The 103,222-nt window shown below is 40.4% G+C and overlaps 5 protein-coding genes and 1 long non-coding RNA gene across 8 annotated transcripts in view; 2 read left to right on the forward strand and 4 right to left on the reverse strand.

Moving 5' to 3' along the window:
* Nucleotides 1-15,931: 15,931 nt before the first annotated feature.
* On the reverse strand, nt 15,932-48,378 carry LOC125889278 (synaptoporin-like). 2 transcript variants are annotated; one of them, XM_049577123.1, is made up of 6 exons: nt 48,260-48,378; nt 48,065-48,130; nt 21,434-21,558; nt 20,328-20,526; nt 19,593-19,784; nt 15,932-17,574 (listed from the first exon to the last, which is right to left on the reverse strand). In XM_049577123.1, exons 1-6 carry the CDS (start codon nt 48,275-48,277, stop codon nt 17,323-17,325), a joined length of 852 nt encoding a protein of 283 aa, XP_049433080.1. In that variant the 5' UTR covers nt 48,278-48,378; the 3' UTR covers nt 15,932-17,322. The 2 variants fall into 2 exon arrangements, with proteins under 2 accessions (XP_049433080.1, XP_049433087.1); XM_049577130.1 differs by lacking the exons at nt 48,065-48,130; nt 48,260-48,378 and adding an exon at nt 23,957-24,083.
* A 6,006-nt stretch (nt 48,379-54,384) lies between these two features.
* Nucleotides 54,385-65,226, reverse strand: LOC125895246 (zinc finger and BTB domain-containing protein 49-like). 2 transcript variants are annotated; one of them, XM_049586925.1, is made up of 2 exons: nt 64,968-65,226; nt 54,385-57,195 (listed from the first exon to the last, which is right to left on the reverse strand). In XM_049586925.1, exons 1-2 carry the CDS (start codon nt 65,164-65,166, stop codon nt 56,411-56,413), a joined length of 984 nt encoding a protein of 327 aa, XP_049442882.1. In that variant the 5' UTR covers nt 65,167-65,226; the 3' UTR covers nt 54,385-56,410. The 2 variants fall into 2 exon arrangements, with proteins under 2 accessions (XP_049442882.1, XP_049442873.1); XM_049586916.1 differs by lacking the exon at nt 54,385-57,195 and adding an exon at nt 59,756-61,129.
* Nucleotides 65,227-66,875: 1,649 nt separating this feature from the next.
* LOC125890754 (zinc finger protein 271-like) lies at nt 66,876-69,351 on the reverse strand. Its single transcript, XM_049579551.1, has 2 exons — nt 69,117-69,351; nt 66,876-68,292 (listed from the first exon to the last, which is right to left on the reverse strand). Exons 1-2 carry the CDS (start codon nt 69,310-69,312, stop codon nt 67,388-67,390), a joined length of 1,101 nt encoding a protein of 366 aa, XP_049435508.1. The 5' UTR covers nt 69,313-69,351; the 3' UTR covers nt 66,876-67,387.
* A 4,641-nt stretch (nt 69,352-73,992) lies between these two features.
* LOC125891655 (uncharacterized) lies at nt 73,993-78,732 on the forward strand. The gene is made up of 3 exons (XR_007449646.1): nt 73,993-74,056; nt 74,213-74,400; nt 78,436-78,732. It is a non-coding gene; the product is annotated as an uncharacterized LOC125891655 (long non-coding RNA).
* A 12,090-nt stretch (nt 78,733-90,822) lies between these two features.
* On the forward strand, nt 90,823-97,400 carry phf13 (PHD finger protein 13). Its single transcript, XM_049572258.1, has 5 exons — nt 90,823-91,267; nt 92,149-92,250; nt 94,211-94,390; nt 94,477-94,897; nt 94,991-97,400. The coding sequence occupies exons 1-5, from the start codon at nt 91,223-91,225 to the stop codon at nt 95,221-95,223; spliced, it is 981 nt and encodes a 326-aa protein (XP_049428215.1). The 5' UTR covers nt 90,823-91,222; the 3' UTR covers nt 95,224-97,400.
* Nucleotides 97,401-97,481: 81 nt separating this feature from the next.
* LOC125886235 (dnaJ homolog subfamily C member 11) overlaps nt 97,482-103,222 on the reverse strand; it is an 11,616-nt gene continuing 5,875 nt past the window's right edge. The window contains exons 14-16 of the mRNA XM_049572271.1: nt 100,553-100,695; nt 100,330-100,459; nt 97,482-100,214 (exon numbers count right to left, since the gene is read on the reverse strand). Of these exons, the coding sequence (XP_049428228.1) occupies nt 100,189-100,214; nt 100,330-100,459; nt 100,553-100,695 (299 nt within the window). The 3' untranslated portion in view covers nt 97,482-100,188. The remainder of the gene's footprint in view (nt 100,215-100,329; nt 100,460-100,552; nt 100,696-103,222) is intronic.

The raw sequence follows: 103,222 nt of genomic DNA on the forward strand, positions 1-103,222 counted from the left end.
TCTATCCAAACTGGTCGACTATGGCATTTCTGCATGACGCAATTTTTACTTAAATGTGCATCTTTGACACAGACAGCGTTTGTTTGTTGAACAATCCTGTTGATGTTATATTAATTATAATATGAAGCATTCCTCCATTTCTCTATGCTTGTGTGACTAACAATACAAAAACTCAACAATTCTGTCTTTTGCTAAAGAATTCTACGTCCTGTGCAACACAGTATTCATTGTTATTATTGCATCAGCAGTAGAAGATGTGGACGTGCTCTGGCAGCGGTTCCAGCTGAGCAGTAATAGCTGTGGGTTGGGGTGTGTTGCGTTGTTGGATGAGATAGATAAGTGCCGGACCTAGTCTCTGCGCTATAATTCATCTGTGTGTCACAATATGAAAGAGGCTTAGGCAGAGGAGAATAATGACCATTGTTCCTACTGTTGCTCTGCCGTCTCTCTCTGCTCTGTTTCTGCTACTCGCTTGGCTCCATCTATTCAGAATTCCTCTGAAGGTGCCATTCATATGAATATGCACACACAGTCATTTAAGCTGCATCGTTCTCACTGCTTATTATCTACTGCTCTACGTCTTGTCTCTCTTTTCTACACACACTCACACACATAAACACTGGCCTTTAGCTACTGTACTCAGGTGTGTTCCTCCTCTCTGTGTCTGCAGTACACTTTCAGTTTATTGAGATGCATTTATACACCTGTCAGTGTGTGTGACAGGTTCTTCTCTGACCACCTGTTTTTTTGTCAGCACACACACAAAATGAACCACAACAGAGCTGTGAGGAGATATTTACAGAATTTTAAAAAAGCTACTGGATCAGAATCTTACAGAATCTCTAAGTAAAAGAAGGTAGTCTTTGAGATAGCTTGGACGCTCTGATCTAAAGGGAGGCCAGGATCCAAAGTACCACCAAAATTTGTGGAAGAAAATGTCTTTAGGAGAGTCTCACCCTCCCTAACCCTTTGGCAATGTATCATCATAATACAGTTTATGTTTCCTATTGTTCATATTACAATGTTATGGCTGAGAGCTAGTATCAGTCTAAATGTTGCATTATTTCATTTATTTTTTTCATTTGTATTAACCAGTAAAAAATCTCATTAAAAAATCTTCTACTAATTTGAGCTACAAGAGTTCAAGAGTGCACAGTCTATGGTCAGACTTTTTACATAAATCTCTGTATCAAAATGAGCATTAGCATTCCTGACAGTAATGATGAGTGGTTTGGAAAGGTTTAGGTTTGCTAGTTCTGCCTGTGACTCTGTTATATGGCTCACTATCCTGATGACATTCACATCTTTTGACTAACAACTAGATATGAATGCTTGTATTAGACTTTGATGAAATGAGCTCAGGCTTTTGGATCCATGAAATAACATAATCAGATCATCAGAAATGATCACAGTACAAGTAAAAAAAGAGTAATCACAGGAAGTAACAAAAGCTTTCCTAGTGTTTGAACTGCTCTACCCTGGTTTTCAAAAGTTCAGTTCAGGGTGAGGAAAATACCAGCCTAATAAAGACCGAGGCCACAAACTGAGAAAAAAGTGTGCTAATGAATTTTACATGTTCATTTAGACAAAGACTATATACATTATTCAGGGAATTCAGATAGAAGACAGTAAGGTTGTCCAGAAATTTAACAGTACCGTCCAGCCACACAGTGTCTGTTAACACATCTCGAGATAGAAATAGCTACTTGTAAAGCAACAAAAACTTGGACAGAACATCTGCAAACTACATTTGATTTGTGGCTGCTGAGGAACAGATGCTCTACTTCTAAAATGTTTCCTGTGGGCACTGAAAATACAATGGAGCAGGAACTCAACCAGAACACAACGCAGCCAAACATTGTGGACATGGATGTTAAATTTTTTTTAGTTTCCTTAAAAGCTCTCTTAGTACTGCTGTTGTTAATGCACCTGACACAGTATTATTAAAGCTGATACAAATATTATAACATACTACTTCTACTCACATAAATCCCAAGTAGACGTACCATCTTAACTTTTTGTATTGTTATAATGAGGTTAGTGCTGCTGTTGCTTATGCAGCAACAACAGTATTATCAAAGCTGATACAAATATTACTACATACTACGTCTACTCATGAATGAATGAAATGTATCATCTGAACTTTTTGTGTCGTGTTACAAGAAAGTCTGTCTGTACTGAACTCTTAATAACAGAAGGAATGGTCTTTAAGAGGGTCTAACCCTCATTAACCCTGACCCTTTGGCAAAGTTTTATCCAAATATATGTTGCAAAGTTATGATATAACAAGACATTAGTTTAACAAGATATTAAACAACTTTTAGGAATTGTTTTCAGCTGTTTATAATCCAATATGTTTAACACAAATAATTACGCTACTACTTAGAAACATTATGAGAGAATAGTTTTCACATCTTCAAAGTCTATGACTGCTGCTAATGTCAAAATTCAATAACTGTGAGATGCCTTTTAAGATCTTTATTAGACTATTTTTTTTAGAATGTAATATCACCTTAACTTTTTGTGTCATGGTATAGTCAGTTTGTCTGTGTTCAACTGGTTATAATAGAAGGAAAAGGTCTTTAAGAGGGTCCCTCCCTAACCCTAACCCTCAACAATATTCCATCCAAATATTTAATATGTGTCCTATTGTACATGTCATGATATAACTCATGTTTAACGAGCTATTAAACGCCCATTTGAAGGAAATTGCTTTCAACTGTACATAATATATGTTTAGACAAAGCCAAATAATCATAGTAATAATCAGACACATTAAGAGAAAATAGTTTTCATGTCTTCCAAAGTCTGTGTTGTCTGCACTACAGCAAAAAAAAAAAAAGGATTTGAATGGAACATTGCCTACACACCCTCTTAAAGCTCTTTCCTTCATCTACAATGTCAAAACAAAAGAGAGAAACATGAACTATTTTGGCTGATCAAAATCATTTTGAAAATAATCTTGAATTTGATTTCAAAAACACTTGCTGATCACTCCTGATTCTGACATGAGTGTTACTTTTTAAATCCAATACACTTTGTAGCATGCTATTTAAAGATCTTTTTTGATTTTTTTTTTTAAAAGCTCTTTTGTTGTTATGCAACAACTACGGTATTAGTTAAGCTGATACCAATATTACTAGTGAGATTGCTACTCATGAATAAATCTAATGCTCCATCTAAACTTGTGTTGTGTTATACTGCAACAAGTGCATTAATTGTTCATCTTTTCTACACTCGTCTGAATTTTGTACCTGTGAAAGATTTCCAGGAACTCTACAGCGAACTCAAAGTGTTCCACTAGTTTCAGCCCCAGGAGTTCAGCAGATATGGACCCTCGGCTTGAACATCTCTCTGATAAGTGCAGACTGTGAGATTCATAAATTAACATCATCACTTTAAAACTCAGAACTCCTGCCCTCTGTTGGCTGACAGCAGTGTAACATGCTGTCATGTAACACACCTTCTAATGCATGTTATAACTTGTTCAGTTAATATACTGATTTTATCAATTCCAGATCCCACTTGGTGAAACACAGGATTCAAAGACCAGGTGAACATCATCAGTAGACCTTCCTAAAGCCTAAATAGATTTAATATTAGAAAGAGTTTAAATACTTAAAATATTTGTTACCTATTTTGTAAAGAAAAAATATTCTTTGGTGGGGTTTTTTAGAGTTTTTTGTGAAGTGTCAGTGAGTGTTAATAAAATCTTAATCTTAATCTAAATACTTCATCTGAAAAATGACTATTTGTATATGAGTTAAGTTACTCACCACGCCTTACACTGAATTTTGTTTCTCTAACATGCCTTCTGAGCCAACAGAGAATCCAAAAATAGCAAATGTTTTTTATGTACTACTCTTTGTTTTTTTAAGAAAGTCAGAGTGTGTGTCTGCATGCATGGGTGTGTGTGTGTGTGTAGTGTGGTACTGTCACATCTGTAGGTTGTATAGTGAGTCAGTCATCCACACCATGATCATCTCCACCACTGCCTTAAATGCAGCAGGTGGGAGACCGCCAGGCTGAGGACCATTGATGGGGGGCCAGAGGAGCTGGGCCATGACGTGATCATACTCAACATCATCCACAGACTGCTGGAGGGGTCCAGACAGGGTCCCCTGCTTTCCTGAACAGTTTAGAGAGACAGAGAAAGGTCAGGGGTCAGACTGGGTCAGTTACACCCTGACACCCTGGCCCTGACCAGGACCCAAGGAAAGCAACTCAGCCTTGCAGCACATTTTTCCCAGTGGCCACTTGCAGTATTGCAGGTGGACAGGTGCAGGTAGGGGCTCCCGAGTTGTCTCTCCTGCTACTACCTGAAGAAACATTTGGAAAATTAGCACAAAAGAAAAAGCTTCAAAGACCAGGTGGAATGGGACATTTACAGTAGACTCCCCTAAAGCCCTTTACCACTGTAATGAAGTCATTATAATTTGGCCTCACTAGATTTAATAATAGAAAGATTTTAAATACTTAAAATACTTGTTACCTAAATATTTTGGACATTCTAAATTAATTGAAATTTCTTATTGTTTATGGTAAATAATTTTATGGGTTTTTTTTTACATGTGTTTTTATCAAGTTTCAGTGTGTCTGAATACTTCACATTACTTTTTATTTGTTTCTATTTATTCATCGAGAAACTAAAAGGAAACTTATCTCCAAACTAAAACTTACTTAAAGTGCATGCAAATTTTTTATTTTTTTAAGAAGGAAATTAAAGTAAGAAGTTGGTGGGTCAGTGTGACAGTGTGAATGTGTTTTCTCCTGCTACCTCTGCCTCCTCCTGGTTCCAGCAATTTGTTAGAGTGATGAACAGAGAGGGTTGGTAAAGAACCAGGTCAAACTAGCTCAGGTCCTTTCAGACTGCTGCTGTAACGATGCTGGTTTCCATGTGATCACAGGTGGAAACAAATCTATCTCACTTCTAAACAGCCCCAACCCTTATTGGGCTGCTCTGTTCTGGGTTGCAAAAGTTTTGTTTGGGGTCAGAAAAATGTCCTTTTTTCTAAAGACAGAGGCTCCAAACTTGAAGAAAAAATATTCATTTTGCAAGTTCATTTGGACAAAGACTATAATACACTAATCAGGACATTCAGACAAAAGACAGCGTGAAGTCATCCAGAAATTAATCCACAAAGAATCTGGAAAAGGTCTTTAAGAGGGTCCCTCCCTAACCCTAACCCTCAACAATATTCCATCCAAATATTTAATATGTGTCCTATTGTACATATGTCATGATAGAACACATGTTTAACAAGCTATTAAATGCCCATTTGAAGGGAATTGCTTTCAACTGTACATAATATATGTTTAGACAAAGCCAAATAATCATAGTAACAATCAGACACATTAAGAGAAAATAGTTTTCATGTCTTCCAAAGTCTGTGACGTCTGCACTACAACAAAAAAAAAGGGATTTGAATGGAACATTGCCTACACACCCTCTTAAAGCTCTTTCGTTCATCTACAATGTCAAAACAAGAGAGAAACATGTGTCAGTGTCAGTGAGTGTTAATAAAATCACTTTTATATTCAGATAAATTCGTTTTTTCAAAGAAGGTGTCAGAGTTTAAAGGCTTACATTACTTGTCTACATACTGAGAAGGAATCAAGCATTTTAAAGTTATCTGCAATCTAAAAGAAGACTTTAAACATAACTACAAAGTCAAAGGAATGGAAGCATTAAAGGAATACTTCATCTGAAAAATGACTATTTGTATATGAGTTAAGTTACTCACCAAGCCTTACACTGAATTTTGTTTCTCTAACATGCCTTCTGAGCCAACAGAGAATCCAAAAATAGCAAACGCAAAGACTATAATACACTATTCAGGACATTCAGACAAAAGACAGTATGAAGTCATCCAGAAATTAATCCACAAAGAATCTGTTGCCACATCTTGAGCTACAAATATGTATTTTTGCCTGTGAAGCATCAAAAATGTTGAAAAAAATACCATAAACTACATTAGCCGCTCCACTTCTGAAATGTTTCTCGTTGGCACGGAAAACACAATGAAGCTGTTAATGAGTCTGAACTCAACCAGAATGCAACGAAGCCGAACTTTGTGGACATAAATGTTAATATCGTGTTTTACTTAGTTTGTCTGTGCTGAACTTGTTATAATAGAAGGAAAGGTCTTTAAGAGGGTCCCTCCCTAACCCTAACCCTTAGGCAATGCTTCATCCAAAGATCTGTTTCCTATTGTTTATACGTATAAAACATGACACAATAATTTTAGGAATTGTTTTCAACTGTTAATAATCTGATATGTTTAGACCAAGCCAAATTATTATGGTATTATTTAAGAACATTATGACGGAACAGTTTTCACATCTTCTAAAGTCTGTGACATCTGCATTACAACAGTAAAAGGACTTGAATGGAACATTGCCTACAAATCCTCTTAAAGCTCTTTCCTTCTTCTACAAAGTCAAAAGTTAGAAAAAGAGAAATGTGAATTATTCTTTCTTATCAAAATAGTTTAAACAAGTTAAATTTGTTTTTTGGGTTTTTTTTTAAAGATGGAAATGAAAGCTGAAAGCTGAAGGGAAACTTACCTCTAAACTGAAATGAAAAAAAGATTTAATACTTAACCTAGAAACTGAAAGGAAACTTACCTCTGAACTAAAAGGAGAGGAAGATTTAATACTCATCTAAAGGACATGCAAAGGAAGTTTTTTTTGTTTTTGTTTTTTTAAGACAGAAATGAAAGTTGAAAGCTGAAGGGAAACTTATCTTTCAACAAAAAGGAATGAAAGAGTTAAAACTATTCTAGAAAAAGAAAGGAAACTTATCTCTGAACTAAAAGGAAGGAAAAGATTTACTATTTATCTAAAGGACATGCAAAGGAAGGTTTTTTTTTTTGCTTTTTTTTTTTTTAAAGATGGAAATGAAAGTTGAAAGCTGAAGGGAAACTTACCTCTAAACTGAAATGAAAAAAAGATTTAATACTTAACCTAGAAACTGAAAGGAAACTTACCTCTGAACTAAAAGGAGAGGAAGATTTAATACTCATCTAAAGGACATGCAAAGGAAGTTTTTTTTGTTTTTGTTTTTTTAAGACAGAAATGAAAGTTGAAAGCTGAAGGGAAACTTATCTTTCAACAAAAAGGAATGAAAGAGTTAAAACTATTCCAGAAAAAGAAAGGAAACTTATCTCTGAACTAAAAGGAAGGAAAAGATTTACTATTTATCTAAAGGACATGCAAAGGAAGGTTTTTTTTTTTGCTTTTTTTTTTTTTTTAAAGATGGAAATGAAAGTTGAAAGCTGAAGGGAAACTTATTTCTAAACTAAAAGGAATGAAAGAATTAGGCCCTGATCACACAGGATGCATTTTGCAAGTTGCAAAACGTAAGATGCACCTCACCATAGATATATATAATCATAGATGACTCATTCCTGTGGCTACTGTGCGTCAACGTCACCGCCATCTTGGGGAGGTCACTGCCGGCTGGGTAGTACTGTTGTGTATGGAGATAAGTCTTCAGCAAACTTGGCGTGCTCACTCAAAAGTCTCAAAGTGTCGGGGTATCGGAGGATAACAGCTAGGATTGCTGTGTTTACATGGCAACTCGCGTGAGACTAGCTGATGGCTAGTGGTGGTGCTAGTTCTCGAGTTTCGCGTGAGTTGCCATGTAAACACAGCAGCCTGTGGGGCAGGCTAACTGACCATGGTGAGAAATGATGCTATTAAAGTGGAGTAAATTATGTCTTTTCAAGTCAATTTTGCATGCCACGGCTTCAGGGCACTTGGATTACAACAGACAAGCCGTTCTGACAAGCTGTCAGTAAGTACTGTCTGTATTTTCATTCTAAATTGGCCATTTCCTAACACTGAGGACTGCTATGAGCTGAAACGCGCCAACTACTGCTGTTCAATCCACTATATTAAAAAGTATTATACTTATTAGTGAGTGCTGTCGGGTTTTTCTGTTTTGCTGTAATTTTTTGGACCGGCACCCAATTACACTTTGAGACTTTTGAGTGAGCACGCCAAGTTTGCTGAAGACTTATCCCCATACACAACAGTACTAGCCAGCCAGCAGTGACCTCCCCAAGATGGCGGCGACGTTGACGCATCGCTGAAACGGGCCGAAGCCGTCAACAAGGTATCTACTGTATATGATATCTATGCACCTCACTGCCTTTTTTTCCAGTTAAAAAAAAAAAAAAGTAAAAAAAAATGAATTTAAAAAAGCTTGCTATGCCTTTTATTGTTGCCAGGCATCCACACAAACACATCCTTACACTAACCTTCCCATGTAATCAATGTACCGTTTTTTGTCCCAGTAATTTGCATCTAGTTCCTAAAACGGACAGGCAGAGGGTATTTGCTCTAGCCATGGCTGAGGGTGAGAAACAGAGAACTGTGTGGGTACATGAGACCCCAAAAAAGAGGGTGGATCACGATCCACTCTAGCAAAAACGCTAGGTGCTTTAAAGCATCGCAGTGCAAAAAACGCAATTAAAAGGCTTCATTCCCATGAAAACCAACTACAAAGAGGCGCCTCCAACTGCTAAAACGTTTTCTGTGTGAACAGGGCCTTAAAACTTATCTAGAAACTGAAAGGAAACTTATCTCCAAACTAAAAGGAAAGTAAGGTTTTTTGGGGTTTTTTTTTTTTGTTTTTTTTAGAAGGAAATGAAAGTAAGTGGGAAGGAAAGGTTTGGTGTGTGAGAGTGTTTGAGTGTGTGTGTGAGTGGCTGTGAGTATGTTTGAGTGGTGGTGGTGTGGTACTGTCACATCTCGTGGTTGTAGGGAGAGTCGGTCATCCACGCCATGATCATCGCCGCCACTTCGTTGAAAGCAGTAGGTGGGAGACCACCAGGCTGGGGACCGTAAACGGAGGGCCAGAGGGGCAGGGCCATAACGTCATCGTAGTCTACGTCATCCACAGGCTGCTGGAGGGGTCCAGGCTGGGTCGTCCTTTCCTGAACAGTTTAGAAATCCAGAGAGAGGGGTCGGGGTCAGACTGGTTCATGTACACCCTTTAAGCTAGATGCAGTCGTGTGGGATAAATGTGTATGGTGACCTCAGAGCTAGGATACAGTGGTTTTGACCCAGTGTATATATTTGGAGTACTCACCTCCAGCTGGACATCCTCCGGCCTGGCCTGTGGCATAGAGGTGGATGGCTGCGGGCTGTGGCTGCGGCTGCGTCTCTCCGGAGGCTCCTCTGTGCCTCTGGAGCAGCTCTCCTCCCTCTGCCTCTTCCTGCCTCCTGCAACCTGTTAAAGCCATGAACAGAAGCAAAAAGTCAGGGACCAGGTCAAACTAGTTCAGTTATAGTCTTTTCAGACTGCTGCTGGTACGTCACTGGTTTCCATCTGTGTTTCCTGTGTAACTGATCGGATCATTGTATTTTATCCGCCTGCTCTGCTTTATTACAAAATGGTACCATGAAAGGGTAAACACTTCTTAGAGTTACTATACCAAACATTATCATTATAGGAATACTATAACTCTATAATAAATACTGGCACAAAGTCCAGGTTACTCCTTTGATGCAACAAGTTAACTTAACACATCACTTGTGCTGTAAATGTTTTATATACAATGTTTACATGAAAAAACAGAATCAGTGGCTTTCGGATTTCACGTTATTTAGATGAGACATGAACACAGCATCATGACTTCAGTCTGGTCTGAGCAACATTAACTGAGTATAGAGAGATATAAACTCTTCAGGTCAGATTTAATTTATTTGTAATAAGTCACCTTGCAACAGCAGGGGACACTGCAACACATCCCATAATTAACTAATTAACTCATTAGTGCCACCTAGTGCAAATTCAACAGCTGCAGGGTTTCATAGTGTTTTATGGAGGTGGTGTGCCACCTCATCTCAATCAAAGGCAACGCCTGTTTCATTATTGAGAATACTTTATAAACTAAAACATTAAACTCTAAGGGAAAAATTTCACACAGCTAATGTCACATGTTTAATGAGCGTGGCCACTGTTTAGGCCATCAAGGTGAACTCAAGTGATCAGATAAGATGTGTCAGGATCAGGGTGGCTAACCACCTCAGCTAAACTATTTACTGGTGAACTTGCCAGAGACCAATCAGCAGGCCTTTGCTGACGGCAATAATAACAGAAATCAGACATGTAACGCTCCAGCACACACTTCCACTCCACACTTCTCATCACACAGAAAATCCCACTGGTCTCTGAGTAAGCGAGCGACACATCAAACTTACAGATCACTTAGAGAAACGCAAGGACTGTGGCGGAACCAAACGCACAGTCGGCAGAACATCGTCATCCGGGCGGCGTATGAAGACCTGCAGGAGGATCAGTGGGTCACCTGCCTGCAAGACAGATGTTAATGCAGCTTCCAGGAGAGGGTCACAGGCCGATATGAGGAACGAGAGGCAAAACCACATCGCAGCAACGTGCAGCTATGATGTGACTGGCTGTCATGTTAACACTGGAGAGGAGGAAGTTACATCGGCAGGATATGTGAGAATGCAGCTGAATCTCCTGTGCAGACAGACGTCTTGTCCTGGATGATGCTTGGATCGCAGGGTGACATACGTCTTACCCTTACACACTATCTCTGAGAATCGCTGAACAAGGTGCAGGACAGCCAGCTGAGATGTCCATCTGTCCCACACTTCAGCAGACACTTCTATTTTCACGGATACAGCCTTCCTGGCAGGAGCTGTAGGCCTCTGTATTGTCCCAGGATGGGACACAGAGACTAACTTTGTCCCACCATGTCCCCAGCAGGGGGAGACTCGCATTTACAGTTTAACTCAGTTAAGCACATGCAGTAGAATTGAAGCTTGAGGGACTGAGAACTACTATCAAAGGTCTCCACTGACCGTCATACTAATTGCAAATTAGCTGCTTTATGTAGAATTACAACAGAAAGATTTTCATTCATTCATTCATCTTCTAACCGCTTCATCCTCTTGAGGTTCGCGGGGGGCTGGAGCCTATCCCAGCTGACATCGGGCGAGAGGCAGGGTACACCCTGGACAGGTCACCAGACTATCGCAGGGCTGACACATAGAGACAAACAACCATTCACACCTACGGACAATTTAGAGTTATCTAAATAACCTAGTCCCCAATCTGCATGTCTTTGGACTGTGGGAGGAAGCCGGAGTGCCCGGAGAGAACCCACACTGACACAGGGAGAACATGCAAACTCCGCACAGAAGGGCTCCCACACCTGGGATCGAACCCGCAACCCTCTTGCTGTGAGGCGACAGTGCTAACCACCACACCACCGTGCCGCCCCCAGAAAGCGTGTTATAGAGAGTGTTATAAGTCACGACAAGAGTAACCGTTTGAGGCATTAGTTTAGAGCTTGAATAATAAATGATGACATTTTTCAACATGTGGCACACATTATGTCATGGTTGTTGCAGTGTCACAAACATCACAGATTTAAGTGTTGACTTTCTATTAAACATACATTGAACTTTTATAATATGTAGACAAATGCATATATTCACAGATGGTATGGGCAACTACAATTATCATTTATACTTATTAGGTATCAAACTACACTACACTACTAAACTACACATTTAAAATACATTTCAAGATATTTCAAATAAGTACACACTCATAACAAATCTAAAAGGACACACACTTTAACCGTGTGCATCCCAGACAGCAAAAGCCATGAGTTTTACCTCAGAGGTGCTGGCACTGGTGCTGGGAGCAGGGTGCTCCTCCTGGGGGCTCCTACGGGGCTCTCTCCGCCAGTACAGGTGGTCGTGGAGGGGGGTTGGCACATCACACATCTGTAATGATTGAAATGCAGTTCAGGAATAGACTCAACTTCATTCAACACAACCATATTTGACTGAACATTTAATGAATGTGAAAATCCATTCAATTCACAAATAAGCACACTGATGTTTCACCGTTTTCCTTAAATAAACAAGCTATTTTGTACTCTGCATGTAAATGTCAGGGTGTTTTTGTCTTTACCTTTATGTGACATGAGGCAAACTAACTTTACCAAAAAATGGATAACTTTAAAATCATCAAATAAAGCATGAATGAGGGCTACATCCTGAGGAAAATAGACTGAAAGAGTGTCTTTAAAACAACAATCACTGTGCAATATGCAAGATTATATTTTCCTTAAGCTGTGCAAACAAGTCTTAAACATTGTCACCATTTGCTTGAAAATCAGCAGTCGGTTCAGCATTTGGCATTATTACCTCTGTTCTCACATTTCAGTTATTTATACCAACTTAAATGTTTATTGTATATTTAATATTTAATTATATTTTACTGAACCAACTCGACGCTGCATGAAAGTCAGCTTTCGACGCCTCAAGGCTTATATTTCATGAAGTCGTCGAATAAAGTGACTTGAAAAAAGTACTTTTATTAGGCGCCTCGATTAAATTTAAGCCATGAAAATCTGTGGGGCTGTCAGGTCAAGTTTTTGATGGCTCAAGGCTTAAATTTGGTTAAGTTGTCAAATAAAATGAATATTAGAAAGTAGAAAGCATTTTAATCGATGCTTCAACTGAATTTAAGCCATGAAAGTCAATGTTTGGGGCTCTTGAACTTTCTAGGCTGAAATTCAGTTGAGGTGTTGAAGAAAATGACTTGGAAAAACAAGTCTTAAAAAAATGTTATTTTCTTACAGTCTCCATGATGAACCAGTCAACAAACTCCACTGGTGTCCTCTTTTCGGTGGTTACTTGGTCAGTTTCGTAGAAATTGTCTCGTGAAAGTTTCTCCTCTAAAGTCTCAGAGTGAAATGATCAATTTGAGAAGTGTATTGTATTTATACCGTTTTCGTCGGACTCCATGGCAACCAGCTTCTTACGTCACCACTCACAGACCACTGCTAACTACATTACTATTGACATTTTTCAAAAATAACAATTTTTCAGAAATAACATCTGTGTTTATGTTTAAAATGCAGTAGCTAAGTTAGCTGGCAAAGTTGTTAGCTGCAGCTAGCTTGGTTGTTTTGCGGTTAGCCGCCATGTTTCTATTTTTATTCTATTATTTCTATTATTACTGTAAATATGTTTCAGAGAGAGTGACTGACAGGCATTGTGCTGGACCTGTGTCACCTGCTTAGTAAACACATTCAATTTAAACGGTGTGTTACATGACTGTCAGCTAGCATACTTTATATCACTACCTGTAATAACACCTGGTCAAACTGCGTCAAAGGAGGTCAAACTTCCATATTTGTAAACAGAATATATCGCTAAAGCATTTTTACCTGGTGGGATTACTGCATGAAAGTCAGCTTTCGACGCCTCAAGGCTTGTATTTCGTGAAGTCGAAGAATAAAATGACTTGAAAAATGTATTTTTATTGTACACCTCGTTTGAAAGTCAGCTTTTGGGGCTCTCTAGCTTTCTCAAAGCTGAAATTCAGTTGAGGCGTAAAAAAATTACTTGAAATAAGTTAAGTATTTTCTGTAACGTTAAAGCCTCAAGTGAGTTTCAGCAACTAAAGTCTGTTGGGCTGTCAAGTCAAGTTTTCGACGGCTCAGGACTTAAATTTGGTTACATCGTCAAATAAAAATGGCTATTAAAAAGGGAAAAGTATTTTAATCGACGCTTCAACTGAATTTAAGCCATGAAAGTCAGTTTTTGAGGCTCTCTAAGTTTCTAACGGCTGAAATTCAGTTGAGGCGTCGAAGAAAATGACCGAAACAAAAGCAATATTAAAAACAGTTAAATATTCTTACAGTCTCCATGATGAACCAGAACTGGTGTCCTCTTTTTGGTGGTCACTTGCTCAGTTTTGTCGAAGTTGTCGAGTGAATGTTTCTCCTCTAAAGTCTCTGAGTGAAATGATCAATTTGAGAAGTGTCTTGTATTTATACAGTTTTGGTCGGACTCCATGGCAATCAGCTTCATACGTCATCGCTAACAGGACACTGATAATCTAACGGGACTGGCTGGTAATTTAAAGTATTGACATTTTTAGAAAATAAACTGTAGCTAGCTCGTTTTTTTTGTGGTTAGCCATGTTTCTATTAGGCCCACTGTAAATTTGTTTCAGAGAGACAGCAGCCCCCTGGTCTGACTGACAGGCCTTGTGCTGGACCTGTGTCACCTGCTTAGTGAGCACACTGAATTTAAACGGTGTGTTATACGACTGTCGGCTAGCATACTTTATATCACTACTGTAATAACATCTGGCCAAACTGAGTCAGTGGAGGTCAAACTTCCATATTTGTAAACAGAATATATAAAGCAGGTTTACCTGGTAGCTGTTTCAGTGCAGCACATAGATATCTCATGAGATTATAAGGGGCAGTGGGCCCTGCATTATTGTGTGTGTTTGTTTGTTTGTTTGTGTACCCTTATCTGATTCTTTGCACAGTGATAAACTAATATGGATCATCACAGCTTCATTGGAGGTTTTCTGTTTCATGGTACTGTCATTGCACTTGATAATGCTCTTAATGTGCCTCTCTGCGAGATACTTTTCTTGCTGATCATTCCCAGAGTAATGTCACATATGTATCCTCCACAATCTGTTGTGCCATACTGAAGCTGAACAATACTGTATTACTCGTTCAACAGAGAGATGACCAGAAAATACAATCCCTTGTTTTAGTAGGCATTAGTAGTCTACACTGATACACTTGGATGCTGTCTTGCTCTAAAGGAAGCAACTACCTCAGATCTGGTGACCAATCACTGCTCTCCGTTCCACATAAACAGATAAAAACTAAAGGTGAGGGAGCATTTATTTGTTATTGGTCCTAAACTGTGAAATAGTCTCCCACTTACAGTTGGATCTTCCCCCTTCATTCATGTATTTAAAACCCATCTAAAGATCTATGTTTTTTCTAGAGCTCCCTGATCATCATTATGATGACATACCCAACCACACTGCTTAACACGTATTTTATTTTGTTGTTTGTGCAATGCTGTTTTTGCTATGATTACGTCGAAACGTTGCATGCTCTGATTAATTTTCCTTACATTCTCTTATCTATGACTATTTTTATTTGATCATTCATGTGTGAAGCACTTTGGTCAGTGCTTGTTGTTTGAAATGTGCTCTATAAATAAATCTGACTTGACCTGACTTTACTACAACAGACTAGGAAATGTTCAGTCCCTTGGTATTGATGGACAGCAGCCACAAGGTGGCCTCATTATCACAGTTTGTGTTTTCCATAGGCTGATATTTTGCAGAGTATACCACTGGGCAGTTGTGGCTCAGGAGGTCTGTGGTTTGATCTCTGGCCCTTGTAGTCTACATGTTGAAGTGTCCTTGGGCCCGACACTGAACCTCAAACTGGGTGTATCTGAATGCTTATCTGATGAGCAGGTGGGACATTGTGTGGGAGCCTCTGTCACAAGTGTATGAATGTACATGTGAATCGGTGAATGGTGCTTTGAGACATGCTGTATAAATGCAGTCCATTAATTTTACCATCAGCACTATTACGATTAATAAATTGTTGGTGTACTAACTATTCTCTACAAATTAATTATACATAAGAAAAACCCTATTTCAATATTGGAGCCTATGTTTCTGTGTACGGCATGTTTGTCAGTGTACAGTATAGTTGAGTTAATCTGTGTGGCAGTGAAGATTGGTACATCAGATGAGGTAATGTACATAAAGGTTGGTCTTGTCTGGAAAATACTACACATCTTTGTTTGTGATGATGACCGACAGAAAGAGAAACTTAAACACCCTGTCACTGTGAGCCCCTCATTGTACCTGACAGTCTCTTATGAAACATGAAATGCCCCTCACCGATGATTCCTGTTTCTGTGAAAAGCAAGGCAACAGGTCAAAGGTCAGGGGTCAACCACTCTTCAGGGCAAAGTAGTTGCAAAAAATCAGGTGTAGCCTACAGTGCAACAACTAAGAGAAACTAACTTATTTTTCGTAGTTACACATACATTTTCACACTGAGCAAACACATGGAGCACAGCTTATTTATGGGCAAATGTGTTCATCTTTATTAGCATGAATGCCTGTAAAATATCCAGACTCATGAACTAATTGCAGGTGCCAGTAGTACACATTTATCATGGATGTCAGACTACTATACATACATGGATGTTCAATCTGCTTTAACACTGATGCAAGCTACATGCTTAGGTCAAGAAACAGGGTTGCACAAGTCATATTAATGTAAACAAACAGCACCCGAGCATCATCCTTTGAATAGTACTATACATGAAAAGCACAGATTTTTAAAATTTGTACAAACCTGAATTGTGTTTCTTAAAGACAACAAAAGCTCGAAATTGGTTATGTACAGATGAGCCCACTACTCACTAGTCATCTGTTATCACTGTGGTACTGATGTGCTTTTTTGCTGGGCTTTAGCAGTGTACTGTAAATGGAAACTCTGGACATGCTTTAGAGAGGTATAACTTAAGTTCATAATTTCCCAGTAGTCTGAGGAGAGCATAGAAAACAGTCACAGTAATTTGTAGCAAGAGCGGCCACTTGTAAACAATGAGGGTGACGATCACCCTCTTTACATTATACACATGAAATGACAGTGTGGTATTGTCTGTGCAGATGCAACTATGAAGTGGAAACCATGGGGACAGAAACAACATGCTGCAATGGTTGCATACTGTACTTTTGTCGTGCACAATCCCTGTGTAGTGTATTTTTCAGTTTACAGTTATTGCTTTACATTTTTTGACTTTCTGACATGATCGGCGTCAGACATGAGTTGGAATGTGTTTGTTCTTACAAATATAACAGAAAATTTTACGAAACTATATTCTGAATCCTGAATTAGAAATACCCATTATCAAAATATAGTTTCACTTAGATTAGAAAACAATGTGCATATCATAATACTGATCTAAATAAACTTTCAGTAATGGGCAGTGTGATTTTTGTAAACTTCCAGAGATAAAATGCTTTTTTTTGTTTACTAGTTTCACAGAGAGCATATTAGCACACATATGACATCATGCACTGAGTCAAAACCATTTCAAAACTTTAAGTATTATATTAACACAGAGCACTTTTTCCTTTCACAACAGTGCAAACCAGTTTGAAAAAGACATCCAGTCATAACGGTGACTGTCAATTACCAAGCACAGAGAGCGAGAAACCGTCACATATGAGTTTCAAACTACAAGAAATACAACATTCAGCAAACAACACCTCTGACAGAGAAGGAGTAAAAGACTATATCTAATAATTTTGTACAATACCCGACAATACTTGTATCTACAACTGGTGTACTTCGACACCTTTGATGCCTTTTTTATGACCATCTTTTTTGTTTTTTGACAAACTTTCCTCGTCTCATATTGATTGCCCTGGTTTTAAATGCAGTAGTGCCCTCACAAAGCGAAAAGGCACAGCTACATTTGATTGGAGTAGGAGGTGGGCCCTCCCACCTGGCTGTACTCAGACGGCTGGCCAAGGTTTCCCTGGGTGTTGTAGCTCCCTGACTGGTCAAAGCTTCCCTGGTTGTAGGGCTGCTGGTTAAAGGTGCCGGACTGTTTCTCAGATGCACCGCCTGCTAACCTTGCACCGCCCTTGTGCCAGCCAGTCTCCTTGAATACAAACCAGATGTTCCCAGCCCAGAGAACAAAGTTGAGGAACCCAAAAGCCTGAAGAGAGGGAGAACAAGACAAAGTTATATTAAGTAAATAAAAAATTCAGCAATGCATATTCTTTTATTTTTATATATTTATTTTTATTCCTATGGATGGTATTGTATTCTTCACCTACTTCATTCAGACTTGAAAATGTGTTTTGGAATGGTGTGCCTCTTTTTTTTAATTTTCATATCATCCATATATTTGAATTATTAAAATGTATTTCCAAGTTTATCTTTTATTCAAAAGAGATGGACTTTTTCAACTCCTCTTCATCCTCTCTACACATCAGCTTCACCTGACAGTTCAGCCACTTTCATCTTTTACTCTTCAAATGACAGTTCAACTGCTTTCACCGCTCACACATCAACTGGCATTTAAACGGACATTCATAACTCCTGACACTACCAACCCTTTCAGGTCTTAAAACTTCATCTTTGAATAACGACAAAAATCTTCTTCCGGATCTTGTTCACGAGTGAGGGTCTGACTGAACACATTCATTTAACTTTATACAAAAAAAGTCTAATAATGATCAGTTGTTTTTTTAAATCATGCTCTACCATACAGTTGATTTCTCCTTTTATGATAAAGGTAGTGCAGCTAAGCTAATGTAATTAAATTTGACTATATTTCTATGGAATTTAAAAAAAAAAAAATCTTAGCATTCATTGTTTTTAAATTATACATTTAATGTTATAAGATATATGCTGAGATAATTTCATAAGTATGATTTTCCTGCTGTCAAGCTGAACCAAATGGTTAAAATGTCCTGTTACGGTAAAGGTAAAGGTGCTGAAATAATAAATTTACATTTTTTTCTGAAATAAAAAGGATGAATGTTTACTGTTATAAATACCATATATTTAATGGTATATCATATTTGATAGGAAAGAAATTAGTAGATTTTCACCTTTTTAAAGATGTTTTCAAACTGCTGCTTTAATGAATATGTAGAATTAATACGTGGAAATAATACTAGTACAACTTTAATGGTAACAGTAAGGACTATATTTGAAAAAAAATATTGTGTCTGTTTAAAAAAATAAAAAATATTGATTTTTTTGTTATTATTACCCCAAGGAAATAAAAAATGCAAAGAAAAAAATCATTGCTTTTTTCTTAGTGTGGATATTGAAGGACTTGAATTGAGACTTGAATGTGACTTGTTATTTGCAAAACAATGCCTTGTCCCACCTCTGCAATTTACACCAACTGCTTTCAGTGCTTACTCTTCAGCTGAAATTCCAACTGACGTCTTTTAGTTCATACACTTTACGTGACGTCAATTTCTTTCAGGATTTCCACATTAACTCAAACTTCCTGCTCGATCCATCACACGTCAGCTGACATTTCAACTCCTTACAATGCTTTTACACTTCATCTTCATTCAGTCCAGTTCAGTTACACAAACTTGAGGTTCTTTCAGTACTTCAATTTTAACTGCCATTTCAGTTTCTTTCAGTGTTTGCATTTCAGCTGACAATTCAACAAATCAGCTATTTAAAGAAGCTCTGTGTGAAAGTTGTCTGGACACTGTCTCAACATGTAGGTGGCTAAGCCGGCTAGCAGCTAAAGGTGCTAACCCCATAAACACCTAAAAAAACAGCAACAGTGTTGACAGAGCTAACAATGTTAACCAGGGGGAAACTGGAGGGTGGGTGCTACGCTTACATGATGACGCTGTAGTGGTAACTGCAGTATGAGAGCAGTGCAAAGTAGTGGCAACAAGCTAGCAAATGGGATACACACATGCACTTACATGTACGTGGATCAGTTTACGACAACAAACCATAGAGAAGCTTAGATTACAACACACACAAAGGGAGAGTGACTTCATTCTCTGCTCAGGAGGCCATTACTCTACTATATCTTCACATAGCAGATAGTGGTTTGCTGCTATATAATGTCACATACTGAAACTTAAAAATATTTCAACTGCTAAATTTCAGCAGTGAGAAAAATCTGCCTTTATGTGGTTTATAGACTTATTTCGCCTGGTGTTTGGGACACACATCCTGTGAACCTACCACTGAGGTGTTGAGTCCGGACCAGCGTGGTCCATGCACAGAGCCACACTTGTTGGTCTGGACTTTGCAGGCGGAGATGAGGAGCTGAACTTCATCTGGATCAGTGGCCACTTTCACATCAGACAGAGCCTTGGCCCAAGCAGAGGAACTGACCAGCCACATGAAGGAGAACACCACTGTCACCACAAAGTCCTGATGGTGTGGAAGGGAGAAAAGACAAAGTGCATGGAAAATAAGGCCAGGAAACCACGACATTAGGCCTACTTAAACATCACTTTGTGAAAGTAGTGGTTAAATGTACAGTCTATAATTCTTCTTCTTTTTGCAGAGTCGGTACAAGATTGAAACAGAGGAATTCAGTTAACTAAGATTATCATATAATGTCCAAGATTTAGGGTTAGGGTCAAATCAGAAATTGTTTTTTTTTTAATATTTGAAATCTAGTGCTCAATCCTCGGCAGATGTTCATTTGGGCATCCTTGACTTAATTCTCTCAGCTCTTATTTATCTCTGTGTGTGCACACAGCCCTGCAGTCTCATGCCCTTTCATGGGGGTTTTGCGGAGCATTTACCTATGCGGATTAGGATTAACTGACACACAGTGGGATTCATGATAACAGGAACACACTTGTAAACAATTCTACTGTTTAAAACATGTCATGAATCTGAAGAACTTTTTTTTTTTTAATGAGTAAGATATTGGTGAATGAGACCCTCAGAGTCCACGGCACTCACAATGAGTGGTCCTCGGTTGTTTTCACGGTACTTGTTCTGGAAGAAGATGTAGACAATGGTGGCCATGAGCGAATACAGGAAGGCAAAGACCGCAATGGTGACAAAGAACTCTGCAGAGGATGAATAGTCTCCAATGAGGGACACGCGTTCAGTCCTAATACCCTCACACGCGGGTGCTTCAAAGGACACCTGGTACAACCTGGAACACACAGAAGGAGGTACGGGGGTCAAATCCTACTCACTACACACAGAATATTTTTCCCAAGAGATCTTCAAAGTCTATATGATGATATAGAGTATTTCCTGTCTTTTGCCTGTCTGAAATCTTCTGACTTTTAGCACAATACTTAAGCAGCTGGTAAAAACTGGAAGCAATTATTGTCACAGCATGTTCTCAGATGAAATCAATAAATTCATAATTTTATGTTTCTTTACAGATTACTGAAAGGAATTCTATTCACTGCAATTCTATCAACTTTTGGGAACCAAATGCCTCTGAATCTAACCCAAATGTTACGTTTATGAGTCAGTTCACACAAAACAGAAAGTACATATTGCCTCATTCATCCCAAGTGGTGTCCTGCGATACAGATAGTTTCATTTTTATCTGCTGCTTTTAAAGAAATAGTCCCACAACCACCTACACATGTTATTTTTGAATTCACTAACCTCCTACATTATGTCACACAGACCTGCAGATATCAGGCTACTGTGTGTCTCCAATCTGATCATAACCACTTTTCTTAAATATATTTACTATGCTAGCGAAAGCATCATTTTTACATAAAAGAAAAATCTTGATGCAGATTTCCGGTTAACACTGAATTGCTCTTAACTCTAGTGTGAGGCTACAAGAACATTTTATTGTTCAGTATATTTAAAATGACATTAAAAAGTCATATTGATATTTGCAGTTAAAGTCACATAAAATAATTACTATTCCATGCAGACACCTAAAATGGGGTCGATACCTCAGAGGGCAGACAGAGAGATTACTTTAATAACTGTAATAAGCATAAAAATGACGCCGCAGTATTAGCATCAGCCTAAACACAGGTTCAAACTCCTGCCATCAAACTCTGACACAATGAATGAGGTCCACACACCTGAAGGGATAAGCAAAGTCGATGCCAATGCTGAGGTTGCTTCTGGCCTTCTCCATGCAGTCCACGCTAACCCGCAGCTGCCCAGAGTAGCCCCCACATGTTGCAAATGCAAAAATGGCAAAAAGCTGCAAAAAGGAAGAGAAAAAAAATTAGATGCCATTAGATGTCTTAAGGGAAAGCATTGATGAGGAAATGGGATGTACAAACTACTGGGAATGAGATTTTTTCTTTTTGACCACGAGTAAGTGGACACAGAACACAATAATGTTGCCAATGGTTTCATTACACTTGTCCTTAATAGACTCAGTTTGACATGTATTCTTGATTACATCTCATTACATTTTAACATTTCAACAACAGGTCAGTATCACAGCTCCTGTACATTAAAGATTCAGTGTGTAGGAGTTAGTGGCATCTAGCAGTGAGGATGCAGAATGCTAGAACATGACAATGCAAGTGGCGCCTATCTAGAGCCACTGTTTGGTTTGACCACTCTGAGCTACTGTAGAAATAACATGTCAGACTGGGAGAGGACCCACTCTGTATGTGGATATAAACGGCTCTGGTACACAACAATTCTTAGTTTCAGGTGATTATAAACTAATGAAAACACAGTTATGAATATTATATTCCATTTCAGGCAACAGATGCCTCTGATTTCTAGACACTGGACCTTTGAAGCTTAACAGAACTACAGTTGATGACTCTTTCAGAAAAAGCAACAAGTTTTTAGTTAACACAATTTTCTCACTGATTGTGTGCTTTTCAGGACACCCTACAGTATCTTACACTGCAATATAAATGGTCCCTTGAATGCTTCAGTTTTGTTGAATACTTGTATATTCTGCAATATACCAGTATGTCACATGTAGTGTGAAGCTTTTCACTGAGTTTGATGCAAAGCATAGATTGTATGTGTAGACTGAATACTATCTCTACATACTGCATTTTGCCTTTTCTGTCCTGCATCTTGATTAACATTACTAGTCAACTCCACTGTGTCGGCTCCATCTTGAAGACACTTTATTTGCACTGTCATACAGGACAGACACCATAAAGTGCTGCAGGAGTGAGTGGACAACACAAGCGTTAGATACTTTCACATTTTGTTCTACGACATCAAATACATCAGTCAATACCCCACTCGTGAACTTTGAAGCTTTTATGTGGCTTACCAAAGGCAGCTGCTAACAAGTGGCTAAATGAGACTACAGAACATCATCACTCTGAACGTGGCATTACAGCCTGGTTGTAGTGGTGAAATTGATGTCATGTGACTCTGATGTAGTTCAAGTAGAGCCTAATATTAGCTTTTACTTCTGGCAATTGACTTTAATCTTCAAAAATCATAAAAGTGCTGTTCATGTTGCTGAACAAAATATATTTTCTGCAATAATCCAAAATATAATGAAAAAAATTCCAAAGGCTTTTTGATGAGGGAACCAGGGCAATGATAACTTTTAGTAAGAGCTTTTAGTACAGTTTGTGGATACATTTTCTGATTCACACCTTAATTTAATTTTCTGATCTTGCACCTGTAAAAGTTTTTTGGATGTGTTACCATCCCCGCTGCACTCAACTGGAGTTATAGTGGATGTCTCCAACCATGGTAAATGTACTTGTCTGTGGGCAACTGAACTGGGTGATAATTCTCTGTGGGTTTGAGCAACATCTCTCACTTTACACATAATAAGTTGATCCAATGTCAATATAATTACTGCAGCTTTAACAACACATCAGTTGAGCTTTACATCTCAAAACTGAACCACAGAAAAAATTAAAACTGTAGGTGGAATGAATTTCTAGTAACAAGCCCAAGTAGTGAACAGTGAGTATCAGCAGTCCCAACATTTATACATTTTGCTCACAGACATCTCAACAATTTCTCTGCCGTGAAGCCAATTTAACACCAACTGATAGCGTTTTCGCCACATCAGCACATGGACTACAATAGCTGCAGTGAGCGTGTGGGCTGAGCCGAATTAGGACAGACGGAGTCTCGCAGTCTAGAGGAAGAGATCCCTGTTTGTGCTCCCTTCACTGGTACCTGATGACTTCACCAACATGCTTATTTTAAAAAAAGAAAAACTGATGTTCATATTCTTCCTTGAGCAATTGCCATATTTCAAACTGGCCCACAACACAAGCAATTATTCCTCTTGGACTATAAACTGAAAGACAAAGGAGAATCTGAACTAAACAGAGCAAGAAAATGTTATCTAAGTATAAATTATATGACCAGATAAAATATTAAAGTCTATAATGTAATCTGACAGATGAAAATGCATTATCAAAGTGTTAGAGAAGGAAGTTGGTGATTACAAGTAAGACAGAACCTCGCAGCTTGGCTTTTGTTACAGGTAAAATTTAAAAAAACTCTCATTATTAGGTCCCAATTTTAGTTATAATGCCATTATTACAACAGTTTGATGACACAAATAACAGGTAGAATGATCACATATTGAAACACTACCCACAGTGTTTGTGGAAAACCTGTAGATACAACAAAAAACTTGAACTTACCGGAGCAAATATAACCATACACATTGAGGACGGGAAGATTTAATCCAGCTTTGCTATGCTACAGGACTCCCAGAAGCGTACTGGTAAGGAAACAGAAGCTGGAAGAGGCTGCCTGAGGAAATCACGGTAATGCATGTGTGTGCGTGCGTGTGTGTGGGGTGTGTGTGTGTGTGTGTGTGTGTGTGTGTGTGTGTTTGTGTGGCTAAGTATAAATGTTTACTACAACCTATCTAATGTCTCTTCATCCCTCTACTGTTCTGCCTTCTACCTACAATCTAAAAGTTTAACCTTCCCTTAAAATGTAGTGTAAGACTAATTAAGTGTCTGTTTGCTTAAGTTGAACCTCTTAACACACACAGTTGGATAACTAAAGCTTTAATATTAAAACTAATAAGGCTATGGCCCCATATTTTTTTTTAAGATTAGTCATTAGATGCAGTTTCTGGAGGCAACACTGGACTACACATCGCTGTGTGCTCAGTTAATCTCTTTATTAGTGTTCCTCTCCTGCTAATCTACACTAATGCGGTGTCATTTGTACTCATGTTTGGTAAAACAACATGAATGATTAATCAACCTCTCAGCTCTGCAGCTGACAGAAACCATGGCTGGGATACCTGATTGCAAAAACAGGAAGTGGTCTAGATTAATTATAGACACATTATACAAACAGCAGCAGATCAATTTATAGCTGAAATGCAAATGTCAAATAGAGCAGCATGTGCATAGATGAAAAATGGACAGAAATTAAAAAACATTGCTACTTTCAGTGACACCAACTGGAGAAACTGCTCTGTAGTTTTATGTCCTCTGTCCCTGTTAAAAGTCAGGGGCAAGACACTTTCAGCTGGTTACAACCTCAGTTTGTTTAGTCAACCTTGAAGCAGAAAAGAAATGTGAAAATGCATTGTGAGAGGTAGAGGGCTGAAAACCAATGCTGCTAAAGATGCGTGTGAATGTATTTATTGGAAAGGATGCAACATCAGTTATTATTAGTTTCATAAAAATGCAATGGATTGAGTGACTCAGTTTCACCCCAGTCTCTGCATGTTTGCCCTGCAGTGCAATAAGATCATAGACTGTATAAAAATACTGAATGTGGATGCCATGTTGTCACCCTTTCATATCACCTTTATAACTCAAATCAATTTAGGGACAAACACAATTTGAATACACATTATTTATTTAATTTAACTACATTTTTTATTTTGCCTGTTGACATAATGTATATTCATTGTTTGGGGGGGGGGGGGCTTGAGCCATTATGTCAGCGACACCAGGCTGCATAGCAGGAAAACAGCACTGTGATGGTGACTGTAAGTGCAACTTAAAATTGCAATGTAAATCCTAAACCATACACCTCAAGGATAATTAGATGGATCTAAGGCAGGGATAGGCAACCTGCGGCTCAGGACCCACATGCGGCTTTTAGCCCCTCTCCAGTGGCTCCCTGTGACGTTGACAAAAAATGATATGGAAATTAATAACAGGTATCTTTTTAACATTTTAATTTGAATTCTTCATTGTTCTAGCCCTAAAATGATTCTTACATTTTCCATTTATATAAACGTGTCACCTGTTCGCTGAATATTACAAAATATGTTTTAATATCTTGTTATAGATATATCTCGTTAACTATGTGCATCACATATCTACAGCCTGGTGCTTTTTCCTAAAAATCTGCCAAATTTTAATAACGATGGCTAGTCTTGAATCTCCTTAGTGAGGCTAGCTATTGATTCCAAATCCAAAAAGAAAACATCTCAGGAGAAAATTGAGAATTTAATAGTGTGTGGACAAATTTGTTTGCTTTCACTGCTAATGCTGCAAAGCTCCTACCAAATAATCATACATAGCCCACTGCAGAGTAGCTACTTTGTTGTAAAACGTATTAATGGAAGCTCATTTCGACCAATTAGGAACCAGACCAGAACTGGCACAGTTTTGTTTAACATTTTTTGGGCCCTTTTGATAGTGAAGGTTGCTGACCCCTGTTCTAAAGTAACACAAATCAAACTGATGCGTGATGTGAGGATTTTATACTGCCACAATTTTACACCTAAAAAGTCAAATTCTGTTTCCCTTGTCAGTATTGTTTCCCTATAGATCTGCCATCCACGGCTGGGGTTGGGGCTACGGTTGAATGCAGCTGGTAACTTTTATCAAAATAACTTTGTGTCATATTTGCTAATTGGCACAAAGAAGTACATGAGACAGAGAAAACAATTATGTCCTACCTCCTCTTCCTACTGCCTCTAATGGCATTCACAAGGGTCAGACCAGGGCATGGTCAGCAAGAACCAATCAGAGCCAAGGAGACTCAAGGACAGCTGTCAATCATGTTGATTGACATATGAATCAAGATTCTGTAAATGCATTGCCTGATTGTTCCCTCAAATGTTACCGTCCATAGATGAGTGTTTGTTTATTGTATGTGAGTGTTCAATAGTCTTACAGCCAGGGGAAAGAAACTGTCTCTGAATCTGGACATCCTGCTATGGATGCTGCAGAACCTCCTGCCAGAGGTCAGCATGGAGAACAGTCCATGGTGGGGGTGGGTGGGGTCAGAGGAGATGCGTTGGGCTCTGGTCAGGCAGCGCTTATGCCCAATGTCCCGGATAGAGGGGAGCGGTGACCTGATGATTTTCTCCGCTGTCCTCACCACTCTCTGCAGAGACTTCCAGTCAGAGGCCTTACAAGCCCCAAACCAGACAGAGATGCAGCTGGTCAGCAGACTCTCGATGGTGCCTCTGTAGAATGTAGTCAGGATGGGAGGGGGGAGTGAGGCTCTCCTCATCCGTCGCAGGAAGTGCAAGCGCTACTGTGCCTTTTTCGCCAGGGAGGTGGTGTTGAGGGACCAGGTTAGTGTGTTGGTGATTTGCACTCCCAGGAACTTTGTGCTACTGACGACCTCCACCGCAGTGTTGTTGATGAGGAGTGGTGTATGACTGGGCCGAGATTTCCTAAAGTCAACAATGATCTCCTTTGTCTTGTCAACATTGAGGATCAGGTTGTTGACTTTACACCAGTTCACCAGATGTTTCACCTTGTCCCTGTAGGCCAGTTCGTTGTCAGCCTGGATGAGGCCCACGACAGTTGTGTCGTCCGCAAACTTCAGGAAGTGGTTGGTACTGAATCTGGGACGACAGTTGTGTGTCATCAGGGTGAACAGCAGGGGGCTGAGAACACAGCCCTGGGGGGAACCAGTGTTCAGGGAGATGACGCTGGAGATGTTATTGTTCACACGTACAGACTGGGTTCTGCTGGTGAGGAAGTCCAGTAGCCAGTTGCATAGGAGGGTGCCGAGGCCCAAGTGACCCAGTTTGCACACCAGCTGCTGAGGGATGATTGCATTGAATGCTGAGCTGAAATCCAGAAACAGCATCCGCACATGGGTGTTTTTATCCTACAGGTGTTCCAGGCTCAGATGGAAGGCAGAGGAGATGGCATCCTCCGTGGATCTCATACTACAGCTAAACAGTACACTAAAATATATTTCTCAAAACATTTGAGGTCAGAAATAGGCAAAGCAGAATCTCAATTCATATTTGATTAGCTCAGTTTGAAATCATTGACAGCTGCGTTATGCCTGGTTCACGCTACACAACATTTCTGTCCTTTCTGAAAGTCACTATGTCACATTGCACAGTTGTGGAGTCATAAAATCGTGCCGTGACTTGGCCGACAGACATGACACACTACACGATAGTCCACATCACTTATCCCCGGTCGACTTTCACGACATGTGTGATGTCATCAGGTTATTCTTATCCTATTTTTATTATTACTACTATTATTTCACTGTCACTGTGTCTGTTCGTGTGCCAGCTGAAATGTTGTTGTAGTAATGTAAAAAAGTGCCACCACTGTTTTGTCTTATTTAGAATATAGTGACAGTTTCAGCAAATACGGAAAAAGAGTGAAAAGTTACAAACTACAGCTTTAAGGTCAGAGTTCATGGCAACACAAATTAATGAAGAAACAGATGCTCAAACATCAGCTTATGGGGAACAGACTTTCTGAATAAAAAATGAGAACCACTGCAAACAAGTTAATTGCCCAGGGACCAATATGTCACAACACGTTTAAGAGGTAGAAACATTTAAGACTGGTGAGTAGAGCTGCAACGGTTAATCAATCACTTGTTGACTATCAAATAGATTGCCAACTAATTTGATAATCGGTTATCTATTTGGGTGATTTCTTTAAAAAATGTAAAAATTCTCTGACTCCAGGGGTACCCAGTGACCGGTGGTTAAAGGCAAAAAGCCCCCCACAAAATAGTCTCTGACTCCAGCTTTTTTAATGTGAAAAGTTTCCAGATTCTTTGTTCGTCTGTGACAATAAACCAAATATATGTGACAATAAACCAAATATCTTTGGGTTGTGGACAATTGTGAGGATGTCATCATGGAGTTCAGGAAACACTGATCAATATTTTTCACCATTTTCTGACATTTTATATACAAAACAACTAATCAATTAATCAAGAAAAAAATCGACAGATTGATGAACAATAAAAATAATCGTTAGTTGCATCCCTACTGGTGAGACTAGGTGAGAAATTTGAGACTTACTAAGGAGTAAAGGGAGTAACTGGTGGGAAGACTGCTGCTGACAGTACAGACAGCAGCTGGTTGACAAGTTCACGTATCTTACGAGTTAATATGAAAGACTCAAACCAAAGTAAGGCTCAGCCACACAAACAGACTTCTCATTATAATCAACAAACACAAACATGCAGCAAATACATAATCACAGACACACACATCCAACCAACCTTCTCACACACACACACACACACACACACACACACACACACACACACACACACACCCTGCCCTTAATATGCTCTCTCTCTCTCTCTCTCTCTCTCTCTCTCTCTCAGTGGAGTTTTCCATATAAAGCTCCCATAGCCTCAAGACTTCTCACAACCATGATCACCATAATCAGACCTGATGCCTAGTTAACATGAGCCTCCCCTCTCCCATATTACAAGCAGCTGGACGCACAGCTTGCCAGCAGCTGGGGAGGAGATATCTTTTGTTTGAATGCCCCTCAGCCTCTGGAGGGCGCTATTTAATAAGCATTATTAGATCATTCAGCCACACTACCCACATTCATCCTGGCAATATCAGTGAGCATGTTATTGAAGTGTATATAGATTAAATGTGCATGTTTGTCTCAAGCATGTGTCTGCATTCACAATGTATAAATATGCACTAAGCAGAACAGCGCAAATATGTGCCATAAATGTGAAGATGCACTTATGAGCCTGTTGCGTACAGACAATACAGCGAGTTAAATTAAATCTGGCATATGTCAATATGCACACACAATCATCTTGTCACCACAGAGTAGCCTACTTTATCAGTGTAACATTTCTGGGTCAAAATATCAGCACATGCAGAATACAATATAAGTTCCCCGCTATGCAGACAACACCCTGCTGTATATCTCAGAGAGGTGCTGGCTACAGTTTGGTTACTGAGATTGTTTTACAAGATGGGGGGTTGATTTTCAAGTGATGCTACCATTTTATCACATTTAGTGTTGTCATGACACTGGAATTTCTAACTTTGTTACAATACCTTAAAAAAATATTCAATTCAATACCAAAGGGAATACTGACATTAAGGACATGAAATTTGAAGTTTTTCTATTTTGGGTTAGTAGCAAAGATCAGCAGAATGATTGTAATAATAATAATAATAATAATAATAATAATAATAATACATATACATGTAGCAAACATTACCAAAACGGTAGCGCGAGAAAATGTGTATTGAAACCATTTCAAATATTAAGAATTGATATATATCAATAAATCCATACTTTCAACAACACCAATCACATTATAGGGGTAATATAATACTGGTACTTTACAGCTTTACTATAATGATTTAAAAAACAACAGAGATGGTGTTGACATTTCAGCATTTTTGTCATTTTCTTTTGACTTGGTCTTGCTGTATTTTTCTTGCTTAATCATTTTTTATATCTCTTGCCCTATACTGTAGGTTATTTTATTACTGTTCAATTCAATTTTATTCATGAAGCCCAATACCACAAATTACAATTTGCCTTAGAGGACTTTAGAGCATATGACATCCCTCCATCCTTGAAACCTCACAGTGGAAAAGGGAAAACTCCCCAAAAAATCCCTTTAACAGGAAAAAAATGGTAGAAACCTCAGCAGGGGCAACTGAGGAGGGATCCTTCTCCCAGGATGGACAGATGTGTAACAGATGTTTTGTGTACAGGAAAGATCAACATATTAAAATTACAGTAATCCACATGACAAAATAATACATAGAGGGAGGGTGAGAGATAGTGAGAGAGATTATATTCTTAAATATATGTCTGGCTCATCTTTATGCATTTTCTAATTTAAAGAGATAACATTGTGGGAATATTCAGACCAATTAGTGAGTGTAAACATCACATTACCATGGAAATGTGACCCCAATTTAAACAGCACATGGGTTTTAATCCCACACTAATAAAAGTTTTATATCAGTCATAAAAAGATAACAGGCTCATTTTGGAAAATATAAGTGCCCTTTTCTGGTTGGATATCATGTATCACAGAGAAACCACAGTTTTATCAAGTCATCTTTAATAGCATACTAATGGTTGCATGTCATATGAGATTTTTCAGGAAGGAAGATTCAGGATGTGGTAAGAAAGACTTTTAACTTGCATTTGGTCCATGTTTCCAAACAGAATGTATTTTGTTCTCACAACTTTGATTAGACCATTTTGATTCTCTTGTCCATGTATGGCATATGTACTGTCACTTCTGTCTGCTCATTGGTCTGTTTGATGAATTAAACAAACAGATTTTCTGTTTACTGACCTCAACGACTATCGCATCAGATCTGGCCATAATAATGGCAGAGACTCTTGGGGAAAACAAATGAAGTCAAATAAATCAATAGGCTACATAAGAAAATGCAGTCCATAATGAGAAGGTTAAAAACATGTTAGCCATAAAACTCACCTCTTGAAAACATGGTGCACTGGAATATATTATCAGGTGGTTTATGCCACCTTGTGGCTAAAAGCAAACATTAAGCTGACGACAAACCATCCATCACATCTTCATGTAGAGCAGTGCATTGATCTCTTTGTTATTATCAAATGATTGCAACATTGAGAGGGATTCAAACCAAAGACAAAAAAACAAAAAAAAACATCTCAACAGATGTGAAATAGGATCCGTGTCTGTTTCTTCACATTAAGGTTTCTTGATTGTTGGTTACTGCTGAATGTTTTGAACTGCTAACAGGAGGCACAATTGCACAACAGAGGTGATGCTTTGCAAGAATAATCTGGGTCACAAAGGGCTGAGCTAGATGCGGCCGGGTTAGGTCAGACCAGATCAAAGCCAAGTGCTGTACAATAAACAGAGGGTTTGTTTCCTGCAGCTTGAAGCCTCAGGTGGAGGCTGAATGGCACTTTACCTGGCTGTCATGGTGCACAGCTGGAACCTCTGTAGGGAATTCCTCTACTGAAGTGTTTTTAAGTGATTAACTCTCTTTAGCCTCGGTTGGATTTAAGGCAAGATGAGGCCACAAACAAACACACAGAAATGTGCTCCCACACAGATGTGCACGCACGCCAAATTCACAAATGCAGCTAAATCACATGCAGCTAAAAGAACTTACAATACTGTACATGTGACTGTGGCATGTGCTTATCGGAGCAAACAAATGGTAGAAGAAAAGTGACCAGAAGAGCGAGAGAATAAATACTCCCTCCTAATTATCACAAACACCCCCAGATAAACATCTCTCTCCCTCTCTCTCTCTGTATGTCTATACTCTCTCGCTACCGGCTGCAGCTGCCTCCTCTCCCTGTGATTTTCGGCTCGGGTTTAGCCCCTCTCATTTCTGGCTGGGGCCTTTGAACAGGAGAGCGTGGCATTGTGGAAGGAGGGTGGGTGCTAAGCCCCGCGCCCCCGTGTGTTTATCTGCCTCTCCCAGCTGGGCTCCTCGGGGAACAAGAGAGAGAGAGGGGGGGGGGGAAGCAACAGAGAGAGATGGGTACAGAAAGAAGAAGAAAGAGAAGCCAGGGTACAGGAATGAAAACCGTCTGCAGTGCAAACAAAGCTCTGAAACATCTCCCTATTTGCCCTCTTCTCCACTGACCTACATGGCATTCATGATCACAGCACTAATGTAAGGACCTTAATTTGGTTAGGTATATTTGCACTTCAATCAGAAATAAATGAATAAAACTTGTGATGTTATCTACAGATTTAGGTGAGTGAATAAGGATTAGAGTGCAAGGAATCTGTCTGAAGAGACTTAAATGTAGCTTGAGCGAGGTTGGAGGCTCAAATGGAGACATGAATGAACACTGTAGAAGAGCGGAGGCTGGCTGAGGATTATGAAACTGATCCACAGGCTTCAGGGCTTAAACGCCAGCAATCAGACCTGCTGTCCAATACAAACAGCCCTCCATTGTGAAAACCAGGAAAACAAACAGGGCGTAGTAAAAAGATGAGCCAGGCAGAGAGGCAATATAGAAAGTGAAGTGGGCAGAGAAGAGGGTATTTCAGGAATGGTGGCTCGGTATAATGAAGAACGTTTGGCTGTAAAATAGCTGAAATAAGTGGGATGACAAGAGAAAACGGAGGCGCTGCTCAAACAAGAGGACATGATAAGAGTGGCAGAGGAAGCGACGGAGGTAGCGCCAAGTGGGGAGGTGAGGATCACGTTAAGTGGCACATGGCCTAAAAGGTGCATTCACTGATGAGCTGCACTTGACATTTTCGCAAACAAGACAAAGATGCCAAACACACACACCACGTCCACCTGCTCTATTCAAGCCGATAGGAATCGTTGCGGTGTCAAGTGGCTGCCTCAGGAGGAGAAAAACGCCTCAGATGTTCAGCCCCTTTCCCTGCCTGACTGAGAGGGGAAAATATCTAGGACACTCTTTATGAAGACAGAAAGAAAAAGAAAGATGAAACAGAGAGTGAGACAGAGATTGAGAAAGAGAGGCATATATCTTTCAAATTGCTTATCCTCTTCTATAATTTAAAATCAAACTACTCTTGACAACTACACAAACCAGCCTCATGGAGTGTGTGATTTGAATATGGGGCAGATAAGCATATGAAGCAGGGCAGATTATTTAGTTGTGGGATATTTGAGAAGCACCTGTAGGTTTGCATCTTCTCCTCATACTAGGAGCTGGTTTGACTCAAGGTCATTTTAACATAGTACTCACAAAAAAAATCTTTCCGAATAAAGTTAAATTTTACATGAAGTGACTGAAAGTAAACACAGAAATAAGCCTCCTGAATTAGCTTTCGTAGCTAACAGCACAGGAGTCTACATCAAGGAAAACTCAAACTCAAACTTAAACTAACTATCAATCATTAGTAACCAGAGTCATCTAATGATTTACCACACTGGCAGTGAAAAGGCTATTCACACATCTTATGTGCCTACATATCAGTATGAAAGACCTTAGTTAACCCGACACACAGCTTGAACATTTTCCTGTTTCTTTCATAATATGACCATGCATTACTTTCCTCCAAAAGGGAACACGGTGTTGGAGATGACACAACTGTTCTCTGGTCTATAGAGTGCCCAAAAGAGTCCAAAAACCTGGAAATGAATTAGCATTTTAGCATGCCCAGTTCCCTTGTCTCTAAGTCAGTTGGTTTTTATAAATGGGTTTTTGGTTGGATGCTGAAATAAGGTCTGGGTTTGTATAAGCTTAAAGGGACAGTGCACCCAAAAATGAAAATTCAGCCATTATCTACTCACCCTCATGCCGATGGAGGCCCTGGTGAAGTTTTGGAGTCCTCACATCCCTTGCAGAGATCGGCGGGGGGAGCGGCTAGCACACCTAATGGCTGACGGCGCCCCAAACTAACGTCCAAGAACACAAAATTGAAACTACAAAACATCTTAAACATGCTCATTCGAAGTGATCTAAGTGTCCTGAAGCCCCGACATCAAAAGTTGTTTCGAAAAACGTCATTTGAACTCTGTTTTTAGCCTCACTGTAGCCTGTAGCTCTGACTGCTTCTCTGTGCTCTGTGCTCCGCGTTCACGTGTGCGCCCGCTTGCGCGAGACCAGCGAAAGGATGAGCTTTGCTCACCCGTGTTTACATCACGTGACACGTGCACCGCAGGGAGAGACAACAGTAACCACATATCCGAGACCAACGCCATTGTCCGCCTGAACTACGGTAGAAATGAATGACTTACTCCTCTGAAAGCCTGCCATCTGGTCCTGTGGGCCTCTGCCTTTTCTTCCAGTTGATCTTGGGGAAGTAAAAAAATGTCTCCAGAACACCATGGGTCAGTAGTGCTGGAAACTCAGTGTGATCGGTGATGCACGGTCTCTGAAGAGCAGCAGTCTCGTCAGTACTGATGTCCAGATTCTCAAGTGCAGGCACCGCCAATTCCCAGTCTGAGCAGCAAAGACTTTCCTCATCCGTGGGCATTGCTTTGCATTTGAAACAACTACACCACCAGGTTTCCAGTGCTCGACTCCGGTATTCTGCGGCTGGCTGAGGCTCATGAGCTGCGGCAGCTGCTTCGTCCAGTAGCCTGAGTTCCGTCCATATACTCGGGCTCAAACAAATACGGCCCAACAAAGAAATGTTGTTCCTCCTCAATTTCAAAGGCTTCAGACATGTTGGGCTGTCCTTTGCTAAAAGACTGTAGTGCAAATTATCTTTTAGCTTTGTGGTTACTGCTGTCTCCCCCTGCGGTGCACGTGTCACGTGATGTAAACACGGGTGAGCAAAGCTCATGCTTTCACTGGTCTCGCGCAAGCGCGCACACATGAGCACGGAGCACAGAGAAACAGTCAAAGCTACAGGCTACAGTGAGGCTAAAAACAGAGTTCATATGACGTTTTTCTAAACAACTTTTTATGTCGGGGCTGCAGGACACTTGGATCACTACGGATGAGCATGTTGGAGATATTTTGTGGTTTCAATTTTGTGTTCTTGGACGTCAGCCTGGGGCGCCGTCTGCCATTAGGTGTGCTAGCCGCTCCCCCTGCCGATCTCCGCAAGGGATGTGAGGACTCTACAACTTCACCAGAGCTTCCATCAGCATATGGGTGAGTAGATAATGGCTGAATTTTCATTTTTGGGTGCACTGCCCCCTTAAGAATCTTTCACGTTTTGTTCCACGACATAAAACATATCAGTAAATACCCTGCTGATGAATTTTGGAGCTTTAATGTGTCTCTAAAAAGGCGGTTGCTACCAAGTGGCTAAATGAGACTACAAAACATCAACACACCAAACAAGGTCTTAGAGCCTTGTTATAGTGGCGATGTTAAGACATGAAACCCTGATATAGTTAGTTTATAGCCTAATGTTAGCTTTTTACTTCTGGTGATTGCACTTATAGACTTCAAAACTCATAAAAGTGGTGTTGATTTGTCAAGATCGTCTTGTTGTTTGTTTGCCATAGGGCTCTTTTCCTGCAATGATCCAAAATTCTATGGAAAATCCCATAGGCTTTTTGACGGGGGGGACCAGGGCAACACTAACTTCCGCGTCAGCCTACAGAAAAACGTTATCTCTGCAGCACTCCATAGCTTGGAAACAAAGCCCTTCTATCTTATTTAGGACATAGCAAGAGAACAAATTAGAGATCTGTGTTTTTGGATTGCAACTAACTACACAGCAACACTTCAGCATAATGTTAATAATTTCAACCGGTTTGTTTCATGAAGAAATTTGGACTTCCTCTGTGTACACTGTTACCATCTACATGGGATGCTGGATTGTTTCCACAGAAGGGGGTGAGGTGATGAGAGTACACCAGCCCTTTTTGGTTCGTTCCCACCCAGACCATCAGTGTTGCTTCGTGCCCTTGATTCAAGCCACCTGAACCTGAACCCCGCAACCTGGAGCCCGTACCCACCTGATCCACAGATCGATGATTCTCTGCCTAACCTCTATCTGGCAAAGTTAGCCTGGTCTGTTCAATCACCTAGGTTTGACCTTGAACTGCTGTTATTTCTGAGCCACTACAGCATGTCTCCTTCAAATTCATTTATGTCACATAAATCATTTCCCTTCCGCTTTTATGCATTTAGCTGTTTTTAGGCTGCCAATTTGTCATATGGTACTGTGGCCTGCGACATGTGAATTCATGCTTGCATATTCATACAGTTTCTCAATTCATGTGCCCGTGTTTGTGTGTGTGCATGGCTGCATGTGTGCCTCAGAGTGTGTGACATCTCTGTGCATGTGTGCCTTGTTTAAGGACCTGGATGTGGGTATGCAATGTGTATGTATGTGAACGTAGAGTAAAAATATCTCCCTCTCTCCATTCAGGCAGAAACAACAGCCAGAGTCCACACACACACACACACACACACACACACACACACACACACACAGAGTCTCACTTGCTCTCGCTGCTGCAGTCCGCCAGTGTGCAAACATGAGCAATTTTACGCCAGCTAGTTGAGTACAAAACAACAGGACAAACGCAGATCAGGAATGGAAGCACAGCAGGGCGAGACTGAAGAACATTTAAACTGATCTTTGACATAAGAGTGATGGAGGGACATCACCCTAACTGACATACTGTTGTTGAGGAATTGGGGAAAAAAATACTAATTTTGTCATTTTATTCTTTTTCATTCACTCAAACATTGTGAAAACGCTTCTTTTCTTTAGCAGTCATCTTGTCAATTTACTATGACATCCTTAATTCCACACATAGCACAAATGTTTTTTTTCTTACTCATCATACAGATGTGCTTATGCTCAGATGATACTGATCTTTGCTGCTACATTAGTGAGAAAAAACCCCAACTACTTAACTGACTACAGAGGTTACACAAAGAAGCGACGACCACAAGCCTTCATGTGAAAGCTGTCTGATCTTTGCTTCAGTGGCAGCACCACAGAACAAAATCAGTAGCTCATTTAGCGGCGGCTAATCCCTTCCTGCACGGGGAGCGCTTTGTGCCCTGCATAGCCCAGATTCATCTTTCCCACTATCTCTCCGCTCTCTCCCTCTGTAAGCTTGACTGACCACAAGCAGGCAGAAAATCTCCATTTATTTTTGTAACAGTGTCTCTTCTTGGTGCTCCTCTTCTCCCCATGGGGTTTCCATGGCTACTTAGTCAGGTGACCTAGCTGGAACCCAGCTCCTGTGCCCTGCGGCGACAGTCACTGCACTTACTAAGCTGGGGGCACCCAACAGAAATGTAATACAACCACTGTGTGTGTGTGTGTGTGTGTGTGTGTGGTGCTGGTTTTATACAAGCAAGGAGGAAATGTCCTCACAGGATTTTAAAGATCATCCAAATCTATGTCAGTCCCTTTGTCTCACTTCTAGGGCGTTTTCATCAAGCAGTAACCTCCAAGTCTGAAAAATGAAGCTAACGTGGTAGTGCCACAAACTGCACTCCTGTGAATGGCCGCCTGAGGCTGGCTCCAAAACAGAGTAAATCCCCATTTTTAAATGCCCAACTTCACAGCAGAAATAAACATAAACAATCACTCTTTGAAATCATTTTGGGTCCTCTCCTTTGATATAAGACAACTGCAATTCCATTTAGGATTCAAAAATCAGAAAAGTGGTGTTCCTTTGTGAAGATTATCAACATGTGTAAGTATCATAAACTCTTGTTTGCTACAGAGCTTTTTTCTTCAATTTTCTTAAATCCAATGGAAAAATCCCAGAGGAATTTTTTCAAGGGAACCAAGGCGATGTTAACTTCCGTGTCAGTTTGCAAAATAATGTCATCCCTGCAGCTCTATGGAGACACATCTACAAACTGCATCCACCATTAGTTCAAGAAAAACCCACCATCACGACAGCTATCTGAACCCTGCTAGAACGTGACAGTGTAGTGAATAAAGGTAGAAGTAGCAGTAATCCACTATGTAATTCATTGTCGTTGTCATGACGACATGATTCACTTTTTAAGTAACAAGATGTAACCCTAACCATAACTGGGTCTCTTTTAACCTAATATTTACAGGCTAACTTATCGTTAGCGTTTTTGTCGGGGCTTCCGCTTCCAGAACAAGCGGTACAGGGGCTGACCTTAGACTGACATGTAGCCAGTGGGTGGGTCACGTAGCTGCTCAAGCTGCAGCTTTACCTACTCGGGTCTATTGCAGGATCCCAGACACGCACAATGGCATCAACCTTCGCATGCCTACTACAGTTTATATTTCGCAGACAATAGCTCTGGTTACAGGGACAATATTTCTTAAACCAGATTTAAATCATTCTGCTTCGAGATTCTACTTAACTGTTTACACAGATGCTAAATAAAGCAATAAGCTTTAAGCATCGCTGGGAAGCACCCAATCTGCTGAACTCATGTTTTTTCCAACTTTATTGGGAAAATTGAATTAATTCAAAACATAAAGCAACATAATATAATGAGAAGAAGTGGGCCCGCCTGTTAATGCAATTTAGTGTAAGCCATTACTTTACTATTCACACCACCACTTTCAACCTAATTCAAAATTACTTTCAATGGAGTCTCTTTCAGTCGTGTTGGTTATGTGAAGTATTTTATTCTGTTGGGCTATAATCTGAGTATAAGTGGAATATAATGATCCATGCAAATGCACCTAATATCAAGAACAACCCTCTACCTTGCCTTTCTTCTTCATCAGCCATGGCCCTGCAGGTCAGCAGATGAGACCAGCAGGTGCTGTACACATACGCATATTTCAGAGACCATTGCACATAGAAATGCCTTTGGCAACTGCTACTCGTATTAAATAGCAGTTCACCTCCGTGTTTTGGTACAGTTAGTTTTCACACCTGATGCGGACTGTACCCAAGAACACATGAACTGTATTCGAGACCATCTTGTCAAGTGCACCCTGGCATAGATCGCTGTACCATGCCCACGTACAGTATACAGTGTTCACACGTGTCCAAATGTACTGATCCAGGTCCCTGATGTGAAAGCCTCCCTAGAAGGGAATATCAGAGGTCAAGGCTAGAATTAAGTGTGAACATCTGACACACAGTAGTTGGGCTTTTGTGTTAATATAGTGTTTTATTACTGGATTTGCTTGTCTCAGGCTGTCTATGACAAACAGCATGTGAAGCGTAGGACTGATTGTTTTTTTGTAGTAATAATAATACAGTGTGTCTATGTGACGTTTGTATTTCTTTATGCTCTTTATGTCCGTTCACATATTGTCTCGACACCCGCGCTCTTCCATGTACAATGTATATGTGGAATGTATTGTCTGAGTAGACATGTCCACCTACAGGAGAAGACAGACTAACCTTTCCCTGCCTGTATTACAGAAGGCAGACCATTGTTGAGAGGAACACAGAGGGCCAGCTTCAACCTGACGGTCAATAAAGGCCACGTCACATCCAAGGAGCTCACCAGCCTCCACAACCCTAGACCCCAGCTTATCCTAAAGGTATACTGTGCAGGCTTTCCTTGAAAAAACAATGTATAGACTCATGCAAAAATAATCCCTCTCAGTCACCACTTAAAACCCACAAGAAGTGTGTAGTGGTGTAATCATCTGCTGAGACTCTGCCCTCTGCCTTTTCTTCTTATTTGGCTGTGTTCAGGATGCTCCTGGGTACAGCGTGCAGATGAGGTTGGGATTTTTATAAAAAGGTAGTGACCAAGTGTCAGGCCATAAGCAGCAATCATATAAGAGGCAGGTACGAAATTCCTGGACACAGCACAGACAAACACAAATGAAGCAAATCTGGGGTTTCAGCGTCAGTGTGAGTTTGTTGGAATAGTTTGGTGTTGGATGTGAACTTTGTCAGCTCCTGCAAACCGGGCAGACGTTAAACTGACCATTTGCCAGGAGTAGAGCAGCTTTAAAGACGGCTGCAACAGAAAGTTTGCTGATCTGGTGGGGAGTCAGAGCAGTCTGGGAGCAGACCCCTGGTGCAAAAAGGATCAAATGCAGGTATCATTTGACTGAAGAAGTTTTGATATTACTTGATACTGGGTTATTTCAGTCAATACTATAAACGTATCAAGTATCAATACTAAGCACATTGCTTTCTTTAAAATTTATATTCAGTGTTTTACTGGCTTAAATCATCAGGTCCATTTGTTTTTGAGGGGAGGAGACCTCCTGAACATCTAGATCAGAAAAAAAGGTGAGCACACATTATCAGGTGCTGGGCCCACCTGCTAATTACCAAACAGGGTTAGAGAAACACTGATTTGTAGCATGAAACTGCTTTATTCAGTGCTTTTATTGGTTTAATCACCGAGTCCATTTGTTTTGCAGAGAGAGAGATCTCTGCAGAAAAATGTGGCTTCCAGTAAAAACCTCCTGAACAATGAACAGTGGAGGAATTCTAACCAGGAGAAGTTTCAGCTTGCTGCAATCTGCAGTCCTCACCACTAGCTGCCACTAAATCCTCCTAAATCTTACACACACACACACACACACACACACACACACACACACACACACACACACAGGACCTTTAAACATGCACACGTGTGCTGTGGGCTTGGATGAGTTTAATGTTATTCAGGATAAGCCCTGAAAAGTCAAGGACCCCCTGCTTTAGAGTAACTTAGTTAGCTGCAGGGCCCAGGACTGAGTTTAGTGTAAAAACCCCCGTTTTCTTTGAGTGCATCCCAGATTTGAGTTTCCTAAAGACAAACAGCAACTTAAACAGACATACTTACTGGAATATCATTTCAAACAATAGACAAAAAACATCCATCCAGAGGTTTGTGATGAAAAGAGTTCTCAGGATCTTTGAACAAATGTTGCGCATTGCAACAGCTTCTGTTGAATTAAATCACAGATTTGATTTTTTTTTTTTCAAAACATATGGACCAAAAAATGCCTTAAATTGTACAATGACTTTTTCAGATCCGAGTTAAGAGACCATCAGCTGTAAAACGTCTAATGATATGATGATATGAGACATTAGAGGGTCAGAGTTGACAGATTTGTGATTGAGAATTTAAGAATTTTCAGTGGTGCTCTAATTCACTTGCCTAACCCAAATAGATGTCATGACACTGAGATGTGCATTTCAATGGATAGTAAAAGCTTAATGCCATCTTTTGAAGTGTTTAAAGAGTTGGCTTTTTTTCATCCAGCCCCGTGTCCCCTTGTCAAAGAGAACTGAGTGATTTTAGCGCTTTGACCTGGCAAGTCTCTTGTGATATCTGTCAGCAGCTGTCATCAACCTATCTGCATTTCTGTCCTTCCACTTGTTTTCCTTTGGTGTGTGTGTGCATGTGTGCTTATGCTCCTGCACAAATGTTTACCATGAACACTGTGCAGCAATCTGTCAGGAACTACACTGTAACACATTACTGATGTGATAGGTCAATGAAGAAATAACACAAAATGTGACAGACGAAAAGGCAGCGAGAGAAAGACAAAGGGGGAGTGAGAGGAGGAACTGAGATTGTTTTTCCAAAGACACCATGCATCTAATTTTGCCAATCCTGCTGCATTCAAAATCAGTTTAATCTGTGGTGTATTTTACTCATGTGAGGCTTTGCTGTATTTGCATAACTACAGAGTGATTCTGTCCCATCTCACTCAAGTTCCCAGTGAAAATAAATAGTGTTCAGTATTCGTCCTAGTGTTTGAAGATTAGGGTTCCACTCCCAATATGTAATATCTTTACAATACAAAAGATGTCCACGTAATCCAGAGTAAGACTTTGATTTCATGCTTTTTTGGAATGAACCTAATTATAGGAACCATATATTTACTTTCACAATGGCCAACGTATGTAGTACTAGTTTGACTCTTCTGTGTTTTCAGGCTCCATTTACAAAAATAACATAAGTTTAGATCATCCTTTAGTCCCACAGTAGGGAAATGTGACGCAGCACTGCCATTGTGAGCTGAGCTTTTATCGAACAGCATGTTTCTGTTTATATCTGTTGCTTGCTTTGAAAGCACCACAATGGGAATGATGCCTGGATCGAATAGTTTTTGACGATATGCCACTAGTGGCTCAACCGGGGTAATAATATTCAGACAGATCTTGATTTCAGCGTACCTCTGACTGCAGAAATATATGTTTGCCCGATTAAATCCTTTGTTCCAACTGATATCTTTCCTCCAGGTCAAAGCCATAGATGTATAATAATACATAAATTAGATATCGGACCCCAAGATGGTATCTATTCAGTCCATTGGAACTGTTTGCGTGGCGCAATTAAGTTTCTAGCTTCCAGGTTTATTGAGTCATAATTGACCTTGTTTACAGATGTCTTTGGTAGTCAATGAGGAAAATGGTTCTTCGGTCGCAAGGGAATTTTTTGCTATAATAATGCGAGTGGTAACAACTGACTCTAATGCAGGTAGAGTAAACACACAAAATATGAAGATCTTAAACAAATCAACATCAGATTAAGTGTACACTATATTTATAATATGTTCACAGATTTTACATTGCTGTCAGACAGCACTCTACAACAGGAAACTGATGCCACAAGGTTATGCTCTCCTCAAAGCCACCAGACTCCATTGGTAGAAAGGGTGATTTTACTCCACAGAACACAACGAATCTCTGGTCCTCCACTGCCCATCCATCAAGCAGTTAGTTTGTGTTATTGTGTGACTTTGGGAATTAACTTAACAGTGCCAGTTCTCTTGTCTGCCTGTCCAAAACTGAGGAGAAAAAAGAGGTGAGGGAAAGAAACTCAGGAGACAAGCTGTGGACTGTGATTACTCTGCGCAGCATGAATGGGAATGAAACATATGTGAATTAATTTCTTGCTTTCACCCTGATGGTGTGAATAAGTTGCTAATTTTGTTGCTACACTGTTCCTCGGTACAAATCCAATGTTCATTGTTGCTTCACCACTGATTGGCTGATGGAGTTTGTCTGTCAAGGCGAGTACTCCCTCCCACTGAAAGTGTTTTGGATGGCAGTGGGGCCAGTCTGATACAGACAACAGAATGTTGAGCTCATGTTGTCAGGATGGTCTTACCAGGCTAGGACACTTTTTTTGTCCTACCAAAATGGAACATAGTATTGTGGGTAAATCGCATCTGCTGATGAGAAACAACTTTAAGTTTTCAAACAGCTTGCAGGGTTTTAGTAGTAGTATTATATTACAGTAGCCAGCTACAGTTGATGCTGCATGATCATTGGCTTCACATGAGAAGCCTGTTCAACCACTTGTTTAAAAAATTACTGAGAATTTTAACTGGTGAATCTGCTCGTGTTTACTTTGTAAACTGCTTGGCTGTGTGAAAGAGGAAAACCAGACAGGTACAGCAACGGTAACTAAGGGGGTGGGACAAAGTGGTCACATGGAAGATACTTCCTGGACATTTTCTTGATGTATTTTATATTTGAGTAAAACCTAGTCAGGCCTAAGCAATAATAAAACCCCTGTGACAAGTAATTTGTTGTGGCACAGCCTTATCTTGCACACACGAAGAAACACTGTGCTCTGCCCCAGGCAAACTAAAATGGCATACAGTAAAGTACGGAGGATGACATCATAGGACAGTGGGTCAGTTCTGGGTTTTGGACGAGAGGAGGACCCTTACTCATAAATTAGCCTCATGATGGACTCACTCTTTGTGACTCATCAGCCTGAGTTCTGCTGTAGTACAGGAAGCCACTGAGTTGATACAGTACTTGTAAAATTGCCCCTTGTGAGATGATACAACAGCCACGATGATGCACCAGTGCATAAAAAAGGCATGTATATCATTTGCATCATGTGCTCAATCAACTGCACAATTTTGCTCTCTTCCTCCTTCCCTCTCTCCCTCTCTCTCTCTCCCTCTCTCTCTCACACACACATACACACACACACACACACAGAGTGAAGAGTTTGGGCACATCTCAAAGGACAGCTTCTGCATGAGTTGGTCCATGGTGGAGAGGAGGGGACCTTACAGCTGTTTGGAGCAGAATATGCCAGCCACTGACAGTGTGCCAAACAGGCCAAGAGCCTGCATGCACAAAAATACACACAGACGCACACACACAGAGCCGTAAAACCATCCTCTAGAATCTCCTGCAGACATGGCTGATTATAAATTTCCCTCATCCTTGTACAGACCCAGCGCTGACTGAAGATGCAGGAAAACCTACTAGTCCGCTGCAACTATCTTGACTCAAGTTAACGTAACCTTTAAACAACCTACAGTACTGTTTGTCCACAGGACCAGTCGGCCATACGGTCAAGGGTTCATTATCATCGGCAAAGTAAATGTCAACGGCTGCCTGAAGTGCAGCCTTTTATGCCTGAGGGTGTGTAAACAAACCAAACTGACAGACGTGTTTCTGCCGGTGTCATAATGTGGGAAGAAATTCACAGCAGGTCTTCTGATAATGAGGCATGGTTGTCAAAAGCTCAGACCATATAGTGGCTGACACAGTTTTTCACAAGTGATTGCCATGTCACTCTAAAACCCTGTTAAATCTGGTATTAACATGGGTCTGAGGTGTTCCAGTCACAAGTGTAAATGAACACCATAACACATTGTGATCTGATCACTCAAACCAATCGCTGAGGTGGTTGCAGATGCCAATTTATGAAGAGTTGGATGAATTATTGTGTGATTATCGGTTTTTACCTTTTCCCTGTGGAAGGACACATGTTGAATGACGGCGATATCCACTGTATCGATACAATGTGACTAGCAAGCAGCTAGCTAGAGTAATAACTGTGCACAGGGCACTTTGACCCTCAAGCATAAGTGAAGTTTGCAGTAACAAAACAAAAAACAAAATACAAACACAAGAGGTCAGCTGGAGGATGTTTGGCTGGTTGGTTAGCTGTTTGGATCACTAAAGTACATGTTAATACCAGGTTTAAAGAGACTCAACTTCAGGTGAGTGTATTGAAGGTTGAAAGGAGATCACTGTTTCAACAATGGTCTGTCCAGTATCCTTAGGAATCACATCCATATTGCACACCTCAAAATCCAACATTCAGACCACGAAGTGTGGTCTTTATGTGACAACATATCTGATTATCATATGGGAGACTGGAGTTTGCGTTCCATCACAAAACTGCAATTAAAACTTGCATCTTTATGAATCTTAACCACAATCTCTCCCAAGAGCCCAGTCTCACTCCAAAATCATCGAAATCCGGCATTTAGGCAGTGACTTGTGGTGTCGGAAACCAATAAAAAAGGCACCCTTAATGTTGGCGTGATACGTGGCTGGAAAATGTAAATTTGCGGCATTGTACCGACGTAGTGTGAGACTATATGTAAACGTTAAATTTCCTGTTAAAACAGAAGTGTATCTTGAAAGAAGACAATACATGTAACAGGCAGAACTTGACATGGTGTCCCAGAACGTCAACAACCAACCCTCCCACCCTACCTTGCACGACACATGTGGATGTGGAAACCAAATGTCAATACACGACAAGGTGAGAGTGAGAATGTGTTGCCCTCTAACCTTAACCAAGTCTTTTAAGTTGCCTAACCCTAACCATACAATATGTATCCATAGTATAGCTGCCATAACTATGGTCTTTCCCTTACTATAACTATAGCTGTCAGGTTGTTAAAACACTGACATTGGGCATAGTCCTAACTAAAACTACTTGTCACTGTCAGAGTCTTTCGAGGCTGAAGCAGAACGGAGCTGGAGTCGGAGAGTGACCAGGGGACAAATGAGGGCAAACAGCAGTTACATCATTTACACTCCAGATGGAGGCTGAAAATGTGAGATCATTCTGAGACTAACTGAGGCTTCGTGGAGATCCCTTCCCTCTGTGGTATTAGAGAGGGACAGCCTAACCACACAGCTGCACCACTGTAGGTGTTGCAGAATAAATCAGAATACTGAGGTCATAATTTGAATTGTTTGCATGTTTTATAAGCCCACTGGCTAGCAGAGAAGTTGGAAAAGTTTCCCTGTTTTCAGTCGTGAGTGGGGGGGCACAGCAAGGAAAAGGTCACTTTTATAATGGTGTTATGAAGGTGTGTTGGTAGCCTGTCCTCATTGTGTTTGTGTGTGTGTGTGTGTGTGTGTGTGTGTGTGTGTGTGTGTGTAAGGAGGAGGGAAAAATGTCAAATTAATTGTAGCTTGCACAGGATCCCATAACCATCTGTTAAAGGAACAGTGTGTAAGATGGAGGGGGATTTAGTGACATCTACCAGTGAAGGGCTGCAGATTGAAACCAGCTAAAACTTCTCCGGGTTAGAGTTCCTTCAGTGTTCATTGTTCAGGAGGTTTTTGCCAGAGGCCAAATTACTTGCAGAGGCCTCTTCCACTCGAAAACAAATGGACGCCAGGATTTAAATTGGTAAAAACACAGAATATAGCAGTTTCACGTTACAAATTAGTGTTTCTGTGATGCTGTTCAGCTCATTGTAGAGTGTCCGTTAGTCCAGCATCTGCTAATGTGTGCTGACCTTTGTTCTCTGATAACTTAACCCATTCAGAACCCAATTATGTTCCAAACACACACACACACACACACACACACACACACAAATGTTGTAAAGGTGGATTTCTACTCTAAATGCACTCGCAATTCATCAGCAAAAATTTTTTTCAGATTCGTTCTGATTCGAAGTTAATTAATTTTACAGATATGGTTAACTTAGATCAGTGAACAAAGTGATGCTTTAACACATTGCATTTATATTTTGTACACCCTGGAAATGGAAAACCTTAATGTGTGCTCACCTTTTTCTGATCCAGATGTTCAGAAGTTTTTTATAGTGAGCCAAATTATTCACAGTGGTCTCCCCCTCTCCACAACTAACAGACCAGGTGATTTAAACCAGTAAAAACACTGAATAAAGCAGCTGACATTAAGAAATCTGTGGTTTTCCGATTACGGTGGCCAATGCAAAAACACAAATGGCCTTATCTTGAGCCAGTGTTTGTCAATTCTGGGCTACTGTAGAAACATGTAAATTCTATACACTGAACCTTTAACACTGGCAGGTGATCTTTGGATCAATACAGATGTTACAGTGTTACAGTGTGCAGTCATCACCATTACATGCTACCCTCCACTTCACACACACACACACACACACACACACACACATAAAGTAACAATAAGACACACAGAGGGGGCTATGACAGAGTGTTATCTTAATCATACAGATGGTGCTTTGGATCATCTGCTTGTTCTTTGGCTCTGGCCCACAAATATCACAGTGGATGTGGTCACACGCAAACAGCCGAAAGGGACGCACTGGGGAGTTCACCTCACTGATAGACATCTGCCTTATCACAACTAAGGTGTCACATGTCTGATGAAAGTGAGGGCGAGTGAGGTTCATCTCCCCTTTTGCATGTCACAAAAATCTGTTTTCATTTGATTTTTATTATGGATGTGCTCTGCTGCTTGAGGATCCTCTGCACATTTGATGGCATTTATAAAAGTGGGAAAGACAAGCTCTCTCTCTCTCTCACACACACACACACACACTCTCACACACACGAACATCATATCTGTGCACAAGCTGAATACCCTCATGGCTACAGTAATTTCTCTAAACTCACATCAAAGAAAATCACTTATCTCTTTTTGCCTTCAGGCTCCTCTGCACTGTACAATAAACACAGACTACAAACGGTACCCAGACAGAAAGAGGTAGTAAAGCTTTGATTCAGTCAGAGCTAGGACACCCCGTTCTTATTGTTGATGCCTGTTATATCATTTTACTTGGAGTAAAATGGGGCATTTTTTTTGTGTGTGTGTGTGTGGGGGGGGGGGGGACTGGCGCAAAACGCACAGGGTTGGCACAACGCATCCAAAATACGCATAATTGAAAAGCTACACAGCGGTTTCCCCTGGCGTGTAGTTCTCACGGAGCAATAAATCCTTACATAAACTTGAGCCATTTAGTCACGGTGAAACGGATCATGGCTGAGATGATGATTGCAGGGGAAGGTCCCCCTCACCGTGTGTAAGTGACAAACACCACTATGCGGGCACCAAAAGCCAACAGATGTGATAAAGTTTAAGACGCACCAGAGAGATGCAGGAATGAATCAAGTCAGAATCAGATTGTCAGTGTAGGAAAAACATACAAACCACACACGGACATTCATCACATCCTACATTATGTAACTCACTGATGTGTTAACGCTGCATAATTAAGTTATTGCATGCAGATAAAGGAGAGGGAAAAAAGAAAATCAAACTCACCCATTCCAAAACACGGATAAATCCCAGAGGTAATTTTAGCACTTGAAACGTCCCCGCAGATGCAAGCTGCACGAGGACACAAAGGATAAAAGCACTCTCATTTTTATCACCAATTAACGACACATTGGCCAATTTAGCAGGTAATCACAAACATGTCTGAGTCCAAATGATCCCGCCATTCGCTGATTTACCCACCTGATCAGCGGTGTCCATCTCAGCAGGAGGATACTTTCTTTCTTACTTGTTTGATTGGATGTAAACAATCTCAAACCGCAAGCCAAGACCCGATTGATGCGTCTGTCGCGCAAAGGGCTCTCGGCTCTGATTCCGACTTCAACCGGAGAAACCCGAGTCCTCTTCGGGTTGTTTTTTTTCTTTTGGAGGGGGGGATTACAGTTTGCCATGGAAACAGGCGGGGATTGGCCTTTGCCAAGAGGAGTGACGCCTTCATATTTTGTCATTGGAGGGAACTGATTTGTTAGTTAATCAAACTGGGTCGTTAATTTTGTCTGTTATTTCCAGTTAAACATATGAAACTTTTTTTTGCAATGCAAAAGCAAATATTATAATATCCAGGTAAAATTATGTTAAACTTTAATTCTAAAAAAAAAGAAAAGAAGCAACATTTAATTAGAAATAATTGAAATTGACTGCATTTTTTGAATTGCTATAATTACTTGTAGGCTGCTATAGCTGCAGCTAGAGAGCAGCAATATATTATCAAAATTATATGTAGTATGATAACAGCAGAATAAATAGCCTGTGTTATCCCAGTGTCTTGCATAACAAACCCTGACTGACCAAATGATAATGCTGCAAAACACCTTTTTCTTGGACTTTGGTTTAGCGTGCACATTTTTCATGTTTCATTTTTTACTGGAAGAAATGCTGAAGGTGTGATTCTTGGTTAAAGTTGACCTAAATATACCTAAAACACCTACCTAAGGCATACTGAAAGGAACAGGAACAGAAATGAAGCATAGGTTGGAGGCCTGGCTTCGGTTCTCAGTGTTCTCAGCTGGTTCTTTCAGGTAAGAATTTCCCTGCTCCAGTTTTGACACATTGGAACAGGAGGACAACAGCAGAAACTCTGCTCACGCTCAGGGACTTCGTCTCCCAGTGTCCAAAGTGAGCCCTCTATTTTGTTTAGGCTGACTTTAATAGTTTTGAGCTTCATTCGTTGCATCCCCTCTCAGATAGTTTAGACAGAGATTGAGCCTTCCCTCTCACAATGAGGAAAACAATTTAGTCCAATAACTTGTGGATTTGCTGCATAAAGTTATCAGCCTACCAAAAGTAGGTTTGATTGTCACAGATGGATTGAGTGGCAAATTCATCTCTCAAGGACCAAATCTTTGAGCCAGCAGACCTGAGTTTGTTGCACACATGCACATTACAGTGGCCATCTTTATTTCTTTCCCTTAAGACAACAAAGGAGCCATTTGTTTATCATTTATGCAGATTTATAACAACCCATGATGCCATGAACAACTTAAAAACTCCACCTCCACTTGAGGTGAGGAGTGTCATTAACTACAAGACCCATAAGCCATTGGGCCATTCACTGGCTATTTATTGGCTCTGAGGCCAAAGGAAGTAGGGGAGGCACTTCCCTTGACACAGGCCCTCCTTGCCACCTACACAGTCAGTATGGAGGCTCTTATTGGCTCAAGTGAGGTGTCAATTAAAAGGTCAGAGTTCAACCACCATTTTGACAGCAAAGATTCAGCATATTTACATGAAAACAGAGGAAATTATGGATAATATGTAGAGGAATATGAACGTTTGACTGTTTGTTTGGACTATCCCTATCCCTATATATCATAAGTCATCAAATAAAAGCTAACTGACCAAATGATAATGTAACAAATCACCTTCTCTTGGACTTTGCTTTGGAGAAGGTCTGCACATTTTCCTTTATCTGTTAGTCTTGTTTATACTGGGAAAAAAAGTAAATACCACACAAGCTCTCTCCAAAACTCTGAAATAATGTTCTCAAGAGCAGCAGTCCAACCAAGTAAGTTACATCGTTTACCCCACTGGAAACGTGACTCACTTTGTGGAGACTTGAATTATGCAATCTGTGACAGCCAGGAACAAGGCTCCATTCATGCATGCTCTCTCTCTCTCTCTCTCTCTCTCTCTCTCTCACACACACACACACACACACACACACACACACACACAGGTGACTCTGTGTGATGATCTTTGACTGTCTGAGTGCTGTTTTTCTTCAGGTCTACTGGAGGAGGTGGGGCAGGTCACCTAATGAGTTTGACCACCAGGCAGAGAGTAGAGAGAGAGTCTGAGTCTCACTGCAGTCAGGAAGACAGAGAGCGAGAGGAGGGGTAGGGGGGGCTCCCTGAGTCTGCCACACTGTTGACAATTCCTATAAAGCTAAGTGCAAACTGCTCTGACAGCGTGGCTAATTTTACAACATCTCTCATATCGCTCCTTCGCTTTTACTCTTTCATTTTCTGCTTCTACTGCACCCCAACCCATCCCCAACATCTCGAGCACACACACACTAACACACACACCACCCGCTTCCTCCAATTAGCTGATGACTGGCGTTTGCTCTTCAAGTTAACCAATCAAATTTTGCCACCGTCTCTATCAGTCATCAATCATGTTACTACTGTCAAACTTAAAGTCTGTTCTCCTCTTTGCCACTGTCAGCTAATATTGTAGTCGGATCTCATTGATCTTGATCTCATTCTCCTGTTCAGGCAACCTGATCTGCTACTCCCCACGACATCATAACAGCATATAGGTAACAACCTGATTGCTACCATGCAGTCTCTGGCTAATTCCAGCTGAGCTATCCATGCACGCCTTGTGTTAGTGCCCAGGAATGCTTCCAACTCTGCCTCGTCAGTGTCTCGCATCACAGCAGGCCTCCAAGTGCAGCCTTCTTCTGCATTCAACCAACTCTTTACATCCATTCTGTCTCCAGCTGCTTAACGCTCAAGTATACCCCAGCACATAGCTCCAACCAGATCCCTCATGGCAAGAGAAACGGTAGTTCAGTGGACCTTGATTTACCTATAGGTATAAGGCTTTTGACCGAAGCAGGCAGGTCCAATTCTATGGTCTCTCCCATTGGGCGATTTTGCATTTAAAATGCATCTAATAGCCATCTTTATGTAGACCTGAGGTTTAGGGTAAAACTCGTCTAAACTTGGGCTGTCAGTGAAAATTTAGAAGAGGCCTAACCATAACCCAAGTTCAGCCTAGCCTATCAATAGGACGGCTTTTTGAACAACATGTGTTGATACAGTTGGCCGTTATAGTTCAGTAGAAAGAATAAGGTACTGAAGTGAACCTCCTTCTTGTACCATAAGCAGGTCTACACAATCGCAATATTCCACATTGCATGACATGCATGGTATCTCATCATTCAGTCCTTTGGGTGACAGAGTTTATAGTTTAAACATCCAGTACTTCTCCTCTATCGAGTGTTTCGTTCAATGTTACCACCTCCCTTTGGCAGAGGAACCTTCTCAGTGCCCTGTGTCCCACACCTGTGCACACACAATGGGCAGAGCACTATCTATTTAAGATCAGTGTTGTAAAAATTGTGTTAAATAGTCTTTATGAAGTTCCAGAGGGACAGAAAGTATAGCCAATAAACTGTGATGCTGAGCAACAGCAGTGTGCGAGACCTTTTTTTTTTCAAAGACTGAAGTGATAGTTTGCAACACACCTGCATCAAGTGTTTGGATGTGCAAATATCTCACTTTTAAAAAATGTCACAAAAGGCCAAAGTGTCCACAGAATATACAAACTCAAATACAAAAAGCGGGGCGGCACGGTGGTGTGGTGGTTAGCACTCTCGCCTCACAGCAAGAGGGTTGCCGGTTCGATCCCGGGCGTGGGAGCCCTTCTGTGCGGAGTTTGCATGTTCTCCTCGTGTCAGCGTGGGTTCTCTCCGGGCACTCCGGCTTCCTCCCACAGTCCAAAGACATGCAGATTGGGAACTAGGTTAATTGGTGACTCTAAATTGTCCATAGGTGTGAATGTGAGCGTGAATGGTTGTTTGTCTCTATGTGTCAGCCCTGCGATAGTCTGGCGACCTGTCCAGGGTGTACCCTGCCTCTTGCCCGATGTAGCTGGGATAGGCTCCAGCCCCCCCGCGACCCTCAAGAGGATGAAGCGGTTAGAAGATGAATGAATGAATGAAATACAAAAAGCATATGAGTATAAGTTTGGGCTTGAGTGTTGTTGTCATAGTAGGACTACAGAAAAAGAATAATAATCTCCATAGTAATTATAATATTCTTGTTTTGTTTTTGGTTTTTTTTAGCATGAAAGGTCATTGTTTACATGTGAGAACCATGTGTGTAACCAAATAACTCAAGCAGTGGAACTCTGTTTATTTCATATATTCCTATGTTATTCCCTTAAAAAATTATAAAAAGTGAGAATACTTTCTCTCATTAAATACTAAATTTAAGTCAGCCTATTGCAGGAAAAACTGATATTCAGTAGCTGTAACGCTCTAGTGATACCTTCTGTGTGTAGCTTCACTGTAAGAGTTAGCAGCTGATAGGCTGCCCTCTGCAGGCTCGTGGACCATCCTGTTTAATCACTCTGCTTTAACCTGTGCGACTGTGGGGAGGAAACTAAAAGCAGCAGTTACTGTGTTTGCAGCAACTGTTGAGGAAATTAATATTACAATTCCACATTATTTCTGCACAACTTCACAAACTGTGGTGGTGATAATGTGTGGATATTAATATAAATGTTATCTCAAGGTGTCTGTATGTGAACATTGTGCCCTCAGTGGGCTATCAATTACAATCAATTTCTCCATGCTTCTGACTGGTCAGCAGGTCAGTATAGGAGGAATGACGCTGCCCGTCTTTGTTCAAGATCAATAAACTGTCAGTCACACAGACAAACAGTCATTATTACTGAGCACAAACATGCAGTACACTGTTGCATGGCAGTGGTTTTATCAACATTGCATTACATACATTACTTTAATAACAGTATCTCTTGCAGGATGGGCAGATTTTCTCTGTCATTTACATTGCTGGTTTATTTTTATTTTTATAAATTCAAAACCGTTTGGGTTCTAGACTGCTGGTCAGTCAAAACAGCAAATTAAGTATGTTACCTCCAACGAACAATGGAGGGATTTTAAGATTCGGTAACACTTTACAATAACCATCATTTATAAATGGTAAATAGACCATTTATAAATGATGGTTAAACATTAATAAACTGTCTGTTTACCATTTATAAATGATGGTTATTGTAAAGTGTTATTCTCTAGCATTAGTGTATCTCTTTTCTCTGTGTGCCTTTGTGACTAAAACCATTTTTCTAAGAGTCTGATTGTTCTTTTTTTCCCCAAATTAATGCTGGTGCCACTGGTGCTGACCTCATCTTCCTGCCTTTCTGCTCTTAGTTCAGCTCCATCATCTACCACCCATAGTAATGGACATGTTCATCAGGTCAGGGTCAACATGGTGACAAGCCCAGTCTTCTACTTGCTGTGTATCACACAGGACCCCAATGACAACATCAACACAACCCACTACGGATTTCTCTTCCCGGAGGGAGTCAAAGGCACAGTAGTGAAGGGGCAAGGCAGAGAAGACAGGTACATTATATTCAGCATTAAACTCAAAAAGATTATTTAGTCATGATGACTATTAAATGATGCAGAGAAATACTTAAAATTGAATGGCAGGTTTATATGGCTTCACCACTGCAGACTGCCTGTGGCTGTGAGTGATTTTATTAGCAAAGCAGCTGAGAAAAAAAGAGTGATGTGAGTATTTCCCATGACAGTAACAACTGAGGGATTTTATACAGTTTCACTCCGGTAGATAACAGCACCACAGCTAACGGTCATCACCAAGGCAGACCTGGTGCTGTTTGGCTGTAAGTTAACTTATTACACTGAGGAAACACTTCAGTATTTTCCTCACCGAAGTCCACCTGATTTTCATAGTCATAACCAGTAATTGTTGATTAGCAAAAAAAGTAATATGTGTCAGTTATTGGTTTATTGTTGTGTAAATAGTTGCTCCAGTCCAAAGGAGTCAGGAGCTAATATTTTTTAGGTTCAACCACAGAGAGTAATTTTATGTGCTAAAAGCTGGGAAAATACTCTCTACATGGCCTGTATTTGATGTCCTGCTTTGATATAAAAGCTTTTCTGTGGAGTTTGATTACCCAATTTTAGGAAAAGATGGTGGATGTCTACCCTGTTACGTGACTAATGCATGGAAACCTGTATCTACAAACCTATTTCCAACAGAGTAGCAGTTTTCAAGGTGCAGATAAAAGCTGCAAAGGCCAGATTTTTATATAAACACCCAGACTTCTCATGATTTTAAATTACAAGATGTGGCTGTAAGAGAGGAGCACCATGTACCCACTGACCAAGTAGCCATAAACTTAGCCTCTTTATTACTTCAACTCCACCAGACACAAAAAGGTGTGTTCCTCGTCATCGTATAGTAATGTTACCAGCAGCTCTTGTTCATTCTCCATCTTTTGTCCCCCTTGTTGCTTTGAGAAAATCTTGTAGTAGCTGAAGAGACACCTGACCATAAATTCCACAGTAGTTTTGTATCCAAGTCTAAATCCTTTCCAAAAACTGTGGTTACTCCTGAACTGCTATATAACTCAAATATGTGACGCAGAAAAACAAAACAAAAGATGACAATGATGTATTTTTGCTATACATTTTCACACCTGAATGTATTTCTTTTTAGCTTCATTTCTTTATGTTCACATCACTGGTTTACAACAGATTCAGCAGGTATGACTGAATTTTGGCAAAAGAAAACAAAATCCACCTATGTACAATATATATAAATATATAAAACAACTGTACAGTACAACAAAGGTATCACTAGTTGACAGACGATGTAACACAGGTGTACATGTTATTATCATAATGGTGCACAATAATTAGACTTAGAAAAGCAGATTGAATTTAAAGGGTTGCTAGTACCTAAATGAACATCTGTTTAACTTTCTTTAGTAGTGTTTTTCAGGCTGCAGAATGAAATTCTGGTGGCTCATTTTAATGTTCATCAGAGGTTATAAACACAGAGGAAATGTTACAGAACTGAAATGTCCAGCACATAAGTGGTCCAGTTTTTTTAAGAAAGGAGTCCTAAAAATCCTCCAGTATTCTGTAGCATAGGGAATCACATGGCCCCTGCCTTTGCAGAGAACAGATAGCTCTCCATTGTCTGTTTTTATGTTTCTAAGTCTCTACAAGGGCTCAATGAACCTCAACACATTCCTGATAACGACCAAACTGTCTGTATCGTGAGCTCCTACATACCAAAGGTTGGAATCAATTAGATTCAGAACCGTATTTACTTGTTCTTCTATCAGGTAACTCCTGATTCAAAGGAATAGTTTGACTTTATATCACAATATCATTTCTGTGTGTTGAGCATGGAGCTAGAGCCAGGGCACAGTTAGCCTAGCTTAGCATAAAGAATGGAAGCAAGGACAAACATCTAGCCTGGCTGTGTCCAAAGTTCACTAACACACCAATCAGCACTTCCATAGCCAGCTGTTTAAAGGTCCACTGTGTAGGAATAAGGTGGATATACTGGCAAATACAATAAAATTACAATTAAAATACAATATCCATACCTATGTTTTTATTAGTTTATAATCACCTAAAACTCAGAATTGTTGTATTTTGTTAACTTAGAATGAGCTGTTTATACAGAGCGGGTCCTCTTCCATAGAGTCCGCCATGTTGCTCTGCGGTAGTCAAAAACGGACAAATGAAAGACTGACTCTTAAATAGAGTCATTCATGTTTTCCACCATAGTTCTAAAGACTTGGGACACAGGAGAAGTTTCATTTGGTTGCAATCTGCAACCTTGCCACTTGATGCCACTAAATCCTACACAGGTGACCCTTAATGTATCGTAATATCTATATGCTCCATTATATATCAACAAACTATAGTTTATTCCTGAACAAGATGTATTTTTTAACTTTGAAAAGAAAAATGCCCACTGTTTCCCCCTTGTCTCAGTCAAACTATTGCCTTTGGATACTTTTTTTTGGCAATTCTAGATTGAATTTCATTTCGGCAAAGTTCTTGTATGGCTGTTCGTGTAAGACAACATTCAACACTTGAGAAGTTTGGCTTCATCTGGGCCACAAAATGATTTTTTTAGTATAGTGTAATCAAAATCTTTAAAGCAATATTTTGAAAAAAAAAGTATTGTTCTGGTACCAAAACTCACTGGCACTAATACTGAAACATTTCAAAAGATACCTAGTCTTGTTCTCTACTCAGATTTAAGACTATATTGAACATGCATCAATAATGGCGTCTGTTCTAAAGTTCTAGGCAGGACTTTGACTCGTGGACAGTTTGACTCCGTGAACTTTTCTCATGTGCCTCTTCATCAGCAGCCTTTCGGTAAATAACTCGTCACAGTCCCCACACTTGTACGGTCGCTCCTCTTTATGTTTGGCTAAAACGTGTTTCCTCAGAGTTGAGCCTCTGTTGAAAGATTTGTCACAGATGTGACAACTGAAAGGCTTCTCTCCTGTGTGAGTTCTTATGTGTTCTGTCATGTGTCCTTTCAGTTTAAAACACTTGCCGCAGAAATGGCAGCTGTAGGGTCTCTCTCCTGTGTGCACTCTCATGTGGTTCTGCAGATTGCTCTGACAGGGTATGTGTTTGCCACATATGTGACAGTCAAAGTTTCCCTTGCTGTCGTGTGACTTGCTTTCGTGCGTCTTGAGGTGCCATGTAAGCACAGTTTTTTTGGTGAATATGTAGTTGCATATGTGGCAGCGGTACAAGGTGGTGCTCGTCTTCTCTTCAGAGTGCTTCGGGTCCTCTGCAGGGGTCTGCGTTGGCTCTCGGCTCTCCTCTGCTGCTCTACAGTCTTCTAACTGCTGCACTGTTTTAATGAGCTCTTTCGTCAAGGCGTCCCCGTCGTCGCTGTCCTCTGCTGAAGGTTGCTCCCCGATCCCGTTGATCCACAGTTCGTCCTTCTGATCCTCCTGCTCCTCTTTAAGCTGCGAGGGTCCTGGCTCGTCCTCGCACACAGCCGGGCTCCACTCATGCTGTTTAGGGGGAATCTCCTCCGCAGATGTTGATGCAGTTGGCTGTTTGGCATCTGCAAGGATGAAGACAGGAGTGCATTACACATCACAGTTGTCAGTCCCAAAACAGTGCTCCCATCAATCCACACCCATCAGGAATTTTACCTTTGAGATAGTTTTGATCAGCCGCCTCAGTCACATCACTTCATGAAGGGACAAAGCAGTCAAGAGTGGAAAACTGGTCTATGCAACTCAGAAGAGCTTCGAACAAGAAACTTTTTTTGTGTATGTGTGTTATACAAAAACATCCCAATGACAGTCCATTAGTGTTTCATTTTAAAGACTGTCCTCCTCCACAATATGACCACATAGGTTGTTTGTACAAGCAGCAATTATTGCTGATATTTATATTATTGTTGGGCAGTGACCTTTAGTGGCTGCAGTAAATACGAGGGGAGCAAAGGAGGAAGTCAGGTGACGTACTAAAGTGTGACAAGATCCGCTTGTAATTGGAAGTAGAGGAGGTGGATGGGTCCAACAAGGGCCTGTGTTCATGTCCTGTGTGAAAGCAAAAGTCAACACTGAGTTATTTTAACAATGTAACTTAGTGTGTAGTAGTATGTCACGTATGACATATGTGACATTTATCACATGCGTGACGACCCCTCCGCTCCACTAGTTGTCCCTGCCCTTTTCTGCTGTGTTTTCTCTCTTGCAGGAAGCAGGGCGGAGGGTGTCGCCAGCTTGATCAGCTGATGGGCTCATTTCCACACATCCACACATGCTTACACTACTGATTACTGACTTTCACGTTTACCTTAGTTTGATTATCTGTTGTAAATAAATACATTATTTTTGCATGGTAAAAACTAGTCTTGTCTCCCATCTTTGTCGCTGCCTCAGAGCCGGGCTGTCGCTTCACATGAAGTTAGTAAGTCATGTACTTATTTTAAGCCAAGCCATGATCTTTTTTCTAAACTTAACCAAGGTGCTGCCTAAATGTAACCATGTAGTTTTGGTGCAACTGTTTCACAATGTTAACCACATGTTTAAAATTGATTATTAACAGTTATATACAAGCTATTCTGTCATCTACTGGAAGGTGTGCTAATTTAGGACACGCTCCTGTGGGTCATATTAGAGGGTGAACAAACAACCTCTGTGGTTGAATGGGTTGGAGGACTTGTCATCATTTAAGGACTGAAAAGGATGCATGTAGTGTTTTGTCTTGCCATGTAGCCACCTTCTTGCATGCACAGTATAAATATAACCTTTCCTAAGTCTCAGAGGCACTAGATATCTCAAGACTGAGAGCAAACTATCACCCACACATCATTTGATTTCAATCAGCATCCCAGAGAGGTGTGATGAAAAGTGTCATCTGTCGCACCTGTAACTGCGCCCAACTGTGAAGAAACAGTTTGCTAACACAACCTGGAGTTCACATCTGCATCACAGCATCAAGGTGAGTAGTAAAATTACATACAGTCTGCAACAAAAAAGATCCTCAGCAGCTTTTAATTTGCACTTTAATAAGTCAATTTAAGGAATCCTCATAAAAATGTTCATGCTTAGGCCAAGTGAACATCTGCCAATATGTTTTCTAAACTCTTAAGTATCGATATTGGTATGTGCCTCAAAAATATGCAGTCAGCACAGCAGCTGGTCCTCTGGTGCGGTCAGAGCAACCTGGAGCTGAACCCGCTCAAGACTGTGGAGATGACAGTGGACTTAAGGAGAAGCCTCCCTATACTGTCCCGCCTCACCATCCTCAACAGCAGTGTCTGCTGTGGACCCCTTCAGGTTTCTGGGTACCACAATCTCTAGGGACTTGAAGTGGACCTCCCACATAGACACTGTCCGGAAAACGGCCCAGCAGAGGCTGTACTTCATGCCACAGCTCAGGAAGCTCAACCTGCCTCAGGAACTGCTGATCATGTTCTAAACCGCCATAATCCAGTCTGTTCTCTGCACATCCATCACCGTCTGGTTTGGATCTGCCACCCAACTGGACCAGAACAGACTGCAATGAACAATCGGGTCTGCAGAGAGGATTACTGGGACTGATTTTTCCTCCATCTAAGACCTGTACCAGTCAAGGGTTCAGGAAACGGGCAAGAAACATCACTGTAGACCCCTCACACCCCGGACACAAACTGTCTAAACTCCTCCCCTCTGGTAGGCGCTACAGGGCACTGTTCACCAAAACTACCGGTCACAAAGACAGTTCCTTCCCCCCGGCTGTCGCTCTGATGAACTCCTAACAGAGTGGCAGGACAAACGACACTTGCATCTTTGCTCTATTTTTATCTCATAGACTTGTATATTTTGTATATCTGATGTATATTTTTTTGTATATTCCACTTTCTTGTCTAATTTTTGAGAACTTATGTCAATACTGCTACACTGAGAGCAGGTCTACTGCAGTCAAATTCCTTGTATGTACACATGTTCTTGGCCAATATAGCTGATTCTGATTCTGCTTCCTATAGAAGAAGTGAGACTGACTGGTCCAGTAGTTTGCGAGACAGCTGTGGACAGACAGATACACACACTCAAACACACACAAGTACACAAACACAACCAAACACATGATACAAAAAACTGTAGCAGTAATCAAATGTACTATAACTTTATTGGCATTACATTTTCTAAAACAGTACATTACAGGCAATGTATTACAAGCCAAAAAAAAAAAAACAAGTCATATGAATTAAAGGCAGATTTTAAGGACATACAACAGTCAGTAACAAAGTTGAAAAACACACTGTGAAAAGCTGATTTTGTGAGAGTAAAAGCCCTTGAGACACATTTTATTTGCACCTGTAGCTTTAAACACTTGTCAAGGTCCAGCAGTTGACTAACTGCTCAGTACACTGAGTGTTTCAGTATATAGCTGCTGGGAGTGTTACGCATTAGATCTGAAGCAGATTACAGTGACTCATCAGGAGCATCTGTATGAGAAGTTATACAGATGCTCCTGATGAGCATCTGTATGAGAAGTTATATTAGTGCCAATTTGGGGAAACATGTCAGCTGCAACTTCAACAAACATAAAATCATAAGAGATAAATGACAAAGAAGCCATCACCATCACACTCAGTCTAACATCTGAACTTAAAACAGTAGTCAACATTAGCATTGCTGCAGCAGCATTTCATACAGAGACGGTGATGTTGTGGGTCGTCCTCGTGTGCCGTTTTAACAGAACGAGCAGAGGGAAGCGCTGGCTGCACCGCAGGCACTTGAATGGCATGCTCTCCCTGTGTTTGATGCGTGCGTGTTTACTCATGGTCGAGGATCTGTTGAAGCTTTTCCCACAGGTGTAGCAGGTGAAGGGCCGTTCTCCAGTGTGAGTCCTCAAATGCTCTTTCATATAACCTTTCACTTTGTATCTGTTGCCACAAATGTGACAGCCGAATGGGTTCTCGCCAGTGTGTGTTTTCATGTGGAGGACCATTTGTCTCCTGGTTTCTGTTGCTCGACCACAGACAAAGCAGGTGAACGCTTTGTTGGTGGGATCTGGTAAATTTGTTGCTGCATGAGTTGAAAGGTGCAATTTTAACTCGAACTTCTTCAGAAAAGGCTGACAGCAAATATTACAGAAGAACAGGTTGTTCCTTTTTGTGTATGCTGGCATGTCTTCAAATAATGGTGACGGCTTGTCATCCTGTGACGGCATCTCATACTCCATAACTTGAGTAAGGCTGTCTGGCACATCGTATTCGCCATGCTCTCCAACTGTCACAACTTGTGTTAGGTCATCTGGCATCTCATTGTCTTCATGCTTTCCATCTCTGACTCTCTGAGTTAGTGTGTCTGTAACGTTGCTGTATGTTGAACATACAGGTGTCTCCCCAGCCCTGGTCCAGAGCTCGGTCAGTTCCTCTTTAATGGGCAGGATGATGGGCTCCTCGTTGGCCTCACTGGGAATACATTTCTTCTGTATCTGCTGCTCCTGAGCACAAACCTCCTGTGTTGGTGTGGGCAAATCGATCTGCCTTGCATCTGTAACAGTGGATAGGAAAATGTTTTTGGTAGCAGCCAGAAAAATCACTTCTCTGATCACACATGAACTAGACGATGGGGAAACTTGAATGATCCCCAGCGATGATGCTCCTCTTAACAGCAGCAGAGAAATCAAATGCAAGTTACGGGTTGAAAACAGTGAGTAGAACTTTAGTAAAAATGCACTTGCAGCACGCCAAACATTAGAAATCACAACAGAGTGCATGTGATGCAAGCTCACACAACTAAAGCACATAAGCAATATGAGCTCATCTCAAATGTGAACTGACTTTATTAAAGAAATTGAAGTGATCATCGCCACACAGGAGGAGGTTATCACATAGCAAGGTACCTGAACAAATGGCTCCATTCAATGCTGCTGTCACATTAATGTCGGACTTTATAACCTCCGCCATGCTGACTATGTTTTCAGTTCTGTTTGCTTGTTTGTTTGTCCATTTGTCAGCAGGATTACAGAGAAACTACTGGACTCATTTCCATTAAACTTGGTGAAAGGGTGCAACATTGGCTGAGGAGGAATCCATTAAAGTTTGGAGCGGATCCAAATTATAAGACGGATACACAAGCTTATTTTTCACTTTTGTTTACATTGTAAGATGGGGCATTTTCCGGACTAAATGACTTATGTCTTCAGTAGTTGGTAGTTAAGTTAATTTGTGATAAGACAATTGTAAAATTATGATGACAATCCACGTTCACAGGCACCAGTGTTCCTCTGGGGAAACCTACATATTTAGTTGCTTGAACATACCGAAAGCAGCAGCACTCTGGGACAGATCTGCATATCATAGAAGACTGGACTACTGGCCTTGGTGGGAGTCTGTGTGCTCTGAGTGCCCTTAAAACTCCTACCGGTTTTAAGGCTGAATTTCACTTCTCCTTCAAGGTGTCGCACAATTACACTGTGTGGAAAAATTTACAATTCAGGGCTGCTCACACTCACACTGCGCTCATGTGAAATGGGATGGATGGTAGACATGAGAAAGATTCCCATGTAAACAACTTGCAAGGTTTCACTTCATCAAGACAGCTGTATGACAGACTTGTTCGTGTGAGGATTAAAATACATAAGATGACAGTAATTACGACTCAGATGATGATGATGTGAAAACTAGTTTAAAGTCAGAAACTCAAAAGTCTGATTTCTCTGATATAACATGAACCTGGCATTAGCCCCGTGTGGGTGGACACATCATCTCTGCTGCATCCATGAGTTTTGCAGTGTGGGTTCACAAGTGAAATAGGTTGGCTAATTTAAGCTATATTTAACTAATACACAAAGGATCCCAGGTGTGATCAGATACTGCGCGGCTTTGTTTCACCCCTCCAGGTCAATGACTTTACTTTCTCCCATAATCCCAACATGCTTTTGGCGAGCCACTCATAGAGAATGACTGGGAGTTAAGCCAACTCCACATTCAGTCAGGCTGTATTATAATGACACCAGAAAAATACAAGGTCCCTGGTTAGGATTACAAGCAGGAAATTACAAAAGAGATCCAAAATGCAGTTAACAGTTGGGCTGGGTGATTAGCTGAAAATATCATGATTAAAGTTTTCATATCAGCGGATAACAATGATTATCATGATGAATGTCAAATCATAATTTGTTTCAAGTTCAAAGGGGGATTTTTGCTCCTGATATTAAAGAAGCCAGACACTTAATTATGGTTTAAACTATTCTTTATTGTCAAAACCTGACAACATTTGGCAAAAAGTAGATTATTTCACAAATCTGAGGTAGATAGGTAAACAATTTTAATAAAACTACCTCCATTTTTTTTTGTAGGCAGACGTGGAAGTGATCTTCGCACTGATTCCCTCGTCAAAAAGCCTACTGGATATTTCCATTGTATTTTGGATTACTGCAGAAATTATGCTCTGTGGCAAACAAGTTTATGATCGCCTTAAGTAAAAAGCTAATGTTGGGCTATAAACAAACTACATCCTGGTTGCATAACTCCACATCCCTACCAAAGCTAGTATTACTACTACTACTCTGTCTTCAGCTGTTAAATGATAGGTGGCATGAATTAATAAATTATTTTATCTCTCTAGAGGAAAATTATATTGAGATCATTCTCATGTTGTTGTATCGCCCAGCCGTAAGTTACAGTATGTGCCATCACATCAAGATAGTGTTTTAACAAATTCACTAACACATGCTCACCTTTAACAAAATTGTTTTAAGCTTAGTATGAAAATGCATTTACGCAGCCCGTCCACATGCACCTTGCATGCAACCTTGGAATTTATGGTAACACTAATGGTGTCCTATTGGCGAGTATTAAAGGAGCTGTATACAACATTCAGAGGATTCAGAGTCTGGGCAGGATTGTCTGCACACGGTTCTCAACAAAGGAGGTGACTAACAGTAGCTTACGGCGCTAACAGTGAGAACAGTGCTATCAACAGCAACAGTACTGACAGAGCTAACGGTGTGAACCTGGGGAGGAACAAGAGGGTGGGTGCTATACTTTCACGAAGACGCAGTTGCCGTCATGAGCAGTAACCACCCATAACTGCTGTTTGAGTGCAGTGCAGAGTAGTGCCGATTAGCTAGTCAGGGGTTTACATGCAAAGGGACTTACATGCACTAACATGCAGGCGTGACCACAACAAACCAGAGAAGCTCGGATTACAACAAACACAGAGGGAGCATGACTTCATTCTCTGCTCAAAATGTCATTACTCCACTATATCTTTACGCAGCAAATAGCTGTTTTCTGCTATAATGATGTTCTGAATGTCTTATACAGAGCCTTTTGAGCTTATAGGCAATATTTCATTTAATCAGAAATAAAACAATATAACTCACAATTAATTTTAATATAGAGAAAACAGCTGTCTCTATATTATTTAACTTATTATGTTATGCTTTCCCCCTACTTGCAAGACAGGAGCTTTAAGTGTTACTGGTGACTTATGGTCATGCAGATATAAGATGACCACATATATAATTGGGTCTACCCTGAGGTGCTTTTCATGTTACTGACATGCCATATATATGAACAAGGCTAAAAGAAAGCATGTATTTAATGCAATAAATCAACTTACAATGTGTGTTCATTTTTTATAAACTGAACAAATTCATGTACCTTTTTTAAACATACAAAAGGTACCATTAGTGGTTCTGTATCAGTGGTAAGAACAAAGGGCAGTCATCACCCACCAGCCTACCTGTGTGCCCTGTCCCACCACAACTTCAGTGAGGAGAGACAAGTGACAAATTAAAACAGTGATTCAATAAAGCTGGAAACTATTAAGTGGATCAAATGTATGCCGAATTCACCACTGTACCTTTCAAATATCTATTATCAATATTTGTGTTCTCCAAGTATTACATATATATCCTGATAGATAAAGCCGCCCTGAATTAACAGGTTTTTGTAAGTAGGTTTGGCGTGTCGTGTTGCGTTGAGCCTAACTTACCACAACTACCAGAGGTTAGCTACATATAGCTTTTCAGAAGTATTAAAATGTGCTGAATTTTACAAGACAGCAAATTTGTTTTTCATGCTGCCACAGTGTCTTGCTACGACGAATATTATAAATATTGTAACTGTTAATGTTACTACATAGCACGTACACATAAAGTTTTATTTTGAAAACTGACGGGAAATGTTTGGTCTGACCTGTTAGCTGGGAAACAGTAACGTTAGCTAGCATGGCTTGCTAAGATAGCTGTATGTAGCTAATACAAAGCCGTTAACTAACTTCACATGATGTTAGTTACCTGATGGGGTTTAGCAGGTGGTTAATCATACTGTTAGCTAACTGACCCACGGTAAGGTGTAGTGCAGACTGAGACACATACCTGCCCTGTGCAGTCTTATCTCTGGTTTGTAGACCAGATCCAGCAGCCGCTGCAGCCTCTGGTTCTCCAGTTTGGTTTGGTACACCTCCTCCTGGTAGTCTATTATCGTCTTCTCAACGAATCCGTAGATGTCTACCGCAGCTGCGGTCAATCTCTCCGTCAGAAAGACGTTGAACGACTGAAGCGTGGCGTTGGCCATTTTGCAGCCTGACAGCGAGCTGTCTGCGTGTAGGTTGTGTGTGGTGTGGACTGTGCCAGCCTTTAGTGAGGATACGATGGGTGAAATGGGTCATACTGCCACCTGCTGGACTGGACTGTGAATATCTGTGGCACAGCAAGTGTAAAAACTGCATTCACACATTTTAACCACTGACCTTACTTTTCACTTGACATCACTCATTGTTGCAAGACACCTTCACCCTGTCTGTTGCAATTACTTATTTGTAAACCTATTTATCTGCACAGGAATATCATAGTAATTGTTTTTTTTAGATTATCAGACATTCTTAGATATTGTTTACCCCATCAAGTGAAGAGTAAAGCCCATGAATTACACAGCAAGTATCTGTGACTGTTAAACTGTATTAAAAACTGAATAATTAGCTGCTCTGGTGATGGCAGTCATGATAGGTCCTTTCTTGAAAGTAATGCACACAGACAATTATCATGAGGTGCTGATCACTGACAGTGGACTTGATTAAGTGTCACACACTCTGGCCCTATATGCATTTCTTGCAAATGGAGTGTGCAACACTTGATTTCTAAAATCAAGAAATGTATTATTTATTATGTAATATTTACTGTAACACAGCAACTATTAAACAGATCGAGTGGATAATCTAAATAAGTGTTTGTATATTTGACCAATGTAAAAGTTTAATTACATTTTGCTCCTGAAATCCACCCAGAATCCATCCTTCTGCTAAAATCAGGATCGTCCGTCGATTACATGATCTAATCTTATCTCGGACTCCCGTTTTTTTTTTTTGTTTTTGTTTTTGTTTTTTTGATCAACCCGTTTTACAGAATTGATCCAATCTGATAGCCGAAATACGATCAGATTACCTCTGAAAAAAATGGGCTCAAGGGATTCATCCTATTGATTTTAGTGATAAGGTTCATAGTTGTAGTTAAAATGTCAGAACACCTGTTGAATATATTACCACAACATCTGATGCACATGTTCATCCCCCACATGATAAATTGTAATTATTTGGTGATCCTCTTTTCATCTCATGCCATCACAAGGTCAAAATTTCTGTCTGTCCAGTACTTTGGTTTACCCGAAAAACTTCCCAAAATACCAATCGGCCTCAGCTGTAATTTGTATTCACTCCAAATTAACAAATGTTAGCATGCTAACATGCAGAACTAAGATGTGAAACATTAAACCTGCTAAAACCATGGCTGTAGACCATACTGACAGATGCGCCAATATGAAACTGCTGCCAAAATAACACTTTTTCACTGTCTTGCTTTGCCAAATATAGTATGAGCATGTTTGTTTGCAAAACCACACTCCATCTTTTCACAAATTAAAGTCAAGGTTCTTAAAAGCATCAGTGTTTAATGCCCTTAAAACAGACATACAAGGACTTTGCTTCAATAAACTGTTGAAGCTGCATGTGATGCTGGCTGCAATTAAACTGCCTTTCTCATGTCAATATACATATAGCTGAATTAGAAAATCCAGTTAACAGAGCCAGCTGATAACCAGCTTCACAATTCAGTGCCTCTATCTGTTGCCATAGAAAAACAGCTTACAGCAGACAAAGTTTTGACAGGAAACACTGTGTGTGGTAATGAACCAGAATGTCCTCAGAGGGGAGTTGACAGGACGGTGAGGAGGTGGCGGTGCAGAACTCTGGTTTCGTATCCATACCCATCACTTACTGGACAACCTTGTTAAAACTATTTTTTATTAATCTAAGTGTAAAATAAATGGACAGTTTATTTCATGGGGTTTTCATGTGATGCACAAAGGAGTCATATTCTGTTCTATTATATTTTTATTATCAATTATCAGTGTAACTTTTTTTTTTTTTAAAGATTATTTTTTTGGGCTTTTTGCCTTTAATGGACAGGACAGATTGAAATGGGGTGACAGAGAGAGAGAGAGCGAGTGGGGGTTGACATGCAGCAAAAGGTTGCAAGCCAGAGTCGAACCTGTGACCACTGCAGCAAGGCATCGTCTCTGTACATGGAGCGCCAGCACTATCCACTACACTACCAACGCCCAGTGTAACATTTTCTATGACAAAATCTAATATAGCATTTAAAATATGCAGATGTGATGTCACAATGTCTACATATGGTCACTTATCCAAAGCCAAAATAAAGCAAACAAGAAGATGGACCCCAGAGTACATCAACAAGAGCTGATTTTTCCATGATTATGAATGAAACCTCAAATTGAGATTTCACGTCTTCTTTGCATGGACTTGCATGTGTCTGATCATGTCCTTCTTATATCCAAACGGTCTGGAGCAGATGCCACAGCGATGGGGTTTCTCTCCTGTGTGTGTTCTTATGTGACACACCATGTTGCTCCTCTGCCTGAATCCTTTCCCACAGACATAACATGCGTACGGCCTCTCCACTTTGTGGATCCTCGTGTGTATCCTCAGACATTCAAGTCGTGCGAATCTCTTGCCACATTCTTTACAGCAGTGTGGTTTCTGTCCTGTGTGAATCAGCGCGTGCCTTTTTAAATGGGACCTTCTGCTAAATGTTTTGCCACAGATGGAACAAAGATTGTCCTCCTTGTTTGTTTCTAAAGGTTCAGTATCACTTCCTGCAGATGTTGCTTGGTTTAAAGGACAGAGAATGGCTGTATCATTTGCATGAGTTTCAACATGCATCATTAATGAACTCCTGTGGTGGAAAGATTCTCCACACAGCTGACAACAAAAAGTTGTCTGGTTTGTCTGTTTTTTGATGTTCAAGCTGGGATCACTGGGATAACACCCATCTCCCCTTTCTGACAAGAGAGGCTGCAAAAAATCTGACCCTCCGCAGCCATCCACTTCCTGCTCTGTTTTTATCCACTCAGTTGGAGCGCCAGGAAGAAGATCCCCCTCTCTGCTGGCCACAGTTTGGGTCTGACCGCAAGAAGATGACTCAGTGCTCTGTTCATACTTCATACAAGCAACAGCATCACTTTTTAATAGGTCCTGCAGTTTCCCTTCGTCCTCACTGAGCCAGTGTTCCCGAGGCTCAGGACATTCTAGACCTGATGTTTCCTGCTTCACCAACACCTGACAGTGTTCACCATGTGATGGCTGTGTGGAGGCCTCTGCTTCAGACATGCTGACTTCCTGGGAAACTGGGGATACAATGAGAAAGACATATGTTGATTCACACTGAAAAAAATATGCAGAGATATCCTGAGACACGCTGTCATGCTGTTCATCTGCTGCCATGACCTCATGTTGCAGCATGATAATGCACAGCCCCATGTTGCACAGATCTGTACACAATTCTAGAAGCTGTAAACATCCCAGTTGTTGCACGGCCTGCATACTAACCAGACATGTCATCCATTGAGCATGTTTGGGATGCTCTGGATCAGCCTTTACGACAGTGCATTCCAAATCCTGCCAATATCCAGTACCAATGTGTAGCACTGTGTGAGGCCAATGGTGTCACACCAGATACTGACCAAAAAATGCACTTTTGTAGCACTAGTTAACTAAGACAGATTTGCACATTTGCAACCAAAATTTGTGTGCATAAAATGGGAACAAAAACAACAGCGTTGCGTTAAAGTATTTGTTCTGTGTATTAACATTACTAATACACTACTACATGTATTATACTGTGAATCTAATATAATCTATGTAATTACTGCATATCTCAATAAATCATTGGATATCATCATGGATATCATGGATAGAGCAATGTATTTTGGTAGACAGCAAAAGGGCAATACTTTGATTAATAATTTTCTGTCCAGTAAAAAGCATATAATGGGGAAGCTTCTGTGACACACAAATACAGGCAAATAATAAAAATACACCACTGCAGTTACTGTAATTTCAGGTCTAACTGACTCGAATATCAAATGTTTCTCTAATGACAGACCTAGCAGTCATTAATTAACATTACACTCTTTACTAAAACAATAATAACAAACAGGTAAGGACCAACCTGCTGTGAACACCTCCACCTCATCCTGCATCACACTTTCAGCTACCATTAGCTGCACGCGTTCTTTACTCTTCTTTGACAGATAAATATCATTATGATACTCTAATATGGTCCTTTCCACAGCGCCGAAGATTTCCTCTGCTGCCGCTGTTAGTCGCTCATTGACAAAGAGTTTCAGCTGCTGTAACTTAGACATTTTAGGGCACAAGAAGATATAGCTGTCTACAACTTCTTCCTCTGCTTCTTCTTATTTGAGGTTTAGTGGCGGTTGGCAAACCACGTTTTGGTGCATTACCGCCACCTGCTGGTATGTGGAGCAGGGCGTCTAGTATTTACAATAAATAAATTTGAATGAAAAAAACATAGCTTCTCTATAATAGTAATTTGTCTCAGATACTTAATCTATATAATATGTCTCTTTTCTAATAGTGTCAAATCTACTGAGGCATCAGGATATAGGCTATCCAAGGTGGAATTGCTGGCAATGGCACTGTTTGGCTGAAGCATCTGTTGCTTTTTGTCACTGTTTCCCTCTCCTTTTCCCAAAACGGTTAAAGTATCTTGTGTTCGGTGATCTTGATAATGGTCTTGTAAATTAACCCAGTAGTTCACTGATAGCTGTATCCTTCTCATTTCTAATGCCATGTCGCCCATTTCCACCTGTAATGCTGCTACTGTGGTTGTTCTAAATGCATCTGTACATAATCTCAAAGCCTCGTATTGATTATTAGGCCTACCTATTTTTTTAGAGATGTGCTTGCTATTGATCCATATACTTCACAGCCATACTCCAATATCAATCCAACTAGTCCACTATTGCTTTTAATGTAGTTCTGTCTGCCCCCATTTGCTCCCAACTGAACACCTTATGACATTTAGTACATTTAGCTCGTAGCTACTTCAATTCTTGTGTACACACTTTTAGCTTAACACCAGGAGCAACTTATCAGTCACTGATCTGTATTACATTTATTTACTGCTGAGGCCACATTGAACAGCATCACTGCACCTGTCACGTGATGATGAGAACTCTACTTCATCTAACGCCTTTTACGGCTTTATCCCACAGGTTTTCTTGTGTTTCCTGAGCTACACTATCCAACATCAAAGTAAAGATTAAGGTGACAGATGTGCTGCACTGAAGCAGCTACCAGGTAAACCTGCTTTATAAATTCTTTATAAAATGGCTAACCACAAAAAAGAGCTAGCTGCAGCTAACAACTTTACCAGCTAACTTAGCTACTGCGTTTTAAACAAAAACACAGGTGTTATTTTTGAAAAATTGTTATTTTTTTTAAAACAATATAACAATACTTTAAATTAGTCAGTCCCGTTAGATTAGCAGTGTCCTTTTAGTGATGACATATGAAGCTGGTTGCCATGGAGTCCGACCAAAACTGTATAAATACAAGACACTTCTCAAATTGATCATTTCACCCTGAGACTTTAGAGGAGAAACATTCACTCGACAATTCCTAAAAACTGAGCAAGTGACCACCGAAAAGAGGACACCAGTGGAGCTAATTTTCTGTTTCATCATGGAGACTGTAAGAAAATAACTGTTTCTAAAAAGATTTGTTTTTCAGGTAATTTTCTTCGACGCCTCAACTGAATTTCAGCCTTTAGAAACTTCGAGAGCCTCAAAAACTGACTTTCATGTCTTAAATTCAGTTGAAGCGTCGATTAAAATACTTTTTGCTGTTTAATAGTTATTTTATTTGACGACTTAACCAAATTTAAGCCTTGAGCCATCAAAAACTTGACCTGATAGCCCCACAGATTTTCATGTCTTAAATTTAATCGAGGCGCTTAATAAATATACATTTTTCAAGTCACTTTATTCGACGACTTCACGAAGTATAAGCCTTGAGGCGTCGAAAGCTGACTTTCATGCAGCGTCGAGTTGGTTCAGTAAAATATAATAAAATACTAAATATACAATAAACAGTTAAGTTGTTGGTATAAATAACTGAAATGTGAGAACAGAGGTAACAATGCCAAATGCTGAACCGACTGCTGATTTCAAGCAAATGGTGACAATGTTTAAGACTTGTTTGCACAGCTTAAGGAAAATATAATCTTGCATATTGCACACTTAATTGATGTTTTAAAGACACCATAGAGGTTCCTCTTTCAGTCTATTTTTCTCAGGATGTAGCCCTCATTCATGCTTTATTTGATGATTTTAAAGTTATCCATTTTTTGGTGAAGTTAGTTTTCCTCATATCACATAAAGGTAAAGACAAAAACACCCTGACATTTACATGCAGAGTACAAAATAGCTTGTTTATTTAAGGGAAACACTGAAACATCAGTGTGCTTATTTGTGTGCTTATCTGTGAATTGAATTGATTTTCACATTCATTAAATGTTCAGTCAAATATAGTTGTGTTGAATGAAGTTGAGTCTATTCCTGAACTGCATTTCAATCATTACAGATGTGTGATGTGCCAACCCCCCTCCACGACCACCTGTACTGGCGGAGAGAGCCCCGTAGGAGCCCCCAGGAGGAGCAGCCTGCTCCCAGCACCAGTGCCAGCACCTCTGAGGTAAAACTCATGGCTTTTGCTGTCTGGGATTCACACGGTTAAAGTGTGTGTCCTTTTAGATTTGTTTTGAGTGTGTGCTTATTTGAAATATCTTGAAATATATTTTAAATGTGTAGTTTAGTGCATTGATACCTAATAACTATAAATAATAATTGTAATTGCCCATACCATCTGTGAATATATGCATTTGTCAACATACTATAACAGTGTATGTTGGAGGGAAAGTCAACTCTTACAACTGTGATGTTTGTGACACTGCAACAACCATGACATAATGTGTGCCACATGTTGAAAAATGTCATCATTTATTATTCAAGCTCTAAACTAATGCCTCACACAGTTACCCCTATTTTGACTCACCCAGTTGTTTTGTTGAAGTAATTTGTGTCACTATAGAGTTCAAATTGTATGCTACTTCAGCTTTTTTAGATTAGATATATTAAAATGTTTCTTTTGTAGGTAATTTCTTTAGTTTGCTTAGTTTGTTTAATTTATTAAGTCTATGTTAGTTGTTTTGTAACAACTGGGCAGCATTTCAGCTCTTTTGAAAGTGAACTGTTTGGGATCTGAGAAAAAAAAGATCTTTCCGTTGTAATTCTACATGAAACAGCTAATTTGCAATTAGTGTGGCAGTCAGTGGAGATATTTGATAGTAGAAAGTTCTCAAATAGCGATGCCTCAAACTTCAATTCTACTGGATGAGCTAAACTCAGTGAAACTGTAAATGTGAGTCTCCCCCTGCTGGGGACATGGTGGGAAAAAGTTAGTCTCTGTGTCCCATCCAGAGACAATACAGAGGCCTACAGCTCCTGCCAGGAAGGCTGTATCCGTGAAAACAGACTGTGGGACAGACAGACATCTTGGCTGGCTGTCCTGCACCTCGTTCAGCAGAGATAGCGTGTAGAGGTAAAACCGTCATTATCAGTGATTAGGTGAGGACATTAATTGGACAATCTCGTATGTTACCCTGCGGTCCAACGATCACCCAGGACAAGACGTCTGTCTGCACAGGAGATTCAGCTGCATTCCCACATATCCTGCCAGTGTAACTTCCTCCTCTCCAGTGTTGCCATGACAGCCAGTCACATCATAGCTGCACGTTGCTGTGATGTGGTTTTGCCTCTCGTTCGTCATATCGGCCTATGACCCCCTCCCGGAAGCTGCAGTAACATCTGTCTTGCAGGCAGCTGACCCACTGATTGTTTATCCTCCTGCAGGTCTTCATACGCCGCCTGGATGACGATGTTCTGCCAACTGTGCGTTTGGTTCCGCCGTGGTCCTTGCGTTACTCTAAGTGATCAGTAAGTTTGATGTGTCGCTGGCGCTGTGTGATGAGAAGTGTGGAGTGGAAGTGTGTGCTGGAGCGTTACATGTCTGATTTCTGTTATTACTGCCGTCAGCAAAGGCCTGCTGATTGGTCTCTGGCAAGTTCACCAGTAAATAGTTTAGCTGAGGTGGTTAGCCACCCTGATCCTGACACATCTTGTGATCACTTGAGTTCACCTTGATGGCCTAAACAGTGGCCACGTTCATTAAACATGTGGCATTAGCTGTGTGAAATTTTTCCCTCAGAGTTTAATGTTTTAGTTTATAAAGTATTCTCAATGATGAAACAGGCGTTGCCTTTGATTGAGATGAGGTGGCACACCACCTCCATAAAACACTATGAAATCCTGCAGCTGTTGAATTTGCACTAGGTGGCACTAATGAGTTAATTAGGTAATTATGGGATGTGTTGCAGTGTCCCCTGCTGTTGCAAGGCGACTTATTACAAATAAATTAAATCTGACCTGAAGCGTTTATATCTCTCTATACTCAGTTAATGTTGGTCAGACCAGACTGAAGTCATGATGCTGTGTTCATGTCTCATCTAAATAACGTGAAATCCGAAAGCCGCTGATTCTGTTTTTTCATGTAAACATTGTATATAAAACATTTACAGCACAAGTGATGTGTTAAGTTACCTTGTTGCATCAAAGGAGTAACCTGGACTTTGTGCCAGTATTTATTATAGAGTTATAGTATTCCTATAATGATAATGTTTGGTATAGTAACTCTAAGAAGTGTTTACCCTTTCATGGTACCATTTTGTAATAAAGCAGAGCAGAAGGATAAAATACAATGATCCGTTCAGTTACACAGGAAACACAGATGGAAACCAGTGACGTACCAGCAGCAGTCTGAAAAGACTATAACTGAACTAGTTTGACCTGGTCCCTGACTTTTTGCTTCTGTTAATGGCTTTAACAGGTTGCAGGAGGCAGGAAGAGGCAGAGGGAGGAGAGCCGCTCCAGAGGCACCGAGGAGCCTCCAGAGAGACGCCGCCGCAGCCGCAGCCCGCAGCCATCCACCTCTACGCCACAGGCCAGGCCGGAGGACGTTCAGCTGGAGGTGAGTACTCCAAATATATACACTGGGTCAAAACCACTGTATCCTAGCTCTGAGGTCACCATACACATTTATCCCACACTACTGCATCTAGCTTAAAGGGTGTACATGAACCAGTCTGACCCCTGACCCCTCTCTCTGGATTTCTAAATGGTTCAGGAAAGGACAACCCAACCTGGACCCCTCCAGCAGCCTGCGGATGATGTAGACTACGATGACGTTATGGCCCTGCCCCTCTGGCCCTCCGTCTACGGTCCCCAGCCTGGTGGTCTCCCACCTACTGCTTTCAATGAAGTGGTGGCGATGATCATGGCATGGATGACCGACTCTCCCTACAACCACGAGATGTAACAGTACCACACCACCACCACTCAAACATACTCACAGCCACTCACACACACACTCAAACACTCTCAAACATGCTCACACTTCTTTCTTTCCAACTTACTTTCATTTCCCTCAAACACAAAAAAACCTTCCTTTGCATGTACTTTAGATAAGTTTTTAACTCTTTTATTGTATTTAGTTTGGAGTTTTAAATCTTTTTTTTAGTTCAGAGGTAAGTTTCCTTTGAGTGCCTAGATAAGTTTTAACTCTTTCTTTCCTTTTAGTTTAGAGATAAGTTTCCCTCCAACTTCTTACTTTCATTTCCCTCTAAGAAAACAAAACAAAAAAAAACTTCCTTTGCATGTACTTTAGATAAGTTTTTAACTCTTTTATTGTATTTAGCTTTGAGTTTTAAATCTTTTTTTAGTTCAGAGGTAAGTTTCCTTTCAGTGCCTAGATAAGTTTTAACTCTTTCTTTCCTTTTAGTTTAGAGATAAGTTTCCCTCCAACTTCTTACTTTCATTTCCCTCTAAGAAAACAAAACAAAAAAAACTTCCTTTGCATGTACTTTAGATAAGTTTTTAACTTTTTTATTGTATTTAGTTTGGAGTTTTAAATCTTTTTTTAGTTCAGAGGTAAGTTTCCTTTCAGTGCCTAGATAAGTTTTATCTCTTTCATTCCTTTTAGTTCAGAGATAAGTTTCCCTCCAGCTTTCAACTTTTATTTCTGTCTTTTAAACAAACAAAAAATACTTCCTTTGCATGAACTTTAGATAAGTTTTAACTCTTGAGATAAGTTTCCTTTCTATTTCTAGATAAATTTTAAATCTTTTTCCTTTCAGTTCATAGGTAAGTATAGTTTAAGTGCCTAGATAAGGTTTAAATCTTTCTTTCCTTTAAAGGGATAGTGCACCCAAAAATGAAAATTCAGCCATTAACTCATAGGTTCAAACCATTCGAATTTTTTTTTTTCGCATTATGTCCACAAAAGGGCAAACTAATACAAGGAAACATACTTGTATATGTATTAATATAAGGAAACATAACTACTTGTAGGTATTTTTATTTCCACATAAACGTCTTTGAAAACATTTACATACCTACACATTAAAACACATAAAACAATTATCTATAACATTATGTTATAAACGACCTCGGACCTCTCGCTCGCCCCCCCTCTCTGACCCATGGCCACACTGCCCAGGGAAGCGCTGCAAATAGCCTCGAAGCACCGGACCATGACCGGCTCGTGCCCTGCAGCGATCGTTTCGCCGTCTGGTCTATTTTCTGCGCGAGCCGTGAGCGAATGTGTCAAGCCGGGTGATGGAGACAACAGCTGGGAGCAGGACTGCTTGTCGACCAGGCTGGAGAAATGCGCGTCTGATACCAACGCCCACTCGCAAAGAGGACAGCTGCGGTGGTGTTTTTTTTTTTTTCTCCACAATCAAATATCAATTTTCACATTCAAAGGTCCATTTTTTTTTCAAATCGAATTTAAATTCGAATTTAGAATATTCGTTGACAACCCTAATGCCGACAGAGGCCCTGGTGAAGTTTTAGAGTCCTCACAACCCTTGCGGAGATTGGCGGGGGGAGCGGCAAGCACACCTAATGGCAGATGGCGCCCCAGACTAACATGCATGCTCATCCGTAGTGATCCAAGTGTGCTGCAGCCCCGACATAAAAAGTTGTTTCGAAAAACGTCATATGAACTCTGTTTTTAGCCTCGCTGTAGCCTGTAGCTCTGACTGCTTCTTTGTGCTCTGCGCTCACGTTTTAAATACCATTATTCTTCATGATGCATGTTGCACTCTTCCATTGGAAGTCTTTAGAAGACGGGTTGATGTGCACGGAAATGGTGCAGGAAATGAAGCTAAACTGATCCTCACCATTTCCATATTTTTACATTTTTCGACCAGCGAAAGCATGAGCTTTGCTCACCCATGTTTATATCAAGGGACACGTGCACCGCAGGGGGAGACAACGTAACCACAGTAGTTAAAAGATAATTTGCACTACAGTCTTTTAGCAAAGGACAGCCCAACATGTCTGAAGACTTTGAAATTGAGGAGGAACAGCATTTCTTTGTTGAGCCGTATTTGTTTGAGCCCGAGTATATGGACGGAACTCAGGCTACTGGTTGAAGCAGCCGTCGCAGCTCATGAGCTTCAGCCAGCCGCAGAATACCAGAGTCGAGCACTTGGAAACCTGGTGGTGTAGTTGTTTCAAATGCAAAGCAATGCCAGTGGATGAGGAAAGTCTTTGCTGCTCAGAATGGGAATTGCCTGCACTTGTGAATCTGGACATCAGTACTGACAAGACTGCTGCTCTTCAGAGACCGTGCATCAGATCACAGATCACCCTGAGCGCACACACGTGAGCGCAGAGCACAGAGAAGCAGTCAGAGCTACAGGCTACAGTGAGACTAAAAACAGAGTTCATATGACGTTCTTCAAGACAACTTTTTATGTCAGGGCTGCAGCACACTTGGATCACTATGGATGAGCATGTTCGAGATATTTTGTGGATTCAATTTTGTGTTCTTGGACGTTAGTCTGGGGCGCTATCAGCCATTAGGTGTGCTAGCCGCTCCCCCCGCCAATCTCCGCAAGGGATGTGAGGACTCTACAACTTCACACGGCACATGGGTGAGTAGATAATGGCTGAATTTTCATTTTTGGGTGCACTATCCCTTTAAGTTCAGAGATAAGTTTCCCTCCAGCTTTCAACTTTTCATTTCTGTCTTAAAAAAAGAACTTCCTTCGCATGAACTTTAGATAAGTTTTTAACTCTTGGAGAAAAGTTTCCTTTCTATTTCTAGGTAAGTTTTAAATCGTTTTCCTGTCAGTTCAGAGGTAAGTATAGTTTAAGCCTAGATAAGTTTTAACTCTTTCATTCCTTTTAGTTCTGAGGTAAGTTTCCCTCCAGCTTTCAGCTTTTCATTTCTGTCTTAAAAAAAAAGAACTTCCTTTGCATGTACTTTAGATAAGTTTTTAACTCTTTTATTGTATTTAGTTTGGAGTTTTAAATCTTTCTTTTAGGTCAGAGGTAAGTTTCCTTTCAGTGCCTAGATAAGTTTTAACTCTTTCATTCCTCTTAGTTCAGAGATAAGTTTCCCTCCAGCTTTCAACTTTTATTTCTGTCTTAAAAACAAACAGACAAACAAAAAAACCTTCCTTTGCATGAACTTTAGATAAGATTTTAACTTTTGGAGATAAGTTTCCTTTCTATTTCTAGATAAGTTTTAAATCGTTTTCCTTTCAGTTCAGAGGTAAGTATAGCTATTTCCTTTGTTTATAGTTTAAAGTCTTTAATTTCATTTGACTGCAGATAACTTTAACATACTTTATTCCTTCTTTGTATGTAGACAGGTATAGTAAGCCTTTTACCATTTAATACCTTCTATACTTTGAAAAAATGTATAGAGAAAAAGTAATGGTAAGTATTTAAACTCACTCACAATCTTAAAAAAAACAACAACATTATATTTCTTTTAACAGTGTAAACCATAAATGTCAATTAATTTAGAATATTGAAAATATTTAGGTATATTTACAAGTATTTTAAGTATCCAAAATCTTTCTCATTAAATCTAGTGAAGCCAAATTATAATGACAAGATCATAGGGGTAAAGGGTTTTAGGAGGGTCTACTGTAAATGGCCCATTCCACCTGATTTTTGAAGCTTTTTCTTTGGTGCTAATTTTCCAAATGTTTCGCCAAGTGGAATCGAGTTAAAACATGTATTAGAAGGTGTTACGACAGCATGTTACACTGACAGGTCAGAAGTTCAGAGTTGTAAAGTGATAGTGTTAATTAAAGAATTTAAGAATAACAATCAAAATATAAAAATCTTAAAAAGCATGCAGCAGTTGCAAAGAGTATTGTAACAGAAGCAGTTGTGTCAGAATCAGGAGTAGACTGGAATTACTAACAGCTCTCAGATGGACGAGTAGTTGAACTTTAAAGTGTCTTTGAAACAAATTTAACTTGTTTAAACTATTTTGATAAGAAAGAATAATTCACATTTCTCTTTTTCTAACTTTTGACTTTGTAGAAGAAGGAATCTTGATCTTCGGTTTTCCAGCGGACCGTTCGAGCAAGTCCGGCTTCTCTGCTGCTAACGCTGCTGCCGGGATACAGCTGAGGAGGAGCTGGCTGCTAATGCTATGTACCGGGACACTGCTAATGCTGCTTGCCGTGCTGCTGTAGCTCAGTCGTAACTGTAACTGATGCTGAGACTCTACTGACTGCGTGACTGGTAGACGGTGGTGGGTGGCGCAACCGGCCAAAACACAAATTCAAAACATAAACATGATTTGCGGACTGTAAAAATGTTTTTTAAATGCGAATATTCTGGCTGTACTATTGTTGTCGGTGAGATCAGTATGTTATATGAACATTATTCCTTAGTCTCTGTGACATATTAGGAGGATTTTACAACTATTTGCTTTAGATTTCTTACATATAGCTCCTTTAAGAGGGTTTGTAGGCAATGTTCCATTCAAGTCCTTTTATTGCTGTAGTGCAGATGTCACAGACTTTAAAAGACGTGAAAACTGTTATCTCATAATGTTTCTAAATAATACCATAATAATTTGGCTTTGTCTAAACATATCAGATTATTAACAGTTGAAAACAATTCCTGAAATGATAGTGTCTTGTTTTATCATGATTTACAAACAATAGGAAACAGATATTTGGATGAAGCATTCCCTAAGGGTTAGGGTTAGGGAGTGTTACATTCCCGTTGTTCCTGAACAATGTATCCTGTGAAGACTGTAAGTTCTTTCCTTGTTTAACTGTTTTTTTTTTTTTTTTTTCCTAGTATGCATTGTTCAGTAACTTAGGGTGGGGGATGTTTTGGTAGTTTGGGGTTGTAGCCTTTTGTACTATGTGTTGCCTTTTTTGTGTGTTTGGTAACTTTGTGGACACAGTCTTGTGGGCTCTGTGGTAATAGGTTTGTTCGAGATGAGCCAGTCCTGCGCAGATTCGATCACCGGCGATCGGCGCACAATGCACGCCGGTTAGTTTTGTGTCCGACTTCATCCCGACTTGCTCTGACGTATTACAAAAGTGGACGGCGATAAGGCCGCGAGAGCGAGGCGGCCGCAGTTTTTAGAGCCAGGCGCTGCAGTTGCTCTCCACCGACTGCACTGCCTGGCTCTCACCTGATCTAACAGCTGATTGGTTCAGATGTCGACTCCACAATATGACGTTTTAGATGAACTACTCATTTTTGTTGAATTCTAGAGATTAAGATTGTATTTGTCTGACCTGAAGGTTTATTCTGTGAACAGAAAACATGTTGTGTGACTGATGGTGAGAACAAACTGATATATGGGTCTGATCACTTTTTTAATGAACTGACATCATTCCAGACAGGATGTAAGTGTGTCTGTGACTTCCTGTATGGACTGAAGGCTGCTGGAGACTGTCGGGAAACTGTCCGACTTCACTGCGGCTTTTTGTCACCGCCCCCAGCTGCGGCCGCCTGCTCTCGTCTACTTTCCAGGTGAGGCGCAGTTCATCTCGAACGAGCCTATTAGTATTTGTGGCTGTGCTGTGTGTGCAGTAATTTATGGGTCTAGAGTTGCAGTTGTGTTGAGGCCATGTAGAGTGGCTTCATTTTGTCCTGTAGGCCGAGTTGTTGAGACACTTAAAATGGAGTTCAAGTTGGCTGAGTTTGTTGATTCTCCATCTTTGGAGATTTTTGATCAGTGTACTAAGGCTAATCTGGTGTTATTGCTGATCATTATGAGGTAGCTGTTTTAAAGCAGGCTAAAAAGTAAGCTATTAAAGTAGTGTTGTATGCTGCCTTAGTGGATAAAGGTATTTTGCCCCATTTACAGAGTACTCCAGAGCAGTCGGGTTGGTCTGTTGAGGCAGTCAGACTTAAGGAGTTAGAGGTTGAGTTGCAGCGTCTGCTGTCCACACCAACGCGAGTATTTATAAAACTGTGACTCTTTGCTCACAGTTTGGCCCTTCATCCACACATAACCGCAGTTTTGGGCCCCTGTAACAGGAGTTATTTGTAACCGGAGTCCAGGGTGAACTTTTTGGAAAAGTCCAGTGTCAGCAGTCATGTGTGGACAGGATAACCGCAAGTTATTGTCTCGTCTCCATTGTATGACGTCACAGTCACATTCATTTGTAATAGTGAGCATTAACTCTACCTTGCTGTCAGTCCACACAAAAGATTCCACCCTGCCTCGATTCGCCATTGTTGATTCCCCCCCCCCCCCCCCCTCAATGCAGGAGCTGCTGCATTAACAGAGATCTTGGTAGTGGTTGTGTGTGACCTTATGTAAGTTGTTTTTGCTTTCCTTCTCCTTTCTTTCTGGTGGGTACAGTAGTTCAGTTTTCGCGGCTTCATTTCCATTGTTTAGGGTTTAGTTGGTTTCTGTTAGGGTAGAGGGGAGAACCCTGTTCCGCCGGCCCATGTGGGTTGGACAGAGGTGGCTCCCTTTCTTTTGTTCTTTTGGCTGGCCCACCAGTATTTAGTTAGTTTGGGAGGGGGTTTTATTTAGCTAGGGTTTTTGTATGTTTTGGTCTCTGAGTTGGTCACATCACTTGTCTGCCTTGTTCAATAATAAAAACGTGTGTTTTATTGCAATTCTTGACTTGTGTAAATGTGTTCGATCTCATTGGTACGAGCTGATTTAGGAGATCTAAACAGGGAGGGACCCTCTTAAAGACCTTTCCTTCTATTATAACAAGTTCAGCACATACAAACTGATTATAACAATTTAATAACTGGTAATTTTAATCTACACATTGACAACACCTCGGACCCAGTATCCAGAGAATTTTTAAACCTCTTAAACTGTTTGGATTTTAAACAGTGTGCAGCCGACCCACAGCAGAGGGCGCACCCTGGACCTGGTCATAAGCTATGGCCTCTCCGTGGGTGTGTCCTCTGTGGATCTGGCTGTGTCCGACCACAGGCCCCGGCGAGAGCAGTGAGGAAACGCTACCTAACTTCTGAAGTGGCTGAAATTTGGCCAGATTTTACAGAGCACTCCTGCAGAGATTTTACCAGCACCCTGTGATTTTATTGTGGACAATTTTAACAACAAACTCAAGTCAGCGCTGGACTCAGTGGCTCCACTTTTAATCAAAACAACTATAACAAAACCTACACCCCTGTGGAGGAATCAGGAAATCAAACAACTGAAAAGATACTGCAGGAGTGCTGAGAGAAGATGGAGAAAATCAAATCTAACAGTCCACTATGAAATATTACGTCAACATCTCAAAACCTACAATAACGCAGTCAAACAGGCAAGAATTTCCCACTTCAAAAAACTCATCTCTGACAATAAAAACAATCCCAAATTCCTCTTCTCCACAATTGATATTTTAACAAACAGTAATTTTAACAGATCACCTAAGACAACAACCAATGCCCTTTGTGAGGACTTTGCAGACCACTTCAGAAGTAAAGTCATTGACATCAGATCCAGTCTTTTATCTCAACAGATTTTAACTGTCGACACACCTGGATCATTGCTTTTACCTGAGGAAACACTGGAGAGTTTTGCCCTGGTTGATGCGAGACACTTGGTCGAGTTTTCTCCCAAGTAAAGCCCACAACCTGCCTTTTAGAGTCAATTCCCACACCATTTTTTAAAACATTTTATGGATTCTTTGAGGAACAGCTACTGTACATGGTGAATTGCTCTCTTCAGACAGGTGTCTTCCCAGCCTCCTTGAAAACGGCGGTGGAGAAGCCCCCTTCTGAAGAAGAGCAATTTAGACCCCAACATTTTTAATAATTATCGGCCTGTATCCAACTTACCATTTTTAAGCAAAATTTTAGAAAAACTGGTTTTTAACCAAGTAAATGATTTTTTAAATACAAATAACACTTTAGAGAAGTATCAGTCTGGTTTTAGGATGAACCACAGTACCAAGACAGCCCTTTTAAAGATTTTAAATGACATCTGGTGCAATTTAGATAACTATAAACTCAGTCTTGGTTTTACTGGATCTAACCGCCGCCTTCGATACAGTAGACTATCACATTTTATTAAATAGACTGAGGCACCTGGTCGGCCTCTCTGGTACTGTTTTTAACTTGTTCGTCTCTTACCTTACTGATCGACACTTCTTTGTAAGTATGGATACATGTTCCTCAGGAGCCCATGAGATAAAGTGTGGGGTCCCCCAGCGGTCAATTTTAGGTCCAACTCTTTTTAATCTCTACATGCTTCCTCGTCATCAGGAGGCACGGCATCAGCTTTCATAGTTATGCTGATGATACGCAATTGTACATCGCCGTGTCTCCTGATGACACAGGGCCAGTTGATGCCCTTTTTAACTGCATTTTAGACATAAAGTTATGGATGGCAGCGAATTTCCTGCAGCTCAACCAGGACAAAACAGAGGTTTTAGTCATTGATCCTGAAGGCCAGAGAGAGAAACTTTTACCAAAACTACAGGTTTTTAAACCAACACAATCCGTAAAAAAAAATCTGGGTGTGATTTTTGACTCTGAGCTCTGTTTTATTTATGTAGTAGCTTTTTGGGCTGCAGGAGATTTTTCACTGCAGTACTGCGAGTGGCCACTGGGAAACATTTGCTGCAAGGCTGAGTTGCTTTCCTTGGGTCCTGGTCTGGGCCTTATAGGGTGTAGCTGACCCAGTCTGACCTCTTGCCCCTCTCTTTGTCTCTGTTAACTGTTCAGGAAAGCAGGGGACCCAGCCTGGACCCCTCCAGCAGTCTGTGGATGACGTGGAGTACGATGACGTCATGGCCCAGCTCCTCTGGCCCCCCATCTATGGTCCTCACCCTGGTGGTCTCCCATCTGCTGCATTTAAGGCAGTGGTGGAGATGATCATGGCGTGGATGACTGACTCAACCATACAAGCTACAGATGTGACAGTACCACACTAACATCACTCAAACATAGTCACACACACCCACTCAAACCACTATGACTGACATACACAGACAGACACACACTACGATCTTTCTCTTCAACTTTCAACTTTAATTTACTTCTTCAATTGACAAAAAAACTTTACCCACAAAATGACCATTAGTATATAAAATGTTTGCTGTTTTTGGATTCTCTGTTCACTCAGGAGGCATGTTAGAGAAATAAGAAATAACATTCAATGTAACATGTGATGAGTAACTGACTGATTCCCTCTCAGTATGTAGTCAAGCAATGTAAGTCTTTTAACTCTTTGATGCCTTCTGCACTTTGAAAAACTAATTTATCTGAATATAAAAGTTATTTTATTCACACTTCAACAGAATTTTTAAAAAAAACAACAGCATAAAATTGTTTTTCTTTACAAAATAGGTAGCAAGTATTTTAAGTATTTAAATTCTTTCTAATATTTAATCTGTTGAGGTCAAGTTATGACTTCATGACAGTGGCAAAGGGCTTTAGGAGGGTCTACTGACAATACTCAGTTCACCTGGTGTTTGAATCCTGTGTTTCACCAACTGGGATCTTGAATTGTTAACAGTGAATAAACTGAGCGAGACAAAACGTGGTGTGTTACACGACATCATGTTACACCGATTTCAGCCAACAGAGGGCAGGAGTTCTGAGTTTTAAAGTGATGTTAATTTAAGAATCTCACAGTCAGCACTTCTCAGAGAGACGTTCAAGCCGAGGGTTCATATCTCCTGAACTCCTGAGGCCGAAACCAGCGGAACACTTTAATTTGCTGTCTAGTTCCTGGAAATGTGCAGGCACAATGTATGAAAAAGTATGAAAAAGATAAACAATTAATGCAGTATTTAAGAAAATGATAGTAATATGAACATGGCTGTTCTAAAGACTTACAGCATTATATTATTATTGTATTATAGTATAAAGTGTCAATACAGGTGAATTTGTTGCATTGTGTAACATAACACAAGTTTAGATGGAATATTTGACTTATTCACAAGTACCTCTAGTGTTTGTGTTAGCTTGAATGATCATAGTTGCTGAAGACACATCAGTACCAAAAAGCTTTTGAAGGGGAACCTTCAAAACATATTAACAATCTGAAAACAATCTAATAAAGATCTTTAAAAGCATCCAAAATTTAAATGGGGTATTGAATTTTAACAGTAACAGCAGTTGTGTCAGAATCAGGAGTGATCAGGAACTTACTAACAGCTCTTAGATGGACCAGTGTTTTTGAAACAAATAGAAAAATAAATTCACATTTCTCTTCCACTAACTTTTGATTTGTACAAGTAGGAAAGAGCTTTCAGAGGGTCTGTAGGCAATGTTCCATTCAAATCTTTTTTGCTGTAGTGCTGATGTCACAGACTTTAGAAGATGTTTAAAACAATTATTCCTGAAATTAGTTGTTTAATAGTTCGTTGAACTAATTTCTTGTTATATCTTGACACTGCGATATAAACAATAGGAAATATATATTTTGATGGTACATTGCCAAAGGGTTAGGGTCAGGGAGGGTTAGACCCTCTTAAAGACCTTTCCTTCTTTTATAAAGAGTTTGACACAGACAGACTGATCTACACACCCTGACACAGTGAGTGGTGGAACACCTTTAAAGTTGGTTTGTGAGCCATCAATAAACACTTGGAAGTAGAAAAACTATTTGTCTAAATCATTTTGATCAGCAAAAATTTATTTGCATTTCTCTTTTTCCTTACTTTTCTGTGGACACTACATTCAAATCCTTTTTTAATTTTTTTTATTCTGCTGTCAGACTTTAGAAAATGTCAAATTTATTCTCTCATTATGTGTCTAATTAATACCATCATGATTTGGCTTTGTCTAAACATAATGGATTATGAACAGTTGCAAGCAGTTCCTGAAATTAGGTGTTTAATAGCTTGTTAATTATGTCTTGTTATATATATGTTATAAAGAGTTCAACACAGACACACTCATTATAACACGACACAAAAACTTAAAGGTATACCATGCAGGATCCCACTAGATGTATGTGGCAGTGTGTGACACTACCCTCTGCCTGTATTTTCTTATTTAGGTCTTGTTATGTTCACACCATTCCTTGGCACCGAGCACAGGTGAGGTCAGGACCTTATTAAAAGGCAGCAACCAGTTGATAGATTGTGAGCAGCATGCATTCAAGAGGAAGCTGCAAAAACTGCTGACACAGCCCCTTAAAAACACAAATAGCGCAAACAAGATTGAATCAGGGGTAGCTTTCACTTTTTCTGGCAATACTGTGTAGAATCAGGAAGCAACAAATCCTGTGTAATATACCCATAAGATGGTACATTTCATTCATTCATTCATTCATAAGTGGAAGTTGTACTGGTAATATTTGTATGAGCCTAAATAATACAGTTTGTTGCATAAAAAACAGCACCACTAAACGAGCTTATGAAAAAAATAGCAAATAATAGCACTAGTAATATTTGTATCAGCTGTAATAATACAGGGGTAGTTGCATTAGCAATAGCAGAACTAAAACAACTTTTAAAAGGGAACTAAAAAATGTTGGGGTCAGCAGTTCTCCTCTCTCCTTTTCCCTCTTGTATTAATATATCTCCCTTCCCCAGTGTTTCCTGTCTGTCTCTCTCCCTGTCTGTGAGTGTGTGTGCTGCTGCAGGGCGTGGCTGGGGCCCGCCTCCTCCTGTCCTTCTCTCATCTGTTGCCCATCAGGCAATCAAGACGCACCTGCTGCTCATCATGCAATCAAAGCTTGCATGCTGCCACTGTACTTAAAGGAGTATTTCACTGCTGGAAAGATCGCCTAGGATGTACTGCAGTAGAAAGATGCAAATACTTTTGAAGTTGGTGCTACAGAGCCAGAGCAAACAGAAACATTTTATGGATGTTTTACAAGTATAAATACATAAACACGTGGTAACAGATGCTGTGTGGCTCTTCTTTACTGTTTAATTTTTAGACTACTCCTCACTGACTTCTGTCTGAATAGTGTATAAAGTAGTCTTTGTTTAAAGGAATCTTCTCCCAGTTTGGGGTCTCCCTCTTCACGAGGCTAGCATTTTTCTCACCCCAAATGGAGCTCTTGAAAACCAGGAGCAGGTCAGTGAGGGTCAGGCTATGTGGCATTATATTGATGATCAGCAGCTTGGAATGACTACTGGTTAGCAGGTATTATGTCAGACGTGATTAAATTACCATGTTTTTTTCATTGTGTTGTCAGAAAAAAATGTATAAACCACAGTGGGAATTGGGCTTCATTAAAATGCAGTAGACCTGTCTCTTTCATAAACCTTAAGTAATCAGATATCAGCAGTTGTGCTAATAACAGCAACAATAGCAACAGTCGTAGTAGCTGTAACAGTAGTACCAGTTATACTTCAGCTAGCTTTAGTATCAGTAGAAGCAGTTTAGTTTTGACATCACAGAGGCAAAGGGCTTTTGGAGGGTCTGCAGGCAATATTCCATTCAGCTGTTTTTCCTGCAGTTCATACATCACTGAAATGTTTTTACTGTGATCATTTCTTGTGATTGAAAGTGCTTTATGTCAGTATATTGACTGCTGAGCAAGTGAGGATTCTTTCACAAAGTGCTGACGTGGACCACAGTGCTTTAGTTTATTAGGATCCCCATTAGTTTTAGCATTGCAGCAGCTACTCTTCCTGATCCATAAAATAGACTTTACAAAGTGACAATGCAACCATTACAATTAACAGTATGACTGTAACATTACAGAAGAACCAAACACACATACAGACAAGACAAACTCCAGATAAATCAATAATAATCAGAATATATACGAAATAGTTTGTCACACTCCATAACAGTCTGTATCTCAAACAGGTTGCAAATCATAATATGGTCCTGATGTAAAATATGTCAAAATACATGAGTATTCCAAAGGTCAGAGGTGCACAGTTGTGAAGGGGACAGCCTGAATTCATTTAGTCAAAGTCTAAGCCAAGTATATATGCCTAGCTGTTAGTCTGAAGGATGCGATTGTCATCAGGATACTGAGTCACATCACAGAGTCAGAGGCTGAACTAGCAGACCTAAACATTGTCAACACCACTTTTTATCACTGTCATCAATGTGAATGCTTATTTTGAGACAATGACTTATGTAGGGAATGTGACCAATGGACATGAGTTTATACACGGTGGTGAGCTCAGTGGAAATTGTCTGACCTCTTAAAAACTGTGCACTCTGGAACTCTTGTTACTTAAACTAATAAAAGATATATTAATTAGCTTTCTGACTCCTGGATATTTTTTCACTAGTTCACAAGAATAAATCAATAAATAAAATAATGCAACACTTGGACTGACACCAGCTCTTTTGTCATAACATTGTAATATGGACAAAAGAAAACACTGACTGAATTTGGATGGAACATTGCCACAGGGTTAGGGAGGGTTAGACCTTCCTTTTTCTTTCTTAGATCTTGTATTACATTGGATCCTAGCCTCTGTTGATCAGCACAACAAAGAAGATGGTCCCCAAGACCAGGTATGTTACTTATAGTTTGCACCATCAGACTATAAGATGCTACTAATGACTTTAAAAAAAAAATGAACCAAAACCAGTGGTGGGAAGTATAACTACATTTACTGTATGTGAGTACAAATTCAAGGTACTTGTACTTTACATGAGTATTTCCATTTTATGCATTCTCACACTTTTACTCCTCCACATCTCAGAGGTACTTTTACACTAAATGTGTCTGACAGTCTTTTTTTTCAGACGTATACAAATTTTCTGATTTTGAATTTTTCTAATAAACTGAAAGATTAAGAGTTCCTTTATCTGTTGAGAAAATTATTATTATATATTGCTACTTATTAAGCTAAATAAATTATTTAAAAAAAACCCCTCTTGAATCAACTGGAAAATGCATCGTCACAAACAGGGCTGTTTTTGTGCTTCTGTGCCGTGGCCAGAGGCATTATGTTTTCAGGTTGTCTGTTCGTCCCATCCATGGAACACAATATCTCAAGAAAGCCTTGACAGAATTTCTCCTAATGAGGCACAAACATACATTTGAACTCAAAGATGACCTGATCAGATTTTGGTGGTCAACGGTCAAAGTCGCTGTGACCTGATCCATCCCATTCTTGTGAATACAATATCTCAACTCCACTTGGACTCAGGGATGAACTGGTTACATTTTGGTGGTGAAAGGTCAAAGGTCGGTGCAACTTAAAAACTCAAGAATTCATGCACTAATTATGACAAAATTTGACACAAATGTCCAATAGGATTATAAATTATTAAGTGATGACATTTTAATCAATACTTTTTTGGCCATTACTCTACATCATATCTCAGGAACAGAAGGGGAGACATTTGGTCAGACACTGAATAAGTGACACTTATTTTGGGTGTCCACCTTGAAACTGTGCTGATTGTATAGATCCTCTGTGCTGTCAGGTTGTAGATGTGTGTGAAGCATCCACTTTTTAGAATGTGTAGCTTCTTTGCAGCAACATCCATATTGGAAGCACTGTCATTTGTCATGACTACATATGGGTCTGGATAGACTTTAACTTGACAGGTTCACAGAGGCGTAAAACCATAAAGGGATAATTCTAGTTATGAAGAAAATCTGACTTTTTAGAGATATGTGATACAAACATGATTATCTTATAGACTATGATGCAGTGCTGTAGATGAATCTGTCAAACAGCGTATAAAGTAATTTAGAATTAGCGCAACCTCAAACATTTACAGATAAACATTTATGTAGCAGTAATAATCCAAAAATGTCATATATAAGATTTAACAGTGATTAACCATTTGATTGCAGAATGAATAATTTTACTTATTATATTTTTTAATACATTGTGCTGATTATACTTCCATACTGTTATACAAGTAAGGCTTTGAATGCAGGACCTTTGCTTGCAGTGCAGTATTTTCAGTGTAATATCAGTAGGCTACTTTTAATTTAGTAAAGGGTTTGCATATCTCTTCCATCACTGGACATCACTTAAATTCACACAAACAAATTAAACACGTTGAGTTATTCTTACCATGCAATAACACTTTTTAATCCAGGGCCACTCAACAAGACATGGCCTCAAGATTAAATCACAAAATGACTCACCATTTTGGCAGTCTTGTAATTATTTGTGCATATTCTTTTTTTTTTTCAACAGTATGTTTATTGAGTTTTTCATTTATTTTCCCCCCACAAACAAGATTCACTTCAATTACAGATCAATAATCCACCACCCCACCCCCTCCCAAATGGCCTCATGGACAAAGCTAATTTAAAAAAGAAACAGATAACAAGTTAAATAATCTCAGTAATAACTACAACAATATTTATAGCAGTGTACACTGGTATAAGAAAGACAAACAAACAAACAAGCTGATGAAAACAAAACAAGAAACAACAAATTTACGCATCCTGTATGTACAAGAGATAGACACCTCAACAAGATAGTACACAGAATATACTATACTTTTACATAATACGCCACTATATGTTGCCTTTATGAAGGATTGCCCAGACTTTGACTGGTCTACAGAGTCATACAGATGCCAGAGGACTGTAGTGCAGCCCTGAGTTTGACCATGTACATCAGAATCACAAGAGGTACTATTTTGTAAAAAGGTTACAAAGGTTCCCCAGCATTTCTCAAAAAGTAATGGCTTTTTTCTGAGATTATATATAACCTTCTCTGGGGGTAGGTATGAGGAGAGCTCTTTAAGCCACAGAGACACACTCGGGGGCTCTTCACTTTTCCAGCAAATGGCAATGCATTTGTTAGATGCAATTAGGGCTAGTTTGACAAAGAGAATATTGCCTCTCATATTTACTGATATGTCCCCCAGTAATGTCAGTCCTGGGTTGGTTGGGATCTCCACCCCCACAATTATTTTTCTAATAACCAAAATAGATCTCCAGTACTGTTCCAGAGATCTGCATGTCCAGAACATGTGTAAAAGAGTCCCTGCTTCAGTCTTACATCTAGGACAGTACTCTGAGTAGCTACCACTTATCTTGTGGCGATGATGCGGCGTCAAGTAAATCCTGTGTATTAGGTTAAACTGTAAGATTCTGTGATGGCTGCAATAGGAGAATGATTGAGAGCTATCACAAATCTGCCTCCACTCAGAGTCCTCAAATGTATGGCCAATGTTCATTTTGCATTTAATCTTAACATTGGGAACTCTACTTTCTATAAGACCTGTGAGGGTCAGTGCATAAAGTGAGACACAAAGTGAAACTACACTACACCAAGACAGTGTTGTGCACTTTAAAGAAGCCTTCATACTAAATGATCTTATCCCTATGGTGGTGTCAGTGATGCACCTATGTGAGGCTTTGCCCAGTTAAAAGAGTTTGAGAGATACGTTTTATCTGCATTTATTTTATCTTAAAGACACTATGTTGATTGAGACAATGTATTTTTAAAAGTCCCCCTGCACTATTAATGTATATTAGTCATTATTGCTTCTGTTGTGTTATGTGTTTGTGTAAGTCACTACAAACACTGAAAGAGGGCGGTAATGCACCGTGTCGTTTACCAGCTGCCATAATAGTAACGAAGAAGAAGAACAGGGGGGGCAGGCAGCTGGTGACAGCCAAAGTGAACCGCTCCCCCAGCAGACTGAATCAACTGAAGACATAATCGGACAGCTCGGTGTAAATACAGTAGTCACGTTTACTGTTTACGGGAGACTCGTTTTACAACTTTGGGCCGATTAGTCGTTTGGATCCCGGTATTAGTCCACGTAACGTTACCGTGTGTGCTGATGGCACACTGAGTGAACACTGTTGCTTCGAGTTTTAGCATAAGTAACGTTGACGTTAGCTATAACGTTAGGTGTATAGCGAGCAAAAGCTAGGTCAGTGTTTACGGTGGCGACGAGTAGTCCGTTGCTCTAGTCCGTCACGTTATCGACAAAACGCCAGGTGGTCAAGTCCTCTGTGAAGATGGGTGACATTAACCCATCGACATCCCACGTCTTTCAGTCGGAGGTGAGTGTTTTATGTAACTGTTTTACAGTGAGTAGTTTGCAGACACGGCTAACGCCGTTAGCAAACGTCAACTTGTTCGAGGTTGTCACCGCACGGTGTAGCAGCTGCTGGTTAGTTAGCGTTAGCTTACCGTGCTAATGTTGTCATAATGATATCTACTGGCGCATACATTAAATAAGCTACACACGCAACGCATTTGGACAGGTTTATCCCAAACTGTCAACTTTCAGTACTAAAAGTTGTTTACAGGAATGTGTTATTACTTCAGACGGCACTTTGTCAGGTTGTGGATGCTGGAGCTAGCCTAACGTTTCATCGTAAAGAAAACATTCCATCATCATTGCGAAGCATGCTAACATTAACGTTACTGAGCAGCGTTTTCATGCCATCTGCTTTTATCGTCAGTTAACCGCAACAGTTGGCTAACACTGATGCTTTTCATGACTCTGTGTCTCTTTGGCGGCCTTTAATATGGATTTATGCATTGCTTCATGATTTTGTTTTGCTAGTTGTACTCCACCGACACTAGCCAGCGGCTAGCATCTTAGCGTTAGCATTAGTTACTTATTTGCTGTATATCGCTAGCCGACCTAGCTAACATTAGCTGTCGTTTTTAGTTGGATAATCGGTGGGGGTGGGTAGGAAGCTTCACTGACGAGTCCAAAGAGAAATGTGTGTGCGATTGATCTAACTTCAGCGTATGTTTGTCAACATGATATTTCTTTAGTGTGGCTCAATTTTGTTACGTCGCATCGAGTCGACGCTGAGTTTGCAGAGTAACGTTGTGATAGTATGCCGATCACTCGGCGTTAATGTCAACGCCATGTCGGGATGCATAGGTATGATGAAGCTAATATTTCTCTGACGTGACTGTGTTTCAGGGCTTCAGTCCGCCATATAGGAGGAGGAGGACAGTAGAGGATTTTAACAAGTTTTGCACTTTCGTTCTGGCCTATGCCGGTTACATCCCATATCCACAAGAGGTGAGTAATGGAGCAGTTAGTGCCCGAAGCTATACTTATCATGTAATCTCTTTATTGCTCTCATTTTAAGAGGATACATTTAGTCACCTTTGAGGACCGTTGTATTGGGTTTCAGTATGTTTGCATATGTAAACAAATACAAATTAACAGCTGAGATAAGTAGAAAAAAAGTACCCACACTGTGTTAGATTAAATCAAAATGTCTGGTAAATTCATGAAGGCAGTACATTTACAAAGAATCTCAATGGACTGTTTGGCCACTGGGAGAATTGTTGGATGGATGTAAAAGGAAGCACATGTTTTAAACTTGAAGCAGATGTTTATAGACAACATGGATGTAATCACTTTACATAAATCATGCATATCTGTTATGACGGTCATCAAGTACTCTACACTTTTTATTGGTAGATGGCATTGCATTGAAAGGTATAGTGAAACTGCTGGCATACTGTCAAGTAGTAGTATAGCTTTTATTTAATCATGAATTGTGTTGACAGAATTGGATATGAGACGTTGGGTTCTCTTTTTTTTTTCATTGAATTGCGTCTTCTGTTTGAGGACAGTGAGGCAGATAGCCGGACAATGAGATTATCTTAAACTGATTCGTTTGTCTCTGTAGTTTCTCTGGCTCAGTGTGTTTGTTTTAGTTTTAGCATGCCCAGTGCTAACAACTAACTTTTTCCTTACAATTCACATGGAAAGAAAACTTTTTGTATGCAAGATTTCAGTCGTCACGCTCTTCATGGTATAACTTTATGGCGTCCTGGTTAGTTTGCTGGATCAGTACAAGTGTCTGCTTTTATCAGATTCTCCTCTGACCTGTTTTTCACCACCTTAACTGAGCCTTCTGTTATATGGCAAGAAGTCCTGGTCACACTGTCTATTAATTCATATCCATGTTCCTTCCTATAACACACCTATACGCATTTATTTTGGTTGAAAACATTGATTTTAGTAAAAGTATAGTCATTAAAATGTGCATCTCCACTTCCTTTTATCAAGGGAGGCTGCTTTGACAGTGTTGTTACACTCCAACAGGTAAGACCCGCGTGTGGTGGGGTTATTCTGGTACAGTTTTTATCAAAGATTGTGGTGGGACTCTCCAGTTCTGCACCTATGGCAAAACATTGCTTAGTCATTTTGTTTGAAACCACAAAACAGACAACACAGATACACCAGTTTTTTTTTTTCGATATGAGTGCAATATTTTTTGTCAGTCAGAACCGAACGATTTGACTTCCTTTTCTCACCATCAGTGGCAGAGATTTCAAGATTCTGACTTAATGTTGTTCAAGTTGTGGTCGTTCCTTTGAAGTTTTTTCTGTCACCATTTGCTCCTCTGTTTCGCTCTAACACATGCTAGATTTGTTTTCATTTCCGCCCCTGTGTCTATGCAAATTTCTTAACACGGTGCAGGACTGTCTTGTGATTTTGTTGATACTCAGTGTTGGTTTTATGCGCCAGACATCTTTGCTAAAACAAATACAGCTTAATTGTTGTCAAATTAGATTGAGAGCTCCTGGAGGTGTGGATTAAAGTTGAAAATGCAATAGGAAAAATAGTGCAGCCTAACATTCAAGCTGCCATGAGCTATGATGGTACTTTAGCATCGCCTGCAGTCTGATTACTGGTCACTCATTGAAATGGATTCATAACGCCAACCATGCTGTATTTCTGACACTTTCTGAAGTTCCTGAGGACACAGTGGCACTCACTCAGTTTATACCAATAAAAATGATAACCAAAGTCTAAAGCATCACTGTACCCACACACATGCCTCTGGAAAGATACATTATATCATGCTAATCATGTGGACAAATGCATTTATTGATTGGTAATCAGGAATATTACAGGATATGGTCATGTTATTGTTGAGTGGATGAATCTGTTAATGACCAGCTGTATTTCCGGATGTGAGTTTGCACTCACTGACCCCTGCTTCTCCCATTTATTGTTACAGGACTCTCCACTGCGCAGTAGCTCCAGTCCCCCCAACAGTACAGGCAGCACAGCTGACAGTGATGGCTGGACCCCGGGACCCCCAGCCTCCTGCCCCCAGCGCCCTCCCAAGGTCCCTCAGGACAGGAGCAGGAAACGTCCACAGCCAGGAGCCCCACTGTCCATTCACACCAAGAAAGACGTGAGTTGAATTGCTGTCACATCATTAGCTTTGAATGTTCACCTTCATCACTTCTGACATACGTGCTCCTTTTTTCGCTCCTGCAGCACACAATCACCACCCTGCACCCGGATGATCGGAGGAAAGCTGACAAGCTGAAGAAGAAGAAAAGGAGAAAGGAGAGGGAGCATTCGGCCGGTGAGGAAAGCGGGGTTCAGCAGGCGCACTCAACAGTCTCAGAGCTGCCGTACCCCGTCTCCTTTGGTGGCCGAGCGATCAAAGAAGAGCCTGAAGATGATATCAGCATTCCCCTCCGCCCCCAGCTTCTGCCGAGCCCCGCCCCCTGCAAGGAGGAACCCAAGGAGGAACGTCGAAACTGGGATGGTCAAGACCTTGAAGAAGGGGTGGTAAAGGTACAGAAGGTGGAGGGCCTTTCGGGGAACAGAACAGTGTTCCGCCAGGGGAAACAGGTGGTGTTCAGAGACGAAGATGGATCAGGAGAAGATGAGGACATCATGGTAGACTCAGGTAAGGTTTTATATTGTTGCATATACTGCATTGCTGCAAGCCTGACTAAGGGACCAAGCTGAATTCAGTGTATGCTCTGTCCTGTCTTCTCAGATGACGACTCGTGGGACCTGGTGACGTGTTTCTGCATGAAGCCATTTGCAGGCCGCGCCATGATCGAGTGTAACAAGTGCAACACCTGGATCCACCTGTCGTGTGCTAAGATCCGCAAGAGCCACGTGCCAGAGACGTACGTGTGCCAGAGCTGCCGAGAGTCACATGGAACGGCAGATGCCCGCCGCTCCCACCGCTCACGTGTAGGCCCGCGCAAGCATCTGCTAGACTGACCCCAGACCGAACCCTGAACTCTGACCCTTTCCACTCCTGCCCCTCCCACCAACCTCACCTGCTGGACTGACCCTTCCTTAAATTCAGGTCTCACACCCTTCAGTCTCTGTCCTTCATGGTCAGCCATGAATCCACATTTTCTATGAACACTTTGGTGGACCTATCCCAAGCCCTTATCCCGTTAGAAAACAGTTTGAGTGCTATTTTAGATTTACTAAGGTTTGTTCCTGCTTCCCTACAGACTCTGTGCGTAAGGCAATCACTGAATGGATGTCTGTCTGTAGATGACGTTAGCATAGCAGCAAACCTCTACTGTTGGGACTTGGTGTGAACACTGGAAACATTTGAACTGCCATATAGAGAGAGAGAATACCCTCACAACTGCCACCCACTATGGTGCATGCTGGGATCTGTGGGAAAGACAGTTTGCACTTTTCTCACTTTTTTAAAAAAGAATCCATATGACCTTTCTGTCACGGGGACAGGTATGTCTTTCTGATGAAACTGGAATTCGATTTCTTGTAGATGCCTCTATCAATGTTACACAATTAACCGTTGAAAATGAGAAAACAAGTTAAGCCTTGTGTTAATTGCTTCAGATGGTGCTATAGTATTAAGCTGAGGTATTATCCAATAGAACAAAGATGTAGGATAAGAGTCTAGAGTCTGCATCTGCTTCATCTGTTTGTTGTTCTGCTTTGTTATTTAAGACATTGTGAAAGAAAACCATTGAGGCTTGAAGCCCCCGTACAGCCGAACCAAGCGCTTGTTCCTCTCCCTTGTACTTCACAAACCGTCTTCCAGCCTCAGATACTCCTCTGAATTGAGATGTTACTCGGCCACACATGGTGTTTTAACACGATTTGCTTTTCAAAAAAGTTTAAACAGTGTTCTTATTTCACCAGAATTCTGTTTCAGATGAGGGTTTTTTTTTCTCATAATAAATAGTTAGTTCACACATTAAAAAAAGTCAGATAACTGATGAGATTCAGACAACAGAGCTTTCAGCAAAGGTGTTTTCTGTTGCCTCTGATCAGTGATTGAATGATGGTATTTATCATAAACACTTTAATTTTCCAAACCGTTATTAAAATCCACCTTTGTTTTCAACCATTTCACGTTAATGGCAGTTTTCAGAGACATGTTTATTTACAGAAGGGAACTCCTATGGCCGTCCTGTTTAAGTTTCAACTGAAAAAAAGCTATCGTAACTGGAATAGTGTTGTTGGAAAGGTTCTCTCAAGAGTCCAGTTGAAATTATGCATGAGTGTGTGTGTGTTTGTTTGAATGGTTGACACTGTGTGAGGATGTTGGCAATGCATGTGCTGCTATGGCTCAACAAAGCTTTGTGGTTTTTGTTCCTTTGTGAGATGGAGAAATGGATATCTGTTGGAGAACCATGGGCAAGGTCGGTTTGTTTTGTTTGTCTCTGAAGGGTCGAGTCAGAAGAACAGATCTCGGTCTCTTATCACCTCTCGCTAATGTTTTCACAGCAGTATTCAGTTACTTCCATATGCAGTGGGTTTAATGGAGAAAGTGTTCATTCAGGGCACTTTTTTACCCTAAAACTTGCTGGAAATCGGATCTTAAGCTTCGTTATTAATGTGCCATCTGCTGTTGTTTCTGATTATATAAAAGCCATACTGTAGTGATTTTAGACTCAGAAACTTTTATATTAGTCCAGGATGGGATTTAACAATGCAGAATCAATGACTCGACTGGGGAGCAACTAACAAACAATGAATGTTTGGTATGTAAAAGAACACAAGACTTTTTAAGAGTTTAAAGTGGCGAAGCTCATCTCTGCACTCGTGTCTTCTGGTATTTACAACTGATGGTTAACTGGTTCCTACCCAGCAATGGCCAGACCATAAAAAAACATCAGGCGATGCTGTTTAAGGTGTTTCAAGACCTAAAATCATTTTGCTGTTTCTCAGGACGTTCATGTCTTGAGGAGAACCTGAGGAGACATCTTCAGGCACAAATTTCTAATCTTAGTCTGCGTCTCTAAGACATCAGTGTAATTAATGTTAACAATGCTCATTGTGATACAGCTCGTTTATTCTGATCTTGGGTTGTCCTATCCCCTTATTGAGAAAGCGTTGTCTGTACTGTGGTGCAAACTGTTTCTGTGAAACTATTGTAAACTATTGTAAATAAAGAGTTACCATTTTAACTTGTTGCTTTTTGTCTTTATATCGCAGTGCAACCGGCTGGTCCATCTGTGATGCTCCTGAAATCAAACAAGACTGTGATTGCTTCATATTTATTGTAGTCTTTACAGGACAGAGAACACAGGCTCCTCAGCCATACAGAATATGTACACACTAAGGAGGGTCAATTAGGATGATGGGCTGGAGTTTAACAGCAGGGTGCAAAATTTCTGCTGACCTCATGGTGGCACTACAGCAAAGGTAACCAGCTGACCTGTCAAAAAAACTCTGCATACACAAAACAAATGAGAGGAGACAAATACAACAAACAGAATCAGTGCAAAATGGCTGCTGTTACTGTGACCCCAACACAAGACGGTGGAGAGATGGCAAAGACTGACATCCTTCCAACTAAACACCAAAACGTATCTGTCTCAGTGCTCAGTTTTTGTTTCTGAGCCTTCACACACCCTCTGGTCTTGCAGGTCAGTCACAGTAATAGAAAGAAAATCAATGGAGGGCACCATGTAGAGTCATCTCATGACTTCTTGGACGTAAGCTCTGTTCAGTAAAAGTGTACACCTTCAATATCAGGCTTCAGGACCACCGACTAGAATGGGTGGGGGAAATCAACAGCATGGTATCCCAATATTTTGCGCAGCAATATTGTATCAACACACAGCTTTATTATTATATATTAATTAGCTGTAAATATTGCCAATGCAACTCTGGTAGCCTACTAGAATAATAAAATGCATTTCCAGTCCTCTGGACACATTTTGCTGTGATAAAAATGAATTGCGATGAAAACACTTTATCTTATATAAAACAGATGTTGACTAAATGTTCCTTTGGGGGCAAAATTTGCAGTTGGAAAAACGAAATAAATCATAATATATCACAATACTCAGCATATTGCAAAACACTTTAAATCGTAATTATGTTTAGTGACTTAAATACTGTGATGATATCGTATTATGGGGCCTCTGGTGATTCCCACACCTACCAGCTACACTCTGTTTTAAATACTGTATATCTTGTGCAAAATAATGACCTCAGTATTAAATAAAGTACCATTTGTGTCCTAAAGTAGTTGATAGTGTTTTCAGTTATTCCCCATAGCCCATGAGAGACTCTCCCAACAATATCAAGAATAAATTACTATCACTCTTTTGTGTTTCCCTTTGTAGTTAGAGTGTCAATCCACTCATACAGGTTCACAGTTGTAATGTGAATGTAATGTAATGTACATTTGATATTAAAAACATTGTGTGCAACAACACCTATTTGTATCTGAACAGAAAGTGCATCATAGGATATTAGATTTCCAACTGTGATAGGAAAATAGCTACAGGAGAGGTCAGTTAGTGTTTCAAATTATCATCTTAAAGACAGCCAGGTTATGAGTATGGTTTTAGCATCTTCAACATGACTAACATGGGGGCAGATAAATCAGGACATTAAACTAAAATATATGGCACAGGACTGGGGCACACACTGAACAAAGACAAACACATAAATGCAGCCGTGTAAATGTGCCATAATGTGTAAAACGGTTTTAGTGTGGCTCAGGTCAGCTACAGTCACAAGTTATTGCCCGCTTCAGCAGCACACCTCCATGAGGGAGAGTGCTGACCTACGCCCTCTACTGGCCGCATCCCAACCACAATGTATTCTTCATTCACACCCCCAGTTTTGCTGAATTATTACAAATCCATAGCAGCAGTTCCTGTTATCAGGGGCTATGGGCTGAATGTACACCAGCAAAGTACAAACTATATCCTTCGCTTATTAAAATCATTGTGAAAAAAGAAAATCTGTTTGGGCTGCAGCTGCACAGACAGAATCGATAAACACTGACGCATATCCAATCGAAGTGGAATTTCTGCCTTTAAATTGCAGTCTGGCCTGAATTATTTAAAAACTCTGTATGAAGAATTCAAGCCTGTCTCTCTGTGGGTGGATCACTACCATCAAAGGGCATCTCACACTTTCCCTCCCTTTACAATCCCTCCCTTAACTTCCACATCCTGACCCTCCCAGACAGCAGTCTCAAGCACCAGTTTACACCTGAGCGGTGGACATGTCACCAAAAGGCATAATAAATTAGGATGAGATGTTTTAACGAGTAAACGAAAAAACGAGTTACGCAATCGATCCTCAGTCCTGGCCGGCGTCAAGGTCACCAAGACCTGCATAGTGTTGCTCTAAACATTTACACGAGTTAGTGAAAAGACAGATGTTATATTGTAAGATTCAAACCTACCACAATCACACACACACACACACACACACACACACACAAGACAAAGACTACAATGATATGGGGTAGACTTACAGCACGGCTCATTTGTATGTACCCGACATAATAAATGTCAAGAAACATCTTTAAATGTATGTGCACTTTTAGCTCAGCATTTACGGGACTAGTCACCACGTCCGCGGTGACCATCAGTCCCTCTGTGTAGTACATTTAAAAAACTATGTTCAGGGCCAGTGTCTGATCTCCTGCAGCAGGCAGATATTTGAGCAGCCCTGTCAGGTGTAGCGGACTGGAGACACAAAGGGTGACACCTTGTAGAAACTCTGAGCTGACTCCTGAAGTCTGCTGAACCGCGGAGACGGCCCACAGGAGGAGGGAGGAGTGGAGGAACTCGATAAACAGATTCACTAATACCATGACAGAAGAGGACCAGAGGAGAGAAGCAGACTTAGTGTTGACGTGTCCCCTCCGCTCTTGGGTTCTTCTGTTTACACAAAGTTGGTTTTTATCTTCATTTTGCCCTCTGGTGCTACAACAGCGGTGGGCTCCTAAGACTCGGACTCAATTCTGTGAGCTGAAAACACAAAAAATAAACCTAATTTGAACACGGATGTGTGCACATACTGTCGTAGTTTGCAGCTATATTATAATAACACTGGGTCTTCTGGGTTAAGTGGCTGCATACTAACATTGCTTGGGTATCCGTAGCGACTCAGTGTCTGCGGAGATGACCTGGTGCATGACACCTCTGAACTGGTACAGTAATTTGAGACTCTTCTCCTCTCCAACGCAGGGGTCGTAGAAGCCCGGCAACCCTGCCTGCACAAAGAGAAGCAATGCATATGCACGCATACAGATTTGTAGATAATGCAATGAACTCACTGACATACAAACACACAAACACACACACACCTTGGAGGCCTCGGTGAGGATGAGCTTGGAGTCCTTGACCAGGCACTGCAGAGGCACAGTGACGTCAATGACCTTTGCTTTGTCCTGCTTCTGGCTGGTGTCTGACACAAACTTTCCGTACCAGGCATTCAGGATGATCAGACCTGGACAGGAACATAAGGTTTAATTGTTCAGTGCTTTCGTGTAACTTTGTGTTAAAGTTCTAGGACTTTTTTAGGCCCTCAATAGATGTATTCCTCTCAAATTTGGGTTGTAAATTTGTTAAAATCCATCTTAGTGAGCACTACTTTCCCATGATAATCCAGCCACCTGACAGGTGTGGCATATCAAGATGCTCATTAAACAGCCATATTACTAAACAGGTGAGCCTTGGGATGGTCACAATAAAAGGCCACATTAAAATGTGCAGTTTGATCACAAACACAATGCTGCAGGTATCCCGAGGTTTGAGAGAGCATGTCATTGGCATGCTGACAGCGGGAATGTCCACCAGAGCTGTTGACTGTGGTCTGAATGTTACTGTCATTACTGTTAATGTTACACTACCATAAGACGTCTCCAATGTCATTTCCGTGAATTTGACAGTACATCCAACCAGCCTCACAACTGCCGACCATGTGTAACCACACCAGCTAAGGGCCTCTAGCATCTTCACCTGCGTGATCACCAGAGAACAGTCACCTGGACAACTGGTTTTCACAACCAAAGAATTTCTGCACAAACTGCCAGACACCGTCTCAGTGGAGCTCATCTGTGTGCTCCTCATCTTCTGCAGGGTCATGACCTGACGGCAGTTTGTCGGTGATCGGTTTGTTAATGTTGCTGTGCCCCATGGTGGTGGTGGGTTTTTTGTATGAGCTAACATGAGGTATGAAAAATGAACACAGGTGGATTTTATTGATGGCAGTTTGAATCCACAGAGATACAGAGACAGGATCCTGGGATCATGTTGCAGCATGATAATGTACAGCCACATGTTGCAAAGATCTGTACACAATTCCTGGAGGCTAAAAGCAGCCCAGTTGTTGCACGGCCTGCATACTAACCAGACATGTCACCCACTGAGCATGTTTAGGATGCTCCGGTACGACAGCATGTTCCAATTCCTGCCAATATCCAGAAACTTCACACAGCCATTGAAGAGGATCGATCAGCTCTAACATATCGACTCTATGTGAAGCAGATGTGTCGCACTACATGAGGCAAATGGTGTCACACCTGATACTGACATGCATTTCTGTAGTGCTAGTCATGTGAAATCCTGATAAATGTCTTTTTAAAAAATAAAACTGCACATCTTACAGTGGTCTTTTATTGTGACCATCACAAGACACACCTGTATAGTAATGCTACTGTTTAATCAACATCTTGTTATGCCTATACATGTCAGGTGGATGGATTATCATGGAAAAGGAGAGGTGCTTGTTAACACAGATTTAACAAATTTGTGACAAAAATTTGTGAGAAATGTATCTATTGAGTGCACAAAAAGTCTTTGATTTTCAACTTTAACCTGTGAACAAAGGGAACAGTTTAGTGTATATGATTTGTAATGCTCAGTTTAAAACAGAAAGCAGTACAGACAGGCTGGAGTAATACACAGAATATGACAGACATGGGGAGTGTTACTGTGTGAATTCTTCCTGGAGCTGTGCAAACACAGAACTTATGATAATTATGTCAAGCTGTGGTAAGACAACAGTCAACAGTCTGCTACTATGTTAGCTACATATCATTACTATATAGCAATGGGTAAGTTCAGATGCACACTAATAATCCACTATTATTCCGAATATGAAAGTATGTTGAATTTTTTTAAATTGTAAACCGAATATCCCATTTGCATACTCTGAAATAGGCCTTTATTCAGGGCAGCATTGACTGATTAAAACGTGCAACATGCCGATATTCAGGTTTTAATAGCATATGTACATGTGCACAGTGCATTCTGAATGAACCTCTCATTTGGAGTATTTACTGCAGTTTGTGACACATGGCCTCTTGCCTGTTAACAGTCAGCTCTGTGTGCTGTACACAAACCAACAAGCCAACAGTTTGATAGACTGGGGTAGAGATACATGCCCAAAAGAAACACACGTACATCTATACTTTAGGACAGGCAATATCAACAGGTTTTTGAATATAAACAAATATCGCAACACCTTGAAGAAATGAAAGAGGGTGGAAAGCAAGCGACAGACGCTCCACTTTTCCGTATTCTGACATGATACATGATGTGTTAACACGGCTGCCTGTAAACAGGAATATTAGTGGAATATTCATTTTCATTAGCCGTGTAAAGAGCTTAGTAGGAATGTTGTCTTTATTGGAATAAGGGTGAAAAACTGAATATTTTGAGCGTGTAAATGTAGTCGTTGTCTACATCTACTTCTTGGACAGAAGGTGCTGTGAACACATTGCATGGAATGACTCTTCAAATAATCACATGCACCCTCTACACAAATATGACAGGAAATCCATTAGCACACTGAAATGATAGTCTTGATTTACACCAGTGTACACTCTGGTGTTGTGCGCACAGACGTACAAGCTTAACCTATGTAAACACTGCAGTATGGAGATGGGCTGCATCATCATCACTTGCCTCACAGCGATAGATGATAGAAGCCAGACTAAGAAAAACAGAATCTTGGAGCTACAGCAGATCAT

The sequence above is a fragment of the Epinephelus fuscoguttatus genome, linkage group LG1 (genome assembly GCF_011397635.1).
Source record: "Epinephelus fuscoguttatus linkage group LG1, E.fuscoguttatus.final_Chr_v1".
Lineage (NCBI taxonomy): Eukaryota > Metazoa > Chordata > Actinopteri > Perciformes > Serranidae > Epinephelus > Epinephelus fuscoguttatus.

Coding starts and splice junctions, on each gene's coding strand:
- LOC125895246 (XM_049586916.1), bottom strand. CDS start 65,166: ATGGCCAACGCCACGCTTCAGTCGTTCAACGTCTTTCTGACGGAGAGA. Junction 61,130..64,967: donor GATAAGACTGCACAGGGCAG/GTATGTGTCTCA, acceptor CCACTGTTACAG/ATGCAAGGCAGATCGATTTG.
- phf13 (XM_049572258.1), top strand. CDS start 91,223: ATGGGTGACATTAACCCATCGACATCCCACGTCTTTCAGTCGGAG. Junction 94,391..94,476: donor CCATTCACACCAAGAAAGAC/GTGAGTTGAATT, acceptor TCGCTCCTGCAG/CACACAATCACCACCCTGCA. Junction 94,898..94,990: donor GGACATCATGGTAGACTCAG/GTAAGGTTTTAT, acceptor CTGTCTTCTCAG/ATGACGACTCGTGGGACCTG.
- LOC125890754 (XM_049579551.1), bottom strand. CDS start 69,312: ATGTCTAAGTTACAGCAGCTGAAACTCTTTGTCAATGAGCGACTAACA. Junction 68,293..69,116: donor GGTGGAGGTGTTCACAGCAG/GTTGGTCCTTAC, acceptor TTGTATCCCCAG/TTTCCCAGGAAGTCAGCATG.
- LOC125889278 (XM_049577123.1), bottom strand. Junction 20,527..21,433: donor GACTTTGCTTATCCCTTCAG/GTGTGTGGACCT, acceptor TGTGTGTTCCAG/GTTGTACCAGGTGTCCTTTG. Junction 19,785..20,327: donor ACAACCGAGGACCACTCATT/GTGAGTGCCGTG, acceptor CCACACCATCAG/GACTTTGTGGTGACAGTGGT.